The sequence below is a fragment of the Ahaetulla prasina genome, chromosome 8 (assembly GCF_028640845.1).
Source record: "Ahaetulla prasina isolate Xishuangbanna chromosome 8, ASM2864084v1, whole genome shotgun sequence".
Classification (NCBI taxonomy): Eukaryota; Metazoa; Chordata; class Lepidosauria; order Squamata; family Colubridae; genus Ahaetulla; species Ahaetulla prasina.
Window position 1 is genome coordinate 29,646,250 of NC_080546.1, and position 144,179 is coordinate 29,790,428.

At 41.1% G+C, this 144,179-nt stretch overlaps 2 protein-coding genes and 1 non-coding gene across 5 annotated transcripts; 1 reads left to right on the forward strand and 2 right to left on the reverse strand.

Annotated features, from left to right (window-relative positions):
- Positions 1–9,705: 9,705 nt before the first annotated feature.
- Positions 9,706–62,998, forward strand: ENPEP (glutamyl aminopeptidase). The gene is made up of 19 exons (XM_058193131.1): positions 9,706–11,109; positions 16,468–16,609; positions 19,411–19,477; positions 25,958–26,112; positions 27,645–27,758; positions 29,332–29,466; positions 32,701–32,766; positions 42,793–42,858; positions 43,449–43,600; positions 45,085–45,164; positions 49,726–49,865; positions 49,975–50,030; positions 50,853–51,003; positions 52,759–52,832; positions 54,959–55,060; positions 55,163–55,333; positions 56,365–56,505; positions 58,603–58,684; positions 60,830–62,998. Exons 1-19 carry the CDS (start codon positions 10,472–10,474, stop codon positions 60,986–60,988), a joined length of 2,691 nt encoding a protein of 896 aa, XP_058049114.1. The 5' UTR covers positions 9,706–10,471; the 3' UTR covers positions 60,989–62,998.
- A 38,798-nt stretch (positions 62,999–101,796) lies between these two features.
- On the reverse strand, positions 101,797–142,587 carry PITX2 (paired like homeodomain 2). Of its 3 annotated transcripts, none has more exons than XM_058193296.1 (5): positions 142,290–142,587; positions 130,615–130,670; positions 129,667–129,804; positions 107,310–107,515; positions 101,797–103,312 (listed from the first exon to the last, which is right to left on the reverse strand). In XM_058193296.1, the coding sequence occupies exons 2-5, from the start codon at positions 130,658–130,660 to the stop codon at positions 102,749–102,751; spliced, it is 954 nt and encodes a 317-aa protein (XP_058049279.1). In that variant the 5' UTR covers positions 130,661–130,670; positions 142,290–142,587; the 3' UTR covers positions 101,797–102,748. The 3 variants fall into 3 exon arrangements, with proteins under 3 accessions (XP_058049279.1, XP_058049278.1, XP_058049277.1); XM_058193295.1 differs by lacking the exon at positions 142,290–142,587 and adding an exon at positions 135,884–136,279; XM_058193294.1 differs by lacking the exons at positions 129,667–129,804; positions 130,615–130,670; positions 142,290–142,587 and adding an exon at positions 109,764–110,937.
- Positions 120,287–120,359, reverse strand: TRNAR-ACG (transfer RNA arginine (anticodon ACG)). The gene has a single exon. It is a non-coding gene; the product is annotated as a tRNA-Arg (tRNA).
- Positions 142,588–144,179: the final 1,592 nt, after the last annotated feature.

Below are 144,179 nucleotides of genomic sequence, written 5' to 3' on the forward strand. Positions count from 1 at the left end.
GCAAATTATAACTAAAGAAGCCATGGCTTAGAGTGATGTGAGAAAACCATCATAAACACAATCAGATTCTAGAAGGAATGGAATTTTGACTTTATCAGCTACCGACATAGTGTTTTTCCCAAAATTTTGTTAAGGCTACTTTATTTGAGTAGGGTTGATATATATTCAGACCTACTTATATTCATATAAGAAGTCAAAAGTAATATTCTCCTATCTTTCTAAGGTTTATGGTTTTTAATACAATTGCATTCTTTCTTACTGGAAGAAGTTAATCACAAATCTCATTGAAGTTTTTTTTTAATGAAAATATACGTTTGGGATTTCTGTCATTGTTCAATTAGGATTGTAATTCATTCAATTCTTAATTGAAAGACAGATGTAAAAGAAAATTGCCATGGATTTCAATGAGGTTGATGGAATCCTTCAAAATAGATTCTGCCATATCATGTACAGACAGAAATTCTATCATTCTTGTCTCATAAATCTATGCCCTCCCCATTCCAGTAAATTCCAGTTTATTTACTTTGTTTTACTTGTATGCTCTTCCCAAATACTCTAGACAGCAAACAATCTCAGCACAAAATAATCTCCTTTCAAAAGACCCATATATACTTTTAAGTCTTTTATTAGAGAAAGTTGAGACCAAACATGAATATATATTTGAGAAAACTTTAAAAAGCACGTATACAGTAAATATACTTTCAAAACTTACATATTAGAGATAAGGTAAAGTTTTCTTCAAGATGAACTCAATTCTTGGTGAATTCTTAAATGTGTCTCCAAAGCTTCCTGGCAGCAATACAAAAATTATTTGCTTGAGATGTTTTTTGTGATTTCTCAGTTTAGCCTACAACCTTTATATTCCCTGGAGAAGTCCCAGCCACATATTATCCCTGTCTGACCAAGGTTTTAAGACCAGAGAAGGCCAGTTAGATGCTGCCACCCACAGAGTTCCATATTAAACTCAATATATTAGGGAAAGTTGCAAACAACAATAAAGAATGCTTTCTCAGAACTCAGAAGTTAAAAAATGCAAAAATGTAAAAAAAAAAGGATAATAAAATTTACATCACTTCTACAAATAGTCTCTTCTATTGGTGCCAAAGTCATCCAGCTGGCTTCCATGACTAAGGCAGAACTAGCACATGGGATTCTGCACTACTCAACTAGTGCTTTAACTGTTTGGCCAAACTGATTCTCCTGATCATGTATAATCAAAAATAAATTCTATTAGGTTCAGTGGACCTTGCTCCCAAATAGAAATCTGGTATTAAACTTGCTGAAACTAACATAATTTATTTTTGATTATAGATGTTCTGGAGAGTCAGTTTAGCCAAACAGTTAAAACATTAATTGAGTAGTGTAAAAACCGATGTACTAGTTCTTTTTTCTTTTCTTTTTACATTTGTATTCATTTATCAAAATACAAAATACAAAGAGAAATTCAAAAAAGTAATAGTAAACTAGAAGAGGAGGGTAAAAAAAATGTTGTAAAGAGGAAAAAGGAAAGACAAAGGCACCAACTTCCAATTGCCTTTAGCACAGTAGAAAATAACTACATTACAACCTTAACTTTTTACTTTTATACAATAGTATATTATATATTAGCCATTTCTATAACAACAAACCTATCTAATTAGCAAAAGCAAAAGCAAAAACATCAAATTTTTTCCCAATGCAAGCACAAAATCCGGAAACAATTTCCAAACAGAAACAAAGTTAAATATATTCTCTTCTTTGGATAAAAGAATCAATAACCCATGGGCTAGTTCTGTCTTAATCATGGAAACCAGTTGGATGACTTTGATACCAATAGAAAAGAATGTTTGTAGTTCAGGGTTGAACTGTGTGGTCCTTTGTGCTCTCTGAGCTTGGATATTGTTCTTACAGATGTTTCATTACACAACTAGGTACCATCAGCAGTGCTAGAAAGGAAGGTTGGCTCTCTGTTTATATACAGATGGTATATATTTTGTATACAGAGGATGATTTTGGGCCAGTCAATCTCTCTTGGCCCTAGAAAAATGACAAAAATATTGATAAGAAAACTAAATGGGCTTCTCTATATACTTACCAGATGTCATACCTGACTAGAATGTTGTATGTTGTAGCTTGATGAACGTATCTTTTCTTTTATGTACACTGAGAGCATATACACCAAGACAAATTCCTTGTGTGTCCAATCACACTTGGCCAATAAAAATTCTATTCTATTTTATTCTAGAAGGAACACACAAACAAAATTATATACTGGTTTGCAGTGTACATTTGTCATAATCAGAAACTGTGCCAACATTTCAGCTATATTGGCTGGGATTTCCCCTGCTCATGTTTTATATTTACATTTGAGCTTTTGAATACTTTCAACAATCCTTGTTCTCTAAGTATCCATCAAGGGAATGGTTATATTGCTGTTCTGCTTCCCAGCAGTACAAATCATCTAGCATTGTGGTTCAGAGCTACTGGAAACGTCTACATTCTTTTTCCTGTTTGAGGTTAAAATGAAATGAAGGAAAATAGAGTCTGAGTTTTTTGTATTTGTTTATATGTGACAAGGGAGCTATTAAGCAATTAACAACAATACTGCTGTCAAAGATTAAAAATATTCCATTATTATACTGCACATATAGTTCTGCTTACAAATACCAATTTCATCTATCAATCTGGTCTTGACAAGTTAATTTTATTGGAATGCAGCCTCCAAGAGAGCAGGTACTGTGTGTAGCAGAATGCCCTAATACTTCTTTTTAGACAGACCTAAAAAAACATTACCCTAATAATTTTCAATGTAATTGGAACTGACCTAATTTGAATTTAAATTCTTGTTACCACTACTTGGGGTAGTGTCCTGGGAAATAGTATTATGAATGGTTTTTGTATTGCTAGAGTTGTGGACTAAATCCAAAATATATGCCAAATAATTGAAGGAGCAGTTGGATCTCAAAAAAAGATGTTGAGACTCTAAAAAGAGTGCAGAGAAGAGCAACAAAGATGATTAGTGGACTGGAGGTTAAAACATGAAGAATGGTTGCAGGAACTCAGTATGTCTAGTTTAATGAAAAGAAGGGCTAGGGGAGACATGATAGCAGTGTTCCAATATCTAAGGGGTTGCCACAAAGAAGAGGGAGTCAAACTATTCTCCAAAGCACCTGAGGGTAGAACAAGAAGCAATGGATGGAAACTAATCAAGGAGAGAAGCAACTTAGAACTAAGGAAAAATTTCCTGACAGTTGGAACAATTAATAAGAGGAACAACTTGCCTGCAGAAGTGAATGCTCCAACACTGGAAATTTTTAAGAAAATGTTGGATAACCATTTGTCTGAAATGGTGTAGGATCTCCTGTCTGGGCAGGAGGTTGGACTAGAAGGCCTCCAAGGTCCCTTCCAACTCTGTTGTTGTTGTTGTTGTTGTTGTTGTTGTTGTTGTTATCTCTTCCAGTTTACTATATTAGGCAAAAGCCTTCTACAGCAGTTGCTTAACCATGAATGTGGTTAACTCCAGAAGTTCTGGAGTAGGTGTAGCTGTTACTGCTATAATTTTATCTTTGTTTTTGCGGGAGGGATGTCATTGCACATAGATCTGACTTTACTCAAGCTTAGCTTGCCAACACAATTCCTCCAGTCTTCTTGATGCCATAAATGATGCAGGGCCATTGTGAATTGTTACTCAGTTTATTAAAGATTTCTATAGGTGCACTTGTATAAGGTAAAAGTTCCCTCACACATGTGCTAGTTGTTCCCGACTCTAGGGGGCAGTGCTTGTCTCCATTTCAAAGCCGAAGAGCCAGCGCTGTCCAAAGACGTATTCGTGGTCATGTGGCTGGCATGACTCAACAGCAAAGGCGCACGAAACGCTGTTACCTTCTCACCAAAGGGGGGTCCTATTTTTCTATTTGCATTTTTACATGCTTTCGAACTGCTAGGTTGACAGACGCTGGGACAAGTAATGGAGTTCACTCCATTACACATTGCTAGGGATTCGAACCGCCGAACTGCCAAACTTTCTGATCAACAAATTCAGCGTCTTAGGCACTGAGCCGCCGCGTCCCCTTGGTGCACTTGTATGGAGAAAGATAAAAAAGTAGTTTACATCTGTGGTCTGGAGTTCAGCCGCATTAAAAGCTTTCTTAGTTGGCAGGCTATGAATCATCCTATGCTATGATTATTACTGACCATAGAAGGTTCCGTGTCACTGATTTTATTTCTATTGGAATGAACCTTAAAGAACTTGAACATAAGGAGATTACCGATGCCTGATGAGTCCCATTAGGACAAATGGTTCACACAGTACCTCTTCTTGCTCAGTAGCAATTTTTGACATCTGTCAAAACTACAAAAACTCCCTCGGAGGATTGGGCGAGAGATCTTGAGGTTTCTAGTATGACGCCTTGTAGCTGTCTAGTTTGAGAGTACACAAAACATCCAAAATACTTTGTACAGGTAAAAATGTCTCTGTATCATCAGCAAAATTAGAGGGTAAAATAATAGAATCAGAATATCTTCAGGAACAAAACTAGGACGATTTGGACTATTCCAAACTTTTCTGTTACTTTTCATAACAAAAATGTTTCAAAACAATTATTATTGTTTGGTCCTTTGCTTGGAATAAATTGGCTCATTACCTATTTCAAATTAAGGAAGTTATTCTGGTTTTTTCCTGCACTTATATGAGGATACAGTATACCTGCTTGACTTGTTCGTTTATTATTGCTTGTAATTGGTATCCTTTGTGTGATACTCAGGTTCACAGGCAAACATGGCATTTTGAAATGGGCACACTTACAAATTATTTAAATAACTATATTTACTATAGAGAAATACAAATCGCCTTTTTTAAAATTTCAGACTGATAGTGGTCAGCAATGGGTATAAATTTCTCCCAGAAAAGATACAGTCTATTAAATTCTTTAAAATACTGAATTTGATGACAAGATGGGATGGGAAATCCAGCTGAATATTAGGAGAAGTTTGTTAAAAATGTTTTCTCTTTCTACAACATTGGAGTACAAAGAACAGAATAATTTTTATAGAGCAATTGTAACAATTACTAAGAATTTTCTAATCACTAATTGCCAATATAACCAACTAAGTGCCAAAGGGTTTATCAATATAAATAGCTTTCTTGTCATTAATAACTATGTGTATTTTAGATGTGCTGTTTCTCATCTTCTTTCTTCCACTAGTTAATACCCACGATGAGCTGATAATGTTTAAGAGAAAAAAACGTGATGAAAAGAAATAGTTTGCACAGTACTTGTGTTGAGTCAATAGACATGTGATGCTCAGCTTCTATGATTCTCAGTCATTAGATTAAGTTATCACAATTACTAAAATGATTGAGTGTATTTTGGCACCGTAAGTGGTTTTAAGGACTTACATAATTCCGAATGCTTGCGTAATAGACGTTTATTTTGCCTTTCTTTATTCTTCTTACTCGTTTTTCTCTGCTTGGAGAATCTGAGAAAAGAGAAACAAAATTCTTATCTGACACTGAGGTCCTTACTAATGGCAAACTGGTACCACTAGAGACAATCAAATAACTTATCTGTACTATTCAGGTCCCTCTTGTTTGTTGTAGGGACTCTGGGCTCTTGTTCACATCAATTGCACTTCAACTGTTGCTTCCAAAGTAGCAAATCCAAAGTGCAAAGGATTCAATTGTTTCTCTTCTTGGTATGATAAAGCCATCTTCCTCAACTTGGGGTTCTCCAGAGCTGTTGAGGTTAAATTGCTTAAGATTCCAAGGAAGTGTGGTCCAGTATATTTGGAGGAAACCAGATTGAAGAAGGCAGTACACCCTTTTCCATGGATGTTAATGTGATTCTTGTCATTGCGTTTTTTAAATCTATATTTTCCCTCCAGAATATTGTTAAATATTACTATGAAAGCCATAAGATAAAAACAAAAGCTCACTAAAACATAAAAAGTTATATGCTTGAATTGTATACAGTATATCCTGATTTGCAAAGTTTCTTGATTACTTTATTGCTTCATATTTCTTGAACCAAGGATGAAAAGAAAGTCGGGGTGGGGTGGGGAAGGGATAAAATATATAAGAAGGTCCTTAATTCTTTGCACCATGCATTTAAATAAGTTTACATCAGATCAGGATTTTCCAGTTTAGCAAATGAATATCAGATATGAGCAAGATACTAGCTGTTTACATTAAACTTGGCCAATAATAACAAGTGTAATCCTTTTTTAAAAATGACATTCATCATTGGAATGGCACCAAGAGAAGACTCTACTTTTATATGCAGGGCAAGTTTTTTCTTTATGTCTATGCTTGGGCAAGATAAAAATGCTTACAGTTTTCCTAATTTTACAGCTGTTTTGCACTGCTATGAATGCATAACAATTCATGTGATATTAGACATGGAATTAATGAGAAAGTGTAGTTCATGTCAGTTTGGAAGCACCATCGAGTTCAATGCATTGCGTCACAAAGGCTAAGAGCCAGCCTCTGTTGCCTGTTACTCAATCTTTATAAAATTATAAAGTCATTACAATAGTGTATAGAGTGGTTGCACCAGCATAACTTTTACCAGTCAAAGGAGAAGGGAAAGGAACAGAAAGGGGAAAATTTGGATATTTATTTTATTTATTTTATTTATTTTATTTGATTTTTATACCGCCCTTCTCCCGAAGGACTCAGGGTGGTGTACAGGCATAATAAAACCGACAATACAATATACAAGTTTAAAATACGATTTAAAAAACTTATTTAAATTAGCCCAGTAATTAAAATTTACCATATTAAAAAACCCCGTTTAAAATTAATAAAATTTAACATTAAAATCCCAGTTTAAGCCAGCCCCGCACGGATAAAAAGATGAGTCTTGAGTTCGCGACGAAATGTCCGAAGGTCAGGTATTTGGCGTAAACCCGGATATCAGTCTCAAATTCATCTTTAAATATTTACTACTTTTTAAAGTTAAAATAATATTGTCCATAATTCTACTGTAATTCTTGCTTTTAGATGCTCACTTTTGCAATAGGGCTATTTTATCTCAATTTAGAGAGCCATTCTGGAGCACTTTATGACTGGAGAATCCAAACTTTACCAGAGGTGGCTTTCAGCAGGTTCTGACCAGTTCTGGAGAACGGTAGTGGAAATTTTGAGTAGTTCAGAGAACCGGTAGTAAAAATTCTGACTGGCCCCGCCCCCATCTATTCTCTGCCTCCCAAGTCCCAGCTGATCAGAAGGAAATGGGGATTTTGCAGTAACCTTCCCCTGGAGTGGGGTGGGAATGGAGATTTTACAGTATCCTTTCCCTGCCATGCCCACCAAGCCATGCCACGCCCACCAAGCCATACCCACAGAACTGGTAATAAACATTTTTGAAACCCACCACTGAGCTTTATCCATATTTTGATAGCTTGCCCCAAGGGCTGTGGAAATGCTTATTCCTGTTCAGGTTTTGTTGCATACTATATAATAAAATGGATTATTTTTTCAAATGCATATTAATAAGCTGTAGCCTCATCCTTGCTTGCTTGAATTTAAATTGATTCTCAGGATAATATTATAGAGTGAAGTTCAGATATGTTTAGTTATACCCATCATGCTATTCCTTTTCAGAGTAAGCATTGTTTGGGGGAGTGCAGAAAAAGAAACAATAAGGCAAATAAATTAAACATATGATATAATAAAAGGAAGAAGAACTGAAACTGCCTCACATCAACCCTATTAATTCTATTTGTTAAACAGCCTTGAACCCTCCTTTCTACCATGTAAGGGCACCTTCACTAAGTGCCCTTTATTCTTTAAGCCTCTCCATTTCTATTTTTTTCAGGATCTAATCTTCCTCCTCCTGCCACAACTTTCGCAAAGGCCTCGCTGTCAATCCATTCCTTGTACTCATTTCCTGTGTTCATGTCCATGTTTGTACATATACCTGTTATCTTGTACATGTTTGGCAAAATAAATAAATAAATTAAATAAATAAATAAATAATAAAAAGTCAGGGCAATTGGATGGACCTGAGTGTTTACTGGCCGAATGTAGGGTTGGGCTGCTGAGGGTTCGCAGGGATTTGGCAGAACCTCTAGCTAAGGTTCTGTGCAGTTTTTTTTGTTTTTTTTTTTGCATTTATATCTCGCCCTTCTCCGAAGACTCAGGGCGGCTTACACTATGTCAAGCAATTCAGAGAACTCCCAAATCCCACTCCTGGATGGCCCCTCCCACCCCACCCCTCCCCTCCCAGGAGTCCCCATGCAGCCCGTTATGGATACAGGTAAGTCCAGGGCATACACAGAGGCTCGGGGAGGGCAAAAAACAGGCCTATTGGAAGTTTGAGAAGGCTGGAAATGGGCCCAGAGCCTGGGGAGGCCATTTTTGCCCTGCTAGAGGCTCGAGGAAAGCCTTCAGAGCCCCGGGAGGGCAAAAATGCCCCGTCCCGCCTTGGTGCAAGAGACTGACAAGGCCATGTCCACCATGGCCATGTTCACCCAGCAACCAGACAGAGAACCCCTTGCTAAAAAGTTTGAAGCCCATCCCTGGCCAAATGCCCTTCCTGATACCATGTGGAATTCCCAGCAGATACTTTGTCCTTGTGCCCTAGGATAGAAAAAACTGCCATTACCTAGGATTGAACTCTCAACCTTCTGAGTGTCTTTACCATTAGGCTCTACTTCCTTCACACACTGTTGTATGTCAAAGTTTATGCACCATTTGTCAAGCTGGGCCTTTCAATGAACCCATAAGAGAACAACGGCTGACCTCTACATAGTACAGGCAGTCTTAGACTTACAACAGTTCATTTAGCAGCCATTCAAAGTTACAACGGCACTGAAAAAAGTGACTTATGACCATTTTTCACACTTTATGTCCGTTGCAGTGGCCTCATAGTCACGTGATTCGGATGCTTGACAACTGACTCTGTGATGGTTGCAGTGTCCCGGGGTCATGTGATCACCTTTTGCAACCTTCTGACAAGCGAAGTCAATGGGGAAACCAGATTCACTTAACAACTTAACAAGTTGTTACTAATATAACAACTGCAGTAATTTCATTAACAAATGTGGCAAGAATAATCCTCAAATGGGGCAAAACTCACTTAACAAATTTCTCATTTAGCAACATAAATTTTAAGTAAGTAGAGGACTACCTGTACTATTAAACATGACATATTTCTGCAAAATTACTATTTATGAGCAGTGGTATACAGTTTCAAAGTGATTTCATTTAGTAACAAATCTCCAGATCCATATTCCTGCAAAACTTTCTGGTCCAGACGCTGTTTCTCCACATGAAAAGGATGAACCTAAATGTGCAACCCAGCTGCCCCACCCCTCTAATCCTGAGGTTATTCTTGGCACATTCACTGGAATGCAAGAATAGGTTCTGGGAAATGCATAGTTTTCAAAGATTACAAAAATTATTCATGCATGGGATAAGAACCATTTGAATGTCAAATTCATTTTTCATGCATTCGCTCTGATATTTGTAACGTGCAGACTAGCCCACAGAAATCATCTTTGCTCCAAGTACCCAAATTATCTCCTCAAACAAACAGTGTGAACCAGAAATAGCTAAATCAGATGTGTATGTCCATGGCCGCCTGTTTGCTCGGTATGCAAATTAGAGTGGATTCTTGGGGATTACATTTGGCTTTTCTGTATGTAGGGGGGGGAAAAAAGAAGGAGAGAGCCGACATTTACTGTCTGAAACAGGCAGTGAAAGAGAAAGAAGAAAAGAAAAGAAGCTGCGTTTGGAGCTTAATGTTCTTTCCAGAACCACATGGAATAACAAGAGTGTAGGAGAACTGAAAGCAAAGCTCATCCATTTGAAAAACCCAGATAGAAACTTTTTTAGAAGTGGAAAGGACTTTTTTTTTATTCCCGAAAAAATCCAGAACGTGGACTATATTTCCCCCCTCCACAACTACGTGAGGTGGAAGTCCAAGGAGAATCCTGCTCACAAAAGAAACTGGATGAGAAAGGTAAAGGTAGTGACAAAGGTTGAGATTTTTGATCAGTGACACCTCTCTTGAACAGTGCGCTGTCTTTTAGAAAGTTGCTGACGGAGCTTTGGCATTTGATCATCTCCAACTGCTGATTAACACAGCACCGTTTTATATTTAACTCTGACCAGAGCAGGAGGAGTTGGGGGTGGGGTTGTGCGGCTTATAAGGCAAATAGGAGCAGCCACAAAGTTCTTCTGCATGCGTTTCCTCTTTCTTCTCTCCTGAACTGAATCCTGCTTTACCAGTCATTTTCCTTTGGAAAAAAAATCAAACTTTTTTGTGGGGAGGGGGGGTTAACTGTCTTAAAGGAAACTGAGGGGAGGGAGAGAGGAAAGAGGCAAGCAAAAGCAGATGAGAAGGAAAGAGGAAGAGACAGCTTATTAAATACAGCCGAGTCCCTTCTTCAACCAAAGAGAGAGAGCGAGAGAAGAGAGCGAGCAAGCCACCGCACTGTTGCTTAATGTGTCTGTTTTAAATTGTAAGTTTGGTAAGCACAGTGGGAGATGCAAGGAATGGATATTGAAGACAAGTCATCCAAAATGCATTGCATGAAAGGCAAGCACGTGGCCATCATTTGTGGAGTGGTAACTGCTGTGGGTTTGATTTTAGGACTCGGATTAGGTTTAGGCTTAAAACCTGAGACCTGCTACCCTCCAGAAGACAATGGGCAAGTGTCAACAAAACCACCCACATCCACTGCTCCAGAGGTCACACATCCTTCAGAGACCAGTGTGTTTTGCAGTGCCAAAAACGATGAAAATGGACCCTGGATGAATTTCAGGCTGCCCAACTATTTTCACCCAGTTCATTACGACTTAGATTTGACTCCTGAGATGGAAGCTGAAGTGTACACCGGAATGGTAAATATCTCCATCAGTTTGGAAAAACAGACAACCAGACATTTGTGGCTTCACCTGAGAGAAACAAAGATCACAGAAATACCTGAGCTCAGGACATCCTCAGGCCAGGTCATTGCGATAAAGCGTTGTTTTGGATATGAACGACATGAATATGTGGTGATAGAGGCAGAAGAAGACTTGCATCCTAGCAGCTATTTCCTGAGTATGAAATTCAAAGGCTATTTGAACGGTTCCCTGGTTGGATTTTATAGAACAAGCTATGAGGAGAATGGAAAGACCAAGTAAATCTCTTTTAACATTTTTGCACTATTAATTTTTGCACACGGTTCTTCTCTCTTTCTCTCTCCATCTTACACCTTCTCTTTCCTCACCACAGAACTGTGGTCTTTCATGTGTAGATATAGATAATGGGATAACAATAGCTACAACACAGAGATGGTGGTTCTGGGAATATGGTTTATTTTTGCTTATGGATTTACCCCATATTTACAGAATGCAAAGGCAACAAAATAAGCACATATCTCTTAGGCTTTTGTTCTATAACGTTCTTTATCTTATTCTTAATCATACTTTTATATTGTTTGACAGAATGTTCCAAGACAGGAAACATATGTCTGGTAGTTTAATTTAAATTATTATGATATTATAAGTGAAATTCATTATTTATACAACAATGGCCTTGTTTTTGTAGAAAATACATCCAGGAAGCCTTGCTTCCCCCCCCCCCCCTTTTAAGGCACAATTTCTTCCGTTTGTGGCCTATAAGGTATGTTTATGTATAATTGTTTGGCAGCATCCAGATTAAGACTTGACTACTGTTAGATATGTAGAAATGTATCAGTGGAAGGCTAGATAGGAATCTGGTTGTTGCTTCTCATCCTCCTAATCACAACTTCAAAGTGCAGTCGTTTTTGAAACAGGACTTTGGAACTGGAGGCGTCCATCAGGGGTGACACAAGATCTCAAGCTGTGGGAAATCTCAACATCTCAGTCAGTATACAGAAATCATTTTTATTGGTTTTAAAATAATAAGAAAAAGAAAAGTAAAAAAATGCAAAGACATTTATGATAGAAATCTATTGTCACAGAGAAAAAAAATACATAAAGCAATAGCTTGTAAGATTTTTGCAAACAATGTTCTCTGTGCTGTAAATTTCTACAGTTATTGCTTTTTAAAAAATAAATGCAACAAAGAAAAAAATATAATATGATATATCGTAACAGCAAACAGATACAGGTAGTCCTCTACTTACAACCACAACTGAGCCCAAAATTTCTGTTGCCAAGTGAGAGAGTTGTTAAGTCAGTTTTGCCCCATTTTACAACCTTTCTTGACGCAGTTTTTAAATGAATCACTGCAGTTAGAAATACGGTTGTTAAGTGAATCTGGCTCCCCATTGATTTTGCTTGTCTGAAGGTCACAAAAGGTGATCACGTGACCCTGGACACTGCAATGGTCATAAATATGAGTCAGCTAACAACGTCTGAATTTTGATCATGTGACTATGGAGATGCTGCAAAGGTTATAACTGTGAAAAATAGCACTAGCACTTAGACTTATATACCGCTTCACAGTGCTTTACCATCCTCTAAACGATTTGCAGAGTCAGCATATTGCCCCCAACAATCTGAGTCCTCATTTTACTGATCTCAGAAGGATAGATAGAGTCAACCTTGAGCCTCGTGAGATTCGAACTGCCAAATTGCAGTCAGCTGGCAGTCAGCAGAGGTAGTCTACAGCACTGCACCACTGCACTTTTTCAGTGCTGTTGTGACTGTGAATGGTCACTAAATGATCTGTTATAAGTCGAGGACTACATCTACTTATCCAGTACAAATATCATTCAACTATACATATATTTCTAATACATTTGTATAACTACCATATTTTTAATCTACTGTAGGAGTCCCATGTTTCATTATATTTGTCCATAGGCAGTCTTATAGGCAGTGGTGGGATTCAAAGAATTTAACAACCGATTCTCTGCTCTAATGATTTCTTCCAACAACCAGTTTGCCAAACTTCTCAGAAAGTTAACAACCGGTTCTCCCGAAGTGGTGCGAACTGGCTGAATCCCACCACTACTTATAGGCATTCCATTCATAGTGGCAAACACAATCAGGTCTTCCATCCATGGAGTATCTGGGGCCTTGTGTTTATCTTTCCAATGCCACAGTAGCAGTCTTTTGGACATAATAAGGGCACAGACAATCCATTTAAACCCATTTTCAACCCAACTATTACCCGGTTGGCAAATTCCATGTACTAGGTATAATATTCTTAAGAGGATATTATTCTCTGCATTTTTTAGCTCTTGTCTCAGTGCTCAAGTCATTAAGGCTTTGAGAAGTACTCAGATTTTGAAATAGGCTTGCTTTCTGCCGCTCCAGAGGGCTGAGCTAGAATCGATGAGTGGAAGTTGCAGCATTAGGGGAACGACAAGCAAGAGCTGTTAGATGATGGAACAGAGCACTCCAGGGAAGATCTGTTTAAGCAAAGCTGGACAGCCATATGTTAAGGATGCTGCAGTTGCAAGTTCCCTGCAGTGAACATAATTCTATCTTGCAGGCTTTCATAACAGGCTGCACTGTCGATAGAATTTTACAGTATGGAGAACATTGCTTCTGAAAATCTTACAAGCTATTGTTTAATTGGAAATTCATTTCATCACAGTGAATGTTACTTGGGAAAGTACAATAAATATTAAACCAAAGGTTTGGAATTCTTCTGTGCCGAGTCCAGCCTTTCCCAATCTCAGTCTCCAGATGTATGACTACAACTCACATCATCCAGTGTTATTTGGAAATAATGCCTGGAAGAGTGACAGTCTGAATGAGTTTCATCCTTCATTCCTTCGTGTTTAGTCAGAATTGTAAATAGGAAACAGTGTGGATCAATGAAGCAGTACTGACATAGTATTAATCATTATTTTTATCTAAAATCTAGAACAAATAATTTTCCAAGGACTGATTCAGATATCCACAATATGTATTATTTTGTTTGGCCATGTTTGTATTGAGATGCTTACAGAGGTGTCGAAATTAGGAATTTGTTTTCTTAATAAAATGAAATTTAATGAAGTATTCAGAAGAATAGGTCAGGCTGAAAATTGTGTAAGTCACATGGTGCCACAAAGTCTACAAAGACCCTATTGTGGATTGTCTTCTGACTTATGAAATGCTGTAGAAGTGCCTTAAATTGTAGTCTTAACAGTCCTAGATGTTTGTAAGATAGTTAGTTAGCACTATCTGGTTCCATCCATGAACTCTTTCAACTTCCTGTACAAGCCATAAACCAGTCTGTATTTTGTGCAATGCACAGAGATTTGAAAATCAGAAGAAACTCTGAACTCTACGATTGCAAGAAGAAATTTAGAGTAAATGAAGATGAGTCAGGATTGTGGGCACAGAATCGGTAATGCAGAATGTTAACTAAAGAAAAAAAAAAGCAGGATTGCTTTCATTATACACGAGCAGTGTATGTGTGGCCAAGTCCCTCCTGCACGTGACAATTAATGGACTATATTAAGAGACAGTAGAAAAGGGAACATCTGTTTTATGATAATCTGCTACATAGATGAAAAGGAGTTGAAAGGCAAGTTATCCATTTGTTGATCTTAGTCTTCCTTTCAAAACCATTAAGGGATATGTACTTAGTAACAGCACCAGTAAAGAATCCTTTTACCCTAACAAAGCTGTCATACACTTGAAAGTTAAATAATGTAAAAACGTGCTTTCACCACATTTTGGTATGTACTAATGGGTACTTTGGAACATAATTCTAATTTTGTCTACATCAGCCTTCTCTAACCTAGCACCCATCAAATGTACTGAGGCTACAGATTTCATTATCTGCTTGCTGGAAATTCTAGGAGTTGTAGGGTAAGGAAAGCCTGGACAATATTATTTGGGAGGGATAGTTTAGAACTGTAGGTGTTCCCCAAACCAACTAAGATATACTACTTAGCTAGTCAAATGTATTTGGGAATTGAAAGGAATGTACAGCCTCATATATTTCTTCCACATTCAAAATATCTATTTGTTTTCAATATTGCATCTGATTTAATTGATATGTATACATGGCAAGAAATAAATTGAAAAGTATGATTGATGTGATGGCTTGTAATAAAAGGCATCAATAACAAGTTATTCGAAACAGAATGAAAATAATAATATTATAGAGAGCCTCAAAAGTATGTGGAATTATACTAATAGGAAGCATGAAAAAGAATGATTTTTGGAATGATGAAGTGAAAGAGGCTGTGGATGATGAAAAATTTCATATAGCAATAGCCCTTAGACTTATATACCGCATCACAGTGCTTTATAGGCTTCTCAAAGTTTAATAGAATGATTGCTGAATCAAAAAATAAGAATGAGAGAAAGATAGGTTTGAACAGCAATCAGCATTTTTCAGAGCAAGTTTATTTTAGTTAAGACCTTTCCAATATCTACAGCATTACTCTGACCTTGGAAATAGCACAGCATTTTTATGGTTTGTCTCTACTATGGTTATCTACTCCAAATGTAGTTTCTAATTCATTTTCTAACAGGTCATCATTGTTGGGACAATAGCGATAGAGCTAGAGTTCAAGTTCGTGCCTGAATTTCCAAATACGTTTTTGTATTTTATCAGTAAATGATGAAAATCCTAGCTACATGTTCTAATGAAAGTTTTAAGTCCAGTTTTTAAACTGTTAAGAATTTAAAGAACTGAAGGATCAAGCCAGGGACCCTGACAAGTTGATTCTTAATGAAAATGTATAAAGCTTCAGAGAAAATATAGTCTATGATTTTTCTTCTTTATTATTTTTTCTATATTTGTTTGAACCTTTCTTACTTTTATACAGTTGACAGTATTTCTAAACATGTGGTTGAAAAATTACCAACACTTTGAATTAGTTTAAGAGACAAATGTGGTTGTATGTTCTCATCAATCAATTGCTACAATTGGCAATTGTGCACAATATACACAGTGCTAAATAATATAAAGCATAATTCACCTTTATGTGAAAATATTTAATATTAATTTTGGAAACAGTTTTAGTAGCAGTTTACTTCTGTCGTTTAAATTATCTACATATAAATTAAGAAACGTCATCATAACAACTTGTTTCAGTAGATTTCTGGGTGAACCTCTGCACCCAATATTCCAGGTTATTCAAAAATGCTGTTAGATTGTATTTCTTGATCAATGGACAAAGTTATACAAGGATACTCAGAGTGATGAATGATATTATTATGAATATACTAGTTCCTGGCTGTTTTGACAAGCTGCTAAAACTTATTCTAAAGACACACAAACACATACATACGCAAATACTGAAGGCACTTGAAAGACCTTAGCATCTGGTTTTTGATTGCAATCTTGTTTGTTATATGTGTTGATCAATCAATCTGTCTCTCTATCCATCCATTCATTCTCCAACTATTACAATCAATATGTGTTGAAAGTTTAGTAATATTACTTTTATAGAATTAACTCTTTATCTAATTTGGACATGTGACATAGTTATCTGATATCCTTTTTTTATTCAAATGAAATAAGTACGGTAAGCATTGTCCCCATTCTTCTAACAAATTATTCCAAATATCCATGAGTAATTATTTAATACATTCATTTTCATTCTTTTCCAAAGATACATAGCAGCAACTGATCATGAGCCAACTGATGCACGAAAATCATTTCCTTGCTTTGATGAACCTAACAAAAAAGCAACATTTAATATATCTATTACTCATGAACGTGACTATGAAGCCCTATCAAACATGCCAGTAGAGGTATGTATACAGATTGTTTCTTGTTTTTTAATATCTATCTATCTATCTATCTATCTATCTATCTATCTATCTATCTATCTATCTATCTATCTATCTATCTATCTACCTACCTACCTACCTACCTACCTACCTACCTACCTACCTACCTACCCATCCATCCATCCAGTGGTGGGATTCAAATAATTTAAAAACTGATTCTCTGCCCTAATGACCAGCTGGGTAGGGTTGGCCATGGTGGGTGTAGCCAGGGGTGTGACAGGCAGCACTCAGTTTCCTGCACTCCCCTGAGAGCAAAAACAGGCCATGGGGAGGACCATGCCACACCCTCATGCACCCCATTTTGGGCTACTGGCCTCCCTGCAGTCCCCTGGGAGCAAAAACTTCTGGAAGGGGTGGGGAGGGGAGGAGAGGGGCCAGCCAGCAATTGAGCAACTGGTTCGACCAAAGTGGTCTGAACCTATTGAATCCCACCACTGTATCCATCGTGGTGGCTGAAGGCTGTAAGAAGCCTGTTATTAAAACCAGCTGCCTGCAATTACTGCAGGTTCAAGCCCCACCAGGTCCAAGGTTGACTCAGCCTTCCATCCTTTATAAGGTAGGTAAAATGAGGACCCAGATTGTTGGGGGGGCAATAAGTTGACTTTGTAAATATACAAATAGAATGAGACTATTGCCTTACACACTGTAAGCCGCCCTGAGTCTTCGGAGAAGGGCGGGATATAAATGTAAAAAAAAAACAACATCCATCCATCCATCCATCCATCTCCTGCCTGCCCGCCTACCAGTTAATATATCCTGCAACTTGGATTAATGAGTTAGCATACCCTTGCCCAATCTGCCTCATCTATGTGTATGTATGCACTTTTCCCAAGGAACTAATCAGACTATGTGCATACCTGCTGTCTGCATGTGTGTGTGGTTCTAATCATAAGTATTGTGTCTCTGTGAGTGCATTTATGCTTTCCTTCTGTTGCATTTCTGTGCTTATGTATATAAGCACAGAATTATACTTATATACTTATATTGTTAAATAAGAAGTAGAGAGTGGGCTATACATTTTTACTATGCTTCATGAGACCTGGGTATTTTAGAGGGGAAGAGTTGGCAGCTTTCCTAGGGTCATTTTGGAAGAAATCTTTCCAAAACATTTTTTCCTATGGATTCCCTTGCCCAGTGTTTCTCAAACTTGGGGAATTCTGGGGGCTGAAGTCCATACATCTTAAAGGTGGCCAGCTTGAGAACTGCTGCTCTAGATATTTTGGATCCAATGGCCACTTTCAAACTTGATATTTTGTTTCTTGGCTTTTCCCAAAACCAAATTTGACTCCTCTGTGTACAGTTTTCAAGAAATTTTCACACTGGTGGAGACAGTCCTGAACGCCTTTCCATAAAAAGAATGACACAATATCTTTTTCATATTAGTACTAAAGCACAATTTCCTTTGAATAACACAATGTCTGGAAATGCCACAGTGTAAAAGAGTAGGATTCAATGGATAACTGTGTGTGACTATATATAGCTTCAATTGTATTGTTTCAATTATACTGTGTTTCCCGGAAATAAGACCTTTATATTTTTTTGAAACCTGAAATAAGCGCTTGGCCTTATTTTCAGGGAGGTCTTATTATTTTGGGGTGCATGGAGTAAGACGGGGCTCCTCTTGCCATCTCACTTGATTTCCAGCTCTGTCTCCCTAACCCTAACTAGAGGAAATGGCGAGGACCGGCTGCGCATGTGGTTAAATATTTTCGGGAAGGGCTTATTTGGGGCGGAGGGTGGCTTAATTTAGCACATGTGCTCAAAAGCCTGATTGGGTTTATTATCAGGGGATGTCTTATTTTCGGGGAAACAGGGTACTTATGTGTACAGATTATGTGTTGCATTGTGGCCAATTCACACCTGCTATATAACTTCCAGATTTCCCCTTCTCAATAAATAACAAGGAGTATTTCTTGTATAATATTCTATGAATAGGGAACTGATAGAGTATTTCTTCTTCTTTCTCACAAACAAATCAATATCATCAAAAGAGTATAATAGGGCTGACTTTAATGCCTTGAGTGTATTTACCTGGAAATAAGGGCATTTGAGCTCAGTGGAATCTGCTTATCAGCAGCATCTTTAAGTAATTGTAGTTGGGTTCCATAACCTATTTCTGGGGGGGGGGAGGTTATGGTTTGCATATCGATATTTTTTTTTTGAAAAGAATTGAAATGAAGTTACTTTGAAGACTTGATTAAATTTCTGGTAACCTGGACATTTCCTAACCATTTTCAGAAATTGCTTATTAGAGATCTTTGAAATGACAAGTTTTAAAAGTCTTCACCGGGTGAATTTATCTGCAATTCTGAACAAAAGAAAGATAAGACATAAAGCTTGTAAAGATTTAAGCTTAAATTTAAATTTTGAACCAAAAAGCTAAGTAACATTTTGATCTAAAAAAGTTACATTTTGATCTAAAAAAGTTGTAAGAGGATTGAGAGTTAATTTATCTTTAACATTTATTTTTAATATAAGGTTATTTAAAAAATAAATAACTTTCTGTGGGAAACAGATTTGTTTTGGCTATCCTGACTATTGCAAGTCATAACACAAGATAAGTGATGACATTAGAAACTAGATCCTAGAGAGTACTTAAGATTTAAGCAGGATAAAAGAAAATACAAGCCTGTTCTTGATGTTAGTTGATGATAAAACTTACAATATGACACAAAATGTTATAATGTTGGAAATATTAATGGGGGTCAAGACAGGAATTAGTAATTATAATATTGATACTGTTAGTCTGCTTTTGTGGATAGACTATGCCTAAAAGATGTAATGAAGGAATGGGAGAAATGGAACACATTTTATCTGACGTCAGAGAAAGTATATTATATGGAACCTCAAATGATAAGCATAGAGAATCTTTGGAAGGATACTTTACTGGATATGCAAAAGAAACTGGCTGAAAGTTTTACTGGATTTACAAAAGAGGTTGTTAAAGCCTTGACAAAATCCATGTGGCAGAATAAAGACAAGTAAAATTCTACACCAATATTTGATTGAATTAAAGTTTCAATCTGTTGAAGCAAACTAACTGTTAACAGTAAAGGAAAGAATATACAGTTGGTTTAATGATTAAGGTTAAAATAAGACTTCTTTCTTTCTTTCCATTCTTTCTCTCTTTCTGTCTGTCTGTCTGTCTCTCTCTCTCTCTCTTTCTCTCTCTCTCTCTCTCTCTGTGTGTGTGTGTGTGTGTCTAGGTTCTGGGAATAATTTATGGCCTTTTATTTATGATTGAAAACTATGGTTTGTGGATTTGCTTATACATAAGGAATGAGATATATGATGAAGAGATATCTTTTTAACCTTATAGTGGGTGAAGAGTTATTAAATTTGTTTGTACTTGTGATGAAGGTTGTAAGTCATTTCTTTATATTTTTCTTCGTTTTCTTTTTGTGTGTGTGTGCACTTTTTATTCTTGCCTTCCATTCTTTTTCTTTTTCTCTAAGTTTAGCATGCATTGGTTTCAACTATTGTAATTAAATTCCTTAATAAAAATTATATTCAGAAGAAAAAAAATATTGGAAGAAAGTAAGAGCAATCAGTAGGAAAATTCTGCTCAGCAATATTCCAGCAACAAAAAAGAGATAATTTTGGCTCACCATAAATGGGAAGCAGAAATTCAGAGGACAACAAGATGACAACAAAGAAATACAGAAAACTGAATTAGATGCAGTTCTATAGTACAAGAACATTAACAATGAAAAATATTGAGTTTCTGGCTTTCAAGCAATGTGAAGGAAGGTATTCAATCACTGTTGACTGTCTTAACTTTGGATATTTTCTGGGTGTGGATCACACATATTGTATGTCATTGCCATGTTTTGGAAAACAATTTAAAATTGTAGTGCCAACAAGTAATTGAGAAAGCTTATCATATCACAGTTGAATTGGATAGAATCTACTTTAAGCAAGGGTTGATAGGATTTTTAACACATTTATGCATTTATTTAGATATTTTTATTTATAATTTTGTGACCACTCAATAGAGCACATTTTAGAAGTACTTTCAATAAATAAAATGTTTACTGAGAGGATGAAATAGAATAGAATAGAATAGAATAGAATAGAATAGAATAGAATAGAATAGAATAGAATAGAATAGAATAGAATAGAATAGAATTTTTTATTGGCCAAGTGTGATTGGACACACAAGGAATTTGTCTTGGTGCATATGCTCTCAGAAATAAGTGTTATCAACTGCTGAGATAACTGTGATAGATATAAGTATAAAGGAAGTAGAAATTTATATTAGCTGCCAGTCAAGAAATCCATGTTGAAAAACCATAAAGAAGATATGGGGATTTTAAGCTTTTGGGGTCCAAAGTTCTTGCTTGAAGCTTCTCCATCTGAGAAGCAGGTGGCAATATTGCCCTGCAAGGATTGTTGAGTCCATCTCTTTCATTTGAACTATTTATTTATTTATTTATTTATTTTGTCACAACAATATATGTAGGTATCATACAAAAAGATTATATAGTATATAAACACATATATGAGTAAATATAAGGAGGTATAAGCATATATATAGGAAGAAACAATAGGACAGGAACGGTAGGCACGTTTGTGCTCTTATGCACGCCTTTAGAGTCCTCTTAGGAATGTGGTGAGGTCCATAGTAGAAAGTTTTTGGATAAAACTTTTAGGATTATGGGAAGAGACCACAGAGTCAGGTAAAGTATTCCAAGCACTGATGATTCTGTTACAGAAATCATATTTTCTGCAATCTAGATTAAAACGGTTGACATTAAGTTTAAATCTATTAGTTTATTTTATTTTATTTTATTTTATTTATTATAACATAGAGGATTATATAATATATAAACATATATATGAGGAGAAACAAGGTAATATAAACATATATATATATAGGGGAAGAAACAATAGGACAGGAACGGTAGGCACGTTTGTGCTCTTATGCATGCCCCTTAGAGTCCTCTTTGGAAAGTGGTGAGGTCAATAGTAGAAAGTTTTTGGATAAAACTTTTAGGATTATGGGAAGAGACCACAGAGTCAGGTAAAGTATTCCAAGCACTGATGATTCTGTTACAGAAATCATATTTTCTGCAATCTAGATTAAAGCGGTTGACATTAAGTTTAAATCTATTAGTTTATTTTATTTTATTTTATTTATTCGTCGTAACAATATATACAAGTATAACATAGAGGATTATATAATATATAAACATATATATGAGGAGAAACAAGGTATTATAAACACATATATATATAGGGGAAGAAACAATAGGACAGGAACGGTAGGCACATTTGTGCTCTTATGCACGCCCCTTAGAGTCCTCTTAGGAAAGTGGTGAGGTCAACCGTGGATAGATTTAGAGTAAAACTTTTGGGGTTATGAGAAGAAACCACAGAGTCAGGTAATGCATTCCAAGCATATATAATTCTGTTACAGAAATCTTGTTTTCTGCAATCTAAACTGGAGCGGTTGACATTGAGTTTAAATCTGTTGGTAGCTCTTGTGATATTGTTATTGAAACTAAAAAAGTCAGTAACAGGAAGGACATTACAACGGATGATTTTATGAGCTAAACCCAGGTCCTGTCGAAGGCGACGAAGTTCCAAGTTTTCTAGACCCAGGATATCAAGTCTGGTGGAATAAGGTATTTTATTGGTTTCGGAGGAGTGGAGAACTCTTCTTGTAAAATATCTTTGGACACGCTCAACTGTGTTGATATCAGATATATGGTATGGGTTCCAGACAGGAGAGCAGTAATCAAGAATTGGCCTAGCAAATGTTTTATATGCTCTGGTCAGTAGCGTGGTGTTTTTTGAAAAGAAGCTACGTAGAATTAAGTTAACAACTCTTAGAGCCTTTTTTGCTATATAGTTGCAGTGGGCTTTGGCACTTAAATTGTTAGATATAAAAACTCCAAGGTCTTTGACAGGGTGGGGGTCATCTGCGAGGCAATGACCATCAAGCATGTACTTTGTGATTGGGTTCTTTCTTCCAATATGCAAGACTGAGCATTTACTGGTTGAGATTTGTAGTTGCCAAATTTTAGACCAAGCAGTTAGATGATCAAGGTCCTTTTGAATTGTGGATGTATTGTCAGTGGTGTTGAAAAGTTTGACATCATCAGCAAAGAGAACACAGTTACTTGAGATATGATCACAAAGATCATTTATGTATATTATAAAGAGAGTTGGTCCAAGAACGCTACCTTGAGGAACACCACTCTTGACAGGAACAGGATTTGATAGAGCATTACCAATTTTAACTATTTGTTGTCTGTTTGACAGAAAAGCAGATATCCAGTTGTGTAAGGGTCCTGAAATGCCATAGGATTTTAATTTTAGGAGAAGTTTATCATGTACTACTGAGTCAAAAGCTTTACAGAAGTCTATGTATATTGCATCTATTGATTTACCTAGATCAAGATTTGTAGTCCATAGGTTTTTACAGTGGAGAAGTTGTAAATTGCATGATAATTTTTTTCTGAAGCCAAATTGTTTATTTGAGAGAAGGTTGTGTATTTCTAAGTGCAAGGTAATGGATTGGTTGATGATGGATTCCATTACTTTGCAGGCGACGCAGCATAGGGAGATTGGTCTATAATTATCAACTAAGCTGGGGTCGCCTTTTTTGAAAACTGGAATGACTGTGGCTAGTGACCAGAGATTGGGAAGGGAACTGGTTGTGAAAGTTTTATTAAAGATTATACTTAGGGGTTCTGCTAAATTACTAGAGAGTTTTTTTAAGAAGTAAGCACAAAGTCCATCAGGTCCAATGGATAGAGATGGTTTCAAGTTACAAAGAGCTTTACCAACATTTTCTTCTGTAAAATCTATATTTGTTAAGTCGTCATACTCATTGCTTGTACGATTTGGGAATGTGGGATATGTGCCATCACTGTTGACAAAAACTGAGCCAAAGAATTTGTTAAAGAGGTTTGCTTTAGTTACTTCGTTATTGTATTCATTGCCGTTAGAATCTTTTAGTGGTGGCATGGATCTAGAGTCTTTAAGCTTGTTGTTGACAAAATTATAGAAGGCACGACTGGAATTAGTGCGCAGAAGATCCTCTTCTTGCTTGGTGTGGTAATTTGTGCATTCGGTTTTTATTTGGTTGCATATAGTTCTGTAGCGATTTTTAAAATTTGCTACATAGCCCACATAGGGGATTTGAGCTGGTGAGCTACATTGCTGTTGTTTGGCTTCGTGTTCGTGGTCGTGCTACATCTTCATGGTGGGAGTCAGCCTGCTCATGTCGTTTGTCAATAAGGGCGGGTTTCCAAATGGCTGGTAGGCGGGAGGTATCATCTCGTTTGTTCATGCTGTGTGGGCGTTTTTCTATCTCGATGGCTTCTCTGATTATTCTGTTGTTAAAGTGTTCAGTTTTGGCGATAGTTCTGGTCTTTTTAAAGTCAATATCGTTTCCTGTGGTTTTAAGGTGTTGGACCAGGGAAGAAGTTGGTTCCTCTTTTTTGACTGAGTTCTTGTGTTCTTCAATGCGTGCACTTATTCTTCTGTTGGTTTGTCCAATGTATGTGGTGGGGCAGGCGGTGCATGGGATTTCATATACTCCTTGATTTTTTAACTCAATTTTGTCTTTGGGATTTCTTAGGATGGTGGATATTTTTCAGTTTGTGCAGAATGCTGTCTTGATTTTGTGTTTGTGGAGGATCTTGTTGATTCTGTCTGTGGTGCCTTTTATATATGGGAGGAGGGCTGTACTGTTTTCTTGTTCTATGTCTTGGATTTTAGTGGGGGGTTCTTTTTGGATTAGTTTGGTAATCTTATTTCTCTGGAATAAAGGAAGAAGTTGTGAGGAAGTTGTCAAGGTTTTTTTTCCCGTGTGGCCAGATTATGAAGGTGTCGTCTACGTATATATATACACATATACACATATACACACACACACACACACACACACACACACACACACACACACACATATATATATATGCAACATTAGCCATTTCAAACCCTTCCAATCCATACATGCAGCAGACTGACACCCAATATGAAGATGTAGCACGACCACGAACACGAAGCCAAACAACAGCAATGCAGCTCACCAGCTCAAATCCCCCTGCAGCTCAGACTAATCTGAGCACAACCAAGCCCCCACCCAAACAGGACACACCCCCAGCCAATCAGGGCACAGCCAAGCTCCCACCCAATCAGTTCAAAACCCCACTAGCAGTTAAAAAGGAAGAAACAGCTGCAATCACACATTGCTCCCAGAAGCACGAAGCTGAAGCCTGAAGATGACGAATGAGACTTCGTTGAAACGTCGCCAAGACACTTCCAATTTTACGTGGGAGAAAACCCGAATAACCAAAGACCTACATACAAACACCCGTGAAAACCTCAAAAAAACAAATCAGGCTTTTGAGTGCATGGCAATAAGACTAAACACTTATTTCAGAGTTCAAAAAAAATAAAATAAGACAGGGTCTTATTTTTGGGGAAACACAGTATATCCATGCAGGCAAATCTCTCTTTTAAAGATTCACATCTAAAAAAAGAATATGTTTCTAAAAGTTGTATCTAAAAAGCAACAGTTTTGCTTTAAATAGCTTGAATGAGGTATTTAAATGAAAATTTATATTTTAAAATGCCATCATTTAAACATTATTTGAAGTTTTGCAGATTTAGAGAAAATTATATATAAAAGTGGTTCTATATTAGGGAAAGCTATGAATGAAGTTTGTAATGGTAACTAGAAAATTACCCTAATGATGCAGAGAGTAAAATCAATTAATTTTATACTGATCTTTATCATTATATATCATTATCATTATAATATATAAATTGTTACCATTATATCATTATTATCTTCTTTTATTGCCTCTTAAGTTAGTTTCTCATGTTCTCCCTGTTCCTGTTGAACACATTCTACTTAAATCTCATTCAGTGACTGAGAAAATGAACAGATTGATGGACACATTAATGGAGAGGCACCATATTTGATATATCAGTTGCAATCTTTCAATTATGTTCTCACTCTTAAATCTATTGGCTTCCTTGAATGTTATGGAGGATTGTGTCTAAGTTCACTTGGCAGAAAGATAAAATGGAAGAGAATAGAACTAATTCATGATAATTATCCTGTCATACCTGGTTTCTGTATTGAAAGCACAGAAGCAGGCCTGTCAAACTGGCGGTCCATGGGCTGGATGCATCACATGCAGGTCACACACACCCCAGCTCCACAAAGGCAGAAAATGTTGTGCTACGTCATGATACGTCATGTGACGCGATCAGTTTGACACCCTTAGACAAGAGGGAAATGAAAGAGTTTGAATACTAAGTAAACATCTCTCTTGTTCCATTTAGACAAAATAGCAATTCCAGATTTTGGCACCGGGGCCATGGAGAACTGGGGGCTGATCACTTATAGAGAAACTAATCTCCTTTACGATTCACAAGAATCTGCTGCTTCAAACAAGCAAAGAGTGGCAGCTGTGGTTGCCCATGAACTTGTCCATCAGGTATAGTTTGTTTGTTTGTTTGTTTGTTTGTTTATTAAATTTATATGCCACCCCTCTCACTATGCAAAGCGCCTCTGAAAATTTACTGAATATTGTTGTCAATACGACACCATAGTACATTATTATATTCAAGGAAATTATAATGTCCTTATCATATAAATCATTTTTGACAGGAATTTTATCTGTTTCCTTCTGAGTTATAAAATAATTACAGTAGGTTAATTTGATGTTTCGGATGTATTTCACAAACTGATTTTATCTCATCCTTTATAAATATTTTATTTTTAGATGGGGCTTTACTGTTGGCGGCTGCTACAGCATAAAGCTGTGGCTATTCTTCAGTCTGTATTATTCAGCATATATAAATCATGCTAAATTGTAAGAGTTGTGCTATTTATAAGGACTCTTTTCTCTTGGCCCCTCTTCTCACAAAGGAAGGGAAAAGAAAAATGTGTGAAAAAAATTATACTTTCAACTTCTCAGCAGCAGAATTTCTTCACCAAGATGGGCTATTGCTTCCAACCAATATTTACAATACAAGCACTCATTAAAATTGCCCCAGAATTAAAGTAAATTCTTATGTTTAACATATACCATTTTTAGATAAATGTGCTCTGAGAGACCACATCAGACTTTTAAAGGATAACATTTATGATCCGGTAACAAACATTGTGTTTTCAAAATGACAGTCTCTTTTAATACTTTATCTGAAATATTTTTATCCACCTTTTGACAAAAAGCTTTCAAAGTAGGATATTTCAGCTAGGTGTTTATTATCATTTTTAAATGAAAATCCATTTCAAAAGAGTGAATTGAGATGTCGTTAAATCACTGAAAAGGATTTGTTGTTTCCCAAACTGTTCTGAAGATATCTTGAGTGATTCAGTTGCTTTGAGTTCTGATTGTGTTTTTTTCAGAAAACCATCATTATAATTAGAACTGTCAAGTTTCACTTGGTAATATGGCTCTTCAATATTTACCGGTACCTATACATTATATATACTGCAAATATATTGAAAATGGAAATGAAAAAAACTAAGGCTCCTTATAGTTATACTTGTTTAAACAAGATGTTCATGTACATGGAAGGAGGATATGGTCATATGATTTCCATATGATAAATATTTATGCAAATGCAGTCAATATTTAACAAAACTAGTTGGAATCAGGCAAACATAAGGCTTCAATAATAAAGCACCATAATTATATCCGCTCAACATATGGGCAAGTTACAATGGTTTAGATTGGTATTTGAAAAGAAAAAGCAGGAAATTTTCATTTCAAATGATAGTGTTTTGCCACTAAAAATGTCCAGTTCTCAGTTATTACCCATCTAAACACAAAACTGAAACTCTTGGAAGAAAACTGGGTTTTTGAGCCGCAGTTTGTGTTGCCTTTGTGTTATTTTCCAGCAAAAGGAGAAAATATATTGTGCAATATCTAAATAGCTCATTTATGGATGCTACATTTTTTTCCCTATTCATCTTCTTTTGTAATGCTGTTTGCTTTTTTTTTTTTTTAAACTTTTATAGTGGTTTGGAAATATTGTGACCATGGATTGGTGGGATGACTTATGGCTAAATGAAGGATTTGCCAGTTTCTTTGAGTTTATGGGTGTAAATGCTAAAGAAGAAAATTGGCAAATGGTAAGAATTCTTGTCTTTGTATAATTATAGAATATGACCAAAGGAAGTATTACTCATGTTTATGAACATTTTTTAGCCCAAGGATTTTGTCTGAATTCCCCCCCCCCAAAAAAATACAGCAAAGGCTTTTAAAAATCAATTTTGAAGCCCCATGTTCTGCCTCCCAACCACTGACTTGTAGTCTTTTTTGATGAATTTATTATTAGTATAATGCTGATCTTAGAATACTGATCATTGTTGAAAATCAGCCTATATTAGAGAGTACTTATGCTTCTCAATAATCCATCCAGGATTTTAGGAAACAGGCATTTTCACCGAGTTGTTCATTGTTTTATAGAATAATGTAGGAGAATGGATGATAGAATCTGGCTGTGGAATGAAAAGGGGGATTAGCCTAGAATTCCTATATAGACACAAGAGATCTAGCCCAACCCCCTCAACCTTAAGTACTGTTTATCCTTATCTAACTCTAAGCAGGTTGTCAACAGTTAGGTGAGAAGTTTCCTGTGCATAGGATTTTAGCTATACATCAGTTTAATTGAGTCATCACATGTGGACCTGGTTTTTCACTCCTGCCAAATAGCTGTAATAGGCTTCCCCAGTCTAAGGTCCTCCAACTATATGGACTCCATCTTTAGAATTCTTATAAGTGATCATACTCACTAAGGAATTTTGAGAGTTTAAAGTATCAAGGCTGCTCTAAAATATCTATAGAAACATTCCTTTCTAATAATTTAAATAAGATAAACCTGCTATATATTAAGTTTGCCTGCTCAACAGGTGATAGCTATTAGCTGACCTTATTTGAGTTATTTGAAGTCAAAACCAAGGCAACATAAGGTTTGGTTAGTACTTGATTGAGAAGATACTCAGGATCTCAGGGCTGTAGGTTAAAGGAAACATCCTGGAAAAAATACTGTTGAATTGCTGCCAAATAAAGTGGATGGTTTTGTCTTTTTTTAAACAGGAGTTCAGCTTTGCTGAGGTATTTTAATTTTTAGTGGGATAGTTTTCATTAAGTTACTTAGCTCTGACATAGGAAATTTACAACCGGGGTGTCCAACTTTGGCAATGTTAAGGCTTGTGGACTTCAACTTCCAGAATTCCCTGGCCAGCCTTTCTGGCTGGTGAATTCTGAGAGTTGGAAGTCTACAAGACCTAAAATGGCGAAGGTTGAATCCCCCTGATTTAGAAGCTTCAATCTATAAATTTTCCTCCTTGAGTTATAAAACTTGACGGTAGAAAAACATTTTGACCAAATATTAGCTATTTTATAATATGTAATGATGATACATATGATAGGTATATTTATATAATCCTTAGGTAAAATTCTAGAGAATCAAGAAAGTGAGCTGCACTAAACTACATCTTTTTTGACTGTTTCTTTGCTCTCTTTCCTGTTAATCAGCTATCAATCCAAAACTCCTTTTATCCTGTGATAGGTGAGATTGACATGTGGCATGATTTTATTTATGGTCATCTTTTTTTCATGTATTAGCCTGCTTTTAGCTAATTAAGTAAATCATTTTGGGGAATAATAACTTTTCCCATCAACTCTTTTTCCCCCCCATAGCTGGACCAAATTTTAATTGATGATCTACTCCCAGTGCTGAAGGATGATTCTTTGGTTTCATCTCACCCTATTACTGTGAATGTGTCTTCTCCTGATGAAATAACTTCTGTGTTTGATGGCATATCCTACAGCAAAGTAAGAGCTTAAGTTTCCCCGTATAACTGGGAGAAAAGATGATAAACGTATTTATTGTTTGAGCTGATTTTTTTTGATCTTGGGGAAAAAAACATGAGATGAATGTTGTGGGATAAATATTTTACACTTCGGTTATATGTGTATATCTGCACTATGTGGTGTTACAGTTCAGAGGCAGGAAAGATGGAGAACTTGGTTTCCTTGAATAGCGGAGGAACAGAATACAGGTAGTCAACAACTTGCAACCTTAAGCAATTGGGACCAGAATTTCGGGTTGCCAAGGCTCAAATTTTGATCACATGACCATGTGTATACTGTGACAATTGTAAATTCAAGTACTGGTTGTAACTCACTTTTTTCAGTGCCATTGTAACTGTACAGAGAGTATTTGGGGCAATAATTAGATCGTTGTGATACACTGCACTGTAATTTTCACACTTAGTGGTTTGCAAGGGCACAGCTGCCCAAGTCAATATATATTATATGAAGTGACACACAGGAAATGGTTAAGGTCAGGTAAATTAATCATTATCTTTGTCCTGGTAGTGACTTATGGATATTGTTCCTACCTGTTGATATTTTTAATAGCATACTCTGGGTCTCTCTACAGCAGGGCTGTCAAACTCGCAAACTTGCGACCCGGATGTGTCACGCGCTGGCCATGCCCACATCTGGTTTAGCGAAGGGGAAGAAATCACGATATATCACGTGGCAAGGCCCTGACAATGCAAGTTTGACATCCCTGCTCTATAGCCTATCGATAATGAATGACACTTAGATGAAAGTGGCCTTGTTTCTTTGCAACAGCCATGCGTTCCGATCACTACTGCCTTATATAATTCAGGGAAAGTGGCTATTTAAATGGATTTTCACTTTTATAGTCAGCCTCTTGGGATATGTATTTGGGACTTTCATAGTCAAGGTATGAAAAAAAAAAAGGAAATGGTCTAAAATTTACAACTGATAATGGTATTCCTGGGTATGAAATTTATGTGATGCAACCTTCACTTTTGTTTGCACAGTGGTACTGGTGTGCAATGGTGAAATTTTTTTACTATCGGTTCTGTGGACATGGCTTGGTGGGCGTGGCAGGGGAAGGATACTGCAAAATCTCCATTCCCACCCCACTCCAGGGTAAGAATACTGCAAAATCCCCATTCCCTCCCCTCTCCTGGGGGAAGGATATTGCAAAAATCTCTATTCCCACCCCACACTGGGGCCAGCCAGAGGTGGTATTTGCTGGTTCTCCAAACTACTCAAAATTTCAGTTACTGGTTCTCCGAACTGCTCAAAATTTCCACTGCCGGTTCTCCAGAACCTGCTGGATTTCACCCCTGCTGTTATGGTCCAAATCATATAAGATTTACTCATGACCAGGCATGAATCGCCGATTGTGTTTGCTGGATCACCACATATTTTTAAAGGCTGAAATCACGCGTCTGGATTGAATTGTGGCAAACAAAGTTTCCTTACAATCTATTGATAAATGAGGAAGATGTCTTGTATCAAATCAGTGTGTTACTCTACTTCTGTCCATGTTGTCTAGGTTGATTGTGAACAGATCTCCAGACTCTCTAACTTAGCAGTGCCAGTGATTGACCATCAGTATGCAAAGCATGTATTTGCTACTGAACTCGTGACACTTTTCTCACTGGATTGCTTCAAGTTGGAATGGGAATGGGGAAACAAAGCCACTGACCGTAATAAATATGTAAGTTGGCACAAATGACATGAACCGGCATGCCAAATGGAGCTGGCTCATATTTATCAGATGATAACTTCATTTGGTGCTGATAAATCTTCAATTTTCCAGATGTTTTTTCCTGGTTCTGTCCCTCTTTCTCAGAGTGTGCTTTAGTTTCTTTTTGTGGTGCCTGTGCATATTGAATGGTTGTGAGGGATCAAGAAGGCCACTTCTGTTCTTTTCTGTTCCTTCTGCGATCCTGAAGTTTCCTTGCCTGTCTCCACTTTCCAATCTTCTAAAGTTCCATAGAAGTATGTTCCTCACCTTATCTGAGGTTTTAATGGAAATGTTGGAAGTCAGGGAATTGTAGATGGCTGAAAAGGTAATTACTTACAGGACCGCCTGCTGTTACCATATGCCTCCCACCGACCCGTACGCTCTCACAGAGAGGGACTTCTCAGGGTGCCGTCCGCCAAACAATGTCAGCTGGTGGCCCCCAGAGGAAGGGCCTTCTCTGTGGGGGCTCCCACACTTTGGAACGAGCTTCCCCCAGGCTTACGTCAAATACCTGACCTTCAGACTTTCCGCCGCGAACTGAAGACATATCTTTTTATTCGCACGGGGCTGGCTTAAATTTTAAATTTTAAATTACATAAATTTTATCGATTTTAAATTTTCTACTAATTTTAAATGGGGTTTGGTTTTATAAATTTTAAAGTTCTAGGCTAATTATAATAAGTTTCTTAACTCGTATTTTAAATTGTATATTGTGGTGTTTGTATTTTATTGTTGCCTGTACACCGCCCTGAGTCCTTCGGGAGAAGGGCGGTATAAAAATCAAATAAAATAAATAAATAAATAAATAAATAATTGTACCAGTGAAAGACAAGTTATCAATCTGTACACAGACATATGCTTATTTGGTTATAATAATTCTGTCCATCAGTGAGACTTGTATTAAAATGTTCTCCTTAGAACTGAAGTCCAAGATGAAGTGATCTTCATCACAGTATTAATATGCATAAGTAACTGTTGAAACCTTTCTGAACAAAGGTATGTGTGTGTGTGCTGCCTTTTATCAGCACTTATCTAGTGAAGTGTGGAAACTAGAAACTTCAACAGACCAGAATTTTTAGATTTTTAGATTTAGATTTTTATCAATATTCCCCAAAATGTTAAAAAAAAAAATCAATGCTAAGCCAAAAAAACACAACAAGGGCTTGAGTTCAGTAATTTGGGGCTGAATATTTTAATATGAAATTTGTATCTAATAATATTTGCTTATATAAAGACAAAATTTCAAATAAAGGGTAGGCAATGTTTATTAGTTTTGCTAATTCTTGGTTATAAGGAGTTTACTAAATGCAAAAAATAACTAATATTATGCTTGTATTTCTGGATTGCACAGAAATAGGGAAAGTATACATTATCAGTCTTTTATCCAGGCAAGCTGGAACAGTTTGTTTGTTTGTTTACCTTTTGAACACCTTGAATACAAATTGTTATATGAAGTAGTATTTATCAATATTGTCAAATCTCTGTCTATCTAGGGAGCATCAATTCTCAGAATGCTTGAAGATTGGATCTCTCCAGCACACTTCAGAGCTGGATGTCAGGTATACCTTCTGATGAAATTAAACCCCAAATGATTAATCATTTGAGGCTGTCTATATTGTTCTGGGAGAAATTATTGGATTTTAGTTGTGAATTAACAGACATATGAGGAGTGTGTGTGAATTAGGGGTTAGGGCTATTTTCCCTAACCTTTCACTTGAGTTTGGATTAAAGGACCCAGAATTCTTTTTTTTAAATAATACTTCTTTAAATAATAATTTTTATTTACAATAAAATTTATTTACAATAAAATGAGCCCCCACAAGACTGTAAACATCTAACATTATTATGTGATTTATAGAATAGAATGGAATGGAATGGAATGGAATGGAATAGAATAGAATAGAATAGAATAGAATAGAATAGAATAGAATAGAATTTTTTATTGGCCAAGTGTGATTGGACACACAAGGAATTTGTCTTGGTGCATATGCTCTCAGTGTACATAAAAGAAAAGATACCTTCATCAAGAATCATAAGGTACAACACTTAATGATAGTCATAGGGAACAAATAAGTAAGTACAGTAAATCTTAAGGATACCAGCAACAAGGCTACAGTCATACAGTCATAAGTGGAAGGAGGTGGGTGATAGGAACAATGAGATGATTAACTATATATATTGATATGTGGCACAAGACAATTTCTCTTCACTCAAAGCAGTCTAGGCAAGCCAGACAGTTGGACAACAACCTTTAAGTCCTTTCAGCACTCCGTGCTTCTGTCATCATATGGTCTTCTAAAAACTTCACGGTTCCCTTCTTTTTCCACTTGTCTCTTTGTTTAGCACAGTTAACCATTCAGCTTCCTTAACAAATTGAAATGTTTTTCTTTCTTATGGGCATATCTGTTTATTTAATTCAAATATGTGTTTTAAATACTTTACACAAGGTGATATTCCAAACTTTAGTCCATTGTTTAACTTTCTTATTCCAAAATCCCAGTAAGCTTTTTGTATTTAATTCTTTCTAAATCTTGGTAATTGCTTCCTTCTTTTTATTTAATCTTTCCCAGATTGAAAATACATTCACGCAGATAACTTTAGATGCTTTTTACACTTTAAGCATGTCCCATTTAAACACGCTTTAGGAATTGGATCAGGTAGACCCAGTGTCATGTTAACATGCTTCATGCGTGGCTGTGAGAGTGGCCTTTCTTCACCCTCAGGGTCCCTCTGAACTCTGTGGACTTCCTCCTGAAGACCTTCCCCCTCCCCAGAACACATGTGGGCAATCTCACGACTTCTCTTTGTCTAAAGAAACTACATTAGCTCAGGTATACTATCAAGTTCAAGGACATATGTTAGTTGCCCTGTTTCTCCCTGAAGACACTGTTCATCTTTATCTCAAAATACACTTTGAGCAGGGGTGGGCTTCAAAAATTTCAGCAACAGGTTCTCTGCCTGGCTGCTGGGTGGGTGTGGCCATGGTGGGTATGGCTTAGTTGGCTTCCTGCACAACAGGGTGTGGGGTGCTTTCACCTTCCCCAGGCTCCAGAGGCTTACCTCAAGCCTCTGGGAGGGCAAAAACTGCCTCCCCTGGACTCCAGAGGACCTCCAGAAGCTGGAAACGGGCCCATTTCCCATCTTCTGGAACGTCCAAGAGGCCCATTTTTCCCCCTTCCTGACCTGTCGCACGGGCCCTGCATTTACCTTGCATCTAAAATGGGGCACATGGAGACTCCTGGGAGGGGAGGGCAGGGGTGGGAGGGGTAGGGTGGGAGGGGCATGGCCAGCCAAGGATGGGATTTGAAGGTTTTCCAAAGCAGCCATAATGTTAGCTACAGGTTCTCCTGAACCCGAGTGAACCAGTAGCAGCCCACCCCTGACTTTGAGGATCTATTTATCTCAATACACAATGCACACACACATGCTTACACACACCCCACACACCTCTTTCTGCCTTAAGAGTGCTGGTTGAATAAAAAACATGCATCATGGTACCACATGCTGCCTATGTTATAAAAGGGCATATATTAAGTAGAGGTGGAACTGAGATCAAAGTAGTTAAAGTTTCTGAGACCATAATAATAATATCATAATTGCTGGTTGAGAAATAATGATTGTGCAAGCAGTTCTCTACCTTCTACACTTGATCAAGATGCAACTGATTAGCATATTTGATCTGTACTTTTGATTCAAGCTAGGAAGTAATCATGCAAACTGACTTCATGAAATCATCGAAGTGCTGAGTGAGACAAACAGTGCCATCTATTGTTCTAATACAGAACATTCAAATATGTAGGAAGAGCCAAGAAAAACATGATTTATCAAACCATACTTCCAAGGTATCAAACCAAGAGATTTCTTCTGGGGTACATATAACAACTACAACTATAACTACAACTATACAACTACAAATATGTATGCATATACATATGCTTCAAACTTGAGAGACTATACAGAGCTAGGTTTTTTTCTGCACAACCCCTGTTTTGCTGTTGACATGCATATCAATTCAAATGCATTCACACACACACACACACACACACACACACACACACACACACACACACACACACACACACACATTTAGGGGAAGGGACTTTCTGAAACTTCCTCACCCTCTATGTACATAGATACAAACATTGTTTTCACCTTCACTTCAATTTCCACAATGCTGCTATGAACACATTTCTAGTGATTGTGTCCATGGTAGATTTCCATGGGAAGAAATCCAATTGCTTCAGTTTTTCCCACTGCATCCTCCGTACCTTTTGAGACAGGCTAGGTTGAGTTCTAGCCTATGTGACTAACCCTAAATTTTTGATGAGCTTCTGTGGCTGAGAGGGACTTGAATTTTGCTATTTCTTGTCTAGTTTATCATCTTATCCACTAAACCAGGGGTGTCAAACTCAAGGTCCGGGGCCCAGATCCAACCCACAGGGTGTGTAATGTATTTGAATTTTAGGAGGGAAATTTGGGCGGGAAAATGCACGTTGCTGATTGGCTGATGCCTCAGCAGAATTGCTATTTAAAGAGGGGTTTTTGCCTGTTGTTCCCCGCTGGGATCACAATAAACCAGAGAGCTGTTGTCACTTGTATCGTCCCCTGCCTCTTCATTGCCCGAACATAACATTGGCGACGAAGGTGGGATATTGAAGGCAGTGAGACTAGGAAAAGAGCTGAAGGAGCAACTTAGTTTCAAACCCAGCCAGTCATCCAGAGCGGATACATAGCGATGTCGAGCTATACTCCGCCAGTGCCATTCGACCCAGCCAAGGAGAAATGGGGGTCGTACATGGCTCGTTTCGAGTGTTTCCTCGAAGCTAATGAACTGCAAGGAGTATCGGATAATCGGAAGCGCGCTTACTTCCTGAGCCACTGTGGGCCAGAAGTCTTTGATACCGCCAAATCGCTGTCGGAACCAACGCCGGTACAGTCGGTGTCATGGCAAACGCTACAGACGACGCTACGAGCACACTACGCGCCGGTGCCATCGAAGTTTGTACAATGGTTCGAGTTAAGGCAAAGAGTTCAGCAAGAGGGCGAATCAATAAGCGTATACATGACCGCATTAAGGAAAGCCGCAACCCACTGTGAGTATAGAGACTTGGAAGACACTTTATTAGAACAACTCATTTGTGGGGTCAGGGACATCCGACTACAGAGGCGGCTGTTGTCGAAAAGCAACCTAACCCTGGCGATAGCCCTGGATGAGGCCAGGGCACACGAGATGTCCACCAAAGCGGCGAAAACCTTACAAAAGCCGAACACGCCAAATGCCGCGGCGAAAGCAACGCCAGTCCACAGAGAAGAAATCCAGGCCGAATCGGATGGTGAAGAAGAGGAAGAGGTTTTCCACACGGGAGGCCGGAGAGAGGCGACCGGGACGAGTGCGTGAGTTGCGGAGGCCAACACCAACGACAGAATTGCAGGTTCAAAGACGCAATTTGTCGGCGGTGTGAAAAGAAAGGACACATAGCTCAGGCCTGCCGAGCCTCCCAACCTTCCCGCCAAAAATTCAAACCGGCCAATCAACAGGGCGCCGGATCCGCGAAGCAGCCAGAGATTGGTCAGTTCAAAAAAGGCACGAAGTTGAATCAGACCACACATTGACACAGCTAGAAAAGAAAATATTCACCAAGACATATATCAAAGGAGTGCAGTGTAAAATGGAGGTGGATACCGGCTCATCAATCACGATTATGTCTTGGGTCACAATCGCAAGGGACCTGCCAGACGTCGCGAAACGCCAGCTGCAACCCCAAAAGCTGAGAGTGCAAGACTACCAGGGGAACCGAATCCCTGTTCGAGGAGTCACGTCCGTCAGAGTGAAATATGGACAATTCAAGAAAACCCTGCCGATCACCATCGTAGATGGAAACCTGCCCAGCTTGCTAGGTCTGGACTGGTTCCGAGCCTTGGGCATGGGAATAACCGTGGTTCACAGAAGCGGAGTCAACCTGAAGGACGAATTGTTGAGAGAATTCGAGGACGCTTTCCAAGACAGCCTGGGCAAGTACGTGGGGATCCCCATTTCATTCAATTTGGACCCCCAGGTGGCTCCCATTAGATTAAAAGCTAGGAGGGTCCCGTTCGCCCTCAAACCCAAGATTGACAGGGAACTAGACAAATTAGTAAACCAGGGAATACTAGTCCCCGTCGACCATGCAAAATGGGAGACATCAATAGTGACCCCAGTCAAACCGGACGTATCAGTCCGTATTTGCGCTGACTATAAGGCAATGCTTAACAAAGCATTGCAAAAGAGTGCTTACCCCGTTCCCGTAGTGCAACATTTGTTGCACTCGTTAGGGCAGGGACAGGTCTTTGCCAAACTCGACCTGGCTTAAGCCTACCAACAATTACCAGTTGACAACGAAACGGCCAAAGCGCAGACGATTGTCACACATCGGGGCGCTTTTAAATGCACTCGACTTCAGTTCGGAGTTAGTGTAGCCCCTGGGTTATTCCAAAACCTAATGGAACGACTCCTACAAGGTCTACCGGGAGTAGTTCCATATTTCGACGATGTACTGATATCAGCAGAAAACATGGAAGAATTAGGGGTCAAATTGCGGAAGGTTTTGGGCATTTTCAGGTCTGCGGGGCTTAAGGTTAAACTCAGCAAATGTCAGATAGGAGTTGAATCTGTAGAATTTTTGGGTTACCGGATAGATAAGGAAGGCATCCACCCAACTGAGAGCAAAGTGAGAGCCATTAGAAAGGCCCCAACCCCAAAAAACAAAACTGAATTACAAGCATTTTTGGGGCTTGTAAACTTCTATGCGGTATTTTTAAAACATAAGGCAACGGTAGCCGAACCGCTACATAAACTGCTAGCGAAAAAATCTGTTTTGACTTGGGGCAGGGTTGAGGCTAAAGCATTTGAAGGCATTAAGAATCTTCTGTCCAGCGATAGCCTTTTAATTCAATACAATGGGACGTTGCCACTAGTACTAGTTTGTGATGCGTCACCCTACGGGGTAGGGGCTGTCCTCAGCCACAGGTTACCGAACGGTCAGAAGTCCCTATCGCATATTTTTCCCGCACAATGTTCGCAGCGGAAAGGAACTATAGCCAACTAGACCAGGAAGCCCTTGCTATAGTCTCTGGGGTTAAAAAATTCCACGAGTATCTGTTTGGGCGGCAATTTGAAATAGTCACAGACCACAGACCTTTATTGGGACTCTTGGCGGGGGACCGTCCAACACCGGTTGCGTTATCACCCAGAATGACCCGTTGGACTATTTTCTTGGCAGCATATTCGTACAAACTGGTTCAATGACCGGGCAAGGATTTGGGACATGTGGACGCTTTAAGTAGATGCCCGTTGCCAGAGACTATTGAAGACCCGACCCCAGGGACGCCTGTCTTGTTAATTGACTCTTTGGACTCTGGCCCAGTCACATCTACCGAAGTGACTAGGGCATCTTACAAAGACATTATTGTCAGAACTGTGATCGGTTGGGTGCAGAGGGGATGGCCCGCTGCACCGGGGTATCGTTTCAAAGAGTTTACAAAAAAGCGTTCGGAACTGTCAGTACAAGGGGGTTGTCTGTTATGGGGGGAGAGAGTGATTATTCTGGAGAAATTATGAGGGCATGTGTTGGAGCTATTGCATGTGGGCCACCCAGGGATTGTGAGGATGAAAAGCCTAGCAAGAAGTTATGTGTGGTGGCCACAAATGGATAAAGACATTAGCGATTGGGTGGGGAAATGCCAAGCATGTCAAGAATCAAGGCCACTACCCCCAACAGCCCCCATAAGGGAATGGGAGAAACCCCAGGGTCCTTGGTCCAGGATCCACATAGATTTTGCCGGGCCGTTCCATGGGCAGACCTTCTTAATTGTGGTAGATGCCTACTCAAAGTGGTTAGAAACATTACTCATGAAAACTACAACAGCGGAAGCTGTAATCACAGTTCTGAGGCATCTATTTGTGACATACGGGTTGCCCGACACCATAGTGTCCGATAACGGCCCACCCAGTTTGAGGGGTACTTGGCAGGAGAGGGCATCCGACATGTCCTCTCGGCGCCTTTCCACCCGGCGACGAACGGACTTGCAGAACGTTTCGTACGCAGTGCCAAGGAAGCGCTATCTAGAATTAGCCCAGGAGATTGGCAATCCAAAATTGATACCTTCCTGGCAGTCCAACATAGAACTCCCTGTGTGACCACCGGCCGCAGCCCATCGGAGTTATTAATGGGAAGAAGACTCTGGTGCCCCCTAGATCGGTTAAACCCTACATACTCCCCTGATGGGTACCAAAGCACGAAGGGAAAAACCAGAACAATGGCAACAGGTGACCCGGTATGGGCACATAACTATAGTGAGGGACCAGCGTGGCTAAGGGGAACAATTGTAGGAGTGATGGGCCCAAAGTCATACTTAGTGGACATGGGGGATGGCCGAATGTGGAGACGCCACATAGATCAAATACGAAAAAGAATACAAGACGATCCAGAAACCAAACAGCCAGACCCTGACTACCAAACATTTGAACCAACAGCTAACTCAACCCCGAGCTGATCGGAGGACTTAGCTGTGTCTGAAGAAGTCCAGCGATGCCAACCGGCTCCTCCAGAGGACAGCAGGGATGACTCTGCCAATAATCCAGGGCCGGAGGGCCCGGAGGAGGAGCTGGGAGGAACAAACAGTCCCTCCGACCAGCTCGACTCACTCCCAGGGAATGAATTGCGCAGGTCAGAAAGAGTTAGGAGACGCCCTGTCTACCTGCGTGACTACATGGAAAAATAACACGCAAATGCCATGCATAAATTATGTAAATATGGTAAAATGTGTTCTGGGAGGGGAGGAGTGTAATGTATTTGAATTTTAGGAGGGAAATTTGGGCGGGAAAATGCACGTTGCTGATTGGCTGATGCCTCAGCCAAATTGCTATTTAAAGAGGAGTTTTGCCTGTTGTTCCCCGCTGGGATCACAATAAACCAAAGAGCTGTTGTCACTTGTATCGTCTCCTGCCTCTTCATTGCCCGAACATAACAGGGTGCTTAGATCTGGTCCTCAGGGCTACCCTGGAAACAGTGAAGGACTGGCCCACAGTGCCTCTGCCAGCAAAAATGGAGCTTGGGAGGGCTGCATGTAGCTCTACCAAGCTCCATTTTTCCTGGCAGAGGGTTGCAAGAGACCATCGCAGTTGGAAACTGAGTGTGGGAGCCTGTTTTCACTGGCAGAGTGCTCGGGACATCACAGGCGCCCCTGACATGAGTGACGTAGAGTTGGCCATGCCCACCCTAGCCACGCCCACTCCAGGTCCCCGAGGTCAAACACAACCCTAATGCGGCCCTCAATGAAATTGAGTTTGACACCCCTGCACTAAACCATATGAGCTCTACTTTTGATTTATAACTTTCACTGTCAGTAATGACCATTCACAGCACAACTGTTACAACTTTCAATAACAGCACAACCAAGATAGTGTCTTATCAAGTCTAACATACAATGTTCTTCATGTCTCTGTAGAACGCATTGGAGTAGCCTTGTCTTCCATCCACCCCACAAAGTGAAGAGAAAGTTGTCCCAGAGGTTCATTTTTTCAAAAGGCCTCTGAACTTTTATTGGTTTAGAACCGAACCTAGAAGAACTGAAGAAGCATCTTGGATGAGAAGTGAAATGTTTTCGAAGGGAAAAAAACCAAGAAAGTCCAGTTGCCTTTTGAAAAAAAGTACCTCTGGGTCAACCATGACCTGGATGATTGAGAATCTCCATAGACAAAGGAAGAGGAAGGTTTTACTGATTTTCTTGAACTCAGTTACTAATCCAAAGAAGAAATACAGGTAGTCCTCAACTTATGACCACAATTGAGCCCAAAATTTCTGTTGCTAAGTGAGACATTTATTAAGTGAGTTTTGCCCCATTTTACCACCTTTTTTGACAGAGTTATTCACTCAATAAGTGAATCACTCAGTAGTGGGTTTCAATTTCGTTCGCTACCGGCTCGCTTGTGGCTGCGTGCGTGATGCTTCTGCGCATGTGCAGAGACGTCCACACGGGTGGGCGGAGCCTGCCGCTGCCACTACCGGTTCCCCCGATCCGGGGTTAACTGGTAGTAACCCACCACTGGAATCACTGCAGATGTTAAGTTAGTAACTCGGTTGTTAAGTGAATCTGGCTTCCCCACTGACTTTGTCAGAAGGTCGCAAAAGGGGAATCACATGACAATGCAACTGTTCATAAATACGAACCAGTTGCCAAGCATCTGAATTTTGATTATGCAACGGTTGTAAGTGCAAAAAATGGTCGTAAGTCACCTTTTTCAGTGGTGGTGTAACTTCAAGCAGTCCCTAGACAAGTTGTTGTAAAGCGAGGACTACCTACTAGTCCTACTACCTCTTCTTTGCCACTTTTTGCTTGTGGCCCTGTGGATAAAAATTGCCACGTGATGAAATATGTACCTTTAACCAACCTATCCATATATTTTTTTAGTAAACCAAGCATGGTACATCCATAAAGAGCACCTCACTCAGCAGAAGTTATCCTCATGCACAGTTCTTGTGAAGCTCACCTCTTTTGTTTAAAAGCTGACCTCAGGTAGAAATTCAACAAGAAGGGGGGGGAAAATAAGTTTGAAACAAAAGTGCTGGGTTAGGGTGTTGTGTGTAGAGAGGAGGCAGAGAACACTTAAAAGACAATTCAGCAAAAACACAGCTGTTCCCTGACAATAAAATCCACACTCCGAATCTTGCATGTCTGCAGGATCGGCTCGTTGGTCCCTGAAAGCAAGTTTCAATGCTTTTGAAAGGACAAATCTATTCTTTATCCAGCAGTGACATTGAGAGTCAGCAGTTTTTAGCCTGACAAATGTATTGGGCTGTACATTAGGGCAAAGAGCTGAGAAAGAACGAGAGAGAAATCTAGTTGTGTTCTTTTTTTTCTTTTTTCAGTTGTTTGTTTACTGAAACCTACGCAGTGTGCTTAGATTATAAATTCCTGTCTTGTTTAATGGATGAGGGGACTTATTTTAAGATGTGTGTTCTTGAATAATTGAAATAGAAGGTGAAGCAGAGTACTATGAGAGCAATGCCACTCTACCTAAATAGCTTTCACTTGGAGAAATAATTAAGGTCAATGAAAGTTACATTTCTAACCATGTTTAAATCAAGGACATTTTTAAAATTCAGGGTTGTTGGGTTTTTTTTCACCTTGGGAGCTTTTATGAAGAAAAAAAAGTATAGCTGTAAATTATTTATTTTTCATCCTGCAAACTGGATTTTTAAAAACTCAGCATTGTACATCCATATCCTATTATATCAGAGTGGAAATTTGCAGCCCTCTGGATCTTCTTGCGTGTTTAGTAGGATATGATGAATTGCCCTGCAGCTTTAAAATCAGAACTGGAATTATTTAGAAAACAAACAAGCACTAGCTACTTATCTATCTGGCTGCCTCTGTGTACTTGTATAGGATTTGTCCGCTACACCATGAACAAAGAGGTATCTGGAGGATGACAAGTTAAAGAAATATGTTCTAATAGCAATCAATATATCTTGTTATAAATGTTATGGTAACTGCTAATGTTCAGAATTTGCAATCCCTTGTAATGACTTTCTTTTCTCCCACAGAAATACTTAACAGAACACCATTTTAAAAATGCAAAAACAGAAGATTTCTGGAAAGCAATGGAAGAGGTATGTTCTCTTTCTTTCCAGTGAGTTCATACTTTGTACTAATACCATCTGAGCTTGCATCAGGGAAGAAATAGTAATTTAGCATTAATCATGCTGTTCGTGTTGCTATGATGGCACAATTAGGAAAAGACAAGGAGAGCACAAATGAATTAAAGAACTATGAATTAATGGTATGCTAATGGCAATTTGAAGCTAATAGCAATTTACAGCTTTTTTTTGTGCACTTATCTTTCAACTGCCAAATTTTGTTGGCTAGATTTGTAAAGTAAACAAACTGAAATAGCAAAGCAAGACTCAAAGAAAAAGTACCAAAGATTAAGCCTCAACTATGTTGTACCCATTATGTTGGGGTACTAACCAAATACAAAGTTTAAATTGGAGGACCAAATGATTATCTTAAAAATACTCTGAGAAGCCAATCAAAAGAAAGAAAATGTGAATTAGCACAAGCTGTGCCACCAAAACTCCAGCTACAATTTAATATCTGTCGCAAATAAATGAATTGCTCAAACACCTCCTGGAAAATTGATATCATCTCTGCTTTTGGTGTTGAAGACTCTCTCAGCATGACCATCTATTGTTGTTTTTAGGTAAGTGGGAAGCCTGTCAAAGAAGTGATGGACACATGGACCAGGCAGATGGGTTATCCTGTGTTGAAAGTTAATTCAAGCTCAACAGTCACACAGCAACGTTTTCTATTGGATCCCAAAGCAGATCCCTCCAAGCCATCTTCTCAGTTTAGGTATTTTCTTTCATAACAGTTTGATATGATGTTGCTAGACTGGGGAAGTTTGTTTTCTCAATGGTCTTTACCAAGTTGTTCTCACATAGATAATTGATATTATAATAAAATAGTTTAGTTGATTTAGTTGATTAGGACTGGAGAACCTATGAACCTTCTGATGTAGTTGTGGTGTAACTTCCATTTTTATGCCAACTGGTAACTGGAATTAATGGAATTTGGAGCCCAGCATTTTCAGAACGAATTGCCAACCTTTGTCTTAGTTAATTGCAGTAACACTATTTTTCTCCCAAATCAACCATGATTCTACAATCAGTGAAATTGAGTGGTGGTGGTGCAGTGGTTAAATGCAGTACTGCTGACTGCCTGCTGACTGCCGTTTGGCAGTTCAAATCTCAACAGGCTTAAGATTGACTCAGCCTTCCATCCTTCCAAGGTCGGTAAAATGAGGACCCAGATTGTTGGGGGCAATATGCTGACTCTGTAAACCGCTTAGAGAGGGCTGTAAAAGCACTGGGAGGAGTCCCAAAGGTACTTTTTCAAGAGGCAACTGGACTTTCTGGTTTTTCTTTGAAGATGTTTTGCTTCTCATCCAAGAAGCTTTTTCAGATCTGAAACAGAGCAGAAGAAAATTCTTGGATGAAAAGCGAAATGTCTTCAAAGAAAACCAGAAAGTCCAGCTGCCTCTTAAAAAAGCATCTTTGGAACAACCATGACCTGGATGTCTGAGAATCTCCATAGACATGGTGAAGCAGTATGTAAGTCTAAATGCTATTGCTATTGATAAATTAATTTCAGTTGCTTTGCTGGAGATTTATTCATTTATTTATTCATATTTTTTTATTCATATTTTATTTATTCATAAATAAATTAGAGATTTATTCATTCCTCACTGACAGAGTATATGTTTGCGTTCGGAAGATCACTAAAGGAAAACAGCTGCCAAATAAATCTAAATAAAACTGAATTTGATGGACAGATTAGCACAGTAAAGGCAGCCACCTACATTGTTGGAACTGTTGATAATTTCTACAGCTGAGCTAATACACAGGTAGTCCTCAATTTACAACCCCAATTGAGCTCAAAATTTCGTTTGCTAAGCGAGATAGTTGTTAAGTGACTTTTGCCCCATTTATGACTTTTCTGCCCACAGTTGTTAAGTGAATCACTATAGTTGTTAAGTCAGTAACACGATTGTAAAGTGAATCTGGCTTCCTCATTGACTTTGGCTGGCAGAAGGTCACAAAGGCTGATCACATGACTCCAGGACACTGCAATTGTCATAAATATGAATTATTTGCCAAGCGTCCAAATTTTGATCACGTGACCATGGGAATGCAGCAATGGTCATGTAAAAATGGGTATATTGAAGCAAATATTCTAACCAGCAAAACCACAGATGTTTTTATAGTATCTTTCAAAAATGGTGGCATGATTCATTATAAAAATTCTTTTTAAAATATGTCTCCTTTCTGAATTTTCAGTTACAAGTGGAATATTCCAGTAAAGTGGGAAGAGGGGAAAACATCAAATATAACATTCTACAATAAATCAGAATCAGCAGGTAATCAAAACTAATGGACAGTAACTATCCACAAAGTAAAGATTTTCTTGAATCACATCCATGGAGGGCTAATACCAAAGTGGTTTGACATTGCTTTCCTCTGAACTGCTTTAGCAGGTTCCAGTCTCTCCTATAGGGTGGAATTCTTTGATGATGTCCAGTGGTGGGATTCAAATAATTTAACAACCGGTTCTCTGCCCTAATGACCGGCTGAGTGGCCTGGCCAGGGGTGTGAGAGGCAGCACTCGGCCTCCTGCACCCCACTGGCAGAGAAAACGGGCCATGGGGAGTGCTGTTCCCCCCATGCCCCGTTTTGGGCCTAGGAGGCCTCCCTGCAGCCTTCTGGGAGCGAAAACCGGCCGCATGGGAACTCCTGGAAGGGGAGGGGTGGCGCCAGCCAGCAATTTAACTACTGGTTTGTCCAAATCGGCCCGAACCGGCTAAATGTCACCATTGATGATGTCCCATTTAGGTATAACCAGGCCAAATCCAACTTGGTTTCCAAGCCTAGAAAAATCAGAGTGAGTGGCATTAACTTGATAGGAGTTTCTTTTGAAAGAGCAAGATTGGCCAAGAGAATTCACCACTTTGAATTACAAAGAAGAATGATTGTTCTTTTCACAGTTCCTTCTCAGCAACGTCCCAACTCCATAGCCTTTAAAATCTTTGATTGAAAATTTTTGATATATCATTGATAGCTGTCTGTGCAGGAAGACACCTTATCCATCTCTCAATGAATTGCTTTGCAGTACATAGGATAACCAGTTAAGGTGACAAATCACTCCAAAACTCAAAACAGCAGGGACTCACCTAGGCATAATGAAGGACTATAGAAGGTAGTCATACCATACATGTATGTCCATGCTGGCCTGTAGCCTTAGTTGGCTGCTTCATTATTCTTGGTAGAGTTGACCATGACTTACATTTCTTAATATTGTCATGTGCATTATATAGGACATTAAGTGTCTAGTTTGAAATTTTCGGTGAATACAGAACAGCACAACTTTCTGAATATGGAATACAGAACTTAGCAACCGTGCTAGTCTCCAAATAGTGCTAGAAATATTACACAGATTAATCATTTATTTATGGAAGGATTACAAAACTCTGTTTATAATCCTTAAGATCCTATATGGCTTGGATCTGGGCTATTTGGTTGCTTGTTGTTAATGATTATTCTTTATGTAACAAGGTTATATGAGAAAATTCACTGTATAATGGTGTCTGGCCCGATAAGGTAAAGCAGGGGTCTCCAACCTTGGTCCCTTTAAGACTTGTGGACTTCAACTCCCAGAGTCTGGGAGTTGAAGTCCACAAGTCTTAAAGGGACCAAAGTTGGAGACCCCCCTGAGGTAAAGCGCTGCAATCCGCTAGATTTACACAACAAATTTCTTGCTTCAGGAAGTTACTGCAGTGACTATCGATCTTCCATGAAGCATCTTGCTTGTTTTTTCCCCCTGGTCTTTGATACAAATAGGCCCCCACACCGCCTGTTCTTACAGAAGTACCCAAAGCAGTTTTTATTAAAAAATAAAATGATCAAACACAAAATGTATTTATACTTCAAATATTAATACCATTGTCTCTTAAAGGGGGAAAGGGAGAGATGGCTTGATAAAACAGATATTTCCAAAATGCTTAAATGCCAGGGAGGGGGGGAAAGGAGGCAACGTTACAAAACAAGATGCATGTTCCAGTGATACCACAAGATGGCGCAGATCTGTTACAAACGGCTAATTTAATACTCGGATCAATCTTGCCCTGTTCCAAATTTAACATGGAAAAATAAAGTCATGTTCATCAACTTTATTCAAAATATATATCTGGGAAAGGTATATGCTAATCCACATTTGGACTGAGCCCTAAGTAGAAAAGATGAACAATTAATCTAATACCTACATCAAAATTGTTTAATGCAGATTTCCTGTGTAAAAGTTTTACCTATTTCTGCAGGAAACAAACTGAATTTTGATGCAAGTTCTTTCCTTTCCTTTCCTCTCCTCTGCTTTCTTTTCCTTTCCTTTCCTTTCATCTGTCTGCTGTCTCTCTGTCTTGAAATTATATCATGCCCTACTCACAAGTGCCTCCTGGTGGCTACAACAACAACAACAACAATCAATCAATCAATCAATCAATCAACCAACCAGAATAGAGTGTAAGGGACCTTGGAGGTCTTCTAGTCCAACCCCCTGCTCAAGCAGGAGACTCAATACAATTTTAGACAAATGGCTGTCCGGTCTCTTCTTAAAAACCTCCAGTGATCAAGCACCCACAATTTCTGAAGACAAGCTGTTTCGCTGGTTCATTGTACTTGCTGTTTAGAAGTTTCTCCTTAATTCCAGGTTGCTTCTCTCTTTGATTAGTTTCCATCCATTGTTTCTTGTCTTCTGGTGCTTTGGAAAACAAGTTGACCCCCTCTTCTTTATAGCAGACCCTCAAATACTGCAATACTGCTTTCATGTCGTCGTCCCCTAGCCCTTCTTTTCTCTAGATTGGCCATACCCAATTCCTGCAACCGTTCTCTGCTATTTTTCCCTATTCAGATGAAGCAGCTTCTTTTTCTCTCTTTATTCTTAAAGATTCAAATCCTCCTAAAAATAGCAAAGAGAGAAAAATTGGGGCAGGTAAGTGACAGAAAGCAAACCTCCCCCAATGTTGATTCTGCTTAACATGGAAAATGTGTATTTCCGGTCTGGCAAGCTAGGAATGCAGGCTGGCATAACAACATGCTTACAGTATTCATGTATCTCTTTATAGCTGCTTCAGAAACCTTACTCCAAAAACACACTTTTTTAAAAAAAATGCTTTTACTGTTTGATTTGATTTGTAATTCTGACTTTGTTTTTGCTGGGAATGTGAAAAAAAGGGCACAATTTTTTTCATGTCTACTTGGTAGTCACAATTATTTTCATGTCTACATGGTCACAGAGTGGAAAAACAACAACTATTACCCACACCCTAAACTGGGTAGGTCAACTCTATCCACTCAAAGGCCTCTCTGATGCAGTGAAAGAGGGAGAATTTTTCCTTGCATTCTATGCAATATGAAAAGTACAGGTCAAGAAGGACCGCTTTTCATAGACTAGGATCTCAGGGCAGGGGTGAAATGTAAAATTTGTTACTAGCGGTTCTGTGGGCATGGCTTGGGGTGGTGGTGGTAATGTGACTGGGTGGGCGGGGCCAACTTTTTTTTTTTACTTTTAAAAGCATTTTTTCTACAACCTCTTTGGCTGAAGAGGTTGTAAAAAAATGCTTTTAAAAGCCTGTGATGATCAGGCAACTCAGCTAGGAACTCCAGAGGGAAAAAAAGCTTTTAAAGGGTTCTGACGATCCCAGCTGAGCCGCGCGGTCATCAGAGCCTTTTTTTTTTACTTTTAAAAGCATTTTTTCAGTTGAAGAAAAATGCTTTTAAAATTAAAAAAAAAATTCTGACGATCGCGCGACTCAGCTGGGCATGGGGAGGGGCAAGAATTTTTGCTACCAGTTCTCTGAACCACTCACTGCCATCGCTACCAGATCGGGCAATCCGGTCCGAACCAGGACCATTTCATCCCTGTAAACAGCGAAGGACTGGCCTGTGGTGCCTCTGCCAGCAAAAACAGGAGTCAATGGAGCTCCATTTTCGCTGGCAGAGGGCTAGCAAAACAAATTAAAATCAAAACCAAACAAATGGAAAAACGTTTCCCCTTTTGCATTTGACATGCAAGAAGGGACAGGAAAGGAGAAAAGGAAAGAGGAAAGAAAAAGATAGGAAGATGTGAAGAGAGCAAGGAAGGAAAAAGAAGGAAAGAGGGAAAAGAAGAGGAAAGGGGAATGAAGATGGATGGATGGATGGATGGATGGATGGATGGAAGGAAGGAAGGAAGGAAGGAAGGAAGGAAGGAAGGAAGGAAGGAAGGAGATTATAATGAGGGAGGGAGTGTCTGGGGAGAAGTCCAGCCTTAGCACTCAGGCCACCACAGGCACCCCTGACACGTTGATCTGGTTACGCCCCTCCCAATCAAACACAACCCTGATGCGGCCCTCAATGAAATTAAGTTTGACACAATAAAGATGGAATAGGGTTGGAGGTGACTGTATTGCAGTTCTGCTGGGGGAAAGAAATGTTAGAGGACAACCAATAACCAGATGTGGTTGCTAATTCTGAGGAAACTCCCATAAATCTCCACCGTTGAGTTGATCAGCTGCCCACATCCAGAGTCTCAAAATAGATGAGATGTGAAATGAATGTTGTAGAGGCTGAATAAGCAGGTGCTTGTAATTATTAGACATATTGCAAGAGGATTTTAGCTTTTTCACTTTTGCTGAGATCCTGGTGAGAATTATCTAAGGGTAGAAGATTTTTCTGTTTCTTCCTGTTTTCTGTTATTGGAAAGGAAATGATGAAGTCAGCAAAAATGTTAATGTTAAACTCCTCCCCATAACAATTCTCTCTGAAATAGTCCTTTTAAATAAAGTCAATGTTGTATCAGTTTTGTTTGACTTTTGGAAAAATATTTTATATCACTATAACACATTTATAACTTATTCCCTACTTTTTTTGTTGTTGATACCACCACAGGAATTACTATTCCACGACCCAATAATCTTCCTGCTGATTCTTTCTTGAAAATAAACAAGGATCATGTTGGGTTTTATCGTGTAAATTATGAACCCCAAGTCTGGCGTGATTTAGCTGATATTATGATCAAAGGCCATCAGGTCAGTCTACTGAATTTAATCATTGGTTCAATTTTGGAGATGATCATTCACTGTATTTTAGTTTTACCCACCTGATGTCAACTGCTTCTTTTTTTCTGCCTCCTCTTAGAATTTTAGTCTAGCTGATCGTGCGGGTTTTATCGATGATGCTTTTGCATTGGCCAGGTAGGTCTCGTAATTAAATTAATGAAGTACAGAGTGTTTGATGCTATATTACAAGTTAGCTATGTAACATATGACCTCAAGAAACATTTGTGAACAGACAACTGCAAATATACAAATGTATCTTTTCTTTTATGTACACTGAGAGCTTATGCACCAAGACAAATTCCTTGTCTTGGCCAATAAAGAATTCTATTCTATTCTATTCTATTCTATTCTATTCTATTCTATTCTATTCTATATTACAATTCATTTCTTGTTGCTAAGGTTGCAATCCTATGCACATTTACTTTGTGATAATGTCTAGTGAATACATAGGAACTTACTGCAGAGTAATTACAAATGTCCTTTGTAATTCCTTGAGGTTTATTCTCTAACTGTCATACTTAGTTCCCAGGAAGTTTTTTGTTTGTTTGTTTGTTTGAGAAAACAGAAGTCATCATTCACTGTTGGATTCTGCAGTATTCTCCATGAGTTCTAGAATCAGTGAATCTGGAAAGTATGTACTTACTGAATTTGCAATTTGGAATGCTATTAGTCAGATCGTTAAAATTTTGTGACGCTGCTCTCCGTACAAACATACCTGGTACCAAAATGTATAGTACATACTGTAAGCTACATGTGATTTTATTCTTATTTCAGTGCTCTTCATCTGTTTTATATAAACTGACGATTGGGTCATCAAACATTATGTGCTGGCTTATGGATAGAATAACATCTAACAAATAACAACAATAACTAAATAACTAATTAATAAATGATAGTCCATCGGATTTCATTCCTAAGAGGTTTCTTCATTTTCCTTGTTCTTCATTTCCCCCTTAGAGCTGGACTTCTGAAGTATGCTGATGCATTGAACCTTACAAAATATCTGCTACACGAGAAAGAATATATACCATGGCAAAGGGCTGTAGTAGCGGTATCGTATATTGGACACATGATTGAAGATGATAAGACACTCTATCCCAAATTTCAGGTAAAGTTCTCCGTGAAATTGAATATACCATGAAAACAAAACAATAAAATCTCTAGTCTTTACATTCATTTGCCTTCTGCAGTAATGCTGAAGAACTGACTTCATCAATCTGGAGTCTTTTTTTAAAAAAATGAGTCCTACTGCATTTCTGAAACTTATAGGTAAAGGTAAAGGTTCCCCTTGCACATATGTGCTAGTCATTCCTGACTCTAGGGGGTAGTGCTCATCTCCGTTTCAAAGCCGAAGAGCCAGCGCTGTCCGAAGACGTCTCCGTGGTCATGTGGCTGGCATGACTAAACGCCAAAGGCGCACGGAACCTTCCCAGCAAAGGTGGTCCCTTTTTTTATACTTGCATTTTTTATGTGCTTTCGAATTGCTAAGTTGGCAGAAGCTGGGACAAATAACGGGAGCTCACCCTGTTACGTGGCACTAGAGATTCGAACCCCTGAACTGCCGACCTTTCGATCGACAAGCTCAGCATCTTAGCCAGTGAGCCACTGCATCCCACGTTAGACTTAAGAATGAGTTAATTACTTAAGTTTGGGGAATTCTAGAACTTTGACTTTTCTGTGATACAAGGGTCATTCACACATAAATAACCGGCTGTTAGAGAGATTTAATATCAGCTCCTCTCAAGGAAACAGCAATCTTGTACTATTTCATTGGAACAATGTTGTTTACCCAACAGAATGCAGACATTTGTGACAATAGTAGTGGAGTTGAAATGTATACTGTGAGAAGGCTATCTGACTAGACACAATGACAGTAGGATAAACAGTAACCTGCTTAGCTTCCTGACGCCTGATTTCTTCTAGTGACTTTCCAGTCACTGTTAAAAGTCCACTTAATGCTAAGTCTCTGGTTTTATGGCCTCGGATAAGCCCATAAAAAGACCATGTTTTAACCACACCCATTCTCATCTATTCAAAATAAAGTTATTTTTTATGACCTGCCACAATGATAACAGAAACTCGTCCATTTCAATCATAATCAAATTCTTACCGTAATATTTAATATACTGGGGAGACTATTAATGTTGATAGTTAGTATAGAAGTCACAATCAACTGTTTACTGTTGATGTCCTGCTTAATGCTGATGACTTCAAGAGGTTTCCAGAATTGGAATAGGAATAGGAATAGGAATAGGAATAGGAATAGGAATAAGAATAGAATAGAATAGAATAGAATAGAATTTTATATTGGCCAAGTGTGATCGGACACACAAGGAATTTGTCTTGGTGCATACACTCTCAGTGTACATAAAAGAAAAGATACCTTCACCAAGATACAGCACTTACAACACTTACACTTAGTCATAGGGTACAAATTTAACACTTAATGATACAACACTTAATGATAGTCATAGGGTACAAATAACAATCAGGAAACAATATCAATATAAATTATAAGGATACAAGCAACAAAGTTACAGTCATACAGTCATAAGTGGAAGGAGATAGGTGATGGGAACGATGAGAAGATTAATAGTAGATTAATCTGCAGATTTAGTAAATATTTTGACAGTGTTGAGGGAATTAGTTGTTTAGCAGAGTGATGGCATTTGGGAAAAAACTGTTCTTGTGTCTAGTTGTTCTGGTGTGCAGTGCTCTATAGCGTCGTTTTGAGGGTAGGAGTTGAAACAGTTTATGTCCAGGATGCGAGGGGTCTGAAAATATTTTCACATGTATTAGACTATTTAAATCTGATTGTTATGTAGAGATTCCAACATGAACCCTTATTTGCTTCTGTTTTCAGAAGTATTTTGGTAGCCTGGTCAAGCCCATCGCAAGTGAACTGAAATGGGAGACTGATGATGACCATATCAAGAGGTGAAGCATTTGTTTTAGCTGCCTTATATCCAAACTTGCTTTGGAGCATTGTATGTTGCCTATTATCTTTCAAATGACCCTTAGACGTCCCACTCCGCTGATGTTTATCAGCCCTTCCTTTATTTGTAGGATCAAAGTTACAGACAAATGAAGTCTTGTGCATAATGAGATTTAATCATCCTATTTATGTTAGAGGAAGATGGCCACCTTTGTTAGTTGTTAAACAGACCAAAAAAAAACCAACAACCCTAAACAGCTGTACTAATCAGCTTTTTAATCTGCATATACGTGAGACAGAGAGAAAGAATGTGAGTTGGGTGGAAGGTTTGAAGATAGTCTTAAAGTTTAGTGCTCCCAGATAAGAAGTCCTATGCTTTTAAAATATGTGAAATTACCCTGTCCTGTATGGACACTGTTTCTTTCATTGATAATTTTCTTGTTTTCTAGTAGTGCTTCCGCATCTTTTCACTGTAAAAAAGAGTGTGGCACAATTGATGTAACTGTACAATTCTTTTTGACTGATAGTTCTTTCAACCTTCCCTCACTCTTATTTTCATCATCAACATTGACCCAAACCTGCCTCCTACAGCTTTTGATCCACCCTGGGACAATATGATAGGGCATGGAGTAATCTAACCTTTCTCTGGAAGGAATATGATGCGATAATCAAATCAATATCCTCCAGTGTCAAAAGTTCCTTTATGTGATAAATGTTTAGTTCGTTTTCCAAAGTATCTGCATGATCAGATGAATCACACAGCAAATATTGGATTTTTTTCAAGCTTTACACTGAAAGCACAGAGTACCTTTATTGGCTTCTGCTTCCATCTCTTTCTCGTCTTGACCTTCATATGCCCCGCAGGAGGAGATCTGTAACTGGGATCTGGGTTTTTGTTTACTTGAATGGGAGTACACCTCTCAATATGAGCTTGCTTTATTCAGGTCCTGGACTGTATAAGTTGGTTTATTTACAGGTAGTCCTTGACTTACAACAGTTCATTTAGCGACCGTTCAAAGTTACAACAGCACTGAAAAAAGTGATCTCTGACCTTTTTTCAAACTTATGACCATTGCAGCATCCCCATGGTGACGTGACCTACATTTGGATACTTGACAACTAGTTCATATTTATGACAGTTGCAGTATCCTGGGGTCATGTGATCTCCTTAACAACCATGTTACTAACTTAACAGCTGCAGTGATTCACTTAACAGAGGTGGCAGGAAAAGTCGTAAAATGGGGCAAAGCTCACTTAACAAATTTCTCAGCAACAAAATACCTTATGCCACCAGACTCCAAATTTTGGGCTTAGACAACTTAGAACTACACCGACTTCAGTTTGACCTAAGCATAGTACATAAAATTATCTACCACAATGTCCTACCTGTCAATGACTACTTCAGCTTCAACCACAACAATACATGAGATCCAAACTCGATTGCAGAAACTACGACGCCTGCAACAGAGTGGTCAATGCCTGGAATGCACTACCTGACTCTGTGGTTTCTTCCTCAAACCCCCAAAACTTCAAGCTTAAACTGTCTACTGTTGACCTCATCCCATTCCTAAGAGGTCTGTAAGGGGCATGCATAAGAGCACCTATGTGTCTACCATCCCTGTCCTAATATTTCTTTTTACTTACTCTTTTCATGTATCCAAATTATGTTTATACTTTTACCTGTTATCTTATATATGATTGACAAATAAATAAATAACCATAAAAATAAATAACATAAATTTTGGGTTCAATTGTGGCCATTAGTCGAGGGCTACCTGTATATTCAATCTAATTTGAATATATCTTCCCTTTAGAACTCCTGCAGAACAAATACTTAGCTTGATTGCCTGAAGAAAGCTTCTATAAGTACTGTATAAAATATCTAGAGGAACAAAGGCCATGTGGGGTTTTTTCCCCCTCCCTCCTACAACAGTTCCTTATACTCCATCCCTTGCTTTTCAGACCCCACCCCTCATTTTCATAAATGGACAGCCATGTGTCCTATAGCACTGCTGATTGAGGGTTGTATGTGTGCAGGTTTAATACGTTTTCGTGCTATAGTTTAATAGGTAAACTATAACATATTCACAGCAAATAAAACATAGTTTTCCTTTGTCTTTTTCTCCAGCCTCCTTCGTACAACTGTTTTGGAATTTGCATGCAATATGGATGACCCAGAGGCTTTGGCGAATGCCTCTTCCAAGTTTAAGACTTGGATGAATGGAACAAGGTGACTATCCATATTTATATGCAGATGCAGGTGGTGTCCATAGGCAAAGTGGCATGGAAGATAAGCCTCTTTCGCTAACAGTATCATTCTCTCCCATGTTAGTCTAGATGTAAATATCCGTCTCCTGGTGTACCGTTTTGGGATGCAGCACTCAGGTGACGAGCAAGCCTGGAATTATATGTTTCAGAAGTACACAACTTCAACATTAGCTCAAGAAAAGGAGAAGCTTCTCTATGGCCTGGCATCAGTGAAAAACATAACTCTGCTGAACAGGTGTCTTTAAATTACTTTTAGCTTTCTATATTAGAAGTATTCATTTGCTCTTCTTAAACCCTGGTTCTCAAAACCACAAAAAAGGGATTGGTGGAGGAATTGGTGGATTAAACCGCTTTAATCTAGATTGCAGAAAATATGACTTCTGCAACAGAATCATCAGTGCTTGGAATACTTTACCTGACTCTGTGGTCTCTTCCCATAACCCTAAAAGCTTTAACCAAAAACTTTCTACTATTGACCTCACCCCATTCCTAAGAGGACCATAAGGGGCGTGCATAAGCGCACAAACGTGCCTACCGTTCCTGTCTTATTGTTTTTCTTTTCTTCTTCCTATATATGTTTATATGTGTATATACTATATAATCTTTTTGTATGATGTTGTGACAAAATAAATAAAACACGAAGCAAATGTTCTGAGCATCCTTAGTAGGCATAAAAGTTTAGCAGGAAGCAAGTGGTTCTTAAAAGAATCAGTGATTAATTTCCCAATAGATATAATGTTATCTTTTAAACCTGTTTTTCACCAATGTTTTTACACCAGGGCCATGGGTTACGGTTTCATATACACAGAGTTGCCTAAAGCAGTAGTTTTGAACTACTGTGTTTTGCTGCCTGTGAACTGTAAAGTTCCTTGAAATTGATTGGGGGATTCTTTAATCAACAAGCAAAATAATGGATAACTTCCCCCAAAGCATCATAAACACCATAATCTTGCAAACTGGAACTGAAAAGGAGTGCTATATGTGTTTTCTTCAAGCAATCAAGAGACACAAGTGACTTAAGACAGTGCCTGAATCATAGCCAATGCCATATTTAATTTAGAAATCTATTAGGGAGTTCTCGTCTAAAGCTTCCTACTCAACATGCTCCTTTCATCTTTTTTGATTGATGTCTGGAGAATTCTGAGGGTTTTTTAAAAGTTTCTTACTTTGTGTAAATTAGATCGAGAAAAGCAGTTTAAATTTCATTTTCTATGCAATCCTAATGAAGTGCTAATCATCAGATATAATTGCTTCTTTCATTTCTAGATTCTTAAATTGCATCAAAAACACAACTCTCATAAGAAGTCAAGATGTGTTCACTGTCTTGAGATACATCTCCTTTAATAGTTACGGCAAAACCATGGCCTGGGACTGGGTACGGCTCAACTGGGAATATTTGGTCAAACGGTAAGTGCTGGCTCCCATGACCAGGATTGTCAAACTCAAGGCCCACAGGCTGGATTTGGCCCATGGGGTGCTTAGCTCTGGGGCCACCTGGAAACAGTGAAGGATTGGCCTGTGGTGCCTCTTCCAGTAAAAATGGAGCTCGGGAGGGCCAAAGTTTGAGTCCTTTGGGAGAAGGGCGGTATAAAAATTTAATAAATAAATAAATAAATAAAATAAAATGCGCAGCCCCCCTGAGCTCTGTTTTTGCTGGCAGAGGTCTGCAACTGTCCCAACTGAAAACCGGCCCCGGGGGGGGGCATCCGTGCCCACCTGAGCTCCATTTTTGCTGGCAGAGGGCCATGCCCATCCCATCCACTCCCACCCAGCCCCCCTGACGCGGACCTCAATGAAATCTAGTTTGACACCCCTGCCCCAGACAGTTCACTCTTTTTTTGAAGCCACCTCTTGCATCATATGATCAAGAAACAAATGCATTGCTGCAGATGAAGCTGAAAAAGTATTGAACCTCCAGGGCCTGATATTTCTGATGAGCAAAGCTGAAAAAGGGAATTGAACAAGTCCATAGGTCATATGTCCCCTATTCAGATTCTGGGTTAAAAAAAGGAGAAGAATGTGCTTATTTCTATGATTGGAATAGCCTCTGGACTCTCCTACTCTTATAGTCTATGAAAATGTAAAAGGTGAATTAAAACAAAGGACAGAAAAGGGTCAATTAAAGCAGGATCAAGCCAGAGTATTTTCTCTTGTGGCATCAAATTGTTGGAAGAAATTGTTGGCTGTATCCCAGGTTCTGGCTTGAAGGAGACTCTTCCACTGCTCATGTGGCAATAAGACGCCCCTGCCAGTTGCAGCTTTTCTCCTTGGAAGGAAAAAGACATGTTTTTTGCTCTTCAGTAGCAGGAGGGAAAGAGAAAGATAGACTTTATTACAGTCAGTGACTAATTTATAAGGCATATCACATACATAAAACCAATATTATTTAGTTTAGATAAGGATGCTAATCAAACTATTGCATATCTTACATATTTTACAACAAAATTTGACAAAACTTAAAAACACCGCATTGCATGAATCCAAAAGTCATACTTGTAAATGAAACTGGTCAGAATGACCAGGGAATTTGGTTAGAGGCTAGGTCAGGGGTGTCCAAACTTGGCAACTTTAAGACTTGTGGACTTCAACTCCCAGAATTCTAGGAGTTGAAGTTCACAAGTCTTAAAGTTGCCAAGTTTGGACACCCCTGGGCTAGGTTATCAGCTTATGTAGATGCTTTCATAAAATGAACAGTGTAATAAATATATATCTGATGGTTTCAGTGCTTCCTTCTTGGCATGGGCATCATCTAGATTACAATAAAATGCTTTTATATCTTCTCTGTGGAAGCCACAAAACATCTTGGGCTAGTGCTGTACCTGGACTATACTAAAAGTTTTACTAAGATTTACTTCACAGCATTTAGATCTGTCTGAAACAAGCACCAGGCCTTCTAATTTTGAATCTTGACAAAATGTGTTCTGGAATATTCCTGTAGTAGGTTATGGAACTCAAGCAAGGCTTGTTTAATAGCAGGTTCTCTCCAATCAACACAAAGAGTAAGCATAACATTGTTTTGCTCACAGATTGCTCTGGGGAAGGAAGCAATTTCAATTTCCTACATAGTCAAGAACACAGCAATAGAAATTAAGGTGTCTACTTCCTGCAGTATGCAGGATCCCAGTTAATTTTAGTCCCTATCAAGTGGCCATTAGCTGAGAGATGATGATGATATCATGATTTTGTTTCCACTAAGTCTTTTTATCTTGAAAGCCAATATGTAGTAGCCACCATGTTTTGCATACATAAATAAGGATACATAAGGAGTTGTGGTGGCGCAGTGGTTAGAATGTAGTATTACAGGCTAATTCTGTCATATGCCAGCAGTTCAGTCTCAAGGTTGACTCAGCCTTCCATCCTTCTGATGTCAGTAAAATGAGGACCCAGATCATTGGAGGCAATATTCTGTAAACCGCTTAGAGAGGCCTATAAAGCACTGTGAAGCGGTATGTAAGTCTAAGTGCTATTGCTATTGCCAAATATGAATATGTTCTTTTTTCACAGATACACTCTTAATGATAGAAATCTTGGCCGCCTAATATCAAGAATATCAGGCACATTTAACACAGAGCTCCAGCTTTGGCAGGTAAGACACAATATGGTTGGCTACTATGCAGCTATCCAATTTTCTAGATATGAAAAATGCCAAGGTACTACTCCTCATTCCTCTTCTAGATGCACCTATTTAATGAGTTGGATGTTGATAGGGGCAAGGGGTTTCTTGATTGTGGCACTGGCAACCCATAAAAGTTTGCTGAGTTCTGATTTTATAGTCTTTAGGGCCTGTATATTCTCCTCACTTCAAAATAAAACAGTTTTATTGGGCAGGTATATAAGCATTAACTAGAATATTAAAACCAGAACAAGAATTTGGTAATGGAAATCTAATAGAAATATTGCTCCTGTCATTTTTTTTATGGCAAACAAAATGCTACAATACATACAGCAGTACCGTTCAGCTCAAAGCTAGCACAGGAGGCCACAGTTCCCCAAAGGACTGCCTGTAAAATATAAGCCAATCAACTCTCCCCCCCCCTCCACAAAACAAAGTTCAATAAAACAATAACAAATCAAGGGAAAAATTTCATATCCAGCCACAAGTCTCAAGTTTGTTGCAACCCTCAAAAGTTAAGAAAAAAGAAAAAAAAAGAAATTGTAGTCCTTGCTGGCAATAAAGTTTCCTAATCCATCCTAAATGTATTTATTTGCAGGATTTATATGGCAACCTAGCTCATGTGTAACTCTTGTTTGTTTTCCCCGTTTGTCAGGAGGTCTTGTTCTTTTCCACTCTTTCTAGTTTTCCTGTAAATAGTCTCTGAAAATTGTATGACTCACTCAGTTTAAGGTTGGAAACAATTTAGAATGTACATGGAAACCAAGAGTAGGACCTGTACATACCCCAGTACTATCGCAACCCAAACCAAACAACTCATTAGCTATTCTGAAGGAAGAAAAGAAATATGGGAAGCTATAACCAAGAATGCTTACAGAATGCATAGTTAGCCCTTCCCTAATAATGTCACGTGAAATGACATGATCTAAACTGGAATAGTCTGTGAATAGTCTACCTGCTGTGGGGGGCATTTCCTGGTTCAGACATATTATCCTTTTTTTAAAAAAAGAAGGAACATTAGCAACTAAGTAACTCTTTTTAAAAAAAAACAAAAACCCAGAACAAAATATAAATTATAGAAAAGCTAGACCACTACAAGGGGATGAGTCATGCCAAATTTAGAAATCAGTTTCAAGGACTTTCAAGTTTTGCTACTTAAAAAAAAGTTTTAAGTTTTATAAGGTCCTTGCTTTTCGGGGGAGGATGATTTTTGCAGAAAAAAGGCACTTTCATGATGAGTATCTTCGGAAAGCTTAAAACAGCTAAATAGCAGAGGAGTTAACGATGGTAACATTTGATAATAATGCATATCTTGTGCATCTGATGTTCAAAACCATCAGAAATCTAAAAGATTGGCTCATTGGTCTTTTCCTATCAGCTAGTTAAGACAAGACATCAAATGTGGTCAAACAAGGTGTAAGGGTGAAAGTCTAGTAAAAAATCAGATGGTGTGAATGGTAAAACAAGCTGTCTTTGATTTCAGGAATTCTCCAGATTTCTGCTGATAGGATGACATGAGTCACTTGAACCAGAGTGACTGGAAGGGTCACTTTGAGTTGAGGCTGTACACATTGGTCACTAAATTCAGTCTCCTCCTTCTCCCTACCCTGGCATTTCTTTCAACCAGTAAATTTTAGTATGACAACCATAGTGCACCAAAATTCCAGTACAACAAATCAGGAATAAAATTTGAAGTGAAAAAGAGGTGTGATAAAAATGTTCACTCTATGCCGTGTAAATTATAATCTGTTTTGAATTACTCTGATCTGCTTCAGAATGCAGGCTTCTTTCCAAAGCCAATGCATAGTGTTAGACTAGATCAGAGGTCTGCAAACTGGGCTCTTTTAAGACTTGTGGACTTCAACTCCCAGAGTTCCTCTAGGAGTTGAAGTCCACAAGTCTTAAAAGAGCCCAGTTTGCAGACCCCTGGACTACATGCACAACAACCCAACCGGGTATAACCGAGTTCAAAGCCTATTTACAAAATATATTTGATAATTAAGTATTGACTTGTAGATCTATGAAAAATTCTGCAAACTGGAGATACACAAAACTGTTTGGTCTTCTGAGAAGCCAGTTCTATGTCATTAATCTTTGCACATGTTTTATCTTCTTAAGATGGAAAATTTCTTTGAGAGATACCCTGATGCTGGAGCAGGAGAAGCCTCAAGAAAGCAAGCTTTGGAAACTACAAAGAGCAACATCGAATGGCTAAAACAATACCGAGATGACATAGCAACCTGGCTTGAAAATTCAGAGCAGCCAAACTTTGTATAATTGTGTCTCAGTCCTCATGAAAATTCTTAGGATTTTTTTTTTTTTTTAAATCACACCAACATGGTAATTTGCAGAAATGCTACATTTAGATTTTGACAGATCTGTCAACTTTGAAATACTTTAATTTATTGAAATATGTATTGAAAGAAGCCATCAAGTCATTCTTAAATGTTCCTATAAATGTTTCTAATCTCCTAGAATATTTGTTCACATTTGTTTTAACTGGATAAAATGTAAAATTATAATTTGCACAAACATAATTATAGGATCTCCATTACGTTTACGAGCATTACTGATGTTTGTACTTAACCACATATTCACCACTCTGAAAACGAATCTTTTATACAAAAATATTTATTATTCCATGTGTTCAGGAGGCCCTTTCAAATAAAACTTCATAGAATCCATTCCAAAGGGAGGGCTTTGCCTCTATTCAGAAAAAAAACTAGGTAATATGTATATATTCTGTTAGGAAATAAAAGCACAACCCAATGTTGGCAGGGAGGAGAGGAGAAATCACAAAATTTTGAGAAACAGACAAACAGACAGACTGACTGACTGATTAAAGTTATTATTCTAAAGTAACTTTGAGAAACCCATAGCTTTGATAAAGATTATATTTAGGGCAAGAGGAAAATGCATATTCAGAAATTTCAGGTAAAGAATCATTGGCAGCTGGCTTGATCTAAGAATTCTCATCTTGAACCCTGAAAAGCTGTTATCACCCAAAAGAGTAGTCAGCAGCATTTTAATTGGTGGGTACTGCTGCTTGGCTTTGTGTTATAGCATCGGCACCTATTTTTTAATTTACTTTTTAATGTCCGGCTCTCACCATAATCTTATATTCAAATACTAAAATCTCTCACACATTTGGACAACCTTGAAAAAAATTCAGCCATTGGAGATTGGATTTTAACAATGAAAAAGGCTATGATACAATTTTATAAACAAATAATTCAATCTTTCTGAAATGGGCATTTTATACAGTAGCTGAGCACTGCTGAGAAAAACAGCTAGAAATTAATTAGTCCAAAATGTCCTAACACCAAACAATCACCCAGTAGAACAAATTAAGACCTTGAAATATCTGGATATTATTTTCCATGCGACAGGCAACCATAAATCCCATGCCAGCTTTAAGTCCCATTATGTCAGCTTAAATGCACAAAAACAGCATCAACTTTACAATCTTTCCACTTATCCAAAGAAGCTCAAATATACCTGCAGCAATTAAAGTTTTCTCAGCTAAGATCTTAGCCCAGCGTCTCTTTGGAGTTCAGCTGGACACCTACAGGCTATTCCTTTCTCTTGAAAGAGTTCAGTTCTAGCTCCGGGATCTTCTTCATTCCAAATGGGGTATTTTGCCGTGAAGCTGGCCTACTTAAAATAGAAAACTTGTGGATCAAACTTGCTTCCCCCTTTCCCTCCCACCCCACCCCCCGCTGATTTGGCCCCTGTAATCATGACTTTCACTTTTCCTGGTGCCATGCAATACTTACTCAATATCAATCCTATGGCTTTACACGGGCTTTTTTTTTGAGCTACAATATTCTGTATATTTTCCACGACCAGTCAGATACCTAAGCTTCATAACGGTTCCAAAATTTAGAAAGGCTTATCCTTGACTAAATTTAACGCCCTGCTCCTAAGAGCTGTTACTGAAGGAAGATCTAAAACGTCCTTTTGTATCCATGAGGTGGAGGAATAGTTGAGGCAATGGAACATGTTCCTTTATATTGTCTCTTCTACGCAGGAATTATCTCCATTCTTCACTAAACATCCTGGTTGTTCTATCCTTCTTAAGTTATTACTCTCTAATCAGTCTGATTTTACTTCACTGACCACAGCCAAGAACTGTCTATAGTTTGTACAGTACACTGTAGTATCTCCTCTCTTCTTTTAAATATTTCAGAATGTTATGTCTTTCCTCTTGTACTTTAATTATGATGTTTTGTTTTATTTGCTGTTCTGTGACTGAATAAATATTGATTGAGTGATAATAAATATTGATTGATAATTTAATCTGAAGTTTTTATGCTTTTATATAAGTGCGGTAGTACACCTGGCTGTATTTCCAGTCCCTGAAATATTCAGTAGTGTAGCAAAACTATCAGCTCCACAAGATAGATCAGACCAGGAAAAAAAACCAGTTGCAAAAGACGACTAGATTAGATTAGATTAGATTAGATTACATTAGGTTAGATTAGATTAGATTACATTAGATTAGATTAACATAGTTGGAAGGGCCTTGTAGGTCATCTAGTCCAAACCCCGGCCCAATACCTTCACTATTTCTGACAAATGGCAATCCAATCTCTTCTTGAAAGCTAGATGAAATTTTAAAAAAATATTACAGTAAAGCCCAGCATATTTAATAATATAAACTGATCGTTCCTGACCTCCCTCCTCCTTATGGCCAATGAATTGGAGAGAAGCTTTCCTGAGTTGCTTCCAAGTATCACCTTGCTTTCCAAGACCTAAATAATGTTTCAGCCCCCTTCGCTTATGTATCAGTTCTTGCATATTTATTTTATTTATTTATTTTGTCACAACCGTATATATAACCATAAGCATGAAGTAACTATATAGTATATAAGCATATATATGAGTATAAGTATGAAATAACTATATAAATTGGATATAATTAAAGGAAACAGTAGGACAGGAACGGTAGGCACGTTTGTGCTCTTATGCATGCCCCTTAAAGACCTACCTCTTAGGAATGGGGTGAGGTCAACAGTAGACAGTTTTTGGTTAAAGCTTTGGGGATTTTGAGATAGATATCTCTGTCAAGGTTACCTCTCGTACGCTCTACTTAAGTACACAAGTAGTCTGACTCATTGTAATGTAGTTTGATGTCTGCAGATGTAGGAGAGGATTATCTGGCTACACACACACACACACAAATATCTAAATTTGTTTTTCCCTCCTAAATAGAGCTTTGGGTTGTACAGCCAAGTTTTTTCCATTCTATTCATTACATCACACTGGATCATGGAAAAAGGATGGGCTTATGTCCTATGGTGGTTCATCATGCATGGCTTCCAGTGGTGGGTTTCAAATTTTTTTACTACCGGTTCTGTGGGTGTGGCTTAATGGGTATGGCATGCTTGGTGGGCGTGGCTTGGTGGGCGTGGTAGGGGAAGGTTACTGCAAAATCCCCATTTCCTCCCAATCAGCTGGGACCTGGGAGGCAGAGAATAGATGGGGCAGGGCCGGTCAGAATTTTTACTACCGGTTCTCCGAACTATTCAAAAGTTCCGCTACCAGATCTCCAGAACTGGTCAGACCCTGCTGATGGCTTCAGGTGCTCATTGGTACCTAGAATCAATATGGGGAATAGATAGGCATGAATATGTCTGCAAATTTGAACTTGCTCAGTTTATTAGTTACCCAGTTTTAAATTTATTTCATCTTATGTTTTCATTTTGTTTGCAATTCTCTGTAAAAATCTGCCTCAAATTTTATGCAGTTTTGGGCAATTATTCTCCTAAGGGACATAATTTTATGTGCACATTTTGCAATATAGAGATAAATACAATCTTCACAGATGTAACAACATGTATTTTTGTAATTTAAATAACAATTTTTTTTTATAAAAAAGTTTTATTTTTACATTCATATCCAACAACTCATCCAATGTACAGTCATATACAATTAGTCGGGCTTGCCCAGTCACCAGCCCCTCCTTTTAACTCTCTTCCCTCTTCTACCTTCTTCTACTTTCCAGACCTTCCTCCCCTTCTCTTATCTACATCCTCTCCTCCCTCCACCCTCCACCTCCCTTCTCCCTCTTCTCCCCCTCTTCTCCTCTTTCCTATCTCCTGCTCTCTCCTCCTTTCTCCCTCCCCACCATTCTAAAATGGTAGCTGGGCAGACCCGACCCTACATTAATTATATTTATACATCTTCAATAATCCCTGTACATTAACCATCACTCCATCCTCTACCCTCATCCCCCCCCCCAGTTCCCCTCCCCCTTACACCCCCACCCCGACTTCCCAGAACAAAATGCAGGGTATCAAAACTAACAATCATAATCCAAAATAAATCTTAAATTATAATCTCTAGTCACTCCACACATAATCACACTCTCAATTCCCCTTTCCTTCAAAGATATATCTAATACAAAATATTTCCTAAATTTACTCATATGCTATTCGATATTTTTTTATCTGATACTTATTTTGAATATAATCAATCCACATTTTCCATTCTAAAATATATTTTTCTTGTGTATAGTCTTTCAAATAAGCAGAAATGTTTGCCATATCTGCCAGATTTGATACTTTAAGTGTCCATTCTTCAATTGTAGGTAATTCTTCCTTCTTCCAATATTGAGCAATCAAAAGTCTTGCGGCTGTTATTAATTTCAATAATTTAAATAACAATTTTTGTAGTTTTGTAATTGCATAGATTTTTGCCCTACGCTCGTATTTTGTATACATGTTTTTGCTTTGGGAAATCACAATAAATGTCAAAAACCTGAGAATAATAAAAGATTATTGCGATTAGTTAAGGCTACATTTAAATGTAGACATAATGCAAATAAAAATTGTATTTATTCCTACTTTTTATTCCACACTACAAGAACAAGCAGTTTAAGTAGTTCTAATACTTAGTAGTTCTAATATTGCAAATCAAAATAGTAAATTACATTAATACGGTTGCAAATATGCACACCTACATTTTATCATTATGTATTAATAGCAGCCTCTATTGGCGAAGAAGAGTCATTGCAAAGAATTAACATTTTAAGCTGTCTTATTGTTTAATGCATAAAAACAATCGGCAAATATTGGAGGACATGACGTTCTTGAGATTGGGGACCACATTTAAAAAATAAGCGCAGTTCAGAAAAATAAAAAAAATATTGATGGCTTATATTGTGTATTTCATAATTCCAATATCCACCCACCCACCTGGGCACAATTCTGTCCTATATTGCTGTGCTTTTGACACCGCATGCATGCGTGGACAACGCGCGTGAGCAAATTGCCATTTTGTCTGATGTCGCATGTGTGGATGGTGCATGTGAGCGAATTGCCGTGTTTTGTGATGGCACGCACTCACATTTCCAATTCTGGGTGAACTGTTTGCTATAGTATGTGAATCGCGGCAGGCCATACCCACCTCAGCTCCGCAAAGGCAAAAAACATCATGATACATCACAATCTTGCCTGTGACATGATCAAGTTTGACACCCATGCTCTAGAGGTTACTCCCAAAGTATATAGGGCTTCTGTAGCCCTGGGACACGGACTGCCATTCCAGTGGGGTTCCCCAAGCTATGACCGGAAAAGGCAAGGTGCTGTCTGTGGTGGTCTTATTCAAGTCCCACCTGTTTATCATTTGCAACACATACACAAACAGGTGGAGCTTGAACCACGACAGAGTGGCAACCATCTTGGTTTTTTTAAAACCCTAATCTTTGACCATCCCTACACCCTGTAGGGTACCATATTTGGGCTGCAAAGTTCCTGTCAGGCAGTAAATATTTATTGTTTACTGTATCTCTTTGCTGCCATCTGGTGCCCACCTGAATATTTTTTAGACTAAAGATGGTAATCTAGAATAGAAACAATGAATGATAATCCATCGCTAAGGACTAAAATATTGACATGCACTTTATGGGCTTTGAAAGAAATGAAGAATTGAAGGGCTGCAAATGTTAACTGCAATGGAACATGTAGAGTTTTCTGCTAAATGGTCTAGGATACTATACTGTTCATGCAATTATTATACTTGATACAAGAAAAAGTAACTATGAAGAGGCAAAAAATGGCCCTTTCTAGATATTAAAAGTAATTCTTTCCAACAAGTATAGCAGCAAGAAAGACAAATGTTTTACAAATATCATAATGCTGGATAATTGTGTAATTTGTCTGCAAAGATATCAAATGATTCTTACCAATGCTTCAGATGTAACTTCAAAAAAAAAAAAGGGAAAAAAGCCTTAAGCAACAGAGCTAGGATGTCTCTTAATTAAAAAGAAAAGGAAAAAAAACCCTACAGCTGAACTTAATGAAAAATGCCCTAAAGATTCTCTGATTCATGTAATGGTATTTTTTACTTCAACCGACAGCCAATTAAACTGTTTAATATAATTAAATCAATCCATGAAAGTTTTCTTGCAAAACCGAATCATAAATTATATATTAAAATGCATCAAGCATGGCTGCCATCATCCTCTAAATGTTAGCAAGTGACCCAAATGACAAAGAAGTAAAACAATAGTAGCATGTGAACATCATAATCCACTCAGAGGTGCCTATTGTAAAAACCAGTCGAACTGTGAAGCTTCAAAACTAATCTTCACTTTGACAAAAGTTCAAATGATGCACCATCTGCAAAGCAATGTACACTCCAAGCAGTAGTGGGTTGCTAAGGGTTCACCCCAGTTTGGGCAAACCAGTAGCAGCAGCAGTGGGAGGCTCCGCCCACCTACCCGGACACTTCTGTGCATGCGCAGAAGTGACACGAGCATGCACGCACCCACGAGTGAACCGGTAGCGATCGGTTTAAAAACCCACCCCTGACTCCAAGTTTCTAAGCGACTATGAAAGCCACCAGATTGCCTCATCTACCTCTGCTTCGTGGCTTCAGCAGATGCGGGGAGATTGCTTGTGTTTGTGTCAATGTGGTCTAGCATGACACACCCCAGATGTGCACCAAAGATTTTCCAGTGTCTCTGGAATTGGCAAAGAGGCAAACAGCATGCCCTCTGTAGTAAGGAGAAGTGAGGGATCAGGAGGAAGCAAGTTACAAAATTTCTGCAACGTTAGCCAAAGGAGAAGACAAAAAGTCCATGCAAACAACGTTCATCTTCTTCTTTGGTAAACACTGAAGAGCAAGGCTTGCTCCAGACTTCTCTCTAATAGCTTCATGCACTGAAGGACTGTCTTCAAGGTTGGATGATTTCAGGGCATATTGTGGGTCACCCCAGGTTCCCAAACCTGGAAGTATTTGAGCCAGCAGTGGAAGAAAAGGTTCAGACAAACTATCTTCTGTAGCATTGGCCTGAAGGGTGTTCAGGGCCACTGAATATATTGAACCAAACCAGATAGGCTCTTACTTTAAACAATGTGAATAGTATCACTATATTTCATTCCTTATGCTGAAGCAATTGTAAGTCACTTCACAGAGACCTAACACTCCAGTAGACAAACCATGGTATAATCCATGGGTGTCAAACTTGCGGCCCACAGGCCAGATGTGTCATGTCCTGGCCACCCACACCCCCATTTTAGTGAAGGAGAAAAAGGTTGTGATATGGCGGCCGAGGACCCAGGAAACCGCCGCCCTGCTATCCAGGCGGCCGTGAAGAGGACCCAGGTGGCTGCCGCCGCTGCTATCCGGACTGCTGTGAAGAGGACCCAGGAGGCCGTGAAGAGGACCCAGGAGACCGCCACCGCTGCAATCTGGGCGGCCGAGACGAGGAACCAGGTGGCTGACCCAGAAGACCACTCCAGCTGCGATCCCCACACTGATTTAAAGCTGGACTTATACCTGGATCTAAAACCCGATTTAAAACTACTAAGCCACCAATTGACAGTACCGCTACAGGACCTCTGGTGAGTTCAGACTATTTGAAATTCCCGCCATAGTAGCTATTGTCTATTTGAAAAATCCGCCATTGTAGCCACCCCTAAAGAGGCTTCTTCAACCATCCAATCTCATCATTTTAAATTTCCCGCCGAATTTCACCGTTACCATAGTGATTTCCCCATTACCATAACAATTACCAAAGTGATTGACATAGAAAGTTTAAAAAAAAAAATCAAGGAAATTGGAAAAATACAAAGAAATACAAAATACAAATTGGAGAAAGTTTAAAAAAAAATCAAGAAAAATTGCAGAAATACTTCCTCATTACTAAAATTAGAAAGAGTGTGTAATAAAACAAAGAAATAAGAAAGATACTACCTCATTACCAATTTCATAAAAACTCAAAATATCATTATGCCAGCCAGAAAATCCAACGCTGATAAAATCTTAGAAACAAGATTAATAACTATTGAACAAAACTTAGATAAAAGATTACTAGCTATTGAACAAAACCTAGAAAAAAGAATACAAGATATTGAACAAAACTTAGAAAAAAAATTCTAACAGTTATTGAACAAAGTTTCACAAACTTGATAAAACAAATTTCAACACTAAAAAATGAAAACTCAAATGATCCAAATCTCCTCCTAACTCATCTATCACTACAGAATACACAACCTACAACTCAACCTAGACAACAAATAAATACAACACAACCTAAGCAACAAATATCTACTAACCAACTAATCAGAGATGCCATGGAGAGAGGACAAAAAATAAATAATGCAATATTATTTGGACTAGAAAACACCAACGAACCTGATATCAGTAAGATTCACAACATCATTGGAAATTATATCTCATCAACCATATCCCCAAATGAAATAATTTCTGTCTCCAGAGATGGACCAGAATATAAAAACAGTGATGGATCAACAGCACCAAGATTTTGTAGAGTCACATGTATAAATGAGGACAGCAAACGTAAATTCATTTATACTATAAACTCAATTGCTAAAACCAACCCTGCCTACAGTAAACTTAGATCACGTCCCGATCTATCTTTTCTACAATGGATACGTTCTCGTGAACTTCGCACAGAACTTAAACGAAGACAAGACAACGGTGAATCCAACCTATACATTGACTATCGGGCTGATTGCATAAAAAATAAGACCTACAATCAAAAAATCACCTCCAAACCCCCCATCACCCATAACAATCAACCAGCCATCCAAACATTCAATCAAGTACCCATCACCCTACCATCCATCCAACCAACCACCCAACCAGCCATTCAAACAGCCATTCAGCCAGCCATCCAATCAGCCATCCAAACAGCCATCCAAACAACCAGCCATCCAGCCATCCAAACAGCCACACAACAATTCACCCAACCAGCCATCCAAACAGCCATCCAACCAGCCAGCCAAACTACCATCCAACCAACCACCCAACCAACCACTCAACCAAACATCTCAATAAACAATCAAGTACCCAACATCCAAACACTCACCTCCCAAAACATCCATCCACCCATCCAACCATCTATACAACCACCTGTTGTACACAACCCCCAACCTACCAACATCCAAAACTAGGTATGCACGCCCCTTACCTCTTCAACACCAATTACTACAGATCTCAAATGCAAATTGATAAATGCGAGAAGCATTGTTAACAAATTACCTGAATTTATCCTCTTGTTAAACAGTGGTACATTCGATATCATTTTTGTTTGTGAAACATGGCTGAACTCATCCCTTCCTGACTCCATTATCTCAAACAAAGAATATCAAGTTCATCGATCAGATCGTGAAATCCGAAGAGGTGCTGGAGTGGCTATCTTTTACAAAAAGTCACTGAATCTAAAAAATATTCAAGTTTCACACAAACTTTCTCTCCCTGAAACTATTGTATGTGACCTATCCCTTAACACCACTCTTTGATTCTTACTATGCTACAGAGCCCCTGACTATGACATTACCCATGCAAATATGCTAACCTCACTGCTAACATGGGCTACCTCTTGCCCATACCCTCTCATCTTCCTGGGCGACCTAAATCTACCTCTCATTAACTGGATAACTAATGAATGTACAACTGATCCAATCCATACTACACTATACAACGCTGTTACAAACCTAGGTCTTGAACAACTTGTAACTAACAATACAAGACTCAACAACTGCCTTGATCTCATCTTCTGCAGCAACCCAAACTCAATTTATGGACTACAAATTAAAGAACCTTTTTCCAACAGTGACCACTGCATGATTGATTTTCGTCTCAATATACGTCCATACTCAAGTCGTCATAACAATAGTATCCCCATCTACAACTTCAAAAAAGCCAACTACGACCTTATAAACAATGATCTTTCATTTCTGGACTGGCAAAATCTGTTTGCAAACTGCATAACTGCTAAAGACCACTATAGAGTTTTCCTACTTGAAATCAATAGAATCATTAAACTATATGTACCACAAATGACAACCATGATCAGGAAAAGCAAACTACCATATCAATAAAAAAGCTTCAATCAAAAAAAAAATCCCTCTGGAAAAGAAACAAAAAAGGCTTTGTAGCAAATTTCAAAAAACGCTACAGAAATATATGCAACCAAATAAAAACTGAATGCACAAATTACCACACCAAACAAGAAGAGGACCTTCTGCGCACAAATTCCAATCGTGCCTTTTATAATTTTGTTAACAATAAACTTAAAGACACAAGATCCATCCCACCACTAAAAGATTCTAACAACAAAGAATGCAATGACGAAACAGTTAAAGCCAACCTCTTCAACATATTCTTTGGCTCAGTTTTTGTTAACAGCGATGACACATATCCGACATTCCACAAACGTACCAGCAATGAACATGATGGCTTAACTCATATAGACTTCACAGAAGAAAATGTTGGAAAAGCTCTTCATAACATAAAACCATCGCTATCTATTGGACCAGATGGACTATGTGCCTACTTCTTAAAAAAACTTTCCACTAATATAGCAGAACCCCTAAGCATAATCTTTGATAAAGCTTTCACTACCAGTTCCCTTCCCAAACTGTGGTCACTGGCCACAGTCATCCCCATCTTCAAAAAAGGAGACCCCACCTTAGTCGAAAATTACAGACCAATCTCTCTATGCTGCGTCACCTGCAAAGTCATGGAATCAATCATCAACCAATACGTTACCTCACACTTAGAAGCAAACAACCTACTCTCCAATAAACAATTTGATTTCAGGAAAAAATTATCATGCAACTTACAACTTCTCCACTGTAAAAACATATGGACTACAAATCTTGATCAAGGCAAAACAATAGATGCAATCTACATAGACTTCTGCAAAGCTTTTGACTCAGTAGTACACGATAAACTTCTCCTAAAACTAAAATCCTACGGCATTTCAGGACCCCTTCACAAATGGATATCTGCTTTTCTGTCTAACAGACAACAAGTGGTCAAAATTGGCAATGCTCTATCAAATCCTGTTCCTGTCAAGAGTGGCGTTCCTCAAGGCAGCGTCCTTGGACCAACACTCTTCATACTATACATTAATGATCTTTGTGACCATATCTCAAGTAATTGTGTTCTCTTTGCTGACGATGTCAAACTATTTAACACCACTGATAATACATCTATCATTCAAAAAGACCTTGATCATCTAACCGCCTGGTCTAAAACTTGGCAACTCAAATCTCAACCAGCAAATGCTCAGTCTTACATATAGGAAAAAGAACCCAAACACTAAGTACTTGCTTGATGGACATTACCTTACAGATGACCCCATCCCGTTAAAGACCTTGGAGTTTTCATGTCAAATGATCTAAGTGCCAAAGCCCACTGCAAATACATAGCAAAAAGGCTCTAAGAGTTGTAAACCTAATCTTGTAGCTTCTTTTCCAAAACACTACACTACTAACCAGAGCATATAAAACATTTGCTAGACCAATTCTAGAATACAGCTCACCTGTTTGGAACCCTCACCATATCTCTGACATCAATACAATTGAACGTGTCCAGAAATATTTTACAAGAAGAGTTCTCCATTCCTCTGTAAACAACAAAATACCTTATCCCACTAGACTTGAAATCCTGGGCTTGGAAAACTTGGAACTCCGTCGCCTTCGACAAGACCTAAGTTTAACTCATAGAATCATCTATTGTAATGTCCTTCCTGTCAAAGACTACTTCAGCTTTAATTGCAATAATACAAGAGCAACCAATAGATTTAAACTTAATGTCAACCGCTTTAATCTAGATTGCAGAAAATATGACTTCTGTAACAGAATCATCAGTGCTTGGAATACTTTACCTGACTCTGTGGTCTCTTCTCATAATCCTAAAAGCTTTAACCAAAAACTTTCTACCATTGACCTCACCCCATTCCTAAGAGGACTATAAGGGGCGTGCATAAGCACACAAACGTGCCTACCGTTCCTGTCCTATTGTTTTTTCTTTTCTTCTATACCTTTATATACTATATAACCTTTCTGTATGATAGTTACATATATTGTTGTGACAAAATAAATAAATAAATAAAAATAAATAAATGTCATGTAATGACAATGTTGCAACATGAGTTTGACACCCCTGGTATAATCAGTATGTGTTTTCCTAACAAGACACAAACCCTAGTTTTGAAAAAGCCTCTCCAGTTTAAAAATGCTTTATGGGAGAAGAGAATGATATTTGAAAAAAAAGAAAAGTCTTCTTCAGTTTCTCAGGCCACCACAATAAAGCAAATATTGCAATTCATGTAGACCTTGACTTATGACTGGAATTGAACCCAGAATTATGGTTGTATGTTAGACTGATCATTAACTGGGTTGCCATATGATTGCGCCTAATTTTATTACCTTTTTTTTTTAATTGAAAAAGTTTTACCAAGATTTACCCCTCCTTCCCCCTCCCCACTCCCCAGCCTCCCCTCTTCCCCCCTCCCTCGCTCTCCCAAACCCCTCCCCCTCCAGACTTCCCTGAACAAAATACAGGGTATTAAATCTAACAATCATAAGCTAAATTATGCTAACTAACTGTAAACTCCCATACTTCCCTAGAACCTTAACTCTCCTTTTACAAAGAAAAAACATAAACATAATTCTTGTAAACTGTTCATTCAAAAGCTATTTGATATTTCTTAGTCTGGCATATATTTTGAATATAGTCAATCCATCTTCTCCATTCCAATATGTATCTTTCTTGTGAGCAGTCTTTCAGGAATGCTGAGATTTTCGCCAGCTCTGCTAAGTTTGCAACTTTTAATATCCATTCTTCAATCGTAGGCAAATGTTCCTTCTTCCATTTTATTACCTTTTTTGAAGCAATAATAAAGCAACCACTGTAGTCATACATAGAACACTACAGTTGTTAAGTCAATCCACAATGTCCGCATTTCTGGAAATAAAGTTTGATTTCTGGCAAAAAAAAGTTCATAAATTGTGGTCGTGTGATCACAACACCCTGAAAAAAGGCATTAATACAGGCCAACTGCTGACTGCCCAGATTTCTGTCATGTGACCACAGGGGGGCAGCTGTTGTAACTTCAAACCCAGGTCATAAGTAGCTCTAGAAAGGTCTGTTTAGTGGTGCTATTCAGCTGGTTCTAGCCGGTTCGGGTGAACCAGTAGCGGCAGCTGTGGGAGGCTCTGTCCACCCGCCTGGAGGTCATCACGTCCCATTTTTGATGCTCTGTGCATGCGCGCGTGCGCTCCCAATTGCAAACTGGTAGCAAAAGTAAGTGAATACCACCCCTGGGTCTGTTGTAATTTCAAAGACTCGCTAAGTGATTGGTCATAAGTTGAAGACTATCTATGAAAAGAATCACACAAATTTTAGTTTCCCAATGCATATAAAAGTTACAGTATGTTTACACTACACAATATAGTCTATCAAATGTGCAATACTATTGTGTCCTTAAAAATGTATATACTTTAATTTAAAAAGACTTTACAGTATTGCTAAAAAATGCTAAGCCTCATCTGAGCCTTCAGTGAGTTGCAATCTTTTTGCTGGTGGAGGCTCTTGACAAAAAATGCAATATCTGTGGAATGCAATAAAGCAAAGCACTATAAAATGAGGTGCCTCTCTAGTATATGCTGAACGCTTAAATTAACACCCAATTCAATGGCAGAGTTACATCTGAAGATGTCAGTTCTAGTGTGACAACGCTAGAGGGAGCAATTCATTCTGAAATATTAGAATTAGTTTAGTTTATAGGAAAGCTTTCAGGGCTTACAATTTTAAAAAAAATATTATTGAAATAGAGATTTGAGAATGGAGAAAGAGAGAACAGTGATGACCGAAAAAAGCATGGTACCACAGTATTTAAAAATGAATGCAATGACATGCATTCATGAAGCACTAAAAATGTCCAGTCCTGAAAAAATATTCTGAAGCTGAAATATTTTACGCTATTATACACTTTTGGTTTTCTGGATATGCTGGCTGTTGGATTTCCTTTCTCAATACATACGTCTGAAGGACCTGGTTCTGACTGGAACTATATTTTAAACTTAATTTTAAGAGAGTTGTATCTTAGTAACATTATGGGGCAGCTTTGTATGAAAAGGTTGATTAAATAAAAATAGCCCACCTTGAAAAACAAAATAAATTCCAAATATCTGACCTTTTTAGCCAACAATAGACTAAAAGTATGTCAACATTTGCTTTCTAGCCTCTATTCAAATGTAAGGCATTTATGACTACTGTAAACATTCATTTAGGACTGTGGGTGAAGAGACAAGGCCGCAGCTGAGGTAATATGTTGGTTTTACTGTTCAAAATCTTAAATGACTGCTTGTTTTGAGGCAACATTTTCAAGGCTAATAGTCTGAACAACAGGCCTGTTCTGGTAAAGTTTGAGTCTTAAGGTAATTTAATTACATCAAAGACAACTAAAACTAAATTGTCTGAGTCTTGAATTTCCCATAAGTAGGGTGATTCTGTACACTATATTTCCCGAAATTTTCAGAAATAACCAGTGTTAAGGTGATATTTTTTCCATTTAGATCTGACTTCTCCTCACAAATGGATCTGAAAATATTTACATGGGCTAAAAGCATTAAGGAGCTACATGTAACTAATTTTATATGCCCACATTTTCTATACAAGATAATATATTAAAATCTTAGGCCTGTAGAAGACACCAGAGGAATTCTTATGCATTATTTTCTTTTGCACTTCAGAAATAAGAACCATGAAGTATGATCTATCACACTGCAAAGAACAGGAGAAAGGATTTGTCAGGGAAAGAAATAAAGCAGATAGTTTTGTGGAAAAAAAGAAAATTGTCCATGTTAAATTTTTGGATGAAATGAGCTGCTCCTTCTCTAGCAATCTATTACATGAAAAGAAAGAATCATTTTTTTGGGATAGAGCAGAAATAAAGAGGAGGTGGAAGAGAAAATGGTAGCCCTAGCACTAATGGCAGCAGAAAGAGAAGAAGAAAAAAGATTTGCCATGAGCAAATTCCTCCCTTAACAACAGCAGCAAGAAAAGTCTCTTTTTGTTGGCAATACCTTGATTTAGGTATAGCTCTAAGTCTTTTCTATATAATAGTGTGACCTGCTTACAAAATGAGCAGCTAAAATAAATTAGGAACATAAAATGTGGTTACAAACAATACTGATCCAGAAAGATCAGTCGCTTGACTAAAAGTAAGGCTGTTTCTTAGGTTCACAACTTTCTTATGTTGATGCTCTTGCTAGGGCAGTCTATAAATCTAAGGTGTCAGAAGAGGACAATTAATATATGACAATTTGCTTTTTTGCTTTTCCCTTCAGGCAAGAAAGAACAACTAAAGATTCAAGCATTACGATGAAGAACATGCAAACTGTATGGCTGAATAAAGTCAAACAAAAGATGGGTCTTTAGAGTGCTTGACTAAAAACATCCAAGCAGTAAAAAGTCAATGGAGATATAGATATATATTTGGGGGAAAATATCTTGGATTAAAAACTCTTTTTATCCAGGAAGGCTAGGGAAGCTTAAGACTCTTGGTCTTTGTGGGATTTCAAAATGGGCCACCCATGAAGAAAGTTGAAGCTGGCAGCTACAGTAGGCCATTACAGTCCAATCTTTTTTTTTTTTTGTCTAAAAAAAATCTTTCTTATATTTCTATCGGCTTCCCAATGAAAATCAAAACAGACATGAAAGTTACTGTTCTGGTTGATAAGATCTGGAAAAGGGCTAAGGCATAAATCATGTTACATTCTTTAGAAAATTGAGAGGGTCCTTTGTGCTCTCTGAGTTTGGTTGTTTTCTTGCAGACATGTCTTTAGCCAAACTAGATAACAACATCAGTGCTAGTAAGGAATGGGGTTTGCTCTCAATTTATATTCTTGCCCTGTCAATATTGGTGCAAGTGCCCTTGGAAGTTCTTTGGTTGGGCTGTTTACCGTTAGCTTGTTTGGCAGTTCCTTGATTGGGGTATTGTTTACTTCTTGGTTGCTAGTTTGATGTTAATCTATGCTCATCTGGGTGCTGATTGCTGGTGAGCAGGTGTTTTGGTCTTTTTGTTCCTTTTTTGGCTTGTTGATTGTCTCTTGAACAATAGGTAGATGTTGTTTATGTCTACGTGTCTACTGATACCAATTTGTCAGAGTGGTAGGCTATCAGGAATATTTGAGCCTTTTTGGACTCAGTCTAAGATGACCACTATTTCCTAGATGAAACTATGGTTAAATCTGTCCATGTGTTGAGAAATTAAAGAATTTTCATCGTGCAAATTGGTGTTCATGGATGTGTCCTGCTAGTTTTTAAAAGATTGGAACTACAAATTTCATTTCGTCCAATTGGCCAGTTCCAGTCAGCTTCTTTAATAATACAATTGCTCTTACCAAATTTAAATGTATATAAAGAGACAGATGCATTCCTATCAGGATTGAGGCAAAAGCCAGAAAAAAATCACCCACGAATCCAGGTCAAACAAAATAGGTGCCTTTTACTTCCAGTAGTGAACCAGTGATACTTGTAAGAGGGGCAGATAGAGAGAAATGGTGTCTCTTAAGAGATAAGATTGTGTACCCATGGACCTTGATTCAGCAGTTTGAAAAACAATCTAATTTGCTTCTGAATTTTTCTGAGCCATCCCAGCTCAATTTAGTTTGAGCTTTGAACTGATATCAGCAAGCCACCCATTAATAGTAACTATTTTCTAGTGAGAGAACTGTGGCACACAAAGTAATAGTACTTTTTATAAGATGATCCTTGCCAAACATTATGATGGCTTAAAGCATAGAAATGCAAACTTTTTAGAAGGACTAGTACAGTGTTTTGGTTATTTTTATAACTTTTTTAAAAAAAATATTTTAAAAAAGAGGGAAGTTCTTGGTTTAAATAAACACTTTCTGAGAGCAATATTGTCAGGCAATTGAGTAAATCTTGAGTTGCTGCACCAAAGCAAGACCCAGCAGGACCGTAAAAAGTGCACTGGAAGATCTTTCCCCAAGGCAGTGCTGATCTCAGGCTAAGATAGAACTGAAAAGCCTGGCAAAAAGTACTGAAAAGTTGACAAATGTTGGAGTGAAGACAAGTGAACCTGGCTGACAAAGACAAGGCTGAAGTACCAATGATTGTCCATATCTAAGCCATGCTGGGAAGCTTTTAAATAACCAGACCAGATTAGAAGAACTGTTGATGGTCGGGACACTCTGCTCCTTCCTTCTTTCACTTTGTGATATTTGTGACTCATCATGAGTGAGTCACAAGGCTTTGAACCTCTAGAAATAAGTTCTCATTTTCAGTGTCCGGTTCAAAATCTGAAAATTAAATAATTAGTTTCTGCTTCCAAAACAATACTGGAATCCATTACTTCATGATCTAGAGAAGGTGACATATAAGAGCTGCTGTTCTCATTCCCTGCCACCACTCCATTTTAGTGTTGTGTTTAACCAGATTAAAAGTTTAACCAGTTTAAAGTACAATGTTACAGCTCCAGGAGAAGAACCACAAAGTGGTCATTCAAATTAAAAATAATCCTCATTTTACTACCATTTATTTAGCAACTGTTCAAAGTTGTAATGGTACCATTCCTCACACTTACAACCATTGCAGCATCCTCATGATCAAAATGTGGGCACTTGGCAACCATATATTTATCAGTGTGATGAATCCTCCGGACACTTCCCCAGATACCTGTTGTGGTCCACCAGTGGCCTGTGGTGCTGGCAGCAGAACTGGACAGTGAGGAGACTGGGCAGGAACATGGGCCAATCCTGGAGTCTGGGGAAGGCTCGGATGAGGACTCTGCATCAGAGGCAAAGATGGGACCAGGACCAGGGCCAACTGGGAGTTATGTGTGGACTCTGGAGCCTCCAGAGTCGGACATCAGCAAGGCAGAGGAACAGGGGGAGCCTGTTTCCAGTGTGCACATGCGCAGAGCTGCCAGAAGGCAAGAACAGTTAAAACAAAAGGGGCGACTCAGGAGTAGGGCTTGGAGATGATTGGCCCCTCCCATAAGACATAAAGGAGGAGCAAAGGCATGTGAGCCTTTGCAGGAAGCAACTGTTGTTCGTACTGGCCGGTTTCAAGACTGCAGCTCTGTATTGACTCTGTGTTCCATGTGGCCTTGCAAAGTTAATTTCCAATTGGGCCTTGGCAGCATGTCAAGGGAGAAAAAGGTGGGTGTTTATCAGACTTATTCCAAAGAACTGTGGCAGACTTCTGTCAGACTCTTTACAATTATTTGGGACTCATCTGTGAATGAACAGATTGGGAATGAACAGGCTCTGAATGACAGAATTCACAGCCGTTGAAATAAAAAGAGGGTTTTTTGGGACTCATTGTGTGCTTTTACTGTATCAGGAAGCCTAGGTCAGAACAATATCTCTCCAGATGTCAGCTCAGGGAGGATGAGCCAGTTCCTGGCACATGGGGGTGGGGGTTGGTCACTGGTTCCAAGCACCCATCTGAGAGTGATTTGGCTGAAGCACAGCTGCAGCAGGACAGCCCTGAGGCGTCAGATAGGGAAAATATACAGCTGCAGCCAGTCAGGTATGAGGAAGAGGAACTGCCTTTTGTACCTGATCCAAGAACACGTGGGGCAGAGAAAAGGCAGGAGCAGCAAAGATCAGGAATATTACTCGCAAGGAGAAAGCCTTTCCCTTCTTGATGGGCTGCACCAGAATCTGGCTATTTAGTACAGCAGACAGATGGAGGTGATGCTGGAAACAATGTGTTCACTTCCTAGCTGTGTGTTTTTTGGTCGTTGTGATTCCTGCCTTGCTTTGGATTGGTACCATGCCTTGACTTGGGTCATACCTTATATCTCTTAACTTTTCTTGCCTCGTGAACCCTCTTGTATTGTGGATTTAATTTTGCCTGGTTGGTTTATTTTGATTGGGAAACTTTCAAGTGCCTTGTGGACTCATTGGCCAAACCAGGGGTGGTATTCACTTACCTTCCAATATCTCAGGGGTATTGCCACAAAGAAGAGGGAGTCAAACTATTCTCCAAAGCACCTGAGGGTAGAACAAGAAGCAATGGGTGGAAACTAATCAAGGAGAGAAGCAACCTAGAACTAAGGAGAAATTTCCTGACAGTTAGAACAATCAGTGGAACAACTTGCCTGCAGAAGTTGTGAATGCTCCAACACTGGAAATTTTAAAGAAAATGTTGGATAGCCACTTGTCTGAAATGGTGTAGGGTTTCCTGCCTGGGCAGGGAGTTGGACTAGAAGAGCTCCAAGGTCCCTTCCAACTCTGATATTATTATTATTATTACCTTTGCTACCATTGGCAAATGTGAGTGTGCGCATATGCAGAGCATTTCCTGCATGCACAGAGAGTAAAAAATGATGTCAGGGCAGGTAGGCAGAGCCTCCCACAGCCGCCACTACTGGTTCGCACGATCTGGATAGAACCGGCTGAATTGCACCACTGGGCCAAACGGTATATAAGTCTAAATGCCATTGCTATTGCTCTGTGGACCAGCATTGGTCTGCTTGTGGCTGGACTTAATTGGGACAGTTCTGGGTTTTCGGTGAAGGGAATTGCTGGGGAATATTAATAAACCCACTAAACAACGTTTATGTATGTGTGAGAGAGTGAGCAATACAGCACAATGATCATTGCAGCATCTTGGGGTCATGCGATCACCATTTGTGACCTTCCATCTGGCTTCCGATAAACAAAGTCAACGGGGGAAGCAAGATTCACTTAACAACCTCATTATTCATTGAACAATGGTAGTGATTTGCTTAATTGTGGCAAAAGAATTGTAAAATGAGACAACTCGCTCAACAACCACATTGCTTAGCAATGGAAATTTTGGTCCATTGTGGTCATACATTGAGGACCATCTATGTGTGTAAGTGTAAATGTAAGTATAAAGGCATGCAGTCTGCTTTTATTCAGTTTCTATACTTTAATCCCGCATCTGCAAATTTGAATAACTGGCTCAACATATCATTTTTATTGGTTTGGGAATGAACCATATCCTAGGTATATGGATTTTGCTTCTTTATCTTCAACCACCATTTTTTTTATGCCTTCCAAATTGGTGTACTTAAATTGCATCTTGGGAGACAGTTTATAATGAAAGTGGAATTCTATAACATTATGATAGCTTTACAGCTGAAAAAATCATGGGGATTTCAACCATGATTGCTGAACATCTGTCATGGGTTTGAAGTGGCTTTTGAATGCTTTCAAACTCCTGAATAATATAACGTGCATGAATGAGTAATATAGACCAGCCTTTCCAGTTTGGCCCCTACGGCAGCTAGCTGGAAGTTTTGTTGTTGTTCACATCTGGAGGAAAAGCTGCATTATTTTTAATCAGATACCAATTATATAGCTGTAGGCAGACCCTTCACTGACTTCTATCAGCCACACATGTAAGATTACTGTCCTGCCAAAGGGGTGCAAAAAACAGGCAGGAAAGAGCTTTTTCAAAATGATGGAATGCGAAGACTTGTTTAGTCATTTTCTAGGATGTTCGGAGGTTGTGGTGGCCATGACTGAGCCTTAAGTTCTGCTTCTGTTTTTTTAGGTGTATTGCATGTGTACAGGTCCCATGTATACATTCCACACCCCTAATTTTTTAAACATTCTACGATCAAAATGCTTTCGCCTTTGGCAAAAGAGCAGAACATCTTGTTCTCTGTGCCCTTTATGTGGCAGCTCCGAAGTCTAGCTTTTCCTCCCTGAATCCCAGCCTCAGACATAACTCTCTTTGCCAGACCTGGATGCAAATCACTCTGACTCCCCCGGGCTGGAGTAGTTTCCTCGCTTTGGCCTTAAAATCACAGATACGATGACAACCAGGAAAAGAATATGTTGGTTCAAATCCACAAGATTACAAGTGTATTGATGTGATATATTTTAATGTAAGTGTCATAATCCAAAGAATGTTGACACAAAGATTTTACTAATATAAGTAGGCATCAGGGTCTTCAAGAATTTGGTTTGGAGAGGAAGAGGGAAGGAACAAAGTTGGTGTGTAATATAAGATAAAATAGATAAGATAACCTTTATTGCATTTTTTTTACTCTGAACACACTGGCACACATTAAAAATGAAATTCTGTTGCCCACTCTCAAAAGAATATACCGGTATACATCAGTGGTGAGTTGCTACCGGTTTGCCCTGGATTGGGTGAACCAGTAGCAGCGGCAGGAGGCTCAGCCTGCCCACCTGGACGCTTCTGGCAGAAGCATCATGTGCGCGCGCCCATGAGTGAACCAGTAGTGATGGTAGAAACCCACCCCTGGTATACATATACACAGACATGCACATACATATACACATGCTATACACACACACACACACACACATACATACATACATATACCCTGTTTCCCCTAAAATAAGACATCCCCTGATAATAAGTCCAATCGGGCTTTTGAGCGCATGGCAATAAGGCCAAGGACTTATTTCAGGGTTCAAAAAAATATAAGACAGGGTCTTATTTTCGGGGAAACACGGTACATATGCATATGCATATGCATATACATATACATATATTTATTTTTTTATTTGTTTGTCAAACGTACAGATAACAAGTATAGGTATGAACATAAACAGAAACAAAGGAAGTAAATACAAATAAATGGGGATAGTAGGACAGGGATGGTAGGCACACTGGTGCACTTATGCACCGCCCCTTTATGGACCTCTTAAGAATGGAGTGAGGTCCATGGTAAACAGTTTGAAGTTGAAACTGTGAGGGTTTGAGGCTGTAACAATGGAGTCGGGTAGAGCATTCCAGGCATTGACCACTCTGTTGCTGAAATCATATTTCCTGCAATAGAGTGAAGTCGTTTACCTTGAGTTTGTATTGTTTGTTTGCCCATGCACTATTGTGGCTAAAACTGAAGAAGTCATTGACAGGCAAAACATTGTAGCAGACAATTTTGCGTATTATGCAGGCAGCGCAATTCCAGATTGTCCAAGACCAAAATTTTAAGCCTGGTGGCATAGGGAATTCTATTGTGAGCAGAGGAGTGGAATACTCTTCTCGTGAAATACTTCTGAACCCGCTCAATCATGTTAATGTCCGAAATACAATGTGGGTTCCGGGCTGATGAGCTGCATTCAAGAATTGGTCTGACAAAGATTTTGTATGCCTTAGTTAGCAATACAATATTACCAGAGAAGAAACTTCACAAAATTAGGTTAACAACTCTTATTGCCTTTTTGGCAATGCTGTTACAGGGGCTTAGATCGTTTGAGATGAGTACTCCTAAATCCTTGATAGAGTAAGGGTCGTCTACAAGATCGTTTCTGCCCAACTTGTATTTGGTGTTCTGATTTTTATTGCCAATGTGTAGGACAGAAAATGTATTAGTAGAAATTTGGAGTTGCCAATTGTGCAACCATTCTGACACATAGTCAAGGTCGCTTTGTAGGGCAGCAGTATTGTCAGCAGTGTTAAATAATTTTATGTCATAGGCGAAAAGGACGCAGTTGCTTATAATATGATTGCATAGGTCGTTGATATAAAGCAAAAAGAGTGTGGGTCCTAAAACATTGCCTTGTGGGACTCGGTACTTAACTGGTGCCAGATTTGATTGGGCCCTCCCTATTTTGACTATTTGTTGCCTGTTTCACAGGAACACAGCTTTCCACTTGTGCAGGGATCCGGAGATGCCATAAGAACTTAATTTCAACAGTAGTTTGTCGTGCACCACTGAATCAAAGGCTTTACAAAAATCTATGTAAATTGCATATATATATATATAACCAAAGACCTACATACACACACACACACACACACACACACACACACACACACACACACACATACATACATATACATATTGCATATATATACATATACATAAACATAAATATACATACATATATTAATCACTGTCCATTTTGAATAAACAGCAGAAGGAGGAAACTTTAGAGTTCACAAGATTGATACTACATGGAACAAATCTGTAACTGAATCCACATGCTCTGCTTCAGATTGTGCAGCACACTGCAGATATACAGTGACTGCATACAGTATATCACTGCAATCGGCCTGCAAACACACAGGCAGGCCGCTATAGCACCATAGGATGTGCGTCTGTTTGTATTACTGTACCTTATTCACATTGTACAAAACAAGACATTTGTTTTGGTCATAATTTGTTGAATAAGATATAATACTTTCTGAACTCAAAATAAAAACCTCCCTGCAACCTGAAAATACGGATGAAGATAGGCAATTTTCCTTTCTCGCTATTATTAACAGAAGATGGGGCTATGGAATGGATGGTGAAAAGCTGCATGTCAGATATAGCCGTCATATTTGAGATGACAATTGTGAACTTGGCAAAGTTTTACACCTGAAAATAACTAACTTTAGCACCATCATTACTGTTAATCTTATTACTTCAGCACTGCATGGAAATGTGCGTTTTTAATCTACTGTTGTTCAGATTTTCAGTAAAAATGAGTAGCCACTGTGAAGACTCTTGAAAGTAAAAAAAAAAGTTAAATAAACGTTGCATTATATCATTGCCATTCAGAATTGAACAAGCTGTTGCAGATCAGTAAGATTTTTTTCTTTTCTTTTCTTTTCTTTCTTTCTTTCCTTTTTTTTTTTTTTGTTGATCGCTTACACCCCAGTGCCTATAAGACTGGGGGCCAGTACGTGAGTGGTCATTAGGAAGCACTACTTATGAAAACAACCCAGAGTTCCCTTTTAATATGCTGGCTACATACCTTCTAAAGTTTGTTTGCTTTGCAGAGGGGGTTGCCAGTAGCATTGTTTGCTTAAATCCCAGACCATTTTAGGAACTGCATACTATAGCAACAAAGATTAGCAATAATGAAAAAGATGTTTCTGCATTAGGTGAATAAAGTATTATAGATAACCCACATTTAGACAGTCCATATTAACCAAAAGGTCTATGCTTTGGAAAGTTTCCCTGAAGGGTAAATCACCCCATATTAAGACCTCAAATAAAATATACTTAATGCGGATTAAATGAACCTGCTTGGTATTGAGCCAGTCTTAACCTTGTTTGAAGAAGAGTTAAATATAACATGTTCATGGCACTTTTGATCAGTGTCAAACTGACTGAATATAATCTTAAAATGGAATGGCTAATTTAGATTAGTACGGATTAAATGCTTTAATAAGGGAGCAGTAACCTTCCCAATAGACAAATAATTAAATTACTGAATGTGCATTAAATATCCATTGTTTAACCCACCAGAGCTAATTAACCTTGTAAAAAAATACACATTTGACTTTTTTCCCCCAAGTCTACAGTAAGTAGGCAAGAAACAGCTACGGTAACTCATACAGGGAAATATTAATATCAGGGAAAATTACATTTTTAAAAACTCTGCTAAACTATTCGAGATTAGAAGAAGCACTATGTTTCACAATGACTTCAGCAGAAATGTTCTTCTGACAAACAATAAAACAATGAGGCTTTAATTCTCACTCTTACTAAGAAGGATCCTCCTATTTGCTACCTGTGGGTGGTCATTAGCACATGACTGCTATATATGTCAAAGCCAAGAGGGTGCTATATAATGCAGCATTGAGCTAGGACCAAACACCTCTAGAGTTATAAACACAATAACTGACAGTAGTTGCAAAAGCAAGGACTACTGTAAGTGAGACTCTACATTCAATACGCCACCAACAAAACACCCAACAAAACTCCTTTGCTCTGAATGAAATGAATAGAGTTAGCTATTATTCTAGTCTATGGGACAGGTTAATATCATTTGCATTCAGTAACTTGGTGCTATATTTGCTTGCAGTGATGGGAGTTGTATTCTAGTGCCCCTAGAGAGCATTAAGATGAAGAATGCTGCTTTAATCATGGCATTGTTTGATTGTTTTGTATTGATTATACCTTTTGATTTATTGTACCTGGCAGCCTTCTGAGGAAGAGTGATGCATAGGCTCCCTAAATTAACGTATCAGCTGCGAACTGTTGATGACTTCTGCAAAAGAAAACCAGGCTGTCATATTCTGATATTTGTTGGAGGACTTAATTGTACTTTTAAAATTATCTTGTCAATTGGAAAATTCATCAGAAGTTACTGTATTTGCCTATGAGCTATAAGGAGTGTCATTAGCCACAGCGTCCCCATGGAAAGGGAAGGCGGGAGATCCTGACCATGTCTAACATAGGCATTTGGGATCGTGGTTCTGATCCTAACACGAACATTGGACGGTTTCAATATTATGGGTTTTTTTCTCTCTTTTATTCTGGAAGTGACGGTTTAAAATAGAAAGGCGATGGAAGTCATTCTCTTTGATTAGAACACGGAGGCTAAATCAGTACCAAATATAGGCGGGTGCCCGCAAATGCAGAAGACTTTCCGTCCATTCTTAGCCTAGTGGGTGGCCCTTACTTTGACCCCGGGCACCTGGCGGTCAGGAAGACAGACTAGCTCAACAGAGGATGGGTCTTTTTAAAAAGCTCCCTTTTTTTGTGATCCATTTTTCAAACTTGGGCGGCTGCATGCTTGAAATAAAAGGGCGAGGTGTCCAGAAACAAGCGGGGAGGAACCCTTTGTGGCGATGGGGTCGAATTGGGAGGCACCATGGGGTTTGGTTGAGCTTTTCTTCCAACAAGACGCGGGGGCGCTTGAGCGGGATGCGACTCGCAGGCGGGACGGCCGGCTCTTAAACTCGGGGGCTGTTTAGGATTGGAAACGCGTTTTTCTCGGGCAATCGGGGGAGAGGGGAGAGAGGCGGCCCGTCAAGCCGGCCCTGGAGAGAGAGAGGGAGAGAGAGAGAGGGAGGGAGGGAGAACGAGTAAGAGTGTTGCGGGCAGTGGGAGAATGAATGCTACGGTTGCTCCTTCGTCTACGGCTTATTCCGTGGCAAAGACGAGATGAATCTGTGAGCTCCTTGGGGATTACAGCCCTGTTCTCTCGTGGGAGCCTAGACTCATCCCTAATGTGGAGGGGGGGGGGAGAGAAGGGACGTTTACAATTGTTTTCGGTTCGATGAAAGTAGCCTGGGTTTCCCCCAGATAAGAAGCGCGCAAGGGTTGCGCTCCAAGTCTATTCATTCGCGAAGTCATTTTGTAAGGCAGTCCGGAGACAAGTTCATAAAAATAAAACTGCCACTTATTCATCGTCTAGTAGTTGTCCTTCTGCAGTAACGTAAACCGTCCTTCCTACCGTCCCAATCGTCAAGCTGCAGGTGGAGTTCCGCTCCGAATACATTCGATTCGATCTTATACATTCCTGCTCCGTGGTAAAGGACGGCATCGGCGTCCCTCCTGGGCATATTACAATTTGTGCTGGTGTGGGGAATGGCGCGGGAGAAAAAGAAAATCCCTCTTCTGAACCCCGCGCAGGATGATTGGTAAATAAATGGAATAGAACTGGCCTCCCAGTCGCTTTATTCTTTTATTCGGCTGAAAGTAAACTACGTGGATTAGAGTAAAGCAGTAAACGTTATAGTATTAGGTCTTCCCCATTAACACGGATTAAAGCACCTTTGGGACAACCATGACCTGGATGACTGAGAATCTCTACCGACTTTTAGCTATGCAATTTGGGATGGACCACCCTTTGAATGGTGTGGGAGTAGGAATGGATTTCGAGAGGGGAAAAAAATTGCAGACTACAGGAACCAGGACCACCACTCAGGTGACCCCGAGGACACAGATAAACCTCCAAGTGCTTCAACGACCCTCTAAAAGGAGACAAATAACCAACTGGAAGGAATATAAACCCTTCCATTCGCCCACGGTTCTGTCAGAGTTGAAGAAGCTTCTTGGATGAGAAGCGAAAGGTCTTCAAAAGAAAACAAACAAACAAGAAACTCCAGTTGCCTGCGGGGAAACCAGGGAACATGTTGCTGTATATAAACATTTTCCACAAAGGCATTGATTTTTAATGCGTTTGTATCGCTTTAATATTTTAGGGTGTTCTCATCTAGAAATATGATATTAGAGCTGTTCCGAAGAAAATGACTGGACGCTTGTCCCAGAAAAGCAAGGGATATCTTCAGTTTCGGAGCCGGCGGACGGAGGAACCGTATCGTTGCAAAGAAGCATCCGGCGATGCAGATTTTCCCTCTTGCGTGACTTCCAAGTCTCGCCAGCATCCTCAGCCAAGACGTCTTCTTCTGGCTGTGCAGGCTGTGAGTTGTAGTTGACTACTGCTGGCTCTTGAGATGCCCGACGAAGGAGCAGCCTGGATCTCCCCTTCCGTTCTCCGCGTTGTTTCGAGATGGAGATAGAGTTCCCCCCCCCCCACCGCCTTCCCGGCCACGCGAAAGTCCCAGCGAGGTTCTTGTTCTTTACGGGGGTAAATATTTAGTGGTAACATAAGAAGTCAAGTCGAAAGGCTTAAGTGCATGCCAGGATTTACAAAGCCATTTTATGGGGATTTTTTTACAAGGATTGGAAAGATTATTCATTTTTATCTGTCATATTTTACACCGCCATGAGGCTCCCGAGTGGTTAATGTTCAACAGAAGATAGAAGGAGAAGGGAGTCGGCCTCCTTGATGGTGGGGCAGTTTTTCTTTTGGAGAAAGGAGTTCAATTAGAGGGCGCAAATTCGACTCCTGAAGCCCCCGCCCCGGGCTTGCTCAGCCTTTGCTTGAGTTCACACACCATCGCTTAAACCCGAGTTCACAAACCGCCCGGATTCTTTCCACAAGACGTGAGGAAGAAACCCACTCACGATGATGTCACGATTTAAACCGATAGCTCGCCTAATACTCTTAAGACAAAAGTGGCTGTGTTCCAATGAAGCCGTCGCTCCGTGTTAACCGTGGTTTACTAAATGAACCCGATATGGTGAAAGAGGGGGGTTGCTCATTTAACTAATTTACAAAAGATTAGATCAGCGGTGAAATCCAATTTTTTTACTACCGGTTCTGTGGGCGTGGCAGGGTAAGGATACTGCAAAATTTCCATTCCCACCCAGCGGAAGGATACTGTAAAATCCCCATTCCCTCTCCACTCCTGGGACAAGGATATTGCAAAAACTCCATTCTCATCCAACTCTGGGGCCAGCCAGAGGTGGTATTTGCCGGTTCTCCGAATTACTCAAAATTTCCACTACCGGTTCTCCAGAACCTGTCAGAACCTGCTGGATTTCACCGCTGGATTAGATTAACACAACATGACCGCGTGATGTGTGGCTTGGCACGTCCTGTGAATGCAGTCTGATTTGTAAATTCATGTTTCAGGGTAAACCGCACAGCCTAAAAGAAATTCTAATTCTAATTCTAAAAGGTGATTATTTTTGTAACTTGGGGTGGAGAAACTTTTTCCAGGTTCTTGGACTACAGTCCTGTCTGCATCTGCGGAAAACAAATTCCATTGGATTTTCTCTCCCTGAGCAAATGTACCCCCCCCAAAAAAACCCACACAAAAACAAAAAAACCGGACCCTGAGGAATTTATATATTCAGTCTATCACCTTTGTTCAACTTTAATATACAGCGGCTTCAGCTGGTGTTTCTCTTCTGGATTTGCAGCCCAAATCCCTAAAATGTCCTGGTCTTCAGATCCCAAATCCCGCACAGGGACAATGGAGTTTCTGGGATGTAGAGACTGGCTGTCCCCATTTCAATTGCCTTTCTAGTTTGCTTCCAGGGAAGGAGGAAAGAAAAATTTCCCTGGCTCTTCTCTTCTTTTATTTCAATAACATTGACATCATGTTAGAACCTGTAGTCGATCTAAATTAACCCTCGTTCTTAGCACCACGGGATCCTAGTTGCTTAAGGTGTTGAACCAAAACCAGGAAAACCGGCACTAGGACCCAGAAGTCCAATTCACCTTGGGAAGTTCAACTGGATGACTTACTGTAAGTCTTCATGTGATAGTTATTATAGGAAAAGAGTGGAGGTGAGACATAAACCTAACACATAAATAAATAAATAAATGCATTCCTGAGAGATCCTATTAAATTCTCTGAGGTCCATTTCTAAGGAAATACGATATAGCAGAGGTCTTCAAACTTGGCAGCTTTAAGACTTGTGGACGTCAATTCCCAGAATTCTGCTGGCTGGAGAATTCTGGGAATTGAAGTCCACAAGTCTTAAAGCAGCCAAGTTTGAAGACCTCTGCAATATAGGATTGAATAAATCCTTTCAGGATTCTAGCCCCACATTACAAATGCTTACTGTAAAGTAAGCATCTGCACACTTTTGTTTATTTCTAAACAATTGCTGCTTTACACTGCCACATAAAAATTTCTATTGCTTCTGGCTTAGAGTGGGTGGGTGAGTTCTCTAGGAAAGTGCTTGAGTAAAATAAGCCTGAATTCCAGATCCATTTAAGAAAATGTGCCAAGTAAATAACATTAGACTTTGGCTTACTGGTATTAGGACACATAAGTCACGGATTTTCTGGAATTAAACTATTCCCCAGACTCAGCTCTCCACTTCTGAGGTAATACTATATGCCACAGCAAAGCAATAAAGGACATAATATCGCCTTCAATTCTGATGCTCAGATCTCTTTTCCATTGAACGTGAAGTGCACAAGAGGGCCTGCAGGGGGCAGCTATTTCTGGTTACTGATGCAAAGTCCAGCTAGATTCTACAGGGGTTGCCATCCGGGTGTGCGAAAGGATATTCCAGGGGGTGAGAAAACTTGGGTTTAGGAGTTTCAAAATTGTAGTGTATATGCATAATTATAATTATTTACTTTTGTTAAGGGGTGCGAGAATATATCAGAAGCATTCTAGGGGTATAGAACCCTAGGTATAGAAAAGTGGGGTATAGAAAAATTTGGGAACCCCTGAGCTGGAAGATTGCATCTAGACAATCTTAGCTGATCTCCAACAGTTAAGCAAGGCTGGACATAGCTAGTGCTTGGATGGGAGACCACTAAGAAATCTCAAAATTCTTAGAGAAATAGAATAGAATAGAATAGAATAGAATAGAATAGAATAGAATAGAATAGAATAGAATAGATTTTTTTTGTTGGACAAGTGTGTTTGGACACACAAGGAATTTGTCTTGGTGCATAGGCTCTCAGTGTACATAAAAGAAAAGATACGTTCATCAAGAATCATAAGGTACAACACTTAATGATAGTCATTGGGTACAAATAAGCAATCAGGAAACAATCACTATCAATATAAATTGTATGGATACAAGCAACAAAGTTACAGTCATGGATTCATAATTGGAAGGAGATGGGTGATGGGAACAATGAGAAGATTAATAGTAGTGCAGATTTAGTAAATAGTTTGACAGTGTTGAGGGAATTATTTGTTTAGCAGAGTGATGGCGTTCTGGAGAAAACTGTTCTTGTGTCTAGTAGTTCTGATGTGCAGTGCTCTATAGTGTTGTTTTGAGGGTAGGAGTTGAAACAGTTTATGTTAGATTCAGAAATTGAAAAACATCCCCCAGGAACAAATTGACTGACCAGTATTAAGAACAGAAAATACAACAAAACCACAAGCATGTGTATAAAGAGACTTGACAAATGCAGATTCAAAAAGGAACAACATAATCTTATTAAGTTCTGGAAGCAGTCTTTCTGTTCCAGTTATAGGTCTCCAATTCCTACCAGACACAAAGGAATGGCTTGTTTTCATAACCTTGAACCAGATCCATTGTTGTGGTTTATACTTTCCCCATCTTAGGTAACCCCATCAGTTCAAGTTTCTATTGGACCACGAAGCTTAGTTGGACCCAAGAACTAAGTTGGGATCGCTCCTCTAGTGTCATGTAGCATCCTAACCTTGTGGGAGTCAAGTAATGTTGATTTTTTTTACTGGCTTCCAATTAAAATAAAAACCAGCATAGAGTCACAGCTAAACAACCACCTAAACATGATTTGCTCTGAAGTTTTGCTTCCTTGTTTGTAAAAGGACTGTGGCTTGAACCATAACACCCACCCCCACCATTCCAGTATACTGAGTTTGCAAATTTGGACGATAAGCTCACTTTTCCCCTCCCTCTCCTCCCAAAGCTTTCGGCACTGCTATTGAAAAATCACGGAGAGGAAGGGATCAAATCAGACAACCATAGAAAAAGGCCTGTCTGCTGAGAGTCAAAATGAGCTAGTTGACAGAGACTGCCTGCCTTGGCACAATCCACTATGCCTCAGAGTAATCAAGTAGCTGAGCATAGTCTAGCCTCAGGGTTGTGCGAACACAGCCTGCCTGGTTACTCTAGAGTTTTGCCAACCTAAAAATTAGGGTTAATTGAGGAAACTGTTTTAGTTCACCAAGAAGAAATGTGTGGGGTGCAGATAGGCAAAGGATGTAAGACACCGCCCTGCCCTGCCCTACCCTACCTTGCCCTGCCCTGCCCCCCTTCTTTCCAAACAGAGCCAGCTAGAAAACCTAGTTTCACACTGAATAAACCACCTGCTCTTCCATTTCTCTTTCTTTCTACAAACTCTGCTCAGAGCACAAGGGAATATATGCAGGCAAAATATCTAGAGGACTTTGGATGGCACTTCTTTGTAAGAATCTGCAGAATTCAAACCTCACTTCCCAGATCTGAAGGAGATTAATTGTCTTATACTTTCAGATTCACCACAGGACCAGGAATGCTTCAGGCCTGGAAGGTTGCCACCCTACAGGAACTAAGTGTTAGAGGAAGAAGAATGAATGCCTGTGTCTATGCATGCATATGTACTCTCTCTCTCTCTCTCTCTCTCTCTCTCTCTCTCTCTCTGTGTGTGTGTGTGTGTGTGTGTGTGAGAGAGAGGGAGGGGAGGGAGGGGGAGGGGAGACAGAGACAAAGAGAAAAGAAAGAGAGAAAGAGAGGGGAAAGAGAGAAAGAGAAGGAGGGGGAGGGGGAGAAAGAGACAGGGCAGAGAGAGGGAAAGAGGGAGAGAGAGAAAGTGAGAGAGAAAGAGAGAAAGAGAGGGAGGAAGGGAGGGAGGGGGGAAGGAGGGAAGAGAGAGAAAGAGAAAGAGAAGAAGGGGGAGAAAGAGACAGGGGAGGGAGAGAGAGGGGGAAAGAGAAAGAGAGGGAGAAAGAGAGAGGGAAAGAGAGGGAGAGGGAGAGGGAGAAAGAGGGGGAGGGTACAGAGAAAAAGCTGGGAATTTTACCCCGATGAAGTACCCAGGATTTTAACAACAAATCTTTGAACAGCTTCCCCAAACTTACTGACCACCTGTCTGTTTGGACAACCAGTCCCAGGACACTCAGCCAGTTGGATAAATGCAAGCTGGAAATTTGGGGAAATGGATTCCTAGTTCTTTTGGAATGTTTAAGGTAAACACAAGGCTCCCTAGGCCTACACTCCATACAAGGTGGCTTCCCAGCTGCAGCAAGTCGATGCTGTCAGCTTTGCTCATGGGAAGGCTAGGAAGAAGACCAGAGGGGAAGGATCTGTCCCAAAGAACTGAACTTGGAAGTTGGGAGGAGGAGGAGGAGGTATCTCTTGTAAGGGTAGCAGTGAGATTGTTATACATTAGTTATAAGGTATATCCCTGTAGCTCTGTAGGAAAGTTCACGCCTTTCATGAAAAAAAAAGCTCAGATTGAGTCCCTGCCAATTTTTGGCAGGGCTTTGGAAAGTCCTCCATTTAACACCCCTAAAGAACAGCAGACTGGGTTCAAATGGTGGGCAAAGACACACACCAGCTTAACAGTGCCCTGGAGATAGCAGCCATAGTTACATGGTTTAATGCAGGGGTCTCCAACCTTGGCAACTTTAAGACTTGTGGACTTCAACTCCCAGAGTTCCTCAGCCAGCCCTGCTGGCTGAGGAACTCTGGGAGTTGAAGTCCACAAGTCTTAAAGTTGCCAAGGTTGGAGACCCTTGGTCTAATGGCTCTCATTTATTCCAAACAGCAACTTTGGGATCACTGTGAGCACAAAACTATAGGACCGATGCATATTGTGAAAGGGTGCTGTATTCTGGGATCTTTATTGTGTCTACTCAAAGGGGAATCTCATGAAACTCAACTGTTCAGTGTGGATCTGTATGATACCATGTTCTACAACTGCGTAAGTCCCAGATGCTTCTTCCATCACAGCCAAAGACCACCCTGGCCAAGGAAGTTATGAGTTTAAAAAATAATGTTTCATTCAAATCTGCTCAGAAATCAACTGCTAAAATTGAAGTCAGGAAATAAATCTTGAATTCAGTTAAAAAAAAAAAGTATATTGACCTACTAAGTGACTGAGATGAGAATGCCCAATTAACTTCTTGGGCATAATAATATTTTAGTTTTCCTGTCTGATTGGCTAGAGCAGTGTCTAATAAATTGTCTAATAGTTTCTGAAAGTACTCAAGAACTTGGCCAGATAACTTGAAGTTTTGCATCCCATCCTGGCTCCGTAACCTGCAATAGCTACAACTTCTTAATGTTTCTTCATAGCTTACGAAGCCTGGAAATTTCCAGGCTTTCTATTGGTCCAACACCAAAGCTGCAGTATGGAACCAGAGGGCAGTTTCATTTAAGCTGAGCCTGGCAAAGTTCTTTTTATTTCAAATTAAATCAGCGTGTCCAGAAATATTTCACAAGAAGAGTCCTCCACTCCTCTGCTCGCAACAAAATACCTTTTGCCACCATTTGAAATTCTGGATTTAGAAAATTTAGAACTGAGTATGACCTGAGCATAGGTCATAAAATCATCTGCTACAATGTCCTTCCTGTCAATGACTACTTCAGCTTCATCCACAACAATACACGAGCGCACAATAGATTCAAACTTAAAGTGAACTGCTCCAGTCTCGATTGCAGAAAATACGACTTCAGTAACAGAGTTGTTAATGCTTGGAATGCACTACCAGACTCCGTGGTCTCATTCCAAAATCCCCAAAACTTTAACCTTAGACTGTCTACTGTTGACCTCACCCCATTCCTAAGAGGTCTGTAAGGGGCGTGCATAAGAGCACCAGCGTGCCATCCCTGTCCTAATGTTCCCTTTAGTTGTATTCATTTTATGTATTCAATTCATGCTGATACTTATTTATATTATTTAATATGTATTTGACAAAATAAATAAATATAAATAAATAAATAAATAAATAAATTAGCAAATTGGGTAGGTCAATTGCCAAAGGAAAATAAAAGAAGTCTGAGAAAGGTTTAAGATGATGAGAAAGATAAATTTGTATCTTCCTTTTAGCCACTTTAGTCATCTATCAATTAGGACACTATTCTGAGTTCCAAGAACATTAAATATGAACAAGGAAACTGGTTTTATGTATACTCTCTGGGCTAAAATGTGGTTGCAGCTGCAACACTGGTGAACCAATGTGCTTCAGTGTGCCTACTCGTTTAGTCGATAGAGTGACAGAGCATATACCAACCTCTTGTTTTATTCACAGTGAAGTTACAATACAGCACATTCTCTGGCCTTTATCCCAGTGAATAAAAATGGACTTTATCAACTGCATCTTATATTGTAAGAAAACCTCATGTTATCTAAAGCCACCTAGCCTGACTAGATAGCTCAGTGGCTAAGACACTGCGCTTGTCAATCAGAAAGGTCGGGGTGGTGGTGGTGGTGTTCAAATCCCTAGTCAAGGCCTCCTGCACGAGCAGGGGGTTGGACTAGATGACCTCCCAGGTCCCTTCCAACTCTGTTACTGTTAATGGGATTTAGTCAGAAGAGGCTTGTCAGAATTGCAGTTGAGAAATACAGCCTTATGTATATTTCCCTGATGATGAAGCCAATAGAACTCAGGATGAATGACATTCTAGTAAGCAGATCCAGGGAAGAATTGCACAGCTAAGTGTTCACTGACTAGGAAGAAAGTTTGCAGCCCTTAGAAACACTTTCCAAATAATGTCATGGTTATAAAATACCAGACTACCACTAGAGGTCACCAGATAGAGAGGTTCTGGGTACCTATACTACAATATTGAACAGTCATCCAGTTATAGTAGCCTTGATTTAAGTAGGATTTTCTCTTTAAGGGGTGGGATGGGGCTAATGTTAACAATGGTACCTCAAGACACATGTCCCAATCATAATCCTGGGTTTTCCTAAATTAGCCAGACTAGTTCCTTGATGGAAGACCAGGATGAAATACTGACCACAGGTCAGGGGTGAAATCCCTGGTTCTGACAGGTTTTGGAGAACCGGTAGCGCAAATTTTGAGTAGTTCAGAGAACCAGCAAATACCACCTCTGGCTAGCCCCAGAGTGGGGTGGAAATGGAGATTTTGCAATATCCCTTCCCCAGGAGTGGGGAGGGAATGGGGATTTTGCAGTATCCTTCCCCTGCCATGCCCATCAAGCCACACCACACTGTGGGGGGGGGGGAAATAATAACCAAGGTTTTTTTTCATATCATTGTCAAGAAAACTACACTTTCTGGTCTATGAAACCTTTTCTCTGGAAGAAGACTCTACATTTACCTTTTGGTATTCCAAATACGTATTGTGGCTTTCTTACTTGACTCCTTACTTGAAAACTTCCATGGAAAGTAACCAGATTATTATCATGTACATATAGTGAGCCTAGAAAAAGAATTCTCAGCTATTGAGTGCTTAGTTTGATTTGAGAACAGCTGTTTATGGAAGTTTCCAAACTCTATGTAAATATTGATTGAAGGTGATTCATGATTGTGATAACATTATTATTACTTGCTCTGTTCATCCAGCTACCAGTTCAACTTGTTCATTTGCTGGGAAGAGAGTTGTAACAGAGTAGATGCTACCAAAGGACGCCCTTCCATCAACATCTTAGGGAAATCTGGTGATGTCAATGCTGGGTTGTCTTAATAGCAAAACAGATTCAATCCAAGAATGAAGTGGGAGGATTATGATGAAGGTCACACAGTGGCAAACGAGTGAAACGTTACAATGGATCTGTGATCCTATCTTATGTTTGCTCCTTTGCAACTCTGGCCCATGCGGAGGGGGGGAATGAGAGAAACATCTATATATCAATGTACCTCACGTGGAATCTTGTCTGGATGCCTATCTATTGAATCTGAATTAAAAACTGTACTTGGTGGTTCTAGATGGACATTTATTTAGGGCAATTTTTATAGGCATACACACCTTGTGCTTATCAAAATTTTGATGCATCAAAACACTGACCTAAAATGCATGTGTGCAGTTTAAATTCATAAGGGCACACACTAGGTTCCAAGGTGGTATTTGTCATAATTAACCTGCTTAAGAAATAAATGAAAATATTGTCTCTTCCCACCGAATCCTGCTTTTGTAGGAAATTCCTCATGTGATCGTGCCACTACTAAAATAAATTCCTGGCATTCTTCCCCTCCAACCCTCACCCCACTTCGCCGTGTTTTTGTTTTAATGGTTAATTGTTCTTCAATTCAACCAAGGTTGAATATTTAGCAGCACACTTTGCCATTGATTCCAGAATATAGAAGAACTATTTGGGCGCAAAAGGAATTTAAGCCCAAAATATAACCTTAACAGTCAATTTTTAGGGAGCAGGGAATATTAGACTGAGTTTGGGTTTTGACTGTTTGCAGTAACCAGGGGAACTTCAACGAACTTCTTCAGAAAGAAGTCCTACTGAACATAGCAAGACTTACCTCCCAAAAGTTAAGGAATTGCAGACTTTATGAATTCCGTTGGTCAATTAAAGATCACTGAATCTCGTCAAAGGTACGATCCCTTCCCTCTTGCCTGCCTGCCTGCCTGCCTGCCTGTCTGCCTGCCTTCCTTCCTTCCTTCCTTCCTTCCTTCCTTCCTTCCTTTTCTTTTCTTTCCTTTCCTCCTTTTGCTAATCTATTTCCCTCTTTCTGGCTAGAAATGCTAATTCTATTCTCTATCTACAGATGCCCAAACTTTCCCCCAATACCCACCCATCGTTGAATTCAGAGTTTAGCCACATTCAGAAAAGCTGCACCTTCGGAATGGCTCCATGGTTGGGTGGGTGGGGGGACGACGACGGCGACGACAAAATCGGGGAATAAAAGAGTCCAAGGCGCGGCTCTGGTTCCAAGCTGGAGCATTTCCAGGCCTTGCACGCGCACTGGGACGCGCCCAGCTCTCCCTGCCTGCCTGCCAGGGCCTCCGAAGGCTGGGCAAAGAGGAGGCGAGGGCGGCGGGAGATTTGGTCTCCGGACTCAAAAGGGTGGGAGGGGAAAGGAGAGAGGGACTCTGACGCCTTTTTTTTTTTTTTTGTGGATTGGGATGTGGATTCCGAGCCAGACAGCCCTGTTCGTTCACACGCCTGGGCTCAACCGTGGGGATCTCGCTGGTGTTTTTAATAGACTTCTCAAGGGAGCAGCAACAACTCCAGGCGCTTAATTTATGGCCTGGTGCTTAAGACGTGCAACTTTGAAAAGCAATGTGGATTTCTTCTTTAGAGTCCGGGCTTTTGCTCCTTCTCCCCACCCCACCCCATCTCTCTGCATTCTTCTGCCTTCCTGCCCCAACAGCTCGCTCTGTTTCCAAGGTCGCCTGCGATAGAGAGAGGGAGGGAGGAAGAGAGAGGCAGGGACGACGACGGAGAGAGAGAGGGGGAGAGAGAGAAAGACGGAGAGGGGGACAGGGACGGAGGAAGAGAGAATAAAAGAAGGAGAGAGGAGAGAATAAGAGGGAAAGGGGAGGGGGAGAAGGAGGGGAAGACAGAAAGAGAGAAAGAAAGAGAGGGAGGGGGGGAGAGAGAGAAAGAGGGAGAGAGAAAGAAATAGAAAGAGAGGGAGGGAGGGAGGGAGGGAGGGAGAGAAACACAGGCATCACCCTCTTTCCATTTCTGGCCGACCAAGGCATGCAAAAAGCTCCTGGGAAGGAATAAATGGCCACGCAGGGTCAGAAGAAGGAGAAGGAGAAGGAGAAGGAGGACGACGAGAAGGGAAAAAGAAAATCCCCTTAAAATGAGGCGGGGGGAGTATCATTTCCTGCACTCCTCTACCTGCTGGCCTGAAAACAAGGTTCGCTTCCATTTTAGATAATAAAATGCAAGACTTTTTTTTTTTTTTGGAGAGTCAGTCAGGGTTCAGGAATCGAGTTAACAAGACCAGAATCCAGCGTGAGGTTTCATTGGGTTAGATGTATGGTCTATACATCTATACATGCTCCATTGCCATGTAATGAGACTACAGCTACGCACTAATAATAAGGCGGCGATCCTGAAGCCGCTTATGTGGGAAGAAAGGCTCACTGAAAACTATGGGGTTTAATTCTGAATATAGGCTCAATCTATCAACTGCCAGCCAGCCTTTCATCCCTGAATAGCAAATAAGCAAACGGCCGGTTTTGTCCGAAATCTCCTTGTTTCTAAATCTCCTTGATATCGGAAGTCTGGAAATCTCTGTTTAAGGCCCACTACTCCATCCCAAAATGAACGGGCCACACTAGAAATACATTTGAATGAACAGAATGAGTGGGAAAAGAGAGGTCGCCAACTGGAACTCTCTTCTTGTTCTTTATTAAAGTGCTGGTTCATGCTGGCCGCCATTGGATTAATTATTACCCATTCATTTAAACACTGGTGAACGTAGGAGAATAACCCTAATAAATATCTCCCCGACCCTTTCATCCACCCCAATCTGAAGTGTTGACAAGAGTGACTCAATCGGCAGCAAACTCCTGGCGATGGAAATAGGGTGATAAGGTAAAAAGTCCCCGATTCGGCTGCCTTTTAGCCTCACCACCGCTACGCCCGTCCTGCCTTTAGTAAGGTTGGGGCTGGGGTGAATCCACTCAACCTTCCCTACCACTAGGCCTTCCTCCACTCTAAGACCTTCAGGCCCTCTAATGCAGGAGTCTCCAAACCTTGGCAACTTTAAGACTTGTGGACTTCAACTCCCAGAGTACCTCAGCCAGCAAAGCTGGCTGAGGAACTCTGGGAGTTGAAGTCCACAAAGTCTTAAAGTTGCCAAGGTTGGAGACCACTGCTTTAATGTGTTGGACACTCAGTCTCAGCTGGGAACGGATCGCCAGGTTGTGTCCAAACTGCATCTAGATGAAATTCAGGCAAGATCGATCTTCAGCTGTGGGTTGTTTTTTTTTGTTTTTTTTGGAATCCTAATATTTAAACTTTTGAAATTTGACAGGCACGCATTTTCCACTGGATTCCGGCTACTTTTTTTTTTCTCCGTCGTATATGTCACCTGCGTTTTTGTGCTGATTTTTCCCCCCTCCCAGAGATTAACCCCAAACGACGACACATTTCGGCTTTTTAACGCTTCCTCGAAACCGAAAGATTATAATCTTTAAATGACTCAAGAGTATCCCGCCGCGGGTTGATTTCGGGAGCTTCAGCGTTTTGAGTTTTTGGGTTGACAAGTCCATTTTTCTTGGTCTCTGGACACTGAGCCCACGCGTGTTTGAGGACCTGTCTTTGCAGATTGTGAACTAGAAAAACCAGCCTTCAGCGAATCCTGTTAAGCGGCGAGGGGTTTGTGGGCGGAAAGGATGCGTAATAACAAATCAAGCCAAAAATGGAAGGTTGAGTTAGGTTTCCTGGTTGCTGGATTTGCACGTTTGCTTGGGCAGAGGCGACTTCAGGTGGTGGACACTTCCGGCTTCCCCCCTTGCAGTCTTCCTCCCTTCAGTTGCCCTGCCCTTCCTTTGCTGTCCCAAAAACAAGACGCTTTCGTGTCCAGGCAGGGTTTAGTCCGCTGTGGAAAAGAAGAAAAGAAGAAGAAAAGAGAAGTTGTCCTGTAGGGCCTGGCCATCACCAGCGATGGACTTTAGCTGGGATCTTTTTTCTCTCCCTGCTATTCGGCCGCGACGCGGGGCAGAACAAAAGCAGGGTCTGTTTGCTGGGATTATCGATAAAGTTACAACACTAGCAAAACCCGCACAACACACCCAAATCTGGGCATCCGGGGAGAGAGGCTGGAAGGGTTTCGGTCTGGCTTCTTCCAATCCTTTTGACCACGTCCGCTGTCTGCACGTTGGATCCCTCCCCCCCACTTTCTTTCTTTCTCTCCTCATTTCGTGGTTTTGTTAGTTTGGTTTTAAGTCCTTTTAGCTCTCGTACGTCCCTCTGTCGGAACCTCCGGGCTCAGAGACCTGGCGGGCTAATTCGTCTTGATTTGCGCCATCCTGCCGCAGACATACAAAGCATAATCCGGAATGGTTTTAAGAACCAGTAGCTCTCCAGATCTGAGTAGGTTCACCTCGCCGGAAGCCAAACGTTGCAACCAATTGCCACACCGCCCCCACCCCCACTCTCCGAAAGGAAAAAAAACTCAGCCGCCCCCCAGCCTAGCCTGTTTATTTTCCCCCTCCCCCACTGCCGGCCCACAAGGGAATCGCGGGTCATTGGGGTGGGGCTGGCATCGATTTGGGGCAAAGGTCTGTTCCCTTTAATTAACGGAGGACTCTCGTTTAAAGGGGGCGGAGACAAAAAAAACCCAACAACAATCCTAGCGAGGGAGAAACGTTAGGCTATTTGATCATTTTATTGGTCAGTTATTTGTACTAGGCACACTCCGGCCAAGGTTCAGAACTTGTAAACCTCAAGGTTTAAAATGGCTGGCAGAAGGACAAACCTGCCACGAGAATTTAAATTCCGGAGGTTTCCTTGAGGATTATACTCTTAGAGCAAGCTCTGTTTTAAGGCTTCTTTCAATTTCTTCGCGGAAAGTCAAGAGAATCGGACTTCTTCTGGATCGAACCCATTTCGGCTATTGGTTGATTCGATCCATGAAGGTAAATGACAGGCCTTCGTCCTCCAGGTCCTGGAAAACGCCCTCCATCTTTTGGCACTTCATTTATATCTCCTTCATGACGCTATGCCAGACACTGTGTCAGAGGAAAAAAATCAGGCTTTTTCGACTTTTCAGGCTTAAAGGCCCTAATAAAGGTTTCAGGGGCTCTTTTTAAAAAAAACCGAAATAAGATTCCTTCTCCCTTTTTAAGCAACAGGTTGGATAAAAGCTAAGTATTATTTTTCCTTAGTACTTGGGAAACCCTCCTTGGGAAATTCATTCAAAATTTACCCCCCAAAAAATCCAGACCAAACTGTATGCTGTATATTTTACTCCCATGAAACACATTTTTTTCCAATGTTGTCTGAAAAGGAAAACACTAATTATACGAAATGTTATACAGGGGGTATGTTTTACATTGCAGTTTCAAAAGTCACCATTGCATCCACCAGAGGTACTATTCTAAAACTGATTATTCACACAATGGGGACTTCCTTTTTAATAATAATAATATTAATAACATGTTAGAAACATACAGTGTTGCATTTAGTACAGTATATACATTCCCTTGCTCGCAAGCGGAAAAAAAGAAAAGAAAAACAAATCCCTACTCTCTTGTGTAACATGCTTTATTTTAAAGCCTAACTTTTAAAAACACTGTGGAGATATTACTAACAACTGCTTTTATAAAATTAATTTTGACATTTCAATATATATATACATCCTTTCCCGTCATCTTTTTTTTCTTTTAATGTTAACAATGCTAAACATAAAAAATAACAAGCTTATAGGAACATTAAAATGTCATACCATATCCAGTCAAACGTTTGTCCGTATTATATATATATTTATAATATATGTCCTTGTCTCGGTTGGGAACATTTCTTTCCCACTTTTTAAAAAAAACTCTTTCCATTTATTTTAAGGAGCCGAAAAAACACCCTTTAAAAAAAGCAAAGAACGCCGAAATTTCAAGGGTTTCCCTTCTCTTTCTCTCTCTCTCTCTCTCTCTCTCTCCGCCTGGGTAGATTAAATTCGGCCGCCTAATTGCTTCTCCTGTCGCTGTCTCCCCACCCGCCCCCGCGCCCGTTTGCTTTGGATTGAAGGTTCGTGTTCTTAAGATGCCGAGGCAAAGAAGCCTCCTTCGTCCCTTCCGACTGTCCCGCGCGATTGCCTGCCCTTCTTCCCCGCCCTCCTCCCCCCCTCCCACGCAGCAACGAGAGCAGCCACCCCGAAGCCCGTTTTTTGTTGCTCACACCGGCCTGTCCACGGCGTATTGGCAGGCGCTCAGATTGGAGGCCGGGGTCTGGACGCTGGCGTAGCCGAAGCTGGAGTGCTGCTTGGCTTTGAGTCTCAGGCTGGCCAGGCTAGAGTTACACGTGTCCCGGTAAACGTAGGGAGGGGTTGGCGGGGCGTAGGGGCAGGCGGGCGTGGGCACGGCCGAATTGAGCGAAGGGTTGCTCAGGTTGTTCAAGTTATTGAGGCTGTTGAGGCCGGAGCCCGGCACGCCGGTGACCGCCGAGGGCACCATAGTGGAAGACATGCTCATGGACGAGATGGAGTTGGGGGGCGAGAACATGCTCTGCGAGGACAGCGGGTTGACGTTCATGGAGTTGAAGAAGGGGAAACTCTTGGTGGAGAGCGACGCCGAGGTCAGCCCCTTGGCGGCCCAGTTGTTGTACGAGTAGCCCGGGTACATGTCGTCGTAGGGCTGCATCAACCCGTTGAACTGAGGCCCAAAGCCGTTCTTACAGAGTTCCGCCTGCTGGTTCCGCTCCCGTTTCCGCCACTTGGCCCGCCGGTTCTTGAACCAAACCTTAAGGAGACGGAAGAGAGAAAGAGAGAGGGAGGGGGGAGGAGGAAAACAGAGCGAAGGAGAGAAGCTGGTCACTGCGGGGAAACCAAAGGACCCTAGCATGCTTTTCCCCCCCCATCTCTCAGCCCACCCCGACCCCCGCACTACGGGGCTTCCCGGGCTCCCTGAGGGAAGGGAAGGGAAGGGGCAAGCGAGCACCACAAACCAGAAATCCCCCCCATTCCCCATCCACCCCCAAGATACACTTCTTCGGTGCCGCCCTCCAGCTCCAGCCTCTCTCGGACTTTACTCATCCGGGTTTTTATTTTACCAAAAAAATAATTTTTTTTAGGCCGTCTTAAGAAGAATGCAAGTCCTTCAGCTGAGCCTAAACAAGAAACGTGCGGCGCGCCGCGCAGCCTGCTGATATGACAAATACAACCTTTTCAAGGCTCCTTTACAGGGGAGGGGCGGGGAAGAGAGGGGAAAAAAAAGAGACTTTAAGGGTTGTCCGAACGTGCAATGTACCGTTATTTATCTAGCAAGGGTCTCTCCTGGCCCTGCCATTTTTTCGAGAGAGGAGCTCATCTGAAAATCTTTGCATCCTCACGATCACACAAGATCCCGCGCTCAACAAGCCCCCCTTCCAAGAAAGCCCTAAGTAACCTGCACGGAAATGTCCGGGCTGGGCTCGAGACTTTAAAGGCCCAAGTCCCAGTAAAATAGAGCGAGGTTCTGTTGGCAGAGACCTCCCCACACGTCATTTCCTCAAGATTTCGCTGAGGTCAGTACGGAAAACCTGTTTAGCCTAGAATGCTACACCTTTCGCACAAGCGGGTCCACGGAGTGAACAGTTTTGTTCCTCTGGGCCTTATTAACATATCTATGGCTACAAAAACAAACCAGTCTACTCTGGCATTTACATTCGGATAATAAAGCACACAAACAGCTCGCCTAGGCTGAATTTTAAATAAAAAGGTTTCTCCAGAGAGCGGCCAATCTCCTTCTCCTTAAAAGGGACAAAAATGTTTCTCCGCAGCTGACTTTGGAATCGGGGAGGACTTTGTTTCTAGCCCCGACAAAAGATTATGCTGAGGTCCGTAGGCGAAGATCGTTCCTAACAAACTCTGATACCTAGCCAAGAAAACGTCCTGTGCATCTGCTGGTTGGTTTTCACACACACACACACACACCGTTTCTGCCATCTCTCTCTCTCCTTTGCAGTTCATTCAGTTTGATCCGAATGGTAATCTTGAACGAAAGGAATATAGCTCTATCTTTTTCCACTCCAAACCTCTAACTCACCTTCTTCTCCACCCCCCCCACCCCCCAAGAAGTCTAAGGCAAGGAAGTTAATCCGCTTTAACACCTATTTTTCTACACAGCAGAGGAAGAAACGATCCTCGCGATGATATTATTAATCCAGGAGTGGCTTGAAATTGAAATCCGGTCAATAATTTTTCTCTCCAGCAACCCGGGTAATGGGGGGAGAAGTCAACATAAATATATATCGGCTTGGAAACCTTCTAATAAATCTTTTACCTTTAACGGCTGGTGACAGGAGCGTCTTTCTTTCATGTGCTAATCATTAGTAGAGCCAAGCCAGGTCCTGGGCGGCTGTTTCTCCTGCGCTTTTGGCAAACTTTGCTCTTTCTCGACGCGAGAAGGACGGGCGCCTCCGCCGCCAAGACAAAGGCGACAGGCGCGCGCGTCTTTCTCCAATCCACATTCCCAGCTGCCTGCTCGGCCCAGCCGCCCCCTGCGACTTTCTGATGTGGATTGGAATGGCCAAATCTACTCTTGGGTTGACCCCACGCGAAAGTTCGCTCCAGCCGGGCCCGCCGCGCTCCCTCCACCCCACCCCACCCCCTGCACCACGCCAATCGAAGCCTAGGCCGCGGTTTGTACTACTCCGCGCGCCCGAAACGCAGAGGCGGCCTCTGCAGACAACCTGCAGGGAAGATCGTGTTTCCGCCATCTGCAACGGAGGGCAGGGCGTCTTTTCAGGGCCCCCAAGAGCAGAGCCACGCGCTTTTCGAGCAGGGGATCGGACGGCGGCCTTGTGCCCAGCTGAAGGTATATTGTTCAGTTGTGAATAAAGGCTGCTTCCTTCGTCCGAGTTTTTGTTTTTTTTAAGGCGTTTGGGACAATCCGACAAGTTGTTATAGAGGAAATCAGCCCAGATGTGGTTTACTGCTGACTGGAGCCACCATAATACCCGTAGTACAGTTGGAAATCTGAGGGGGCGATTGCAGAGCCCGTTAGAAAACAAATACGCGGAGGAAACTTGCCTACAATACCAAGGGCAGCCATAGCAAAATCTCAAGAGTAATAATTTTAACTAAAAGGTCGTTAAAGGCTCCCGGAAGGTTGCTTCAATACATTACATTGTTTCCGAAAGGACAATTTTCCAAAAGGACGACTCAATTCGAGACCAGTTTAACGGGAAGAAGCTTTTCCGTTTAAATGGTTTGAACCACAGGAATTCCGGGTGAATTGTTTGAGGAAGCCAAAAGGATCAGCTTCCTTCTTATACTGTGCCATATTTTTTCTCCCCAGTCGCTTGTTGTTTATTTGCATTGAAGCTTGAGTCGCAACCCTTCCGATTCTAAATTTAAAGCAACTTTGGGATGCGCATAGGCCCTGAGCATTGCAATTAAAAGGGTTTCATCAAAAGGACGGTGTGGAATGGATTTTGGTGTTCATTTGTCTTTCCTAGATTAAACGAACGCCAATCCATCCATACCGTCCTTTTACATTGCAAATGCAACGTTTTATTTTCGTAAATATGGATAACTTCGTCACCAAACAACGTATCTACTTCTCAGTGGCAAAAGTTTGGAAAGAAAGGCGGTTAAAGGTGGAGTAAGTAGTAGGACTGCATTCAAAAATCCTTCCTTTTTCACAGCAATTGTTTTGGAGAGTCTCCGTCACTCTCATCCAAGAAAACAACTGTGTAGTTTACCACTGCTTTTTTTTTAATAGCTCCTTCTTCTCCTTCTCCCCCTCCCTCTCCCTTTCCGTGAATGTGTGTAAGTCCTTGAATGCGTATGTGCTTGCGTGTATGAAACAACAGCAGCGACAACACTGAAGCAAGCTGACCTCGGCTTCTCCGGCCATCTCTGCCCCCTTCCCTTCATTTCACTGCCTTCCACTGAAACCAGGGAAATGAAATAAACTGAATTTACCTCCACTTCAAGTAAACCTTGAAATCAAATCCAAGGGCTCACTTCACTTACCAACTTTCCTGACCCCAAGCAGTAATAATTATTCAAAACTCCTTACCGAGTTTTAGAGTCACTAATCCCATTGAATTAAGAGACACCCCCCCCACGCACACACACACACCTCCCATCTAGGAATTTCTGTCTTAAAACCTAAACTCGGTTTACATAGAGAAAACTCGACCCGCACCGGATTCCCTCTGGTTTTCCTACCACGCGTAGTTCTGAACTACAATCTCGATAGGAAGAAAAAAACGGCCTTTCCTCTCCGGCGCATTGGGGAAGCTTTCCAACCCCCCCTCCTTCTTTCTTTCTTTCTTCCCCCTCCGACTGAGCTGCCTGATCCTGTCGGATTTTAGGGGCTTTTAGATGGAGCCATAAATCTAAGGCGAGAAGATGGACGGGAAGAAGCCACCAGAGTTGTGAAAGCGGAGGAAAAGGAGGGAGGGAGGGGGGCAAAGAATGCGGAGAAGGGAGCGTCGCGGGGCCTGGGAAGGCGGCCGAGGCCTGGCGTTTGGCGCATTTTGGGCTGGGCGCACGTCGGAGCCTGCCCTGAGCCGCTTTCTTGGCGCAGGTCCCTTTGCTCCTTCGCATCCCGTTCAGAACACGCCGCACAGTCGGGGCCATCCATCATCTTCGGAGGGGAAGGCAATCCGTCAGGGCCTGACAGAACCGAGGAGCTGCGCGGGGCCAAAGCCCGCCTCGCTGGAGGCGAAATCGAAAGCAGCGGCCGCCGTCGCCTCTCCCCGTGAAGTCCCGCCCAGCGTCCCCACCGCGCCTCGGCGCTCCCTTACCCTGACTCTGGCCTCGGTGAGGTTGGTCCAGACAGCGATCTCCTCCCGCGTCGACATGTCCGGGTAGCGGTTGCGTTGGAAAGTCGCCTCCAGTTCTTGCAGCTGCTGGCTGGTGAAGTGAGTGCGCTGCCGCCGCTGCCGTTTCTTCTTGGACGGATCTTCGGCGCCCGCGTCCTCATTCTTGCTCGGCTGGCTTTTCTCTTTCTCTGCGAAAGGCAAAGCAGCGTCGGATCAGGGGGCCCCGTCGGGAAGGAAGAGGGGAGGAGGGCAAGGCAAGGCAAGGCAGAAGGAAAAAAAAACTGTCGCCCCGTTCCCTCGGCCGGATTCACAGGCCTGCCATTGGAGGAAGCCCAGGAGAGGCCAACCTCTGGGAAAGGGCCGTCTGCCACCCGAGCCCGCTTCATTGCAGTCCGCGCCGCTGAAAATCAAGGGGACTCGACGTGGAGGAGCCACAGACGGGGTGGTATGGTTTAAAATGAGTAAGAACCACTTTGAAAAAAAGAAACCGAGCGTGTACGCAATCAGGTACGGGGGCTTTTGGGGAGAAGCAGCAGAAATCCGAAGGGTTGCTTATAAAAAACCAAGGCGCTTCCTTCCCAGGGAAACAGCCCATCTGAGAATGGAAAAGCGCCCCGTCATCCATGGCGTGCGTCCGCAGGATGACTGTCTCAGGGGTGAAGAGTGGCTTCCTTGTGGTGTAAATTTTCCCAGGTTTTAGAAAAGATTTTAGCAAAAGCCTCGGCTGATAATGGGAAAGGAAGGAAAAGAAAGGGGGATTTCCACCACTAAACTACCTGCTTAGACTTGGAACGCGGATTGGGTAAATTAATCACTCCCGACTTGAACGTTCAAACTGCCAGGTCCAAGCAGGTTTGCTGTGATTATTCACAAGGGATTGCTCACTCCTCCCTTAAGCATACGGTTTTATTGCAATTAAACATATAACCGCCGGTGGTTGTAGTGGGACAGTACAAGTCTGAACTGACAAATCATCTATAATATAGAACAAGGGTCTCCACCACAACCTTGGAAACTTTAAGACTTGTGGACTTCCGTTCCCAGAATTCCCCAGCCGGCACCCAAACACCGCAGACACAAAAAGTTTTTAAAAGGACAGACGGATTTTGAGAAGACCGAGTATAATCTTGCATAGTCTTACATTTTTTTTTAGGCATGCCCACTTTGGGCACGTCCAGAAATTATATCAAATAGTAGGTCACAAATGGGAGAGTTGATCTCGATTGATACCGATGACCAAAAAGAATAAATGCCGAATATATCAAAAACTGCAATCCGACTGAGAATCCTTTCAAGAAGCAGTTCTTTTACGCACAGCAGCAAGTTTTATGTACAATAGGAACTGCAACAAATATCTATGAATCATATAGACACCCTGTTCTCTTTAGGTCCCAAGATTGTCTTTTATATAAATTAGAAGCGTTTCTGAGTTACAATGGCTTGACTTTAGTATAATTTGAGGTGGTCACGCTAATCCACAGTCCATATCCAGTGAAAACCAGTATTCGACTCAGCAGAAGGTCAACTGTACCCGTGGATTTAGCCCCAAATAAATAAATAAAAATGTATGTAGCCTTAACCCAAGACTTGGTGGTTGAACCCGAAGTATAAAGTTGATGGTGTTTACTTACAAATAAGTCCACTACAGTTCTTTCTCTCTCCCTGGCCTAAAATGCTGTACATTGCATATTCTGACAGATAGTTCTGAGCTCTTACACACATGAGCAGTTGAACTATGCACATCAATTCCAAAATACATCCAGTTGATCTCAACAGGACTTACTCTTGAGTAAGCACAGACAGGAGTTGTCTTTCAGCAGCATTTTCTGCCTGGTTTAGCAGAATTTCCCAATGCAGCTTTATTAGAAAGTCTCCGAAACTTGCATGGAGGCTTACAGCCAATCGCTTTAATCACATTAATTTCACTAAACTCAGATTTTGGACATCTCGTTATTTCAAGAGTCCCCTCCCCCTTTAATTTCCAGTAAGGAAAGAGTTCAAATTAGTGACTCTTTCAGAGAGAGGTGAACTCTGCTTAAATCAGGCGATACTCCTGGGAATTATTGCTCTGACTGCTTTCATCTGAGCGGCCGAGCTCCTGTTGGGTTCGCCGCTGTGGCTAGTTTCTCTCCCTTGCGAATACTAAGGTTGGCCTGGAAGGTGGAATATAAAAATTGTTCCCATTCTTTGCCCTCGCTAGACCAAAACGGCAAATACCTGAAACGATCCGATTCGCCTTCCCCCTCCTTAAAAGTGGAGAATTGCTTTTTTTGCTGGTGTTCCTTTGCAGTTCTCTCTACCTTTCTAATTTGTAGCTTTGGAAATAACGGATCAGGTCCATTGGCCATTATCCCCCCACACACGCCCGTTGGCACTGTACAAAAAGCGAGGAGCCGGGAAAGGTTACCGGCTGGATTGGGGCAAGAAGCGCCTTACCTGCGGCCTCAGGGCTGGAGGTGTCGGAGATGGTGTGAACCTCCAGCCGATGCTTGGCAGAATCCAGGGCCGATCGCGGCTGGCCGGGGGTCAGGGCTGAAGCCATAACCAGAGCCGGCTGTTGTTGCTGCTGCTGGTGATGGTGATGGTGGTGGTGGCAAGACGAGGAGGCGGAGGAGGAAGAGGAAGAGGAAGGGGAGGTGGAGCAAAGCTTATTCCCGGCTCCCAAACGCTCCAGGTTGAGAGGTTCTTTCAGGCAGTTCATCGAGTGTCTCCAGCAAGCCAGCCAGCCAACCCGGGCGGCCGGGGGCTGCGCGCTGGCGGAGAAGAACCCTGGCGAGGGAGCGTGAGCCGCTGCCAGGGGCAGAGGCTGCCGCAGTCGGTGGCCCAGAAGCAGCGGGTCCTTAAACCCCCTGGCCAGATTTCGATCCTTCCCGGCCCTTCAGCAGCAGGTAGGCAGGCAGGCAGGCAGGCAGTCAATCCCGTCCGGACCTCAAGGCAAGGGAGCTCCCCGGCCGCCCCCCCTCGTCGAGTCCCCCCGCCGCATCAGCCACTGCAAAGCCAAGGTTCCCGCCGCACAAGCGCTCCCGCGGGGAGAGCGTGGCCAACCTGAGCCCTAGACTCCCAAGGCAGACGGCGCAGAAGACCATGAATGATCCCCGAGAGAGGGGCGGGCAGCGGAGGCAGATCGTAATAGATCCAAACTGATCGGTCGGTCGGTTGCCAAAGCAAGCAAGCAAGCAATCCCGGAACGAGCCGCTGGCGTTGTGGGCCCGGCAGTGGCCGCGGACTTCCCTCCTTTCTTGGGCGCTCGGAGAGCCGGGCTCCTTACTGGCTTCCCTGTTTGCCCAACATCTTAAACCCAGAGGCCGCCTTCCCGGGCCAGTGATATCAGGCGGCCCCTTTCTCTCTCCTCCTTCCAGCCTTCCCCCCGCGGTCCAGACTCGCTGCGGAGACCAAGACTGACTCGGAGTGCAACCAATCGGAAAGCGCAACGCCCCGGCGCAGGCTATAATAAGAACAGCCTATCAGGCACTTGGGGCAAGGCTGAATGGAACGCTTGGCTGTTCTTTTCTCTCTCTCTGCCCCCCTCCTCCCTAAACCCCTTCCCTCCAGTCAAGTTTTCAAGCTATGCGTTGCAAGTCAGCAAAGGGAAAACTGGAAAAAATCTAGGGACGGCGGGAGGAAATCCGTCGACAAGGCAATCTTCTTATTACCTAAACTTTTATCCTGGGACAAAAGAAAAAAAAGGTGGTGGGGGGGAGGAGAAGCTTTCTCCTGCATTTATTTCGGAGATGCCTGCAAGAATTCTTGGAGCCCTTCAATAACCCCGATCTAGAAGGCTACGATCGTCGCAATCGCTCCCCTAGCACCACGCAAAGGGTTTCCCCCCCCCTTAGATTAAAAGAAAGCAGGTGTCCTGGAGGTGAAACACAGCCTCGAGAAGTCCCCCCCCCCCGATGACCTCGGATCTTTGTTTCAGTGACGCAGAAGAGAAACTACACCTTTTTTTTTGTGTGGTTTTAAGACAAGCCAAAGTGAACGAGAAAGAGATGGTCGTGGGAAAGCGTAGAGAAACTTCTATCCGTTTAGGACCCTCTGTAATTCAAGGCTGTCAATTATCATTACACGGAATATATTCTGTGATAAATGTCCCCGATTAACTGTTGCAATACGATTGTTTAAAATCCCCCTCCTCCGTGATTTTAAACTACTACAGATGATTTGCACTGATCTTCATGTACTTTTTATAATCATCTACCGATCGGATTCTAAAAGATCCTTGTGCTAATCGTAACCACATTTCATTCTTTTGTTGAAAAGACTGCAAAGATTTGAAGCTAGTATCCATCAGATACCGGGACAAACAGATGTAATTTTGGGGTTGAACCTCTTTCTCCCCCCTCCAAAACCAAAACTGAGGTATTGTCTACCTATTTTAATATGCCGCTGCACTTTTGCAATTTTTTTTTAAAAAGCCCCTAACATCCTTTTTCTATATTTTATTTTACAATAATGAAAACCAAATTAGAGTAAGAAGAATGAAAAAAAAAACCACCTAGAAATAAACCAGCTGCTGAAAACTTTCATATGGTTCTCGCTTGGCCCTTAAAACAAGCCAGGTGAGTGTCCTAGTCAACGAGACTCGCCCGCAGAGACGGGGCTTCTTATTGAGGCGTCATAAACTGCGTGTTTTACTCTGCTGGAATTATGTTTCCCACCCGCAAATACAACCCTGCAACTTGTGGCAACGTTGCGACAAAACTGGGGCTTAAACCTCTGACAAAAACACACGTATTTGAGCCAGGCTGCCTACACAGCAGCAGCCCCGCATTTCAGTGCACAAAACTAAGTAAAACAGAAATGCGCTCTCCTGCCGCCGCTCTCTGCAGGTGAAACGGGCTATTCTTTGCTTTTCGGTTGTTTTTTTAAAGGGTGGTGTTATATTACAACCTTTAGGGAAAGGCAAAGAGAATCTCGGGTAGACTTTGCTTCTAGCCGGACTGGAAAACCTGATCTGTCCTTCAGTCTCCTTTGAGAGTGCGGGGCAGTGCAAATACCCCAAAGCAAGGCTGTATTTCTCTGTCTTGCAAACCCCCTCCGTCCATTATGGTACCTTCTATTACTTTAAAAGGTGCTTTGCATTCGTTCCTTAATAATCCGGGGGAAAAAAAACCCCTTTTCACTCTGGATTCCCAGTTATTAAACCCGTGGAGTTCGCAGCAGCGATAGCAGGAGGATTGACTCAGCCAAAGAGCTCAGACTGGCAGGATTGGACCCTGGTTTTCGGGATGGACTCCCTTCAAGCAAGCCGTCGCTGATCCCCTGGATGTTGCCATGGGGAGAATGGCTGAGCCGGTCACTTTCACCCCCAGCCCTATTTCCATCCCCCCCCTTTATGGAGGGAGGGTGCCCGCCCCTTTTGTCGCCTTCCCCGCTAAACCCCACCTATAATTTTAGCAGTATAGCTAAGAAAAAAAGCAAGTCTCGTTAATTTACATGCTGCTCATTATCCGCTCATTAAACGACGGAGCTTTATCCCTGCGACTTGGCAGCGACCTGCCTCTCCTCGGGACCCGTCAGCGTTTGGATGCAGACAATTCTCTTACATTTGTAGTGGGTTTTAAGCTGATAAGTCTCTAATTTGCTTAAGTCTTTTAAATAGGGGCTTTCAGTGATTCTAGCTCTTTTCTTATTGGATTGCCTCTAATTCCCCCAAGATCATAAAGTATATGTATAAAGTAAATAGTTTCTCCCTAAGCACCGCCAGCAGATGACCTATAAGTAAATCAATAAGAATCCGAAGCTTTTCTCCACAATTTGTTTACTAACCATAGCCCGGTTCTCCTTAACCTCCCAGGGATACGAGGGGGCTATACACGCCGCGTAAATCCCTCCGAGCCTTATTAAAGCTACGGACGGCGCGGCCGCGGCAGAAACTACTCAGCCGTAGCACAGTTGAGAACAGGAGGCAGAAAAATGCCGCAACCCGCCCCCGCCACTCCCCCAAGGAGAAACCAGGAATTTCTCCTCCAAACTTGGGGAAAGGGAAGTAGTAAGAAGACATGAATGAGCTGGAGAAGGACTCGCGCAGATCCAGCCCTTTGAGGTTGGGTGAAAGAATATCACCATCACGCTTTCTCTCATCAGGCTGAAAATACCTCTTTCCGCTCAAAGGGATGTCCTCTCAACCCAAGAGCATCCTAACGCTTGCACTTAAAGCGATCCTAAAGATACACCCCGTCTTCTATTAAGTTAAGAGGGAGGCGGAAACCAATCCAACGGGTTTTGTATTCACAAGGGGCGATTACGGTAAAGCTACCCCAGAAGGAGATATACGTCGTGCTTAGTACCTTCGTTGGTAAGAAACCAGCGCTTGCCCTCCGCAATCCTAAATATATCTACACAGAAGCCGGAGCCGCCGCTGCTGTCAGTGAGACTTCCAGTTAAGGGAATATAAGGAGGCTGCCTTGCCAATTTTGAGTTCAGAAGCTGAAGCGGAGATGTGGAAACGCCAGTTTTAGTACTTTTTAAACGACGCACGAGCATAATATTATTGCTACTCCGGAGAAAAATGCAGATCCCGTGGATTTTAAGAAGACTAGCCATAGCAAATCAACGACAAGAGAGGTGTTTAAACCCCGTTAAAGTTGAATTAACGGTTTTACACGTATATTACAGAATATGGCCCAGTCAACTGTACATGGTGGTTTGAATTGGGAAGAGAGCGTTACCATGCATAGAAATTGTGCAGCAGCAGACCCCATCCTGGTGCCCACGGGTGGGTTGGATTTCAACCCTTAGAATCTCATTGACATTTCAACACGTTTTGGAGGGCACCAGGTTAGGAAAGGCTCCTGCAGGCATTTCTCTATCTAGGTGAAGTGAGGGCACGACAGCCTGAAATCCTATGGTTCCTACTTGATTGAAAACCTCCTTCAGAATCTGGATTTAATCATCTAATCTAATCTTTCAGATCATGAAATCTAATTACTCTTAACTGGTAGCAACTCTCAAACAGAAGCCATCCACAAACTCTCCCCTATTTTGAGGTGGATTACTTGGGTTGGACCTGGATCGTTTCTGTAGAAAAGGACCCACATTTTACTATTAACTTGAGCTACCTTCTTCCAAATTACCAGCTATGGGAAAATGGCTACCCCATCCAGACTTCAAAAGCTTACCCCCCTCCTCCAATTTTGAGTCAAAGACCAGCAGATGGCAGAAAGTAGATTCCAACCTAACAAATTTAAATCAACGATGATAATGAAAGTATTGATAATATTAATGATAAACATGATACACTGCTGGGGACAAAAATCAGAGAAGGAAATGGGGTTTGGAAAGGTGTGAAAAACAAACACACAAAAAGAGATTGATTCTGGAAGACACAGTTGGCTTCCCAGATCAAACTTGCTCCAAAAAAAAAGTAGTTAATCCAGCATTTTGGGTTTTCAGGAGGCTAGACTAGTATAAGCGATTAATGGTTTAATGTATCATGGGAATTTGTTCATTGCTGTAGTCATGTTTTTGAATCAGCCATTAAATAGTTTATTTTGGGTTATTTATTTATTTCTATCCCACCTTTATAATCCTTACAAATAGCTCAATGCAGTGATCATATCTTATACCCCTTCCTCCTATTTTTCCCACAACAACAACCTTGTGAGGTGGGTCGGTCTGAGAGAGAATGACTGACTCAAAGACACCCAGCTGACTTTCGTGGCTAAGGAGGGACTCGAATTCATAGTTTTCCAGTTTCTAATCTGGTGTCTTAACCACTAAACCAAATTGGCCTTTATCATATTAATATACTCGCAGCAATGCTCCAAGGCAGCTTCCATCAAATAACCATCAAATCCAAATAAAATACACCAGCATCATAAAACAAGAAATAGCCACATCTAAAACAACAACAACAACAACAGCGTAAAAAACATGGCATTAATGTTCAGAGACACCAGCAGACTAAAACAGACATTAATGTTGCAGGAAAGGATCATGCGTTAAGGTTTTATATTTTTTTCTTAAAATGGTGTCATGGGAGACCAATTGCATTGTACAACAATTATGCTTTAGCTTGTTGCCTGAACTCAATTTGTACAGTGCCTGGTGCAACCTTCAAACTTCGTAGGAAGTAGTCTTATGCCAAACCAAGCCAATAGCAGAGTATTTTCTACGTTAAAGGCAGTGGGTGTTTCAACTCCAGGTCAGGGGTGGGTAAGAACTTTTGGTATGTTAAGAATCCGCTCGGTCCTTGAGAAAGAAGCGTAGTACATGGGCAATATGGGTTTCATAAGATTTGCTGTTCCTGCCTTCACTGTATTTTATCCAGATCCACAGCCGGATGTGGTTAAATTGGCTTTTATAACTAGATTGACGAAAGCCACCAATCTCATCTTTGAAAAGTGAAAGGGCTAAATAATCCCTTAACCTGGTAGCTCCTGTCCAAGGTGTGGCATATGGCATAACTTTCTTGTCCCTCATCTCGGTAGCTTTTCATTCCCACTCATCTACATTTTTTAAAAAAAGAAATAAGTCTTGCTTTGTATCTCTGCCATTGGGGATCTCTGCAAAATAAGAAATATGGGCAACGCCAGTTCCAACTCACTTGGCTGGAGCCAATGGGAAGGTCTCTTGCTCAAATGCCAGAGGTGCACTCAAGCACTCTTGATCTTGGGCAACACTTTTGTTTTTCTCAAAGAAGTTTGCATAATATCATTTTCTTTTATCTGCATATGTATTTTATCTGAAGCTGTAATCCTGCGCTCTTCCTTGCATTGATCTGTATGGGATACATTTTAATGTAAAGTTACAAAGCAAAAACCATCTCTGAGGTGGTAGTGCTACCTCACCCAGGTTTCCTCTCATGCCATGCAAATACTGTCCCCTTAAAGCAGATGTCTTCAAACTTGGCTGCTTTAAGACTTGTGGACTTCAACTCACAGAATTCTCCAGCTAGCACAACATAGCTGGCTGGAGAATCCTGGGAGTTGAAGTCCACGAGTCTTAAAGCTGCCAAGTTTGAAGACCTCTGCCTTAAAGCATCTCATGAAGGATCTACCAAAACCTAGGCAATAATTAAGTCATGGTATGATTTCTTGTCTTCCTTAACACCACCCTAATTGATCCCACGGTTCCAAGGTGCCTGCCCCAACCCCTTGTTCACTGAAAGAACAAGGCAATCCAGTTATGCTAACAGCAGCTGGAAAGCTGGCAGGGAAACTACCTTTCCCCACGGCAGTTCCAAACCTTACATTAGAAATGCAAGTTTGTCACATTAAAATTAAACAAACAGACAATTGACTGATAATTAATAGACACTCTCTTTTGTGCTACACTTTAGCATTCATATCATTCCAGGGAAACGAGTATTATTTACTTTCATGCTATTTCTAAGTCGTTTAGATAGTTTGAGAAAGTTGGGTTATCAACAGTATAATTCACTGACAATGATAATTGATAAGAAATAGTTAATATTCTAAAGTTGGCAGAACACAAACCTACAGAGAGATAAGAAAAAAAAATTAATATCTTCTTGTGGCTCTCAGAATGAACTGATAATTTTGTAGTGAGCTCTTGCTACTACTCAGGTATAGTAGTAACAGGTATGCAAAGGGACATCTAGTATTTTTCAAACTAGTTAAATATAAGCTATAAGGAGTTTGAAATGATGAATTCCGTTGATTCAAATGACATTCTAGTATCTTAACTGGACAGAAATGTGTGACAAAGAACAGTTCAAAAAGTCCTGATAAATTCCTCAAACAACTGCCTTTTAATTAGGAATAAAATGTTGAGTCTTCAGAGTTTGGAAATTCATCATCACTGATTTTACTGATAATTTTAAAGGGTAATTCAGTGGCTATTAGTTCTCACCACTAAATCTCAGAATTGTGCTATTTAAAATACAATACACTCTTCTTGCCATTTATTTTGTTTCTATCACAGCCTTCCTTCAAATAGATTGGATTTTTATTCATAATGTCCTAAATTATGGTATCTTCTGAAGAACCTTTTAAGGTACACTGATTAGCCCAAAGTCACATATGCAACTCTACCTGCCCTTAACAGGTACACAGTGTTAGGTTTCAGACTTATAGAAAATAATTATAAAATATTCTGAAGACTATGTTTTGAAGAATGACACACACACACGCCAAAAATGAAATGAAATAAAGAACTGTATTGCTTGCTCGTATGATAACAGACCCACAAGCATGTTCTTTAATACCATTACAGTTTGCTCAGTTATCTAATTCATAAAAGTTTTTCATAGGTCCATCTCTCATTGGGATGGACCTACCAACCTGCCTTCCATTGAGGACCTGTATACTGCACGAATCAAAAAGAGGGCTTGAAAATACTTACAGATCCCTCACATCCTAGACATAAATTCTTTCAACTCCTACCCTCAAAATGACATTATAGAGCACTGCACACCAGAACAACTAGACACAAAAACAGTTTCCCCCTCCCCAATGCCATCACTCTTCTAAACAAATAATTCCCTCAACACAGTCAAACTATTACTAAATCTGCACGACTATCAATCTTCTCATTGTTCCCATCACCCATCTCCTTCCACTTATGACTGTAACTTTGTTGCTTATATCTTTACGATTTATACTGATATTGTTTCCTGATTGCTTATTTGTAGCCTATGACTATCATTAAGTGTTAAATTTATACCCTATGACTATTATTAAGTGTTGTAAGTGTTGTACCTTGATGAAGGTATCTTTTATGTACATTGAGAGCATATGCACCAAGACAAATTCCTTGTGTGTCCAATCACACTTGGCCAATAAAAATTCTATTCTATTCTATTCTATTCTATTCTATTCTATTCTCATGATGTTCAGAGTCAAAAGTAGACAGGGGTGACTTCCATGGGAGGTGTGTACGAGGGCAGGAGATGCGCTGTGGATTTAAGGGTACTTCAAGGCCTATTCTAGTTACAGAGCAGGAAATGAAAATTGGTTTAGACCACATGAGGTTTGCTAATGGGCTTTTTTCATCCAAAGCAAATGCTAAGTAAAATAAAGGGCCACTATGTTGCAATGACCAAAATGTTGCATTAGGACAAAGTACAACCTAGGTCAAATTTGCTCTCACACAAGAAATTGTGATCAAGATATTCTCCTGGTTAAATAAAACAATAAATACATAAAATAAGGCACGTAGCATAGCAGAATCAGAAGTTATGAATACCATGCTATTCTACTTTGTTCATTTTTACAACTGGAAATTCAGTTAAATTTCATTTTGTCCTGTTCTCCAGAGCCGCAATTCCTGAATAAAGTTTATTTTGCCAGGAACTAGATCTCTGATTAATTAGGATCACATTATGGAAGCCAGACAGATAACCATTGTTTAGTATGTTGGTCAAAACAATAAAGAACATGACGAGTCCTTCAGGACTAACCATGTTATTATTATTCAAGAGAAACCATTCATTATTTTTATCCGATTTTTTCCCCTCCTAGATTTAGGAAATACAGTCTATTTCCAGCTTGTGCTACAATAAAATGATTACTCCTCAATTAGCACAGAACTCTGTTGTTTTAGCTTATGGCTGCAAAAGGTTTTGAAAGCACCCTCGTGGGTGTTCCTTAAATCATTTCCCGGGGCAACTAATCAATGTGAAATAAACAGGGGTCTTTTTCCTGTTTTCACAGTCACCACTTCAGCACCAGAAGAACCAATTTTCTCCTAAAAGCTCTACGGACAAACGCAAAGCAAACAAACAACACGTACCCATCTACCTTGGGTGGGCGGGCAAGGAAGAAGCTAAAGAAAGATTTCAAATAAAATGCCAACGAAAAGGTAGGGAAGGAAGGAAGGAAGGAGCCAAATCAAATTAGCTGGTGGGAAAGAGAAAATTAAAAAGAAACAGAAAAGAAAGAACAAGCAAACAGAAAATAGGGTGGAAGGGAAAGAAGAGAAGAAAGAAGAAACGTCGATAGAGAAATAATAGCTAGCAAGCAAACAAGAAAAAGGAGTGGACGACTCCCCCCCCTCGATTTTTTTTTAAAGCGGTGGTGAGATCTCACACTTTTCTTATTCATTCCCCATTGTTCCCTAGATCAGAGGTCTCCAACCTTGGCAACTTTAAGCCTGGAGGACTTCAACTCCCAGAATACTGGAAGTTGAAGTCCTCCAGGCTTAAAGTTGCCAAGGTTGGAGACCCCTGCCCTAGATCAGGGTCGCCAACCTTGACAACTTTTAAGACTTGTGGACTTCAACTCCCAGTATTCCCTAGCCAGCAAAGCAAAGCAAAGCTGGCTGAGGAATTCTGAGAGTTGAAGTCCACAAGCCTTAAAAGTTGCCAAGGTTGGAGACCCCTGCCCTAGATCAGTTGTTCCCAACCTTAGCAACTTTTTAAGATGTGTGGACTTCAGCTGGCTGGGAAATTCTTGGAAGCTGAAGTCCACCCATCTTCACGTGGTCCAAGGTGAGAAGCGCTGCCTTAGATGCGCAAGCCTTTGGGCGACGCTCGCTCCTCATTCGATTTGGGCGGCTCGCAAAGCTTGTTTTCGGCAAGAAGGACCCGTTGCCTTTAAAACAAAACCAGAAAAAAAATAGTGCGAAAAAGAAAACGGCGGCTTGTGTGTCGTTCGCCTCTCTCGGATTATCGGCGGTTCGCCTTGATGAAGAGCCATTAATGATGCCCATTCAGTCAATATTAGGAAGGCGAGGGAGATGAGCTTTTTTTTTTAAGTTTTAAAGGTAGGTTAAGGAAACCTCAGATCGCCCCATTCCTCCTCACGACCGAAACTTTCGTTGCGCAGCGCCCCTCTCCGCACGGCCGATCGAACCAGGTTGCATAAATTAGGAACTGAGAATGACGAAGGCGCAGCCCGTAGGATGGGAGCGAGTTTGTGTGTGTGTGTACGCGTGGTCTATATTTAACAATAAGAGAGTTGGAAGGGATCCTGCACATTATGTAGTCCAACCCCCCTGCTCACGCAAAAGACCTGTACTAGGGATTCGAAGCTGTCAGGCACAAAATAAACCTCCGAGCCAGGCAGGAGTCGAACCTACAATCTTCTGATCCGTAGTCAGACGCGTTATCCATTGCGCCACTGGCCCTCCTTGTATAAACCAAAAGTATAGTACCTTCTCGCTGCAGTTTTGCAGAAAGCCTGCGACTGGATTCAATATGAGGAATCCTTGGTTTGGCTCCATGGGTTGGGACAGACAAGTCAGGCAAATCCACTGGTGGGATTCAGCCAGCTGGTACCACTTTGGGAGAACCGGTTGTTAACTGAACAGTTTGGCAAACTGGTTGTTGGAAGAAATTATTAGAGCAGAGAACCGGTTGTTAAATTACTTGAATCCCACGACTGGGCAAATCTACTTGTTCTTTAAAGCAGGGGTCTCCAACCTTGGCAACTTTAAAGATTCGTGGACTTCAACCCCCAGAGTCCACAAGAGACCCCTGCTTTAAAGGAAGCCTCTCGCTTTGGATAACAGGTCCTTGGGCTTCGCTGCCTCTTTGCAGGTTCTTCCTGCCCTTCATTTACTGTATTCCTCCCAATCCTTCAGCAGTTCTGCTCTCAGATCTCTTTGTAAAGAAAGGTGATGCTGAGAAAGCCAAGAAATAGTGTTTCTAAAAAGGGGAATGAAAACTCCACCACAATATGTTTGTTACTGAATCTACTGCACATTAAATGGATGGCTTGTGGTCGTTTGAGTTTTAGCTGGTTGACCAAGAATGCGTTGGAGAAAAGTATATAAAAAGGTTTAATGTCATGTCCCCAGACCAACCTATCAGCTAATTAATGGAGGTGGGATTTAAATTTTATTCTGGTGTGTGTGTGGCAAACACACCAGTCTGGTTTCACTATTTCATATTTCAATGAGTAAGCAAAATCTTCCCAATTGTTCTTGAATATAAGAGGCGCATTGTTTGGTAATTATAGGAATTGTAATCCAGACACCAGATTGAGGGAAGCTAATTACAATTGCCCAATACACTTTATCTTTCTATATGTTGCACCTTTCCCCATTCCGATTTGTCCAAATTACAGCATTTTAGGAAGGAACGGGTAATGGATTTCCAGCCTCCCAAAGATTCCATGGACCCAGGGTTCTGGCTGGCTGAGCCAGAAGAAATGATGGGAGATGCAATTAAAGATTTAAGGACAGCCTGTTAGAGAAGTTTGCAGAAGCTGATCAAAGCAGTTGAGGGCGTTTTGATCCATTCTCCACATCTAGGAGAGATAGATGGAAGTACCGAGAGAGTACAGACATCTTGGAGACAGGGGTTATTAAAGCTTTCAGGATTGAATATACAGCACAGCTTCCCTCCCTTTCTTATCATCAGTGTTATTGTCATTGTCATCATTAAGTCAGGATATTTTGTTCCCTCCATATTTATGATCCTTTGGAGCCAAGAGAGCATAGGAGTAGAAAATTCCAAATGCTGCAAGAAAACTATGTTTAACTTATCTGATCTAATGCCCCAAAGGAAACGTATCAATTCATTTGATCATTTCAAATCCCGCTTCATGCTTTGGTTGGAGTTCTCTTTATGTAAGGAGTGGAGGGCAACTAGCCATTCCTTAAAAATCAAACAAGATCGCATTCCTTTTCCATTAGGAACACAGTTTCTGGCTTTTTGAGGAATACTGTAGATGGAATGTTTACTTGGATTGGCAGAGGCCCCCACTAGCAAACCCCCCAAAAGTGCTACAGTAGCCAATGCATTCTTAAAACAAAACACTGAAGCTAAAAAATGCCTGTGAACTAGAACCAGACAAACTAAGACAGCTGAAAATGCTTTTAAAAAGGGAGCCAGCTATGGCAGGAGAAGTTAAAAGTTATTCTACCATTTTATTAAAAAACAACAACAATGCCACAGTGACATGACCATACTAAGTTAAAGACTTGAACCCTTCAGATGGCCCAGGAAACTGCTATGCTATTAAATTTAGAAAAACCTTAAACCAGGCAGTCTACAAATGTATACGCAGATTCAAGTGTATTAACTTTAATTTATGTGCGCAGTGCTTGGCAGTTTCCATTCCTCCCATCTCCCAGTCTCCTGAAAACATCCTATAAATAGTGTTATTATATAGCGGTCTACTAATTCTTGGATAAAGAATTCAGAGAGAGGAATTTCTAAGCCAGTTTATTTAGAACTATAATTAATTTGTGAAAAACAAAACATGGGTCCAAAGAATGTTGGGTTGCAAATGTTCTTCTGATTCTTGTATTCATATGCTATTTTTCTGGAGCAATTTATTTAGCATCCTAAATTGTAACATACTTTGGAAGCCAACAAATCTTGAAAAATGGAATATATATTGTAAATATCACAATAATACACTCTTCCCTGCAAAATCAGTTGTGTAATTGGATCCTCTGCAGTTTATTCAAAAGTAGTGTCTTCTTTTAAAGATCCTAAAGGATCCTATTAATTAAATTAATTCTAAAGGGATTAATTCCTGTGCCTAAGTAGTTTACTCAGAAGTAAACCATATCATTTCATTAGTTTTTCAGCTTGGTAGATATACTTAAGAAATATTCCTGTTTCTAAGAAAAATCTTCACGGAAAATTGAATCCCCTGCAAACTATAAAAACCATCAGGGCACCAACAGAACTGAAGATGGTTTAGAAATCTGAAGCCTAAGGCTACTCATCATAAAGGTTATTCTGGAAAAGAGATTCCATACATGTAAGAAAACTCCCATTGTTTTCCATATTACTTGATGTGGTTTCAAGTTTGAAACATGGTCTAGAAATAGGTCTGTGGTTCATATATAGCTAGGATGGCCCAGATGACATTATGGTTGCTGAAATTATTCTAAACACCTTTAACACAGAAGAAAGTCCCCACAGAATTGCTCTCCTTTTAAAAGGCTGCATGCACTAACAGAAATATATGATAAATCTAGCGCAGAAAGTATGCTTAAGATTGCAAGTCTAGACTCACTTATTTGGAATGTAGTGAATCAGAATTCTGATTCAAAATTGAACTGTATTATAAACTGTAATCCAAGGAATATTTTTTTGTTTGTTTCTTAAATATGAAGCAGACCCTTAGGTCAGTTACAGGAGAACCCTGATACATTATCCAGAGCATCACTTGACAACTTTGAGCTGAAGCAATTGGGACGTGGGAGTGCCCTTTCTGCAGTGAATTGAGATAAACTAACATTCTGCCTATGGGAAACTGATGTATGGCCCTTTGAAGAATAAAACTCTTTGGAAACTTTACCACTATATAGGACGAATATACATGTATTTATTTAAAAAATTATTGGGTGTCATCATCCTACCATAAGGTAACTATATAACATAAATAAATTAAAAGCAAGAATTAAAAATTAAGGACACTTGGGGAGGGCAGGCTGGGGCAGAATGGGAGAGGTGGGATTTGTTGTTACATTGGGGCCACAGGCCAACTGGCAGAGTCAGGTCTTTAGGCTTAGGAAAGGATAGGAGGATTGGGGCCAGCCAACCTCACATGGGAGGGTCAAGATGTTTCAGAGGGCAGGAGCAACAGCAGAGAAGGACCTCTTCCTGGACTGACAGGACCCACAGCATGCCTCTCTGGCAGCTGGGATGGGCCAATCCCAGTATGGTGAGACAGTCCTTCAGATAACCTGTGTGTCCTGTACTGGATGTATGTCCATCCAAAATAAGCAAGTTGAATTCAACGGGAGTTTTAGCATCCCAAAGGTCATTTAATTATGCCTACAGTAATTCAACATTTCTCTGGAAACAATTATTCATAGCTGACTTCCACAATAAGAACGTTAGTAGGGAGATCTGTGTTCAACCCCTTCTCTAAGAGCTCTTAAATCTTGTGGATTGTCTTACGGATTTTTTTTAATGAATTGAATTGAAAAATACATTATCTGACCTAGCAACTGTTGCTCAATAAATTACACATTTTAGCGCTTGCATTAAAATAAAATGAATTTTTATACAGGAAAACATTAAAAAAAAGTTCTAAAAGATGTAGTGCACATAGGCACATTGGAAGTACAATAAGACTATTAATGATTAATGAGACGAATGGCACCTTGGAAGGTGAGTACAATAACACTATTAATGACTTAATGAGTTAGGATCAATGCATAAAAATATTCAATTCCTACTGAGTATCAGCTGCTCAGGTGCACCAGACTAAGGCACCCCATTGACATAGAAACAAAGACAGACCAAAAAAATACTCTTGGTCTCATTCAGTTAGCTTTTCTGATATCCTTATGATAACACGTATCAACTATAGTTGGAAGGCAAAACATAAATATTACACATTTATGAATTGATCTGATCCGATTGATTTTGAAATTAAATTGGTTTAAATAGCCATTTTATTTGATTTAGGACTCACTTGGATCATTACACATTGGTGCATATGTATTTTTATGCCAAAACTACCAACATCAATTTGGACTGACATAATGTGATTTGCCATTCCAAATTGATTGGAATCAGTTTGACTCACTCTATATTGTTGACATAGTGGTGAAGGTAAAGGCCAAGATTGAGGACACTCAGAAGGAAGTTTAACCCCAACCCTGGAAGCTCATTAGGTAATTTTGAGCCAATTATTCTTTTAGTTTAACCTACCTATCAGGGCTATTGTGGGAAAGTTTGAGGAGAGACTTTTGTATACATTGGGATATAAATCAATAATTCAAACATACGCAAATACATTCAAAGCAGCTGAAACTTTATATAGTCTATAATAACAATACTACAAAAGAATGTACTGGTGTGAATACAAGAATGGCTAGATGGCTGGATGCAGATAGATAGATAGATAGATAGATAGATAGATAGATAGATAGATAGATAGATAGATTGATTTTAGACCTGTGTGGCAGTCACTAGTATTATCTTTTTTAAAAAGTATTGTCTTTTACAAATAAAATGCCTCTTCGAAGGTGTGCATTAAAACAACAATAAAAGCAACACTAATTTTTAAGCTAGATGACCCTGAATTGAGGAATTGTTTGGGGTCAATTAACATATTTAAAATCTATGAAGGATTAATCCTCCTAGCAACATGTCTCCATTAAAAAGAAAGAAAGAAGGATAAATAGGCAACTTAACTTATAAACCTTTCTCTTTGAATTAGACTTCTAAAATATGTGGTGTTCACATTTGCCTGGCTTACCTGGACATTAAGATTTCAATTAAATGCTTGTCAGCTTAAATTTAAGCACTGCCCAGAATAGCACCATTTTTTTTGCCTAAGTTCAGGGCAGTTTACTTTCTAGGACAGGGGTCTCCAACCTTGGCAACTTTAAGACTTGTGGACTTCAACTCCCAGAATCCTTCAATTCGGTTTAGGAAACATCCCATCCAGACTTAGAAAAACACAAACAGGGCTGGCCCAACTGGACCCCTTTCCCGTGTCTGTATTTTTAAAACAACAACAAAACCCCAATCCAGTGAATTCAGCCCCTCCTGCTTAAGGAAAGCCTTGCCTGGAATTGCATCTGCTTGGGGAATTTGTTTTAAGGATTGCAGAAAGTCAAAAAGACTTTCCAAGACCTTTGGATGAAATACATCTTAAGGTTAGAGTTCTCGGATGTCATTGGATTGATCGTAGAGCTACGTGCTGGATACTCCTCAACATATTCCAAATAATTGAATTAAACTAGTCAGCAACATTTGCATTTCAGTTATTTTGATAGCAAGATCATACATATAATTTATTCACAAGTAAGCCCCACTGAACTCAAGAAGATTTATTCCAAGTTCAATGCGCATTGAACCATTGCATGGAAGAAGAATGTCTAGTTTTACAAACTGCCCATTGCCCACCCAGTGAGGTTGTTGAGAATGTATTGAACATCACATTCTCTCATCTACAGCGACAATCATCCTCAACCATTGGCCAAAAAACCCCTAGAGATTATGAGTAGATGTGTGGTCCAGCAAGTCTGGAACGTCCTGGAATAGGAAGGTTGTTGAATATTTGGTTAGTGAAGTCAAAATATGGGCATTTTGGTGACATTTGCATATCGTTCTAAGTTTTGCTAAAACTTTCTCACTGCATTTAAAACAAAAAAGATGGAGGGAGATGTACTGTATGAGTTCCACTGCAAAATATTTTCTTTAACAAAATGAATCTTTCATTTTGGTGATGATTCCAGGAATGCAAGCAGACAAGAGACTGCATCAAATCCATCAATGGAAGCGTCCTTTCTTTCTCGCTTTGCCAAATAGGCTTTGGAATGAAAAGGACACACAACAGCTTCCTGAAACTAACTGGCTCCTTAAGATGATTTTCTTGGGGACAGCAGTCACTCATTTCATCGAATGAATTTATCAGAAATCTTTTTTAGATTTCCTTTTGAGGCTCTTTTGGCTAAACATAGGATAGCTGCTGAAAGCAATAATCTTATGCACTATACTGATTGGTCTACATAGATAGTAGGACCCATTTATACTGTTTGAAGGAAAGCAGGAAGTGGGGAAGGATACAGGCTACAAGGCACACTTTTGAGCCATTTCAAATTCACTTATGTTAAACATTTCCTGAAGCCTTTCTCCTTGACATCTATGGCATTTGGACAGATGCATCTGATCGGTTTATGTCTTTTAAATTCCCCATGACTTTGTCTTCACTTTCTAAAATAAAAAATATAGCCTCTTCCCACCCAAGGCCCCAATCCTTCCATGGGTGGGATTACAATTCTCTTAATTTTCTCATTCCGTTGTGCAGAATTTTAACAAGCTGAAGGTTTGAAAAGCAGGTGAGTCCTATTGACAACTCCATCATTCTCACGTAGGATATATTTACAGCCCTGGAGTCTCTTCCCCAATATTGTTCCGTCTGGTCTTCAGTTTAGCACAAAAATGGATTTTTGTTTTGTTTTTTTAAATTCCATCTTTAGTTTAAGTTGATTTCTCCTCTTTTTTTCTAAAAAAGCAACAACCACCTTTGGCCATTTCCTTTCTCATTCAAGAGAGTAAAAAAAGACCTTGTGGCATATTGCATAGGACAGGAAATGAACAGGATACAAAACTCGCGAGACAGAATGAATAGTTAGAAAAATTACAATTTGTTTTCCAGGGAGGTCATGATGGCGGGAAAAACCCTCAACTTTTCTTTAGCTAAAAGTCATCTAGTTGCGGCTAGATGCAGCCAATATCTTCTGTTGGATCAGCCGCTCTGGAGAAGAACGTTTCTGCTCAGTTTAGGGAAGTTTCCACCTAATTCTATTCAGGGCATCCACAGAATATGGAGGTAACTTTTGTTGTGGGTCCCCTCTTCATACTACTAAATCAAGGTTGCCTTTTTCTGTGACGATCGCAGCTCCCGCACCTGGATCTGATCGCAGCAGACAACCCTGATCCCTGAATTGTGGCTTCAACACTTGACTCTTCCTGGAAAAGGGCTTTTTTTTTTTTTAACCATCTCGATAACGTACCTTTCAATGTGATTTCCCAACTCATCATTCTCAGAGGCGTTCTTTGCACGGGAGGGATCTTTCGCCTGGAAATTACGGTATGTCCCTCTTGTTTTGAGTCAAAACACTTTAGGCTGGAGATCTCTTTGGTGAGCGCGGCCGGCAAACCCAGGCCTCCAGCCAATTCGCTTTTTAAAATCGTCTTGCAAAGGGTTTTTTTCAAGGGTGGCGTCGAATTCTTGCACGGACGCAACTCCGCGGCAGGAAATGCCACCGTTCCTGCGCGTTCAGCGGGGGAAAATATAAGGTTCACGCCCAGTCGAATTTTACTCATCCCTTGAATAGCTGAGACCTCGCCCCGGTGCGCAATCCATTCAGCGGAATGGCACCGAACTAGGGCACTTTTGTATACACTTCCTTGTCAACAAATCTGGATGGCAAACATTCTTTCGACCAGATCACCAGGCGAGTGCCAGACTCTCCGTGCAAAAGTGTTAAGATTACCACCACTCTGATCATCTCCAATCGGCAGTGTCAACTGCACTCCCAACTCCCGGCAATGGATCCCCCTTGGCTGGGAATCATAGAAGCTGTAATTTAGGGGAAGGGGGTCCTATCGAAGGCGGCTTCCCCAACCCCACTTTTACCAACCGTAGGACGAACATGCCCCGTCAACATGCCTTCCCACCCGTATCCCTGCAGCGGGCATGTGCCAAAGAGATTCGTTTGTGCCAAGGAAGCCAGTGGGGCAATCGCGCGTGATGGAGGATTGCGAGCTAATGCCTAAATCCCCTTCCTACGCATTGTGTTTAGCGATGCTTTTGAAACAACTTGAGTAGCACTTCTGCCCGGGTACTTTCTTGAGAAGAGAAGCTGTGCCACTGGAACTCAGTGGAACTTTTCCAATTAGGAAGCAATTGGATTTAACAATCCGTGCGATTTCTCATAAACAACCGTGCCCATCTGCATAAACAGCGCTCCGAAGAAAGTTGTTATTATCTTGGGGGTATTAACGAAATGGCATTTCTGCTAATTAAACCCAACTGCCTTCTAAAAACAAGAACAGCCAGAGCCATCTTATTAGGATTGTATACCACTGGAAAAAAAGAAGAAGAAGAAGAAAAGAGAGGTCTCGTTTACTTTTATTTCCAGGTTGTTGGTTTAAAAAGCAAAAGGGCTGTTTTTTTTTTCCTTTTCCCTATTTTCTCATTTTGGATTGGGAAGCAATTCAGGCTGCTAAAAATCTCGCTTTATTACGGAGATTTTTTAAAAAATACACTTAAGTGAAAGAAACAAGGAAAATGGCACGTGCCTTTTTCAGAGGATGGGAAAAAGCAAAGACCTATCATTGCCGCTACAACCTTTGGTCCTAATTTTCTACACCTACCATTATTGCTAGCCCCTGTAAGCGATGGGGTTGCAGCTTAGACGACGAACGCTTCGAATTCAGTGGGGATACAGACAAATCCACCGTGATATCTTTTTGGGGGGAGGGGGTTGTAAAAGAAAGTCGCCAAGGATGGCGCGCCGGTAGCATTTTCTGGCAAATATGCGAGCTCCATACAAATATTTTCCCTTCCCGGGGGCGGGAAACAACCCGATCAAATTCCCTTTGCCAAAAGCACATTTTCACCGAGCCGCTCTCCGCTCCTCAACACCAGAGGGCGCCCTTGCACCGCCTTCAGTTCGCCGCCCTGCGCCCCGAGGAAAGCTGGGAGAGCGCGCAAAAACCCTCGCCCGGGTCGCCGCAGACGAGCCGACAGCTGCTCAGAAAGCTTTGGGAAAGAGGGGAGCCCCCCCCACCCACCCAGTTTGCCTCTCCCACCGTGTCCCCCTCTCCCACGGCGGCGGCCACCCCGGGATTTTTTTATTTTTTATTTTGCCTTGGTCGTGGGAGCCGTCGTCCTTAAAGTCCTGGGGGGATTTCACGGCGCTGGGGGGCGGGGGGCTCCGATCTCTGCCCTGTCTAATCTCTGCCCGTTCGAGCAGGCAGAGGCGGGCCGCCTTGACTCACCGTTGGCGCTGGGATGGGGCCTGCCGAAGTGTTTGCTGCTGGAAGCCTCTTTCCTGCCTTCCGGAGCCTCGCCGAAGTCCCCCTTTTTAATATCGGAGTCTTTGGAGAAGAGGCATTCGACGGTCGAAGGTTGCACCCCTAGGAGGGAAGAGAAGGAGGACTGTTTGTTCCGCAGAGGGAAGGGGTGTGTATATGGGGAGGATCTGAAGCCCCCAGTTTAACCTTAACAGAGTTGAAAGGGAGCTGGGAGGTCATCTAGCCCAACCCCCTGCTCACCCAGAAGACCCTGTACTAGGGATTCGAACCGCAGAACTGCCGACTTATGACAAGCCCAGTGACTTAGCCACTCACTGGTTAGGTTAGGCTGGCTGGGGATGATGGGGCTTGGGGGCCTGAAGGATACCCCGACGCCACTGGGAAAGGCGAAGGTGGAGGCGCTGGTCCCCTTGGAGGAGCCCATAGCTTTCCAAGTTCTCCATGGACCTCCGTTGTCCCTCTTTCTCCACCCTCCCAAAGGCACTGCTTGTCCTCCCTCTGTTGGGCTTCTGAGTTTCGCGAACTGGGCCGTCGAAGTGCAAAGGGCGCTTTAGCCGGGTTTTCAGTTCGCGAGCCACGAAGCTTTTGGCTGTAAACCCTCCCCCCTCCACGAGAGGAACAAGCGTCCGGGACAGCGCTTGAGTGACGGAGGATGCCTTAATTCTCGGCCGATCAATTGGGGTGGGGAGGGGAGGTTTATAGGATTTTCTGAGCCCCGAGGTTTACCCCTGATTGTGCATCCCGTGAAGGCGCCCGGTACATAGATGTATACTCCCCCCGCACACCTTTAAGGTCTCTTTTTTTGAAAACGGTCAATAAGTACACGGCGTGCAAGCACACTTCGACCTTAAACTCTGCAGGTCGTTCCGGTTAAAATGAAAAAGCAATTCGGGGCGAAACATTTTTTCTTACCTAACTGGACGCACGCCGATACGAGTTTACGGCAGTTGGACTCCATAACCCGTTATCTGCAAAACATCAGACGGATTGGCATTGAGATGACAGGCGAAATAAACGTCAGCTTCACGAAGTCAGACGAGGGAAAAAAGCAAACAGCGACTCTTGAAAGAAAAACAAAGCAAGCCGTCGCGTCGCAAACAAGCCATGCTTCAATAATGGACGGGGAAGGAAAAAATGGCCCCTCTAGACGCCTATTTATTTATTAAATTTGTTTGGCGCCCATCTCGCCCCAAAGCAATATCCTTAAAGTAAAACCATAAGTTATAATGAATAAATACATACAATCACAATAAAATTACAATGAAGTTATACCTAAAGATTGGTTCCAATTTCCCATTACTTTTCAGACAAATACTTTGATTTAAGCTCCGGTAGATGCCAGCCAGCATGGCGAAGTCTGGAAATTGGGGGAAAGGGCATTTAAGGTATCAGATTGGGAAAGTTGCTATAAAAAAGCCAGGAGCGGACTGGGTTTGCTAAATTCGCTTTCAAGAATGCTGAGCTCCAGAGGTGTCAAAAAGTCAAGATGGTGATCGCAACCATATAATCCAAAATTTACTTATTCTTCATATGTATCAACTTTTTTGACCAGACTCTGCTCACACCCCTGATTTGAGGTCGTCCCTGTGAGGTCTATTCCTCCTCCTCCCCCCCCCTCATCCTCCTCCTCTCCATGTGGGGTGTGTGTGTGTGTGTATACACTTGCAGGTCTCTTTTGTCTGTGCAGCTCAATGCCGGGAGTGAAGCAGATGTACTTCACATGCTTTAAATTCTGATGCTCCAACCAAAGAAATAAAAGATTAAATTCAGGTAAGCAACTTGACCAGTGATTTAAGCTTTGGACTGTAGAAGAAACTTAAGGCCATCTAGCTTTCTCATTCATTGAATTTTAATTTTGACTCTGCATTAACTTCATTTTGAAATAAATTTACACACACACACACACACAAACCAAGTCCACTGATGCAAACCTAATGCGAATTCACGTGCAACATTTCACGCCTGGAATCTGACAAATGCCCAGTGGCCCCCGGGATATTTCTCTCCTGACAGAACCGTTTCAATGCACATAGTTCTGCAGGGGTTATATAATTAGAGGGAAAAGTGGATTTTCTCACAGTTTTTTTAATAGGGATGCTGCATGCAGCATGTCAAAAAAAAGAATGAAAGAAAGAAAAAAGAAAGAGAAGAAAATCTGATCCTTAACAAAGGAAAATACCTCTTGAATCAATAAAACTCCAAAATGCATTAGTGTGAAAGTTCTATTCACTCCTGTGTGTGTCATAAGCAGTTTGCTTCAATTTAACTACCCAAAACGCATTTTTTCCTCTTACATTTGAAATGGCACATTTCCCCATCCATTTGTGCTGGGGAACCCCAGCTTTTACAACCTGTCTTAAGGATTTTATTGATTGAGTGATTCAAATCATCAACAAGTCTGAGATTGGTTTCACCTAAGAAATCAACCCTATGGACTTAAAGTGGGGCCTGCAGTCTCCTTCACAAAATTATGGTCTTAAGGCTGAAAAGCAAAGCTCAGGTGATTCAGTGCAACAGACTCCCAAATAAAACCAAAGCTAGCTGCTCGTGAGTTAACAAGGGCTCACCCAGCCTGATCCTATGAAATGTTAGTCTTGTCTAAAATCCACTGGAATAAATCAATAGCTGACATCTTTGAGCCAGGAGAGCATATCAAGATATTCAGCTTAACAATGCTGCAATTTACATAACAGAGCAGGAAGGTTTGATGGGTGTCACCTCCACCACGTGGGAAGGGATGTTCTTTTCAAGAGGCACGAGAGACCCTTTTCCACTTGCAAAGATTTGCAGTGTCTACTTCACAGAACCATTGCCATGCCACTATAACAGGGATGGAGACAGCCTTAGTACCACCACAGCACTGACTGGTGGATGTTGCTATAAATCACTAGTGTGGATTGACCTCGAAAAAGAGGAAGGTCTGGGTCTGAATTTGCACTCTCAGGGTCTCTGGTTTATTGGTAGAGAATGGAAGGCCCCAATGAAGTGTCTGAGCCCCCTTTCCAGGTAGAGGAGGCAGCCTCTCCAGTGCAGCTTCCAGGGGAGGCCCTTTTGGGACGGAGAGGAAGCAGGGGCAAGAGAGGCAATCTACCACTTCCCTTCTCTGCCTTCCTTCTTTGGCTAAAAGGGAGACAGACTGCCTTCCCAACACTTTAGGGGATACATTCACTTCAACTTTTAATTCTTCTGAAGAGTTCTTTTTAAACGTAACAGAGCATAACAACAGATATTATAACACTAAAAAAGAGGTGTTAAGAAAGAAAAAAAAGGCACAAGATTAGTGCCTGATTAAGATATCTGTTTGGGAGATATTACAAAAATCATTACCAGAGCTCTCAACTAACTCGATATGAAGTAACACAGATGGGAGGTTATTAGTCCAGGCTTCAAATGTTTACTTATGGTAATTCTGATAGAAAATTTGCATATCCTCTTCAGTTGGATAATTTAACATACCCATTCCCCAATATCTCCTTCCACCATTTCGGCATTCACTCCTAACCAACTTATCCTTCTGAGCTTTCTCAGAAATCCTTGGGGGACAGGACAGCTCTGCCTAACTGGCTAATCAGAAACAGCCAGGAAGATGAACAATAATCCTCTTGACTTAATGATGATGATGAGGGGGATACCCCTCCATCCTATTTAAGATGACTTACAAAACATGCATCTCACAAGGAAAACTGTTTTTCAGATGAAGATGCATTTTCTTAATCCAGGAAAAAAATTCCTAGAAGCTAGTAAGATTGCTGAGTTCTTCCCACCCAGGCCTGGCCTTAAGATCTCAGATCAGAGCCATCTGATTTCTTTCCAAGCCATCAGCTATTCCTAAGTCTCTTGGAGTAGAACTGAGTGCCAGCAATAGATGCAATTGAGATATTGCTTCACTTTAATGTATGTGGCCAGGGGGACATATGGGAAAGGTTGTAAATTCTTTATTTTTCAGCAGTCAAGACTGACATGTAAGATGCTCCGAACAGTTTACCTTCTGAGCTACAGCAGAAGAAGCAGGGAATATATTTTTCCCATAAAGAAGGCCTAATTTGAGATCTGTAGTGACACTGTTAGAGAAAGACAGTTGAGAGTCCCTTTTAATTTCTCTTGGAGGGTCCTTAAAGTGGGTTTTGTCAAGCAGGTTCCCCAGGATAAATTCAAACTCTCAGGCTCATCACTTGTCTCATCGGCTAATTAATTGAACACAGGAGACAGATAACTTTTGTTTTAAGTCCTTCACTTTCAAAAACTGAACCTCTAGAAAATATTATTCTAAAAAAAGAATGCAATATCATGACTTCTATTTATTCATTGTTTTAAAATCTTGTTCTTGCTTATTTTGGAATATAAATATTTATTTATTTGCAAGGATTCCTGATAGTTGAGAAATAAAGAAATTTTCAGCTGAAGTCTACTCAGCTTTATATGAAAGGCAGCACAAAGTTAAAACTACTTGGGCAAGTAAGGTTAAGGCTACAGTGAGAAAGAAGAAAGGAACCTTGATTTTTGCCAAGAAAAAAATATTGATTTTTAAACACCCAACCTGCAAATTTATCTATTGGGGGAGAGGGCAGGAGAAGACTCTTGGGAATGGCTGTAAGGCTTTATTAATATTAGCTCCAGATGCTAGACTGCTTATACAGTACATGCAAATAATTGCATAAATAGAATAAATGGGATCCTCCACCAAATAATTTGGAGTCCACCAATATTACAACTAGAATCATAATCTTTTCGGGACCCAGTCCTCTTCATCATGTACTTGCCTCTCATTTTCATTTTATTGTTTTAAATTCACAAACTTAAATTGCTTTTATGAGCAACACATGAACACTCTAACCAAAAATAGCTAAAATAAAACAAAGTGAATCTTTTAAAAGAAATGCAAAAAATGAAGTACCACTGCATTGACGATTAGAATTTGGTATATTTGGTATATATGGTATATATACCACTTCCCGCATCAATAGCAAGTGACTCACAATTGCATTTTCATAGCATTTTAGATAGACCTATAACCTGATTCTTAAGCGATACAAATGGGCATTCTTCAAAAAGTGCAAAAATAGGTCAAGAAGGTGGAAGAGCCTCAAAAGACATAGCCAGAAATTATAGGAGGCAGGATTTGTTTTCATTATTTGGAATATTTGAAAAATTAAGAGAAGAATGTTGCATTTCTCTTTAAAGGTGGATTCACCCCGTGGAATATAAAGGAACGTTTGTAAAGCCAAATAAATTAATTAGAGTGACCCCTCTTCCCCTCCCCAACTCTTATTTCCTGCCTGGTTTCTTGTTTAATTTAGGTCTCCTTCACTGTTCCTTAAAAATAAAAGAAACACAAATTACTCTTTATACTGCCTTTAGAAGAAGAACCAGATTTAATAATAGGGATATATGGTGGAGTCAGAAGGCAAGACAAGACAAAACAAAATAAAACATCCCCAAAACCTGCCACAAACTTCAGAAAATGTTGCCTTTTAAAAGTAAATAGAATGTTGAGGATCTCGCTAAAACTAACTCACCCAAATCTCGGAATCCCGCTGCATCACATGGTTTGCCATAATAAATCATCCTAGGAGTAATTGCAATTGCAATTATGTGTTTACGAAAGTTACACTTCAGTTCTAGAGCAAGATTCAGCCTCATTGTGGCAACTCTTTGGCAACTTGGCCTCCTCGATTTCCCCCTCCCCCCCAAGATTGGATGAAAATCATTAAAGGACACGGAGGGCCCATAATATTTTGCAAAGAACTGCATTTGAGAAAGCTCCGTAAAAGGACCTGATCGCTTCCTTCCTTCCTTCCTTCCTTCCTTCCTTCCTTCCTTCCTTCCTTCCTTCCTTCCTTCTTTCCTTCCTGAGTCCCAGGGAGATTGCAAGACCAGGATGCCAAGACATGTTTATCAGCCACAAGGGAAAAAGGGAATTGAAAAAGAAAAGACGGGAAACCAGAAGGAAACGGCGCTCGTCTAAGTCGGGCAAGGCGAGAACCTGGAAATGAGACCCCACTGGGAGCCCCTGACCCAATCAAGCGCAGGAAGCCGAAGTCTCGGAGCCAGCTTCACCACCCCCCACCAACAAAAACCGGCCAGGATCAGCCGCCCGAATTGGACTCAATCCGCAGACTCGCCTCAACTCTCACCGCTGGCCCAGGGGCACTGCGCGGCCCATCTCCGGGCTTGGGCTTACCGGCTCCAGTTGGCTCTGATGGCTCCTGCCTTGCCCGGCGGGGGTGGTGATCCTGGATCCCGAAGCGCTGAACAAATTCCCCGGGCGGGGAGGAGAGGTCTGGGGAAAGGGTCGCACCGCCGCCAGCGCCCCGAGCAGCAACTCCCGAGGCCCGCCCGAGTCAGAGAAGGGCGGCAGCCCAGCAGGATCCCCGGGAGAAGAAACGGGGGCGTCGAGCAGCCCGTGGAAAGAAAGAAGGGAAGGGGAGGGAAGACCGGGCCCGAGTGGGTTGATGGCGGCGGCGGCGGCGGCAGCGGCAGCAGCAGCGGGCAGCTTCCCGGAGGGCGACCCGGCTCCCCCTGCCTGGCTCCGGCTCTCCTGCGGCTCCTGTTCCGCTCAACTCCGCTCGGCTCTGCTTGCTCTGCTTGGCTGGGGGAGTCGCGTGACGTCAGCAGAGATTCCACCAAACTGAAGTCGGCGGCCGAGCGGAGCGGAGGGAGGAGGGAGGGGAAAGGTAGGGGTGAATAACGGGGGGGGGGAGGAGGAGGAGGAGGAGAAGGCAGGGGCGGCCCAGCTGCTGCTGCTGGGAAAGGGCGGGGCCCAAGAAAGGGGGTTGTGGGGGCAGAAAAAAAACGGGACTCGGACGAATGGACCCTGAATGAAAGAAGGAAGGAGGGAGGGAGAGGGGGAGAGAGAGAGAGAGAGAGAGAGAGGTAGGTAGGTAGGTTGGTTAGAGTCATCTCTATATCAAGCTGAGGGCGCAGGAGTAGTAATGGGCTACAGCGCCTATTGGCCAGGGACTGGCGGGAAGTATAGTCCAAGATACGTGGAGGACGCCAGTTTAACAAAAGTCCAAGGCTCGGCAGAAACGAGCGGGTGACAGAGAAGGAAAAACCAAAAAACCGCCGTGACTGACAGAAGAAGAGCAAGGAAGGAGGCCTGGTACTGAACTAGGAGGGAGGAGCAGGCTCCTTATGATTGAAAGTTTCACTAAGAACAGTTAAAAGTTTCCGAGGGAGAGAACCAGCGTTACTGGCAGTTTGTGTGTGTGTGTGTGTGTGAGAGAGAGAGAGACACCACAACGACAAAAAGAAAAAAGATGCGGCGGAGCGAAGGCGAAAGGAAAGGCAGCGGTCAAAGAAGCAAAGTAGCAAAACAGGCACAGAGGAAAGGAAAAATCGGAAGCCGAGAGATGTCCTCCGTCACGGGGAACCTGAGGAGAACGCGAAGGAGCGAGGCCGGGAGAAGGCGAACTCTTCCCCAGCCCAGAGGCCTGCTTGCCCTCCCTTTCCTAAACTAAGCCGGCTTTTCTTTTTTTTATTTTCTGAAGTCGCAGCTTCAGGGACCCAGCAAACGGAGACTGCTGAAGCTGGCGGTGAAAGAAAGCAAAAAGGGGACCGTAGAGGAGGTAAAGGAGGATCGAGGCGCAATGCAAGAGCGGGGTTGAGCATTGGAGCCGGTGCAAAAGGGCCTGGAGCCGTCCAGCCCACCGGCCTTTCCCAATATTCAAACCAGCTTGATGAACTCGGCAGGAAAGCGGGGCCTTTTCGCATTTTTTTAAAATTTTACTTTATTTTACGGGCTGCAGCTGGGAAAAGGTGGGTGGGTGGCGGCGAGAGCCGCGGGGGCGCGAAAGGGCCTTTCCGCCGCGAGGTTCGCGACCTACAAGACCCAGAAGCGGCTGGCAGGGTAGAATTTCCTCGGCTGTCTCTGCCCCCAGCAGGTTCACCCGGGGTCACCGATCATTCATTTATGAAAATGACGAGGCACGAGGCGTAGGAAGAAATACGGTTTCCGAACGGCGTGGCTGCCGTGCAGTTGGCGCGGTTTCCGGAGAGGCGCTCGGGATGGGGGGGGAGAGGCGGCTATCCCGGGCCAGGCGCGTTTCCTCGGGAGCAAAGCTCTGCCTGAGAGAAGAAACGTGGAGCGATCCGGCCTGCTCGGTTGCTTCGACCCTGTCGAGAAGAAACAGCGCACGAGAATTTCCGTGTACATTAAGGGAAATCGGGAATAATATTGTCGAACTATTAACCAATAATAAATAAATAAAAATACTAGTAAGATCTATCACAGCAATTGCAAAGACAAATGCAACCCCCTCCCCGCTGCTTATTGCAAAAGTTGGGTTGCAATAGAAATTGTGGCCGCGTTCTTGCGTTTGTTCCACACTCAGAGCACCCCCTTCAAAATAAAATTTATTTTTAAACCTCAATACAGTAAGCGTTTTCAGATCACCATTAAATTTGATTTTGCTGTGTGTTTTGCATTAAAAAAAAGGAAGGAAAACGATCCTGCGATAATTGAAAGAGCTAAGTGTCTCCCCCCCTCCAAAAGAAATAATAATAAAAAAGTTGCTTTAATTTGACACCCTTATTTCAACTCTCTTACTGTGGTTGGAAGTTGGGAAATGGGACAGTTCTGGTGCAAAGAAATGGGCGCCATTTTGAAGTGTCTTCGTTTTCAGCCTATAAGCTTTTTAAAACACAGATGGTTCAATGGATACTAATATACCTGCATTAAATTTTTAAGAATTTTCGTTTCTTTTGTTGGAAGGGAATCCTTTTCTACAACATGGCTATAAACCTAGGCCCATTTGCTTGGAGTAAAAAAAAAAACCCGAATAAACATAAGGATTAATTTATAAAACAGAAAAATTGCTTTAGTGGGGAGAATTCTTATTCCATCGATATTTTTTTAAAAAAAATGTCCTTTAGTGCTTAATCATCAAATACAGTGTTACCATTTGCAGGCCATTTGAAACGATCGCCCTCCTTATCATTCTTCTTACCAATTTTATTTGAAAAAGGTAAAACGTTTAAATGCAAATTCTATAAGCATCAAACATGCCCCATAGGGCCACAACAGCCCCTTTGCGTTAAGAGTCGAATCGGGTAGTTTCACTGCGGAGAGTGTCACCCACCGCTCCCCCAACCGCACGTGTGAAAATGGAGGAGCGGACCAACCCGGGTTCGCGTCCTTGGGAAGAGCCAGGGGCCCGAGTTATTGTACCGCAATAAGGAATGCGAAGGAGAAATAAATCCATGGGGGTTAATCCTAAAATCTCTCTTTCGGTCGCTCCGTGAAGTGGAAGGGGGTAGGTGGGTCGTGAAAGTGGCGGGGGGGGGGGAGAGGAGGGGAGAGGAAAGAACCGGAAAGAATGAAGCCTTTTGTTTGGCTCCCAGCGACTTCCAGGCGGCCCTTCGCCTCCCGGAATACCCTGATGCTCTTCATACACCTAATTAATGTACGGACAGTAGTGGGTAAAATAACTAAGGTAAACAGACCCTCCGTGTTGTGAGTGCCTTTGCTTTGAATCGGTCTGAGGACCTGGAGGGGGGGGGCTGTTCCTTTTCCTGCCCCTCCTCCCCGCACGAGTCTTGGAAGATGCGCTCCTGTCCCCCACCACTTGCCTCTTCCAGGCACTTCAAATTAGGATCTGTCACAGACCTGCCTCTCCGCCCCCCCTTCCCCCCTCCCCCCTCCAGCCCCAGCCAATGCTGGCTGGCTGGCTGGCTGGCTGGCTGGCTGGTTCTCCGTCTGCGCTACCTAGTCAGACTGCCAGCCGGTCTCCAGTTGCTTTCTTTTCCCTCCACCCTTGTTGGTCCCCGGGCTGCCTCCCTTGCCCCCTTCAATGCCGGGGCTTCAGATCGGAGCACGACTAGGGCCCGGGTACTTTTCTATCGCTGGCTAGGAATGGGTGCAGCTGAAGTGAGCAGCTGGTGGGAAATGCAAATGGCTGGTAGAGAAACATAAGATACAGAGTGATTTTCATTCCCTCCTCGAGTGCGTGGAAGGAGCTGGACATACGTTTCACGCTCCTAATCCTTCTTTTACATTTTTAGTCATACTCCTATTAAACAACTAATTAATGCCCGGAATCGCTGGGGAATATATTAGACAGACTGCCTCGAAACAGGAGTTTTGAAAGGTTGTCTGGAAACTGTGGAGCTGCTTTAATACGCGGATTTTAATTCTTTCTCTCTCCTCATCCCTCTCCCCCCCCCTCCTCCTCCTCCTCCATCCCCCATCCCAGCACCCTTTCTCTTTCTCCCAGGAAATGAAACACAATCCTAGGTAGGGGGTGAAGACATACGTCCCTTTTCGGTCCCGGAGCCGCTTTTCTGACTAGCCATAAACAAAGTGTGTAGCCTCTTAACGTTATCTCAAGGTTACCTCTGTGAGAGGGTGCAGTGGCGACACGATTGCACGACCGCGGCATAACTTTCTCAGTGACTATTTTTTTTAAAAAATAGTTATTATCTGAGACTCCCTTGTAGGACACTCCGAAAGCATCGTTCAGATGCCGCAAGAAGGGACGTTTGAAAAAAAAATGCCCCTTTTTCCAGATTCTCGCAAAGCTTTGCCTGAAAGTCATTTTTGCCGCGAAGAAGTTTGTTGCGCTCATTTCCATGAATCTCGAATTGAGCAAAGGCAGGATTGAAGTCTCGCTTAATAAAGCAGGTGGAGTTAGTTGCAAGTGCTAATTTCGGGCACTTGATTTTCCATTAAAGGACGGCTGGTTTATTTAGGAAATAAACGGACACTTAAAAAAAAGAGAGAGAGCTCCAGAAAGATTCCCAAAGGCCGATTTTAATTGGCTACTAGTTATAATGGCTACTAATTGTCTACCAATCGACTGATATTGCGGATAGCATTTTTTTTTAAAAAAACACACGTTTTATTTCTTCGAAGCTGAGGATCGGATTATAACAATCTAAATACAAGCCCTTGACTTCCGGAATCAGGTGGACCTGTTCACAAAAGCATTTCCAGTTCCAGATTCCAGAAACGATTTTAACTGCCATTAGATTATACTTATTTAAAATTGATGGTAAAAACTGTCCTTAACCAAAATGCTGATCCTGGAAATGCAACTTCCTGTAGTAACCTCGCTTGGTAGCCAAATAATTCCCACTCACTTCAATGGGGCTGGAATAAGGTGGAATCCAGGCAGCATATTCAGAACTTGGTCCTATAAAAAAAACTGGTAAGGTGCGCTAAGTTCAAAGCTACGATTCCCAAACAAACACGAAAAGAATTCAATTGCCTCTTAGCCAAGAATGAAATCTTTTTTCAATTCAATTTCTCTTAAGTAAAATGAATGTAAAACTTTTTGTTAGTTTGACTGCGGATATTGTAAATATTCTGCTCTATCATCTATTTTTCCCCCCAATGGGAGTATCTAAAATCTAACTCAGTTAAAAAAGAAAAACGTTTGCTCATCAGTTAGGTCAGTGGTCCAGGAGGGGGAAAACGTTATTTCAAAGAAAGCATTATTGGATGGGAATGCAAACTAAAAATGTTTGATATGGTAGCATAATTACACTAAAATCATATTCTAGCACCTTACTCTAATAATGAGAAAAAACGAAGGGGATGGCTGATAAGAATTCTATTTACAGACATCCCACTCTAATTTCATCGAGGAACTGACTTAAATGTGAAAATTGGGAAGAGAAAGAGAAGAAATCTCAGCAATATATATGATTTTGCATCTTTACTGGCGCAATTGAAAACCTGTGAATATTAATCAGTGCGAGAGAATGAATTCCTACTTATCCCCCCCCCCCCAGTTTTGAATTATGTTTTTCCAGTCTTGGTCCTTCTTCCTGCAATTTTCCGAACGGGGTAGAAGTTTACAACACACGCGCTGCACTTTTGTTTTATGACTTCTGCATTTCCTCCTCCTCCTCCTCCCCTCCCCCCGCCTTTATTTCTTTTATGATTTTATTTCCGTATTACTCGTCTAGGCTTCTCGATTACATACAAATAGAAAGGGTGGGGGGCGGGAAACCCTTCGAACGGACCCATTAATTTGCATATAAATTAAAACCCATCCTGCTACCTCCTGTGTTCCGGTAGCCTATTATCATTGCGAAACCAGGAACGCTTAAATACTTGAGCTAAGAGAATATATAAATGTCTGCCTTGACTCAGTAATGAACGACCTCATTAAAACGTCCCATCCCGACGCTCGGAATTAATAAAGAAATGAAAAAGAAAAGAGGGAAGGAGAAAATACCCAGCTAGAGATACACACACACGAGGTGGAAATGTTCAAATCCGGACTTATTCGGGCAGAAGGCAACAATCCATGCAAACACAAAAGGGGCATCTCCCACCCACCTCCTGTTTCCAGAGACTCCTTGAGAAACCCAAGCCAGGCAAACGGGAGGGAGGTGGAAGAAGTACAAAGGGAGACACCCCCCCTCTTTCCGCGCCTGGTCTCTGAGCCAGGCGGGTCGCAGCCGCCTTTGCCAGTGGCCAGAGCTTGCCGCTTCAGATCCAAGGACGCCCTCGAAGCCCCCGGCCGCTGAGCTTCCCCGCTCCTTCTCCTTCCGCCCTCCTCCCCAGGCAGTCCGAGCCCTGGCGGGACCCAGGCGGCTCCGCGGGCGGCGTGAGAAAACCCAGCTCCGGGAACGCTTACCTGGGTCCGGAGCAGAGGCGGTGAAAGGGACCCCCCTTCCTGGGATAAGGCGAAGCGGCGCGGCGGAATGCCACAAGTTGCTGGGGAGGAAGGCAGCGGCGAAGAGGAGGGAAAAGCGGGGCTGGCTGGCGGTGGGAAAATCTGTCGCCTCGGGGGCCAGGCAGGAGCGCCCTTTCATTTCAAGCGCTTATTGATTTGCTGTTGTCATCTTTGGCCGCGCAGAAGGACACTTGAAAGAAGCGCTGATCTCAGAGAGGAGGTGACCTGACCGGCGCTCTCCCCCAAATCTTAATTACCCATCTTCATGCCTTGGGGAAGGGAAAAAAAAAAGAAGAGTCCACAGCCAAAAAGGGGTTTTGCTTATTTGCAACTTTTGTCTAATTATTCCAGACTTCTCCCCCCCCCCCCGGCGATCCCATCCGCTTCCAGACAGCCTCCTCTCTCTCTCTCTCTCTCTCTCTCTCTCAGCCTCAGTCTTTCCCAACGAGAGCCTTTCAGCGCTCCTTCTCCCGAGCCCTGGTTGTGTGGATGGACCCCCAACTGGAGGGCGCCCGGTTGGGGAAGTAAGGCTGCCCCGAAGAAAGAATTCGAAGCTTGGCTTCGGGCTCTTTCGAACCAGCCGTTTGAATTCGAATAGGGGGGGAAAAATGAGAGAAGGGGAAAAAAGTTTTGCGGGGTCGAGGTGGTTGGGGGGAAAGAGGGGATTAGCAGAGACCCAATGTTCCCTTCTGCCAATGGGCGGCTCGGGTTTCAGCTCCTGAACTTGTCTTGAATGTCGGGTTTATGGGAAGCGAAGGTGCTACTGAAAACGAAGGGTGTTGGTGTTGGTTGTTTTGTTGTTGTTTTTTGCTGTGGATCACAGCAGCTCTCAACTAGGGGCTGGGGGATGACGTGGGAACGGTGCCATTTAGTCAGGTTCCCTTCTTTGGCAACTTACCTGTCCTTATCAGAGATAGACATTCTGCTGGACTCCAGCTGTTTTTGAACTTCAATTCCTACCAGCCTGGCTAAATCAGCCAGAAATCATCAGAACCGGTTAGTCTCCCCAAAGATCGGAAGGGCACCCAGACTGCCTACTCATCATTTCCAGGGGTGTTTTTTTGGTTTTCTTTTAGATCTTGTTTTTTTTCTCTCTGCAGTTTCCACACGAGAGATTTATAGTGTTTTTTTAAAAGCACCATTATAGTAGCGCGGGCAGCATATCGCCCAAACTTCTGGAACCAAAGTGTCTACTTATCCCCCACCTCCCATCTTTGGGAAGAATTTGGTGTGCCGTCGTCACCCCCCCCCCGCCTGCTCTGGAGGAAACGAAGTGCGAGACAACTCTGTGTCCCTGGAAGAGATGAATCTTCCATTTAAAACAGATCGCCACAATGAAAGGAACGCTGAACAAACCTGAAGAACCTGCCCAGGCTTCTTCGACCTTGGGATAAATGGGCAGAGGAGACATTAGAAGGATAGTGACAGAGCTATAAATAGTTCAGTTGTCAAACTGTTTTGGTATCTGTCAGTATCCAGAAATGGAGCGTAGAAAGTAGATTTCCACAGGGTGAAAAAAAAAAGACAAACAGCACAACAGAACTTTTTCATTCTCCCTACAATCAGACTTTATTGTTAACTGTACACCAGGTCCAACCAAATGCTTGGATTTAAGCAACCGCTGTCCCTATGCCACCTTTAGTTTTTGCATCATACAGCCTTTTACTTTCCAGAAAGTTTTTACATCAAACCAAGAATTTCCAATGGAAGTTTAACAGATCTCTTAGGCTCTAGGAGTAATGCTAGAATCTCTTTGGAAAACAAGCCAAACTTTTACAATTTCTTTGTATTCAGAGGTGATCTTGATTTTTTACTTTTGTGTTTATCAGCAATTCGTGGTCCTATATTTGC

Coding starts and splice junctions, on each gene's coding strand:
- ENPEP (XM_058193131.1), top strand. CDS start 10,472: ATGCAAGGAATGGATATTGAAGACAAGTCATCCAAAATGCATTGCATG. Junction 29,467..32,700: donor ATGGCATATCCTACAGCAAA/GTAAGAGCTTAA, acceptor CTGTCTATCTAG/GGAGCATCAATTCTCAGAAT. Junction 52,833..54,958: donor GATGATGACCATATCAAGAG/GTGAAGCATTTG, acceptor CTTTTTCTCCAG/CCTCCTTCGTACAACTGTTT.
- PITX2 (XM_058193294.1), bottom strand. CDS start 110,028: ATGAACTGCCTGAAAGAACCTCTCAACCTGGAGCGTTTGGGAGCCGGG. Junction 107,516..109,763: donor CTCCAGCCCTGAGGCCGCAG/GTAAGGCGCTTC, acceptor TGCCTTTCGCAG/AGAAAGAGAAAAGCCAGCCG. Junction 103,313..107,309: donor TCACCGAGGCCAGAGTCAGG/GTAAGGGAGCGC, acceptor CGTCTCCTTAAG/GTTTGGTTCAAGAACCGGCG.